At 37.8% G+C, this 125,825-nt stretch overlaps 2 protein-coding genes across 8 annotated transcripts; one reads left to right on the top strand and one right to left on the bottom strand.

Moving 5' to 3' along the window:
* Positions 1 to 18,862: 18,862 nt before the first annotated feature.
* Positions 18,863 to 100,008, bottom strand: GSTCD (glutathione S-transferase C-terminal domain containing). 5 transcript variants are annotated; one of them, XM_056327872.1, is made up of 14 exons: positions 99,942 to 100,004; positions 95,860 to 96,008; positions 90,763 to 91,191; positions 88,643 to 89,104; positions 82,869 to 82,943; positions 82,205 to 82,459; positions 81,481 to 81,574; positions 34,680 to 34,795; positions 34,419 to 34,463; positions 33,877 to 34,005; positions 29,569 to 29,702; positions 27,752 to 27,782; positions 23,511 to 23,580; positions 18,863 to 19,540 (listed from the first exon to the last, which is right to left on the bottom strand). In XM_056327872.1, the coding sequence occupies exons 3-14, from the start codon at positions 91,168 to 91,170 to the stop codon at positions 19,404 to 19,406; spliced, it is 1,956 nt and encodes a 651-aa protein (XP_056183847.1). In that variant the 5' UTR covers positions 91,171 to 91,191; positions 95,860 to 96,008; positions 99,942 to 100,004; the 3' UTR covers positions 18,863 to 19,403. The 5 variants fall into 5 exon arrangements, with proteins under 5 accessions (XP_056183847.1, XP_056183872.1, XP_056183837.1 ...); XM_056327897.1 differs by lacking the exon at positions 99,942 to 100,004 and adding an exon at positions 99,723 to 99,895 and having other exon boundaries at positions 88,643 to 88,996; XM_056327862.1 differs by lacking the exon at positions 99,942 to 100,004 and adding an exon at positions 99,723 to 99,894.
* An 11-nt stretch (positions 100,009 to 100,019) lies between these two features.
* On the top strand, positions 100,020 to 119,005 carry INTS12 (integrator complex subunit 12). 3 transcript variants are annotated; one of them, XM_056327936.1, is made up of 7 exons: positions 100,020 to 100,163; positions 106,678 to 106,841; positions 108,843 to 108,995; positions 109,546 to 109,733; positions 113,547 to 113,706; positions 115,594 to 115,746; positions 118,046 to 119,005. In XM_056327936.1, the coding sequence occupies exons 2-7, from the start codon at positions 106,686 to 106,688 to the stop codon at positions 118,625 to 118,627; spliced, it is 1,392 nt and encodes a 463-aa protein (XP_056183911.1). In that variant the 5' UTR covers positions 100,020 to 100,163; positions 106,678 to 106,685; the 3' UTR covers positions 118,628 to 119,005. The 3 variants fall into 3 exon arrangements, with proteins under 3 accessions (XP_056183911.1, XP_056183920.1, XP_056183927.1); XM_056327945.1 differs by lacking the exon at positions 100,020 to 100,163 and adding an exon at positions 100,192 to 100,259; XM_056327952.1 differs by lacking the exon at positions 100,020 to 100,163 and adding an exon at positions 104,965 to 105,105.
* Positions 119,006 to 125,825: the final 6,820 nt, after the last annotated feature.

The following is a 125,825-nucleotide window of genomic DNA, read 5'->3' as shown; positions in this document are numbered from 1 at the left end:
CAAGGTGTATGTGTTTTTTGTGGCTCCAACACTCCTATTAATAGCGCTCAGATACTGGCACGTGTGACAACTGGTGTCCCAGCCCTTGTCCAGAAGAAAAAAGTGCCAAGTTTAAACATCAGCCACACAGAATGTTAACGATGTCCCAGCACCACTACCAACAGCGCCCACTGCATCCGTACACTACACCAGGCAGTTATTTTTGTGTTGTTTCTATGAACTGCAGCTCCCGGGACTTATTGAGGGACCGTTTTAATAAGAGTGTGTCACCAATCTGGGGTCAGAGCTGCTCTGAGATCCCTCTGATTACAGACAGATGGGACCAACAACTTGGCCGAGGTTGCAGCACTGGTTTTGATTTGTGCCTAAATCAAGGCTAAAACCCTTCTTACAAGGGTCTGGCCGCAGCTTAGAAGCACAAAACAAAGATCTTCTGAGTTGTGCTGTAACATAAAGCCAAACCCTTCAGGGAGCATCTGTATGCCAAACACTATTTCAGGCTTTAGATTTATGTTGGTGGTTCTGTCCAGAGCACTTTCCACCTTCAAAATGCCTCACAGATAATTTAAGCAACAGGTAAACTACTTTTTGCACACGATACAAATTGCCCCAGTGAGCTTTCAAAAATTATACCTTTCCCCAGAGTGGTTTTACCACTTTCTTCTCCAGTTTGCAGCAGAAAGCCCCCTTCATTGCTCCTTCCTCTCTTTCTGTCATCTTTTCAGGACCATACGCTCCCCATGCTAAGCTTTCTGTCCACAACCTCAACCCTGCACTTTTCAGACAGAGAGAAAAAACAATTGTAAAAGCAACAAGGTGATGATTCCACAAGGTGCTTGTTACCTAGCAAGCCCCCTTAGAGGGCTCAGATACAAAAACCTCACCAAGGACCAAACCTGGTTCGCTTTACTCACCTAAGAATCTGATAGCCCAACAGTGAAGACAACACAGTGGCATTTGGTAAAGACAGGGGAGCATCTGGCTCAGATTAGATTCTTGCTGAAATATAGAGCTGGAATTCCCAGCTCTTGCTTGATAGATCACTTCCCCCCCCCCCCCCCCCCCCCCCCCCCACTTGGATGTGTGATAACTGTGCAGAATTAATTCACTATCAAGATTTTATGGGAAAAGGGGGAGAAAACCTGTTTGTGATAACAGGATTTTGCATTAGGGATTTCTTTCTGATAACAGCATCTGCCTGCATCTCTCCAACTTGCAGGAAAAAAAATGTCCCCAAATTACACTGCAGCCAAGTTCAGGACAGGTGCCAAAAGCAACATTTGAAATTCACTGTGAATTAAGGTCTAGGGCAACCTGACACTCTCCCTCTGATATCCAGAGGAACATGTTCTAAAAATCAGTTCCTTTCATGCAATGCTGCATGGTGATACCTATGTACACAGCAACTTTAAAGCACACGCTACTCCTTTAAAGCACGTATACTCGCAAATGACAGTAAGATCATGTAATCTCTCCAGGCTGCACTCGGTATTTAAAATTTCCTCAGCAGCCTGTTTGGCACTCTTGTGTGTTAATACTAGTGTGCTGTTCAGACGTAGTGTCTACTCCAGTTAAGATTGTCTGCTCTTGGTTAACTTCTGCCGCCTTTACAATTTCTTCTGGAACATCAGCCTGAACAAACAGCTAACCAGCCACTAAAGATCATGTATTGCACTTCTATACCTATCACTGGAATTGAACATCCAGTCATTTATGAATTCATTTATTCTGGCAATGCTTTATCAATGCCAGTGGAGTTTTCTTAACAAGGCGGTTTCTCATATCCAGGACACTAAAAGGATTACCGAGGGAGCTGGCAAAGAACCAATTCTCTTGACAAGTTAAAGGTGTATAAAGCAGTCTTCCATATACACCCACAAAGCAGTGTAATATTAAGGTTATTTTTATATTTTATACATATGTTTGTGTATATATATATATATATATGCGATGGAGATGGAGAAGTTTTTGGAAGTATTAGAAGCACTTCCATGCCTTATGTTTAGTGAAGCAGTATTAAAGCCTGGTGAATGTTGAAGCCATAGGGTAGGCTGACTTGATGTCCAGCAGCTGTGCCTCAAGCACTCAGATGGCCAGCTCGCACATACCCAGCTACCAAGCAGAGGATGAAGTGGAGCATGGACAAAGGAACAAGAGTCCAAGAAAGCTTTTTCAAAGATACTGATAAGACACTTGGTTGAGTGCAACATGTGAGTCAGGTTTTTAGCTGCAAAGTAGCAACAGCGAAGCAGAAACACAGAGGAAGACACAGTATTTTGAATAGAAAAGCTGTGTATGAAAAAGTAAAAATATATGCAGCAGTTGCTAAGAGGAAGGCAAATTTTGCCTGAAGAGATGTTTATTTTATGCAAGCATAGTGACCCTTCCCACCATGCTTATTTTACTCTTCTCCATTCCTCCATAAAAAACTTTATCTACCCACACTATCAGCCATGATCCTCATCTCAGACTTTCAGTCTCATGGATGTATCAAGCTCACATCGAGACTCTTCTGTGAAAATCAAGACCCTAAACTTGTTAAGATACTCTGTGTTGAGAGCAGAGTTTAAAATACTTGCAGGTTGCCCATGCCACTAGAAAGCCCATTGGGTTCTGAATTATCTAGAATTTCCCAGGGGATGAAGCCCTAGGTATATATTCTATTGCTGTATTCTACACCATAAGTGATAAAGACACATCTTCTACACACAAAACCAAATTTTGGTGATAAGGTGGCAGAGTGAAGAAATGCTCTGAGGAATGGGGCTTGCTAATTCCGCTGCAGGGAGGGTAAAGGTGGTGATGACAACAGGTGCTTCTGGGATGGTGAGTGTAACAGTGATGTCTGGCACCATACAGTTAAGCAAAACATGCAGGAATGTGTTCAGTATACCGCTCAGTACAGTACTCCTATTTTTCCAAAAACAATACAGTGCAGTGTTACACTCCATGAAAGAACCAACGTCCTAAGCAATATATGTAACTGGTAACACAAGTTAACATCAACTAAAAAAGCATGTAAACAACAGGAAGCTCAGATTTAAAGAAATTAAGCTTACTTATAGTTTTCTTTAGTGAAATGAACCTTTCTTGTATGCAGGGGACCTGTTCCTCTTTCCTCTTGAAAAATACTTTTACTTCACTTGAGGTAGACTGTGCCCATCGGTCTCTGTGTTTAAAACTTCAGCTGAAGGGGTAAATACAGGTTTCTAATACACTCCTTGTGGCTGTAACTATTCCTGAGAGGAAAAAAACGAACAACAACAGTTTCTGGAATATGCCCTGTCATCGACCAGACAGGCAGTATGAAGAAAAAAAAAAAAAAGATCTGAAAAGATACACATGGTAGATATGTTAGGCTGACAGATATTGACAGATATGGTAGACAGAATCATAGAATCATTTAGGTTGGAAAAGATCTTTAAGATTATTGAGCCCAACCATTAACCTACTGCCAAGTCCACCACTAAACCATGTCCCTAAGTGACACGACCACATGTCTTTTAAATACCTTCAGGGATGGTGATTCCACCACCTCCCTGGGCAGCCTGTTCCAACGCTTGATCATCCTTTCAGTGAAGAAAGTTCTTCCTAACACCCAATCTGAACCTTCCCTGGCACAACTTGAGGCCATCTCCTCTTGTTCCGTCACTTGTTACTTGGGAGGAGAGACCACCCTGACAGAATATGGCAGACATGACAGAAATCACACAGAAACAACTTTAACATTTATCTTAATCATTACAGGGAACTATGAATTGTTCATAATCGTAATCACACCAGTAAAAGATACTGCTTTCAGGGCAATCTACTGCCAGGCAAATTTTCCTTGAGGGATGCATTAAACGAGTAACTTCTTTCAAGTCCACTTTTTTAATATTAACTTCCTCCTTGTTGTCTTAAAACACGTTACAAATACTAATTCATTATGTCATCTATTCAGTGGAATCAGGCAATAATTCCTGCAAATATCTTCCATTTACATAAGCAGAAATTAAGGAACAGAAAATTATTTTCCCACAACATAATCTGTCATCAAAACAGAAAGGGATCTCCTGCTTATCAGTTTCATACTTAAAACCACAAACCCATCCTTCCTCCTTTCTAAATACTTCACCCTCACTGAGGCTAAGGAAGTTAACCATAAATATCACACTACCCTCCAAGTCAATAAATCACACTATGACTGTGTAAAAAACACTTGATTTGTAGTTAATGGCATGCATGATCATTCTGCATTTGTGATGCTAATGTAACATGTATACTTCTTGGAAAATGGAACAGAAGAAAAGAATCCAAGTCCAAATTATCTATTAAACTTTTGATGTCACTACTTCTCCTCTGGGGCTATGCAATTCTGCTTTTCAAGCAGCTTTATATACGGTATATTTAAAAGTAGCATTTATTGAGTAAATATTATCTTCATCATATGCTAGGTAACATTCTCTGTCAGTTCAAGAAAGAAAGAGGCATAAGAAAACTGTGAGGCATCAAGAAAATCCAGCAACTCAATCAGCTAAATCAATCTTGGTACTCAGCATCCCTCTTAGTAAACCTACATGAAAGTGTAAGAAAGTCATCAAAACTATCAGACATTGTAGTATCAAATTATCTTCAGCACAGATAAACACTGTGCTTTGGAAAAACTAATTCAAAAGCTTCCTAACACTTTTTCTGCATCAGGTATTCCAAACCGATTTGCTTTTTCCAGTAAGTTTTTTCCACACGTACTTGATCCTTCTTCAAAAACTACAAGCAGCATTTGTGTTGAAGTTTCTTGCATTTCATTACAGCGTAAAGATTTTCCCTCATAAATAAACAATAATTTACCTTTCAAAGCCAGTAAGATTTCGTATTCTTTTCTGCTATGCCTTTTAAACAGATTTCTAACTGTCCACGTAACCAATTTTTGTACCAAAGGTATTTTGCATAGGGGATCACAATGATAAGCCCCCAAACTGAACATTACTCTGTCCATTAGGAAGACAGTCTACTTGGCCTCACTTGCAACACAATCATAGAATGCAGAAAAATCTGCAGTTGATGCAAAAGACAACTTGGGCAGGATGGTGAGGGACAGCAAAGCCAACTTAAAAAAAATGGTGCTAAACTGTCTGCCCTAATCCCAGCCTTGTACACCCAGCACCTCTCAGCAATGCCAGCAGTGAAAGAGATGCAGCTGTTGGAATACATGGTGTTAAGATTTTTTTTGCGGACAGAATCGGAAACTACACTACATTGATCCCCACTTGCAGGCAGGCAACAGGGTGGAACTGGGATGAGCTCTGCAGGTGAGTGAAACAATTGTGAATGCCTCCACAGGTAGAGCAGAAAAACATACATATGGCCTCTGGCACTACCTGAAAAAGGCAGAAAGAGAAGGAACCTGTTGAATAAACGTTTGACAAACTGTTTTATGCACTTAGATTGTCAGCACTTTACAGAATGCCTCCAACAATGCACCAGAATCACTGTTACCTACTCCAGGCTGTTTCAGCCAAGCAGCTCTCATTATTCACTGCTCTAGTTCAGCCATCCTTTGGGAAAACCTCGCAAACAAAACAAACCAGCAAAGTTTCCTAAGGAGCTTGGCTTAGTCATGCTCCTGCAACAGTGTTTTCCACATAATCTTTGCAAGGTCCTACTGTTCCAATAATACACTGAGTCCAAAACAACTCCTACAGCTTTTTGCAGATTGTACTACAGCTCTTCACATCCAGTTTTACATCGTGCAGCCAATGTCCGATGCTGTCTCCTTTCCTCAGGAAACCAAACACTTGAAGACAAGAAAACTGTTCTATACATCACCAATATAATGTCACCTAAGTCATTATCACCTCCATGGGCTACAGGCGCGCACACGTAGCAGTCACAGTGAAGAGACTAAAACCGAGGCACCAGCAAGACATTTAGCCTGAGTGGAAATTATCAAAAACATATTACTCCTGTGACAAGAAAATACACATACTCAGCAACATTCAGAATCGAGTGTACGGTCTTTTTCAAGGGCTAGAAGTGCATAAACCCCTCCTATTCAACAGTATTAAAGACTGATGACAGATTTTTTTTAAAAAAAAAAAAGCAGCAAAAATCAAATCACCAGACACTAGCTATAACTAAAAGACAATATAAAGAAAACAAACCAGAAAAAGCGTCACACATATCACACAGAGGATAACCATAAGAAAAGCTGTTAAGAATGAAATAAACATGATTACGTAAGCCAAAACCAAACTTAACCTCACAGTTTCTGCTGTAACTTTAAAAAAAGAACAAGGCAGAAGATACCTCCATGAAGACACGTTTATGACCAAAGTTCTAATATAAACTGATTTGAATCAAGCAGATCAACCGTTTTGTATATTACCTGAAATAATTGTGGACTTTATGTGAGTTTTCTCTTTCATAAGCCCAGACTGCAAGCTAGGACGACTTGGGCTATGAATTTTAACATATAAGGAACAGCCATAAATCAGCCTAGAAAGTTACCAGAATTGTCTTTAGGTCAAAAGAAGCAAACAATCTGGTGCAACATGGATTCAATTGTTTCTGCTCATGAAATACAGTCCTTACAGCAAGAAATACACCAGGAGATGCAGAACCAGAAGGAAATGATTTACAGTAGTCTAAGACATCAGCCTTGACTATCACACAGGTTTTGTAACTTTGTTTTTCCTCATGCCTCGGGCTCATTGCCAGTATCAGACACACATAAAAGTATATAGGTAGTCTGGGCAGCATACCCATAAATTATAAATTATGTCAATGACTTTCCAGAGAGAAACGATCAAGCATGACTTTAACCTGATCCTTTAGATTGTTTTTCTTTTTTCATACTGAACCTACATAAATTCTGGCAAAGAGGGAATAAATTAGCTCAAAATACATAAATCACTCTGGGTCCTGATTTTCACTTCATTTCATTTGGTATCAGGTGCTGTAACTTACTCGCCTGAGCTGAGCTATAGCTGTGTAATGAGATGGATCCTCTGGTACTGCTTGCTAATAAATTACTTGGAACTAGATATATACATGAGTTTACATTGCTATTCTCAAGGGGAAAATGGACTTGTCTAATTGATTGCGTTCCTAATTTCCATCTTGTTTTGACATACAGAAAATTCCTAGTACATTCTGAGATACCAAGGAAGACTAGTAGGCAGGAAAACTTACTGTGGATGCTCTGAGGGACAGTTTTCATATAGCTATGGTATTGTTGACCCAGCTCCTCTGTTCTACTTCTATGTAACTGCAACGTCTGAAAGAACTTTCAGAAATTCAAACAGTGTGGACAGCCGATTATTTCTATGGCTGTTTCACTGAATCATAGAATGTTTGAGATTGGAAGGGATGTCTGTGGGTCATCTGGCTCAACCCCCTCCTCAAGCACGGTCACCTACAGCTGGTAACTCAGACCACGTCCAGGCAGCTTTTGAATCGCTCTGAGAATGGAGACCGCACAACGTCTTGGAGCAACCTATGCCAGTGCTTAGTCACCCTCACAAAGTGGTTCCTGATGTTCAGATGGGGTTCTCCCATTTGTCTCCATTGCCTCGTCACTGGACATCACCTGGCTCCATCTTCTCTACACCTTCATTTCAGATATTTGTTCACGTTGATGAAATTCCCCACTGAGCCTTCTCTTCTCCATGCTAAACAGTCCCAGCTCTCTCAGCTTCTCCTCATAGGAGAGACGCTCTCATACCTTAATCACCTTAGCCAGTGACATGCTTTGCTGGACTGTCTGCAATAGCTTTGTATCTCTTTTGTACTGGGGAGCCCAGAACTGGACACAGCACCCAAGTGTTGGGTAGAGAGGAAGGATCACCTCCCTTGGCCAGCTGGCAACAATCCTCCTAATGCAGCCCAGGATGTCATTAGCTGCTTTTGCAGCCAGGCCACATTGCTGGTTCATGCTCATCTTGGTGTCCACCAGGACCCCCCGTCTCTCTTCTGCAAAGATGCTTTCCAGCCAGGCAACTGTCAGCATATAGCGCATGGGGTTGTTCCTCCCCAGGTGCAGGACTTGGCATTTCCTTGAAAGGCATGAGGTCCTTGTCAGCCCACTGCTCCAGCCTGTCGAGGTCCCTCTGGATGGCAGCATGACCCTCTGGCATATCATCCCCTCCTCCCAGTTTTGTATCATCAGCAGACTTGGCTGAGGGGACACAGTGCCCCTTTATCCAGATCATTAATGGAAGATGTGAAACAGAACTGAACCCAGGACTGACCTCTGTCAAACTAACAATTTTTGCATGTTTTAAGTCAAAACCAGGAAAGATCTCATAGAAGTATAGTGTAGTAATAGTTACATAAAGCACAAGACTGGTATGGCAATTACTGCACAGGCAGCTGCCTGGGAGCCTTTTCATGCCCTTCAGCATTACAGATTTTGTTTGTGGTTTTCATTAGGTAGGATTTGAGAGACTAAAACGTGCATGAAATTCACATCAGAATACATTGTGGAGAGACAAGAGGATGAAAAGATTTAAGATGGGTTTAAGTGCTCAGTATGAAAGGAAATTAAGCAGTTTCAGGGTTATCTACAGGTTTTGGTAGACAGTTACTGATTCTTCTATATTCTGCTAAAGCAAAGCAGCAACATTCAATTTTATTTTGTACTATGTTCTTCTTGAAGTTGTACATTCTGAACCAGTAAGCCCAAATAACAATCCTAAAGACTTCCATGGGTTTTCATTGATATCTTTTGAGAGAACACAACAGATTTAGGATTCCATTTTAAAATGCAATGTGGCACATGCCTGAACTGTTGAAATAAACCAGAATTCTCCTGAATTGTGATTTTCACAATGTAGAGACATACAATGGTTCCTGGCTGAGATGGCCCAGGAGCACCAGACTAGAAGCTTTTTCCATCAGTAATTAAGATACTCTGCTGGAGAAAAAATGAGAAAAGTTCAGGGACAGGCAACAAATTGTAACAGCTAGCATGAAAAGAGAGGAGAAACCTAAGAAAAAGACTGCAGTAAAGCTGCTGACAATTTTTCAAAACTGGTTTGCAGACAGTATTGCAATGTTCTATGATAAATGAAAAACAGTCCAAATTTTAAATGGGACCTGCAAAGCTTTAAATAACAGAATCCACAGGTAACAGAATTAATGAACAGTTCTATAGATAGATAGAAGACTGAACTAGGACAAAGGGGATAAGTTGGTTCCTGTCATATTTCAGGAAGCACATTTTATTCCTGTCTTTTCAGTTCCAATACATAAATAACCATAACTGATGACTATGCTTGGTCAAGTATGGGAAGTATTAGAGTTGAAAAGACAGACAGGAAAGTGTCTATAAAAAGTTCTCCCTTCTTTCAAGAACTATAGCCTGAACTGCTCTAAAATATTTTGAAATAATCTGAATAGTATAAAAGCTGCACCTTTAAACTGACAAACTGTCAGCTCTCAAAGAGCGAGGGAAACTCTTCAGGTAAGTGAGGTGTCATTTTTCCTTTCAGCACAGTTCAAGAATGTCAGCTGCCCATCAGAAAATGAGATTGTCAAGATTGCATTGTACTCAGTTTCTACTTTTACTGAAACTGAAGGCAATAATCATACAGGGAAAAAGGAATAAATTGTAAACATGTTAAATCAGGAAGCAATCAAAGGAAGCCCACTTAAAGGATCAGATTTGTTTGACACTGAAGATGCTAATCTCTGGTTCTTGGTTTTCAGAAGCTTATGATTTTGGGATTCAAACAAACATTTGAACCCAAACCCTGTTGTACTGAACTTTTAGTTCATTTAGTTAATTAATCATTTCCCCAACATCAATAGCATTACCAACATGAAGAAAAAGTCAGGTGTGCACGCTTGCAGGGCAACTCTCTATATGCCGTCCCAAAGAACATCACATCAATGTGCACTAGGGACATGTTTCATTAAACAGACACATCATAGAAATTTCTATAGATTCCTTCTGCATGTCAAAGCCTGACTGATTTTTCTCACTCTTCACACAGTGACAGCACAACAAGGTCTGGAGTGTAGCTTAGAATTAAACTAGCACCTCCCGGCATTTGCTGCTTTTGGTCATTTCTTCCCATTTGGCTTCATGGTTGTCACCTTCAGCTTTGATTTCCTTGTTCAAACCAGAAAATGACTGAGTAAAGAAAGGTATTTTCTACTCTTTCTCAGCATGTGGAAGGTGCATACAATTCAGAGAGACAGGCAGCACTTCCACTTAGAGAAAACCTGCTGTGCTTTAAGTAAGGTATGAGTCTAGTGGACTTGATCACCCAGGCATGAAGTGTTACTGTTCAAAACAAGCCCGAGAGCAATAGCAACAAACTGTGCCTAACTGCCTTCTGCACTGTGTCAACTCTTCTCCGAAGATGAAGGTAGGCAACAAGTCACAGCACTTGTGTGCTTGCGTGTGCCTACATTTTCCATGGTTAACAAATGACCTTGAGAAACACACTAACATTCTTCAAGATTAGATGTGTAAGACTGATTATCTTGGAAAACTTAATTCCAAACTATACCTTCTAACGATCTCTAGAAACACCAGCAAATTCTCAATAAAGTTGCTAGACACAGAATGGTGCTGTGTTATCCTCAGAACTTGAATGCTCCCACTTCTTTCAAGCAAGGTAAGTGCTAACATCAAATTAGATGATTTATGTCTGTCAGGTTGACAGTATACATATCAATGGTATTTATCCTTGTACAGGTAGCTATTGTGTATACCAACGGTATAGAGATATCCTGCTAACGTAAGATTATCAAGAGCTAAAACCAACAGCAGTTTCAAATTCTCTCAGGATTATTCAGTTAGAACATGTTTTATTTAGAGGGCTTTTTGGTATTCATTACAGAGCATACAAGAGTAATCCAATTGTAATAAAAATTCATAAAATAACTAAAGGATTCAAATTGCATAATTGCTTTAAATCACTTCTTAAAAGATTTTCTTTTCCAGAATCCTACTTTGAACATGAAATGTTACTCCAACATGAATGAGGTATCTATTTATAACCAAATGTTTGTGTGTAATGGTCAAATGCAAAAAAGAGGAATTGAATGTTTATTTTAGTCTTGATTTTCATCCAATACTTTGTGTAATTTATCCTGAAATTCTAATTATATCTCCCTATCTAAGCACTGCAAATATGAAAACTGAGGGAAACATCTATTTGCCAGAGCTTTTTTCCTCTTCTTTTTCTAAAGCAAAGAGATGTTTGCGGTCAAATTACTTAACGAAAAGAACTCAATGTGTCCGTAATCATCCCAACAAAGAAAACATGTCCATTTACAGTATTGTTTAACTATTTCTATAGTTGGTGACCGCATTAAACAGGTATTTGAATGTGAATATGCCAGATGATTAAAAACAACCTTCATGGGTGCCAAACATTAGCTATTTCTGCAAAACTAACTCAAAGCATGCAAAAGCAATGTGCAAAATTACACACACCTACTATAACCACTGGCCTCTTCGGCAATATGCATAGTCCACAGCTGATGTGATTTTGTCTACAAAAGTAATGTCAATAAAACACACCAGGAGTTATTACAAGCTCATTATGTCATCATCCAAGGAGCAATATATATTATAGCTCAGGAACTGTAACACAGCAGGGGTATGAAAATGGGTATCTATTCATGAAACAAATCTACCGTTTATGCTGAAGTACATGAAAAATCATGTTAGTTGGACAAAAACCATAGTAACCAGAAGCTATGCAGTTCAACAGCCTTTTAGCAGTTGAGGAATAAAACCGAACAAAAGTTAATTTTATGAAGTCAGCCACTGCAGACCTCAATTAAGGGAAGGCGCCTGCGATTTGCAAGTGAATCAGAACTCTGATTTTTTTGGTTGCCAGCAGTGGTCCAGACTGGAGGCTTCTGAAAAAGGAGCAACAATCTTTTTAATGAACAGCAGTTGGCTCAGAGTTCTTGGCCTAAGATCTAAAACATGAGGCTTCCATCCCCCATGATCCTTCCCTATCATCTATTTTAACAATGGGTAACTTCATTATCCTTATTTTAAAAGTCACTGTTCAAAACCCTGATTTAAAACCTGGCTCAAAGATAGTAATGTCATGGGGAATTCCACTGGCTAAATACCGATGCCACAAAGAAACATGCACATTGTAAACATGATCACTTACCTTTAAGTCTGCAAACTTACTGGCATCCCCCAGAGTTCTATACTAAGTTGGTTATTTTATCCCAGATCACCACTTCCATATTTTTTTGTATCTTTGCAAAATAATAGGATTCTTTGTATACAAGCTATTAAAATCACCTGCATGGTTTTCCTCACCATATGCTTATTTTAATATATATTTCTATAGAGACTGAATGCAACCAAATAGTAGGTGAGCTTGTCACAAAACACACATAAGCAGCTCTTACATCTATCAATTCAAACAGCCATAGATAACCCAGAATGGTCCACAGTCCAGGAAATACCAGATGAAAAACGTCTCCACAAACATATGGGAGTGGGTAGGGAAAGAAAATTGCTAGAGGGAGTGAGTTCCACAGCTGCAGTATGTCAAATAACCATCCTCCATTCAACTCACCCTTCCCTTTCCACATTTACACCCCACTGTTCCTCTCCACATGCCTGCACCAAAAGTACCCTGGCTGTCTTGAAAATATTAGGCTAAAACATCTGATAAAACTCAGATGTTCCTTAGCGAAGTAGTTACTGTGTGACTTTTTTTTTTTTTTTAAACCAGTAAATGAAAAGGTAATTTTAGACTTGTTCATGTTTATTTCATAAGCAAGGAAACTTGCCCATTTCCTCCATGTTTAACATTTCCCATCATGCCAAAGCCACAACCAGTTTCCCCCACCTTGGATGCAGTTCCCTAACTCATACATAGGAGCGGATCAGACACATCTGAGAGTACTGAGAGAGCTGGCTGGCGTCATCAACCAAGAAAACCCGAAGCTGTAACAGCACACTAACAGAAAGATAAAATGACAATTACTTAGGAATGACAAAAGCATACAAATTTTAAAGCCAATTAATGTCTTTGATGGATTAAAGTGCACAAAATATTAACACCAGTTTCTGAAATTAGACTTTGGCTGTGGCATATGAAGCCAACATAGCTAAGAAGCACAAATGCCTTTTTTCTGCGTACCACATCTATTTCCAATCTATTTGCAACTAGCCAAGTGCTAGTTTATCCAAATTTCATGATCACATAACAACAACATAATTATTGACATTATTTTAGTTCTCATATATGTAAGATGCTCCTGACTCCACCACTTACTGAATTGCACTCTGATTCCAAAGGCAGACAGAACAGAGTTTTGTGATTTTTTTTTCTAAGCTTCAAGAAATGCAACTCAATCCTCACCAATACACAAATACCATATTGGGTACTAGTGTTGATGAAAGGATTCCAAAGATAAAAAGACATCCATGGAAAATAAGGGATAATAAAACACAAAGCAGTATCAGCAGTAATATGATCAGCAATACATTATTTCTACACTTCAATGTACTTGCTCAAACTAACAAAACCACAGGTGGTAGAGAAGCGTGTAGGAACAGCAGATCTAAAAAAGGAGAACAAATGGTACCACATCTTTCAACCTTCAGATTTGTTAAGTGAGAAACAGTAATGGTCCTTCTCTGCAGGTCGTTTATCTATGCATTTTGATCAACAGGTAGTGTAAACATTTTACATGATTTTCCCAGTGAATCCAGTAAAATTGGGTTGCAATACATCTTACATATGGTTGTGCCATATACAGGTGCAGGATTTTACAACTTGCTTATGAAATGCTTCCTTAGTGCTTAAAGGATCAAGTCTCCATTGTGTGTTTCCTACGGCACTGGGCACACACGGGACACCTCTCAGGGATATCACTGCATTGTTATGCTTTGGTACTTGCATACCCCATGACTCGTCTCACTTGCATGTTTGCTCCACTCGGCAAATTCCAGCTGTATCTCTCTGGGAAAGTATAAAGATCTCACCCCAGATATTTTTTTGTTCTAGCTCTGTATTCCACACCCATTTTCCATTTGGCTGTGTGCATGCCTACTGTGGCAACCTAGAGAACCGCAGAAGACTAAAACAGTTCCAAGAGCTTTTCATGGAGGTCAGAACACCAATATGGTATTACAGACTCTATTAGCCAAGTCTCACTCAACCTCTCAAAAGATAAATTTAACACCCCCAGAAAGATTAATATTTACATTCAAAGCCAACTCAAGATGTTTTTAAAATAGAAGCCCCTTAAAACTTTTCAAATACCCACAACAATGGAGTCTAAACAAAGAAGGTGTTCAATACACAAAAATAATTAGTGATGTTTCATGTATTTGAAAGTCAGGGACTAAAACTTGTTGTCCTCAGTATCACAAAGAGACTGTCATCTTCAGTGCAGCTGTGATTTCAACCCTCATGTATCCTGAGTAACCGCTCTTCTAATTCTTACAGCTCAAGGGCAATCTTTCAATCAAGTAAGAATGACAACTTTATCACAAGGAATGTGACACTAAAATTGCTGAAGCAGTACAGGTACATTTCAATTCACAGAACAGGTTCGTATTTGTTGAAGATACTGGAAATTTATTTTTTTTTTAATAAATTAGCACTAAAATTAGTAGATATATTCAATATTAGTAAAGCTGTATCATTTAACAAACCTGTTTCAAGGGCTCCATCACAGCTGATGCTGTGCAAACCTATGAAAGGTCAGCCAACATTCAGGTAAAATAGAGTCTAAAGGCGAAAAAGCATAGTTAGTCAATAATTTAATGTCTAGAATCAGTGATTACTTAATTAAGAATAATCAAATAATATCATTCACTTCACATAAAATGAACATTTCCACTAGCACCTTTAAAAAAAAAAAATCATACAAAAAATTAAAACATTTAAGTAAAATAGTTTTGAGTTACAACTTAGGAAATATACCAACCTGAGACATAAAAAGTTTTAAAACTCTTCTGTTTTCACTCAGAAATGACCTGAGTGATTGTTGTTATAAAATTCTCCTAAACATTCTTCCTTACATATGAGGCTCATCAGGGGAATTTTGAAAATACAGGTATTTCCTAAATTCACTTTGAGGAGAAGAGTGCAAAGCACGACACATCATTATTCATTTAATCCCTGAGTAAACAAAAGCCACAAGTAAAGAGAAAATTAATTTGGTTTCAGTTTTACTGTTTGCATACAATCTTAATATATTATTAACTTAGGAAATTTAATTCCGTTTAATAATAGTTGTAATGAGCTGAAACTTGCTAAGGACAAGCTACTGAACCAAAAGCACGACAGCCAGGTAATTTAAGTGCAAGTCTTGAGTGTGGAAAGTTCTGAGGTTTTCTTCATTTTATTCAAGAGCCCTGTAAGTAACACTTTTGACACTAGACATATAGACAGGTCTAGATTTTCCCTTTAAAAAAAAAAGAAAGGAGTGATAAAATCACAAGAACTTAAGACTGAGATTGTACATCAGGAGTTTGCTATGGCAAATGCTCCCAGGCAAAACCACTATGAGTAGTACTTGCATAGGCTTAAAGGTAAATGTTGCGCCTGCCTTTCTGCTGACAACTAAGCAACCAAACAGTAAGACTGAAACCAACACTTTGCTGTTCAGTTACCTTTTCTTAAGCAATGCTCTTCTAGCTCAATACTCTTTAAATATACATATATATTCATGGAAAGGGTAAATTACTAACCCTAAAGCGAAATCTTGACAGAAAATAGCTGCAGCTGACAGTGTCTAGCCAAACTAGTATCCATATAATCTCATTATAAAATCAGCTGTGTGCCATTTCACTGCAGGTTACTTAAAGCTCAAACTTATTTGTGTACATACTTGACCATGAAAGTTTTTTAAAATTTTCGTTCAATGAGAATACCTGGCATAGCATTTCACTTAGGAAGACAGATATTTAAAAATACATTTCGGATTATTATCACTGTCTTTTCCAATGACAGATCCACTAGGTAGGTTAAAAAAAAAAAAAAGTCAAGCAATAATCAGAAACAGAAAACATCAGCCTCAAATTTATGGCAGCCCCACAAATCAATAATTTTATATGTATCTTTGTAAGAATGTTCAATGTAATTTTCATTTTTTTAAAAAAGGCAATAGATCGGTTTAGCAGAGTAATACTATCATCTCAAATTTTATTAAGATCAAACCACAGAAAACAGAAGGGGGCCCAATGCACCTACCAGAAATCTCCCTTGACTACCCCTGCCCTAAATAAGGCAATACTAACACCTCTTGAAACAGGACTGAGGAAGCAGATAATTAACACGATAAAGACAAAAATGAAAGAACAAAAATAAAGCTGCATGTACACAGAGGTGACTAACACACACAGGAGCTCAGTTCAGTTTGGTTACGTTTCCTGTTACAAATATACCTTCTTCCATCATTACTGGCTACAAGGGTAACATAAAAGAAGACTAACAAGACAATAGAAAATTATGACTATGTTAGGAAACATTTTGTTCGCTTTACAGCTGGTCCCAGTGGGGCAAGACATATAAGAAACACAAATAGTATTTAGGTCTGCATCTTGGAGATCTAGCTAGCTCCTTGCATAACAAGCTGCTAGAAGAACAAGAGTTGTTTAGTCACCTTGTTTATGGAATTCTAGGCTCTATTAATTCCATAACTATTTATGTATATAGAAACATCTAAAAAAATTAACATAACAAAAAAATAATGTAATTGAGATCACATTTCTAGAGGTAAGTACACGGCACAGAGTGACACTTTAATCTGTGGTAGATTAGCTCATCATCAGCTGTTAAAAGTATCTTCTCCTTTTTATGCTTTTTTTATCTGTTTCTCTTCACCTTTCAATAAACAAAACATCAGCTCACCTCAACTATAGTTCACGTTTTACTATTCATAGTAAGGTAACTCCATCCTGAGACACGAGGAAGATTCTGTTCTCCTGAGAAGAAAAGAAACCAGAGCCCACTGATTCCAACAGTGCCAAGGTCATGAAGCAGTATTATAAATGAGATGCAGTCTCACTATCCTGTAAGCCATCAAGATGATGCATACTATGAGATATCATCAAAATACCCTTGACCTCTGGGTGGGGGGGGAAAAGAGTCACAAACTCACTTTCTGTAATTTGGCTTATCCAAGAAAAATAGGATGTCATGATGTGTATAAACACAGAACTAGTTTTGCAGGTTTTCTCCTCTGCTTCTATAAAACTATTCTTATGAAGCCCAGTTCTGTGAGGTGGCAGATAGAAAATAATTTACTTGACTCACAAATAAGCAACAGCTGTGGGAAACTAAATTATTAACATGAAAACAGGTACTTTAAAAAATGGGAAAAAAAAAAAAACCAAAACAAGTGAAACAGAGATTGGTATTTGGAATCTTGTGTGACTTCAGATATTTTTCCTGACTGTGCTAAGTACCCAATAACGTCTTGGACATCTGTCCAAATAAGACTCCTTCTCCACTTCTGTTTCCAAGAAATACTGGGTTTGCCTGTTTAAAAAGCCATTTTTATCTTTTATTCAGTGGCACACATGCTCCCTGTGGCACACGTCAGATGTATTCCTTCTCCTTTTCTGGCAGATCCAAAAACTATTACTGACTATTGTGACAGATATTGCAGAAATTTTGAAGCATGCAACAGTACGGATTTTTGCTCTACTGAAAGTTATTTATTATCATATAATATCAGACCAATGCCAAATATTCACCATCACCATAATTAAAATACTCATATTAGTAGCCATTGCCTGGAGCACAGCATTGTGAAAATCCTTACTGTAAACTGTAAACACCATCAAAGCTTCCATCAGTGTCTCACCTTGACGAATTCTTCCTTCAGCACAAAAAGGCAATGAAGAGACATTTTCTCACTCCAGACATAGTATCTGAAGTTCTAAACGAAGTGATTTAACATGAATAATGTTCAAACGACACACTGCTATCTTAAGAATGGATTTATCTTTGGGCAAGTATGAGAGAAAATTCTGGAGCAACTGGTACTGCCATCTATTTTATATTTGCTATATATTCTTCCAAACTCCAGTTATTCCTGTAACTATAACGAGTTGCAGAAAAAGTACTCCATCACTATCTACTGAAGAAATCGGGCTCAAGTTATGAATTCATACCTACAAGCTCACAGGTGCTTCCAAATAAGTGTGCAGCTTCCTTCAGTCTTCACATCAAAGAAAACTCAAGTACTCAGACCTTTCAGAGATATGTTTTGCAAAGAACAAAGTATTTCAGGATCCTTTTTTCCCCTCCAGTATATATTGTTTGTCATTGTCTGCCACATGAACTGAAGGCATGTTCACACTGCCCAAACTTCAGATATATTTAAATTAATCCATGGCAGAACTGATAAATGTATCAAACCCATAAATATGCAGTAAAAATCTCATTAGAAACTATTTTTCACTGTGTTCGTGTCAACAGATGATTTAAAATTAGGGTAGAAAACCACCCACTAATCAGAGCACAGACCATTTTCAATTTACAATAACATGACTGCAGTTGATCTTTTTAAATGGTTCTACAACTGCAATTTTATGCAAATCTTAAACTGAATTTGAAAATCAATGATGATTATGTATACAGACACATGAACTGTCCTTAAAAATTTCTTCTGACAGCAAGCTTCTTAAGAATGGGAAGCAATACACTTCAATTAGCAGAGGTGGCAGTGAAGTATCCATTTGCTGACATCATCCTTAGCTCCCACTATCTGGTCAATGGATAATTAGGGGTTTGCTTTCTTTCACTAAACACTTTCAAATGCCTAGTTACAGACTCCTTGTGTAATATTAAAGATAATTTTTAAGTCTTTTAAAAAAGACTGGTAAATTAGAACACATTTTTGATAATCAGAATGATGCACAAAGTATTCTGATGAACTTTTATTAAAATAATCTTCCTACAGTAGTACAGAATTCTTTAGCAAAGTCAAGCCCCTATCTGTTGCACAGCCTTCTTCACCGACACCATAAATTTTACCTTTTCTGTTTCTCTAATGATCCATATTATTGGCTGTAACTGCTCTGCTTATGAACACAAACACAGTTTTGACCATGAATGTGATTTTGAAGCAGACAAGACAGCTTTAGTAAAAAGGAAATCACCTTCCTTTCAATGAGAGCAACGTTTTTCTAAACCTTTACAGATGGCTGTGATTCCATGCACAGTCGTTAGAACCAGAAACTTCTCAGTAAGAGAACCAAAAGTTGCTTAATGGCACATTAAAAGTACAGTTTGTGATGCTTTGCATGCAGTTCACCTTCTAAGCCTTTTTATGCTGCTTCCTTTTCCAAATGCAATGGGTTCAAGATGTGTGACGTCTGGTTCCCAGCTATGCTTGTATCTGCTGGATGTCGTTATGCACTGAAGATTTATGTTCAAATTCAAATCAAATGCAAGTTTCACACTCTAAGTAGGGATACCCACAAACATATTGTTCTTTGGAGAACAACTCTCTGGCTCCATAGATATAACTTGGACAGAGTAGTTATGTTCTTCTGCAGCCCACGCCCGATCCAGATCCACGAGCCCCATACACTGCTTTCCTAAAACAAGAGCAAAGGAGAGCATGGAAACTCTAAAAATGTAGACACATTACCAGAAACGTGCACTTCAACGTTAAGAAAACACATCAGTAAGTCATCTAAAAAATGAGCTCCAAATTACTTAAAAAATCCTATCTTAATCTTTTACTTGCAGTCATCAATAGTTCTAAACCACATCTGTAACTTGTAACCCTCATTTAGCAAAGATCTTGAGAAGGACTATTAACTCTTTATACATGGAGAAACACAACAGGCACAACTATTTTTTAAGTATTCTCAAAACTTACAGAAAAATCCATGCATTGATGTAAAAGCCACAGAAAGAAAAAGAAATGCCTAGTTTACCCCTTAGTGCTCTGAACTGCCAAACTTCTACTCGCTTTATAACCATAACGGTTTTCCTCCTGTACTTTCATCTAAAATCTGAAAATCTCTGATTACTGAATATCAATAAAAGACTAACATACAATACGAAACAGTGATCCAGTGTAATCAATCTGAGACATATGAATGTAACTGCTTATAATCAAAAATACTAATTACTAATGAAAACTAACCTTACGTCAGATTTACCTGCAGAAAAAATGGGAAGGATAAATTCAAGTGTTTTTTCTGCTTATATGTTTGTATTATGATACAGCCATACCAAGATGAGGAAGCCATTTGTCTTTACATAATGACTCCTAATTATTATGTTCTGAAATACAGAATTTGTCAGATCATGTTTTCAGCAGTTTGAAACTCTCTTGCAAGAAAGATATAGCAAGTACTTCCCTGAAATGGTTTATTACTAACAGTCCTGTACTCTCAAGTCATGAGCAAGGCACAATCATGTTTCAGTCTCAAAGCCAATGGTCCTACCTCTTTTCTTGTCCCTGACAGAACCGTACAGTTAAATATATTTGGGGTCTGAGATGAAGGGAAGAAACAGGAGCACTCATTCTGTTTATCATCAGCATACAATCTGGCGTTTCAGACTACCCTCTAGAAATGCCTGCCTCTCTTCCCCGAATATATACAGAACTTGAGTGCCTGTACCATCACAAGCCCTGGTATGCATTTGTTAGGTGCCTGTAGCAGTTTTGGGTAGGTGGCACAAACATGCCCCTCAGTATCCTTGCATTTCAGAACAGCTGGTGCACATCACAATTTAATATGGTACTCTGCGCAAACTACTCTGTCTTTCCACAGTGAGCCAGCAGCCAGAAGTATTTTCTGCTACTCAGCTAAACCCCTTAGGCACAAAAGATATTCACTACTTTGACTTCACCAACATTATGACATTCGGACTCTGTTCTGTTGGTGGCTTGGGATTTGATAGGGGTAGTAATTAGGTAGGAAATAATTTAGAGATACAATAACAAGGTTAGGCCTGAAAGAACTTTCCATCTTAGTCCTGTATGAATTTATATGTTGCAGGGAGAAATTACCAGTTTATATAACAAACCAAGATAGATCTTTAAATTACTTTTTCTGGCACTATTCTCCTACATTTGAGCTTTCACAGAAAATCACCTTCTGCAGTTGGCTGAACAAAACGTATATGCTTCTGACAGCAATATTATTATTATTCAAAGTACACACACTAAGGAGCAGTTGGGATTGTCACAACTGGGGCCTGCTTCCCTGGGTACTCTCAGTAGGACTGTGTGAAATATATGGAGCAGTTCTGTGACCAGAGAGAATAAATCAGGTGGGCTGTAGTGATGTTAACAAAACCATTCCGTATGTTTGCACTCACTGCTGCATATAGTGGATAAAACACACATGTCCAGTGAAAATAGGAAACAGAACTTTGTTCATTTAAGAGGCAATAGCTGTGTGTAGTAGTGGAACTGGGTGCAATTGTGTATTTTTACGTTCACAGATAGTGCAGCAATTGCTGATAACTCCTTTGACAAATGTGTTGTTTCAACCATGACAGTCACAGACAGAACGCTGTACTTCAGCACTTTAGGGACTTACAGATAATGAAACAAAATGATTTGTCATATCACTGAAGTTGCATAAATTCCATGGTAATTGTTAAAATGGTGTTTAAAATACAATCCTAAAATGACTTGCTCTGCTACTTTTTGAATATTCTGCTACAGTTTACAATAGAAAAGTAAAAAGTCTCCATCTGTTCAGGAATATTTTCATTAAATGAAATCCACAGTTTTCTCAATACCTGATCACGCACTGCATAAAATAAGCTAAATAAATTAAAAAATTAACCATGGCTGTAACACTGATATGACTCAATCTTCAATTATTTGCAAGCAGAACTTAAAAGCACCCCAACAAGAGTCCCATAAAAGCAGTTTCAGAGCTGAAACAGAACACTGAATTAGGAATGATCTTCACTGAAACAAACCTATTCCATGGAACTTAAAGAAAAAAATCACATTCTTTAAAACAGAAAAAGCAATGATGTAGGGGAAGGGAGAGGAATAAGATTTATGTTCGAGTTTTTGTCAGGGCAAAACACAGAAGTTAAAATTGTGGGAAAAAAATGGCAGTTTCAGAGAAAGAGAATAGATAAAAGTTACAATCTTTCTTTTTTGGGTCCTTTTCCAATTTTCTGTCCACCTGGCAAGCAGCAGGAGCAAAGTGGGGTGCTACAGTGGTAACTGAACACTACCTGTTTTAAGGTTGTTTTTTTTTTCAAATACTGTGATGATAGCAAAAGAGCAGACAAATTTATTATTAAATAGACAGCTATCTCAGAATATGTATTAATTTTCTTTCTGTACAGTGAGTATAGGAAATACTTTGAATTTTTCAAATTAAGCTTTAAAAAATTACGATTGTTTGCTACTACTGTTTCAATATACTTTTTAAGTGTTTCTTTTAAACCAAGAATGCATAGTTATATCCTGAGAGTTCCCAGCCTCTTCTGTCTTTTCTGACCTGGAAGCTAGTTTACAGCTTCCATCAGAACATTAATACCATACAGGAGCACATTACAACCTTTTGTAAGTCAAAGAATACTAGAATATTGCACATATTGAAAAAATGGATTTCCTTACTCTAAATATTTGAAGTGCTATGTATTTTGTTGTCCTTCTGAGTATTGAAATCCCAGCTATTTTAATGATAAGCTTCTTGCATTTCTTTTCATCAGGAACCATTGACACCAGATCAAGAAACTAAAATCTCAGCAATCGATTTACTTTGGCTGTTTATTGCATATAAATGACCCAACAGAAGGCAGCTGCTCTTACTCAAAATGGCAATAAAGTACAAATCTGAAACACAACTGATTATCAAAAGGTAAAAATTGGTCGCACACTGCTGTAGCTATAATGTAAGTTTCCATGCACTGGGAAGGCTGGTACCCCAGGTAAGGGGTAAGCCAAACTGTGTTCTTGGCAAAGTTTTCAGATTATAATTATTGTTTACTATTTTAAAATATATATATATAAAATCCCAGAAAACCTTCTGGTTTTTTTCTGAAATTATGATGATGATCCTAATGAGGTGAACCAAATAGGTTTGTATGCTCTATACAGCCGCCAGTACCAAAGCTAGCCCAGCCTCTGCAATTTACCCTTTTTGTTTCCAGCTGGCATTACATGTTTGCCCTTTTAAGAGAGTTATCATCGGCGATTACAAGCAGGAGAATGTTGCACACTGAAAAATAAGCTTGTGCTTTTAATGTAAGATAAAATGGCAATAGCGGGACTTTAATGAACTTTACAAAGACCTCATTCTTTTCAGAGAACAGTGGGAGGAAAGAAAAAAAGGTGAAGCAACAAAAATCTGTAACATGCAAACTCTATCTCATATTCATAATTCTGAAAGAAAAGTTTCTATACCATAGTACAGAACAGCAAGTGGCAAAATGTTAAGAAATCCAAAATTTTCAAGTGTTTACTGGAGACAGCAAGTTAATGCCCTGTTCATTAATGTACTACTACTTCTTTTATATATATCAAGGAAAATTCATTACTGATATAGTTTACACAACAGCTGCAGAAATTCATACCAATTAGCCTGCGTTCAGGTGGAAGCTGAACAGCTGTCTGATCTGCAAATCTGCAAAGGATCATGTGCTCCTAGGGGAAAAAAAAAAAAGTAAAGAAATTTGGTCCAATAGCATTTCCATCTTCCAAATAAAGTATAAGAAATCTAGTTAAATGTTGTTAAGTATCAAAAATGCTATCACATTGAAGACACTATTTCTAGAAAAATTATCTGTGTGCAAATCCTAATTTTGATACTACTCTGGTTTGTAAATATGTTTGTAAATCAAGAGTTTGTAATCATGACCACATTTTTACTCATGAGTATTTTTTCCTTGCTGAAATTTCTCTAATTCTCTGCAGCAGTTGAATTGGATGCAACATATACAAAACAGCATTCTTCGAAGACATACTGCAGACTAATTTTGCCTTTGATTACTGATGAGCAGCACAGCCTTCTTTTAGCACTGTCATCATGGGGCAGAATCTCTGTATCAATAAGCAGCGTAGACAAAATTCTTAAAATAGGTGATTTTGATCTACCTTCCAAGCAGTGATTTTGAATCCCGTAAGAATCACTTCATGGGATAGACTTCCTCTGCTCTATCAAATAGGTTCAGGATCAACCCAAAAGATTTTGAAGGCAAAATAAAATCCTGAAGGCAAGAAACACCTGGCCATGAATAGGAAAGTTTCCTACATCAAAATTTGCACACAATTTGCTTTTGAACCATCCCCGTTCCACTTAAAAATTTCCGCAGAGGCTTCTACAACAGCTGCTGTTGATTTCTTCCTGTCTTGTCACCCAGGGCTATGGTGCAGTGGAGGATTAGCCCCACCGCCTTTCTCCCTGCTTAGTTCACTGCACAAGCAGGCAGAATCCCATTGTCATTTGCTGTGAAAAACACCTCCTATGCTAGCATAATCATTGCTCCAAACCAGCCAAGCCAAGGAAGGTGAGTTAGCCAGATGGTGAGAGAAGAAACCCTGAAGGTGTAGCAATGAAATTAATTCTCTGATGACAGCTGTGCTCTTTGGGACAGCTGCAATATTAAGTACAGGGCTGAGTAAATCATAACCATTTTAGCACTGTACGACATTCCCAAGTGTCCTATAACATCATGGGGAGAAAACAGAAACAGACGACAGCAAAAAGTGCTCTGCTAAGCAAAGCTTCCAGAGCTATAGTCTTGAAAAAAGGATATGTCTTGCATCAAAAAGGGTTTTTTTTATGTTTTTTAAATTCTTGCCTGATATAAGCTGATGATATTAGAGGTTTGATTCCTGTAACAGATGAAGAGAGCCACTTTACCTAAGGATACTTTAGCTTCCTTTACTATGCTGAAGAGGATACTTACTCTAGCTTTTTATTAGGGGGAACATAAACATCCAAAAGTCTTCATTTGACAAAAAAAATGAATGAAACCCCATCTTCATATTAAATCAAGATGGTAACTCCATCCAATTCATAAATTTAATAGACATCTGATCACAAAAAAAACCTTTGCCCACATACTATAAAATAAAATATTATAGCTACATGATACTCAAATATTACTTATTTAAATAAATTTACAGTATCTTGAGGCAGGATTATTTGTTCCCTGGTACAGCTCATTCACATGAAGGTTTTCAGCTTACAGCTCCAGAAGAAATATGCAAGCAAGATGACCACATGTTGTAACACATTTAGGACTCAAACATGTTATGCTCAGTCAGTTCAATTCAAATATGGCTATTTTAGTAGTACAAAAGAGCTGAAAATGTTAAACCCAGATGCAGCTACTGGAGAATGAGCAGAAGGAAAGCCACAGGCAATGTGGCTACTGTTAGGAGAGAAGCAGCAGTGACAGCCAGCTTGGGGAGAAAAAGAAGGATTCAGAGGAGAGGGAGAAGATCCACATTAACACAGAACCCCTCATCAGCCTTCAGGCATCCAACACAACCCAGCTCTTTGCCACATCAGGTTCTCAGCTCATCCAAGTAGACCAGAACAAGGTAAACCTCACCACCTAACCTGAAAATCTGTACTGAGTCTAATGCCTTGGCTTCCTACAGCAATAATCCAAGAAGTTAAACTACAGCCGAAGTTATGACCACAACATTTCCCCATGACACAGTCATTAAATTGTCATACTCCCAGTTGGCAGAAATTAGAAGAAAAGCACTTCTGAAATAATGAAGTTAATAATTATGAACTGCCTACATTTTGTATGTGCATGAACAGTTAACTTGCTTACTGGAACACCCACGCCTTCAATTCCTATTAGGTTTTCAAAGTTGTATGTGCAAAATTACTCAGTTTTACTTTCCAGTTCTCCTGCAGGGAGAGTGTCTTGACAAATAGAGTCTCAAAATGTATCATGGTAGAAAACTACAGCTATCACAACCTTATTCTCCGCAGCTATAACCTAATGAATTACAGCATAATGTTCTCATCAAAAAATGTTTTGGAATTGCCAGACTTCTGGATGTCTTTTTAGATCTCACTAAAATGAAAGATAAGAGAAATGAATTTAAAATGGGAACTGGAGCGGGGTGGGTGACACAGACAGCGTCTGGCTAACACATGGCACCGTTGGCTACTAACCAATAATCTGTAACAATTTATTAATATGAAATATAAAAACACATATAGCTAGCACTATAACAAAAGTTATTTATAACTAGGATTATCTGAGGCACCGACCAGCCTAGACCATTTGTATAGATTCTTACATTATCAAGAGCAGCAGGCCTTTTTAGCATTGTCCTTGGCCCCCGTGCCGTACAATAAAATGCTGTAACTTCTATAGCATTGACAAACCCTGTGTTTAAACCTCCATGGATTAACAGATTAAGGAAAAAAAAAATCACTGAGTTTTAATGAGATTATGTACACTATCCTAATCTAGGTATCCTTGATTTTATAATTGTCACGATCTTCTTTTGTACTGTCAACAGGTCTGCTTTTAATATGTTAATAAATAAGCTTTTTCTGAACTGAAACCTGAATTCTTCGTGATTATATGCTAGAAACATATAAATGTGTTGAAAAGAATGTTAATCAAGGGAAAACACAATGGCAGGTCCAAATCCATGGTGCCATCTTTATCATCTCAATCTATGGACATTTATTTCCATGTAAAGTGTACCTAGACCACACTGTCATGAAGATAACATCAGTGTATTATCAGATAGCAACTTCCCTATATAAAATGGCTCTACATTTTCTGCTTTATTTTAATGTCATCTTACTTGGGGATTGAAAAGGATAATCTCCATTTTCCTGCTAAATATAGCATCTTTGCTATGCTCGCTGTCCCAAAAAACATTTGGATATTAGAAACACTGTCTCTTCCTTGTATTTCTTTATAAAGGATTATTCTGCATCTCCAAAATTCATTTCTATACTATAAACACCAAGATACTTGTGTCTTGATTTGACATGTAAATTTATTAAAGTTTCTATATATCCTTGTTTCTCTCAAATGGAAACATTTTCTTTCCATGCCACATTAAGTGCATCTAACCTTCAATTTTCTGGTTGCTCATCACCAACTACTTTAAATGCACTAGACAAAGATTAACAAATCAGTACCAGTTCTCTGCCGTCCAGCTCTATGCTCTTGTCCTTTTCACTCACCTATTACCTGTTACATTCATTCTGTTGAATCTACATGCCTCATTCTTTTTCCTACTTTTCTCTCAGACTACCTCCACACGTTACCTGGCTCCCCTGGGTCAAAAAATTTGAATACTTTTGAAATAGTTTTGAATAATGTTTTTAAAGCAATACTGCATAAAGTTCCTGCTGATGAGTATAAGCTCTTCCTACTCACTATGTCTAATCTTCCAGACATAAATTAAAGGGAGAAATCTAATGTTTATCAGAAAATAGTATCTACAAAAGCCATAATTTTACCTAAAAAATGATTGACCATTTCCACAGTTGTATTCAAGGCCTAAATCAATTGCTATCTTGTAATTGTTAACTGGTACATGTTGACATATCTTAGGAATGGCTTGCTTACACATTATGATTTTTTTAAGAAAAAGTTCTTTTGTAGAGAAACTATTTCATTTTACTGAAGAAAAAAAAAGCCTTAAAAATGGATGGTACAGAGAAAGCAACACAATGACACCTGCAGTAAGCACATTTCATATAAACCATGCTTTTCCTTGCAATTAAAAGATAAGCATTTACATTTAATTTGATAAGACGACCAAGTGAAACACAGGAAACTGCACATAACCCTCTCCCCCCTCCATCCCTTTTACATACCTTGTAGGACAAAATTTCTTTGAACTGATGACTGGAAAAAAAAAAAAAAAGAACCAGACCAATTCAATTAGCATCTAAAAAAGCAGAGGCAGAAAATAGAAGCAATCAATACATACTTGAACACACTTTAAACAAAATACCAGTATCTGTATCCTAAGGAAAGGCATTAAAAAACACCCAGAAACCATTATGCTTCCAGTTCACTAGAAAAGTAAAAGCATCTTTGGTGTTGTCCTTTTTTTTTTTTTCTATTACATTATTTATTAAAATTCTCTCTTTAAATCATTATAAATTCTAACACAGATTTACTGGCATTTCTATGTTGTCACATAAATTATATTACATGTACAGAACCTCTAGTCATGCATATATTTTGTTTGTATCACAAAAGTAAGGTCTATCTACAATGGAACCGAGTAGACAACACAGGCAATACGGGGATATGGGCAGGCTATCATGTTTTACGTTCACATCAAATAAGGAAAAAAAGAAAACACAAACCCTAAAATGTAGCTTGAGCTAGGGTTGATAATTTTCCACATAGGCTTACAATCTTAAATTCAAAATTTTGGCAAACACAAAACTATAATTTACGTTCTTGCAGCATTTACAGCAACAAAAATTTTCAAATGTAATGAGCGTTTCCAGTCTTCATGGTCTAGAAATGTTAACTGGTCAAAAGTTAAACAGTATTCAGTCAATTTTAAAACAAGTCAGCAGAGAAAAGCTATGTGCCTGCTAACTTCAGAAGGTTTAAAATTTTACTGCCTCTTCCTTAAGAATACTTCTTCATTTTACTCTATCACAAGAGAAAACAAAAAGGGACACACGTAAAAAGCTGGAAGAATCAAATTCACTAACAGTGTTAAATGTAAAGTTTACCAAACTGACAAATTCCAAATATTTACTCTCCATGCACTTCTGTGACAGCACATTTTGACAGTATAGAAAAGAATGAAAAATATTTAACACAGATGCATAAGATTTTTTTGTATTTGTTGATTCCTTTTAAGACAGCATGTTTCCATTTCTTATTTTAGCAAATATATACCTAAGACAATGTTGTAACTCCTAGTAGAATTAGATCTGATCCATCTTGGACATCCAAATTCAAAGCTCAGCTTTAGGAAAAAGACACCAAAATTCTCTTCCACCATCTAGTTCTGCCTCAGAAAGCTGTCAGTCTCTTATCTTCTGCCATTTTATGCTTACCTTTTACATTTTATTTATATCAAAGGCATTAAAATTCTTCAGCCTGAAATACATGATTATCTCCAACATGGCAGATTTGAAGATGACAAAGTATTTACACAGTCCATTGAAAAAGTATTAAAAATATGAACTGAAATACAGGAGAGCTTGTCTACTTGGAAATAAATCAGAAGAGTTTCACAAGCAGTAAACTGTGGTATAAAGCAGACCCATTTCTTTAAGCTTATTGCTTACATCTTTCACCAACATCAAAATGTCAATTCCCTTTCTCACAGCAATTTTCATGAGTCTTCTATTAACTTTGTGATTTCAAGGTAAAAGGTCTGCATATTACATAGATCCCCACATATTGTACCTACTATGTTGATGGTATAAAGTTTTCTGAGCTATGAATAGACAAATCCAGGAAAAAAAAAACAGGAATTACCAATCTGTCTCCCTTTCAGGATGGGTTGCAAAGGATGAAACAGTTGCATTATACCTGTGAACCAGTTTAGCCTTGACACTTACAATGATCTTCCATCGATTAATGCTATATTGTCTAAGTATTTTCTTCCTTCATTTAAGTCGATATTTTAAAGCTGATCTTGTCAGCTTTATTTTACCTTCGTGGGTATTTAAACTTCACTGTGTTTTGAATGAAGCCATAACAACAAGGGGAGACGACAAATGCTGCCCGTGCCCTGACGCAGTGTTCGATCACCATGTCTGTTGCCACACCACATGCATGCAGAGCCACCTAGAGTGTTAAAAGTAAAAAACCAAGAAACAAGCAAATTATTTACAGCAATATTCTAAACACAATCCTGTTGCAGTATTTTTTTTTGGTTGACTTAGTTACTTAAATATATGAGGAAGTTTTTGCAATGAAAGCTGTTATGCCTAAGACCTGGTCATTAATTCCTCAGTTTGTCATTCCTCCCTTCATACCCATGCTGAGGAAAATTTATGGCCTATTCCATTAACAAGGGAACCATCCACACTGAACACAGGTCACTTACCAAAAGCCCTCAAAAGGTGGGTGCACTACCATTGTGATATCACGTAAATCAAAAACAATGCCCCAGAAAAACATTAAAATAAAAACTGCTGTGGTCATTAGTCAAAAATTTTTGTCAAGCAAAAAGGACTTCGGAATACAAAGAACTATTTCACAACTGGATTTGAACTTAGCAGTAAAAGAAGTAACAGATATACCTGAAGGTCATATTTAAAGGACAATATTTACACATAAATGTTAATCATTTGATTGTAAGTTATTGAGTAAAAACTTTAGAAAACAGACATGGTGGGTGGGTGGGGAGAAAGCATCAAATACAACTTGTCCTCTTTTTTTTTTTTTTCTCTCTTTATTCTTTTCTTTCTTTTTTTTTAGTAATGGGCTCTTAAACTAAAAGTAGAATGTCATGCAATCACAACTGCTACCTGTAAGCATTGATGGATGTTTGGGCAACGCACAGACTGCTTCATGCTCTCCTACAGAAAGGCAACATATTTCAAGGAACAGCAAGCAGCTCTCTCCTCCCCATACCTGTGATACCAAATGGGCCAGGCAAAATGGAGGCGTTACTTTCTCTGTCTTCTTCCATGTACTCAGTAGCTCAAATAGTAGACCTGGTGCTCTAGATTTTCATTAAACCAAGGACATTTTTGAGGCACATTTTTAATTTTATGCAGTGGTACAGATTTGTAGAACTGCACTGTTTTCTTTGCTTTTTATTCACTGTAGACGTAGGAAAAAGGTTTAAAACCACAAAGCTCTGATTTGAGGGTTCAAGGTTGTTTTTCAAGGTACAGCAATTGGAAGATAAAACCTTTACTTTCAGATATAGATTAAACAAAGATTTCTGTTTGCAGACTGCTTGACATAAGCTCAGCTGAGCAGACCATTAATCATCGACTGAACTATAACTGCATACAGATGGTAACAAATATTCTTGTCTCAAGCAGAATATTAAAAAATTAATAAGAAAATAATTTCACAATGCAAGTTTTCTGCTTGCATGAATTTAACAACAAAAATAAAACCCATTTAATATAAAAAATAGATTCTTAATATCACAGCTATTAGATTAATATGGAATATAATTATAGTTACTTCATCTATCCAAGCAGAAAACAAAGACCTCTGCTTAGCTTGCACATTTGGAAAAGAAACCTTGAAACAACAGCAGATAAAACCAGTAGCTTTGCTGAGCCTGTATGAACTTTTACACCAACTGATTTCTTCTTTGGGTTTCTCAGAGCCAATTTAGTTAAGCCAAAAATCACCAATAAAATCCAAGACAAAGCTTTCTCAGACAGTGAGTTTAATATATAGGATAGCTTGAAACAAAATAAAAAGTGAGCACTAATGCAGATAACGAATCTGGTTCACAAATCCATACATCTGTAAATACAGGGAAACAAAGTGGCCCCTGAAGAGAGCAAGAGCTAGCAATACAAGATCATTGCCCTGTAATTAGTCCTCTGGTGCTGCAACTCCCCAGAACAGCCCAACGCACACAGAAAAACAAAGGGAAAAAAGTTTCACAAAACCTCAGGTTCACTTTAGTGATCTTAAAAAGAAAAGAACTCAGCACACTCAAAAATATATACCCTCCCCCCAAACAAACCTTAAACTTTTCAACTGGTTCTCACAAATTAGTTGAGATACTTTGAGTACTACAGAAGCATTAAAAACAATTAGGATCTCAAAGACTCCTCTGGGTGTTGGCATGTAAACGCAAGTATTTGAAAGCTTTCACTTTTAGACTGAAATCCTTTACAGTGGTTGGTGGTTGTACTACAACATGTAATAACAATACAATGTACCAGTACATTTGGCACTCAAAACCAAGTTGTTTCAGAACCTTGATCTTCCACTACCCCAACAATTCATAAGAGCAGAAATTTCATGTGGAGCAAAAGTCAAGGGGTCAACATGGTTTTTTTTTAACTTGCTTTTGAACTCCTAGCAGATAACAGATAACGATATAGCTTAGTAATGCAGATTTGATCTCAAGGTAAACATGTTTTAAACTAATACCAAATGCAGAGATGACAACTTCTGACACGTCACTTTTTCTATACCTCTTAAAATTTCAAGTACTATAACCAGCAAATTTCTTGTCATTGTGTCCACCCTCATATTTACACTGTATTGTTCTACTGAAAATGGTGAAGTCATGCAACGAGTGAATATCTTTACAAGCCTGAGAAGGTAAGTTTAGATAGAAATGATGCACTGCCAAACTTTGTATGCATTTATATATTATGGTATTATATGGTCATTTTTGTATCAGAACAGTGTTTATGACATAATGATACAAAGGCAGCTAAACTATATATTATTTACTTTCAAACACACCAAATACTTGTGGTCAGTAAACCAGCCAGCTCCTGTCTTAAACATGGCTGCATATGAAAGCTAATCCTGAGTTAATGAGCTAATTCTGAAGAGTGAATCATGGTATGATACAAACTAATTCTGAAGCTGAAATTGGTATAGGTGTCCCAAAAAGGGAAAGCCCCAGGTTTTTCTGTTGAGCAGACTATATAATCAAGTCAAAGAAACTGAAGTCACAGGACTGGAAAAAGAATTTCCAAGTGAATTTTTCTGACATATACTTCAATATTTTCCTTGTCACAAAACTTAAAAGAGATAATATAACACTTCTTTTATGAAAGAAAAGCTCCACAGATTATTTAACTTAGTATTAACCTTAAAAACAGATCAACAAAATTAAAGACAGGAGCTCCAATGATGACAAAATAGGAGACTCATTTCACTGAAAAACTACAAGACAACTGACACACAGAATTCAGTGAAGTATTCATGAGATCCTGATTTTTTGAAATACATCTCTAGCTCATCCACTGAGATTCGTATGACAATGCAGCACAGAAAATAATGCTAAAGAATTGGAAATTTACATTTGGAAGGACTGGGCTGAAATGATTTATTCTCTCCTCTTTTGCCTGCACTGGATTTCTTTTCCTTTATTAAATAAACTGACCAAATTGTTAAACTGCACTGCTGATGTACCATAAACGTTCAGCATTAAATATCCTCAGCTACAGCCAAAGCAGGTCCTTGGATGGCTGATTTAAGGAACAGTCAGACTCACACTGAAAGCTTGGAGCTTGCTGAAAAAGTTCACATTCTTTTAAGAGAATATAAAATGGAAAGACAGGAATCTTTGCAGAGTTACAAAAGATTATTTATGCCTTTCTCTTCACTAGGGTTGCAGAATTCTGGAGAGGACATTAATCTCATTTACTTTCAGGGTCTAACACAGATGCTTTGAATCAGTATTCAATCACCTACTTTGCTCCAGCAGAACTCAGATTCCTACTTTGGTCTGCTCATTCACAGTGAACTGGGAGTCAGAGTATCGCTTGCTGATTGCAACAGGAGTGTTCAGCATTCACTCTGTCATGACAGTTCGTTCTCAGTTTTGCGTCATGAAGTCTTGAGTTGTTTATCTTAAAATGCTTCTACTGTCACCTAACTACACTTCTGATCTCACTTTACTGCACTCAGGCTTAATTTGAGCAACAGTAGTCTTCCGATCCTCAAAACCTTCTCCACAGTATATCCATTAACGAATCACTGATTTTAAAATAACATGATTAAACCAAGGATCTACTGTACTTTTTCTTCAGCATGGCTGGGCAGCATACGTTTTCGTATTTGATTGGAGCAGAAAATTCTTTTTTCACTCATGCAACATAAAAGCGATGCCAATGTGTAACAGAGAATAAATACAAAACTAACAATACAGATTAACGTAATAAGGGTGCTTCTCATAGCATCAGAAATGTGTGTCTGTAAGGACATACAGAATTTTATTTTCTCAGATATTTTAGTTGTTTTGAGAATAACTAACCAGATAGTGAAGTTTTAAAGTGGGAAAGTTATAATCACTTACCCCAATGTTAAAAGTCCCATTAAAATAGTCCAAATTTGCTTGAATGAACCAAATGTTGTTTAAACCTAGTTCATCACTTCTGTCTTTAGCACGGATCAGAGATAACTCCTTATTTTCTATGAGCACCACCTAGATTTCATCCATAGGAGAAAGTAAGGCAAAATAATACTGAGAAATCAAAGTATAACATTACCAACAACCAATCACAAACCACTGTAGTTTAATTGAGAAAAACTAAATTTTTATAGCAGAGCTGGACATCTCCAGAATGCTTAGCAGGAAACCCAACAATAATGGAATGCATTTAATAACTTGCTAATATCCATCAGCTTGCAAATATTTTATGTTTTCCTATAACTTTTGTTTCTCAGGAAAGCACTGCACACATTTGGGATTATGCTAAAAATGTGCATGTTTCAAATCTAAGTCCTCTACTGAGACACATCTGTCTTCATATTTATTCTTCCTACACGCACATCTTTTTAAGATGATTATCAGAGACCAAAAGCTCATACCATCTGTACTTTTTTTTTAGAATTTACCTGACATGATGGCATCATGTGAGCAAGAACAATACCAACATGGCCCTGTGAAAACAAAAACAAACAACAAAATCTGAGTCACTTTTCAGTGTCCCCTGTTGTTGACCTATTACATGACAAGCATCCCCTAACCAGTGACAGAACCCTTAAAAGCAACTAAAATTTCAGCATTTGTACTTTAGCTTTGTGGCAGCAACCACCCACAACTGCAAAGATGAAAGCTGAAAGAAACCAAATCATATAAACAAGAATATACATTACCCCTCCACTGCAAAAATCCACAATCACATCTCCAGGCTTAGCAAGCTTTGTCACTGCTGCTACCAAATTATTCAATTGCTGCTGCTTCCTCAGAGCCCGGTCTCTAGACATCTTCCCTGGGAATGAGAGAAAATGCCCAAGGCGTGATCAGCAGTTCTCAACATTGATACTTTAAATGAGTAACAGCAAATCACTGCAAATGAAATTTATGGCTGAGACTAAAAACTGGCTGGAACATTTGAGCACCTGAATCCACTTGGAGCTAAATTCACAAATACTTGACAAAGCTTTCTCTGTACCTCTATCATATTTAAAAAATTATTTTCTGGTTGTTGATGTTAATGTATCCTTAGGAATGGACTCATATAAACTTCATGTTAACTAACCAAATTGGTGTAAGCTCTAGCCTGATTATATTCCAAAACTGTGAATCATCCCCAGAAACAGAGCTCAAACCCATGCACATTAAGGCTGCCAAAATAAATCCCTGTTTACTATATCTATACACTATCCTTAAGCATCTTGTTTTTAAAAGTTGTACTCTTTGTCCTGTCAATTTTCAATTTTCACAACAAGCAGTCTTGTTTATTTAAATGACTGTGTGCAAGGAGGCACTTCTCAAAGTGACTACTCCTGCGCAGCAAAGTCTGGCTTTCCATCACATCTGTAACAACCAGAAACAGAAAAACTATTAATTTCTTACAAATGTGCTTGATAAAGTCCAACATACCGTTGGTTCAGATACAATGAACTTGTTTAGGCAGCTCTTACGTATTTGTAAAGATGCATTTTGTCTCAGTGGGGCTAACAAAGTGCTGACAGATATTTAATACTCTTTTCTGTTTGTTCAGAAAGCAAAGTTTGACATAAATGTTGACAGTAAAAATATTCATGAGCTCATATTTACAGTAAGAGAAAAGGTACTGAAACAACTTTCTTGAATCAGTTTTCATGAAGGAAGTTTAGGTGTACCAAGCAATCCTAATGCTCTCAGAAATATAAACATATTTCCTACTTGGAGCATCATGTCACATTTGAGTATGGGCACTCTCCAGTTTTGTATAAAATCATTAGCTTTCTCTAATAAAATATATATTTTTCCCAGTACTGAGGAATAGTTGAGAAGAAAACCCACAAATCAGTGATGTTTCCTGGTTACTACAAAAGTAGTTCAATTATCATCTCATCATAAATTCCATTTACTATACAGTTTATTTTTTAAATTTCTATCCTGATAATGTATTCTTTTGTATTATATCTTATTGTAAATAACATTTCACTTTAGAAATAATTCATCAAACTCAACAAGCTCATCTGATAAAACTATCACTGCTTTGTTTAGGGTAGAATGAGAAGAAAAAACAACCACTTTTGAAGACACTGCATTCTACACTGTCAGGGCAAAGAAAAGAGAAAAACTGACAACAGAAGGCAGAGGAAGTAGGGCAGAGTTCATTCTCCACAGTTACTGCACAGACAGTCATTTAAAAAAAACAACAAACCAGCATAATGACATTTTTAAAAATACTCCTAGGTGACTGCACTGCATGGTGACATTAAAATGTGTACTACCTTTTAATGGAACTTTTAAAGAGATTGAACACAACCTCTTCACTTCTTATTAACTTTGTAAGTATACTTTATAGTACATTTTATAAAAATAAAACCACTGTTACATTTCAAACATTTTTTACACTTTGTGAAAGTTACCAAAAAGAAAAGTCCCACAAAATTAAGCTTTCTAATGACAAAAACATATACAAGGACTGCAGATATGAAACCTTTACCATATTATGTAAAATGATAAATACATTTTAAGGAATCATAACGAATCATCTATTTCACATGAATAGATCCTTGGAAAACACTTTTACCGAAGGTTATACTAGAAACCCTAATTCCTTGTGTGCCAAATATCTATGTAAACTGCTCCACTGTTTGCCTCTAATTTTCATGCTACCACTTGATCAACAAATGTTCAAAATGTTCTCAACATCTACAGTTCTAACTGTAGCCAATGGAAGATGCCAGCATTCCATCACGTGCAAAATCAAGAGCTATCACTGTGTCAGTTAGAACCTGTGAGGTCAAACTTGTAATATGTTAGATAGACAGGTACTGTAATGTTTCAAAGAAAGTCTTCAGAATTTCTTAGTGATTAAGTATTCTTTATTGTCGGCGCCGGGTGTACGGGGGATCCTTCCACCAATCGTACCCACCCAGAGGGGCAGATTATCTTATATTTATATAATGAAACAATGAATATTCCATTAACGCCTATACATATTCATCACCTGAACCCGCCTACCCTCGCTTCGTATGTTAATTAGCTTATCAGTCCTTCACGCTTGCGCAGATTCTTCCAAAAATTGTGGGCCGGGGTCTTTAGAATGTGGGCAGTGGTCTATGGGAGGAAGGCCGTAGGTCTTCCTCACGGTGTACTTTTCACCTTAGGTCTCAAAAGTGATGAGTTGGCAGACTTGTAGAAATCTTTCCCGGGGTTTTTACAATACTCCTTGTTAATTTGACTCAAGGCCATCCTGCTGTCCCGTTATCTCCTTGGTAGGGCAGCTTGCTTTGCAGATAGGGAGGACAGCTCCCCTTTCAGAGATTTGCAACTTTCTTGCCAGAACAGTCTATATGATCTTTCAGACATTTTAACCCCTTTGTTGCTATACAATTACAAGCTTATTTATGCATTAAAATGAATATTGATTTATGAGTACAAACTTGACCATATTATTTACAACTTATTCACATCATTCCCCCCTTTTTCTCGATACAAGCAAATTCTTTTGCATTATATATATTTTCTCATGTTTATGCACCAGAACATGCACCTAAACACTACGCATGCATATACACCAAACACTGTAAAAACTACTAACATAGTAAAAATCTGTTTTATCCATCGTAGGTCAGGCAGCCAGGAGGTTAACTTGTTCCATATTCCCTCAAAGCTCCAAGAGAGATCATCCTTTGTAATCTCATGTAATATTCTGGTTTGTTCCCAAATCTTTTCTAAATCCAAAGTTACTCTCTTGTCATTGTTTATGTATGTGCAACAACTTGTATTTATTAGTGTGCACACTCCTCCTTCTTTGCTAAGTAGCATATCAAGTGCCAGTCTATTTTGTAAGGTCATTCTTGAAATGCTTTTAATTTCCTCTTGTTGTGCCTGTATGGCATCAGTAGTAAAGTTCATGGCAATTTCCATAGTAGCAGAGAGGTTTACTAAAGCTTTTTCTAATTCACTTACTCCCAACCATGGAAAAAACCAACGAGCAAAACTATGAAAGGCAGTAGGTCTCTGTATAAGAGGATTTGTACTTTCTCGTCTAATCCTTTTAATATATGATCTAATTAGTCCTTGTGTCAGATTATGAACTATGAAGATGTGCGGAACAACAGGCCCTACAGCACATTCACCCTGCCAGCCCAAGGGTAAAACCTTTCGGGCTTTGTCTCCGCATATCCAATACCATCCAGTCCCTGAGGGAGTGGGCCATCCCTTAGGAGTAGTATTGTTTTTCCTCCTGGTCTGGTTTTTATTCCAAAGATTTGCCCCTCCATATTTCCAATAGGATGTACAATTGGGGTACCTGCCTATGAAGACTGTTTTCCCGCATCTTTTATCGGTCGAATTCCCTCCTGTTTCAGGTTCGGTCTTATTCAAGGAGCACCTTTGGACACACGGGACACCTCTACTAGAGTTCAAAGGAGCATTGATATCCAGTGACCAAGACAATTCCTTAACTTCTAATTGGGTGTACTCTGAAATAGTCATTTTTGAAAAAGCCGCATGTATTTCGGAATCATTCGGAAATGCACTACCTATCAGGGGAAATCCCCGACCTGCATTTTCAGGCATTTGAGTACAAATCCAGCAAGAGGTTAGGTTGAAATTCTGAACAATATTCCTTAGTAATTGTAAATACATATTCTGGTCCCATGCATTGACATTCCCTATCCACAACCCGGATATCAAGGTAATTATTGTCCATCCTTTCGACACAACCGTAACTTTAGAGGTTCCATTTGCGTAGCTTCCCATCGTGAACCTGGAGCTTTTTTTACTCTCGAGTAGTGGATCCAAGCGACTTGTTCCTTAATCTTGATAGCAGTATGAGTTGTCAACAGTACTTGATGCGGTCCACTCCATTTTTCCTCCAAAGGTTGCCCTGAAAAAGTCTTTATATATACATAGTCACCTGGTTTGAAAGAATGAACTGGTTGATCTAATCCTCTGGCCCTGGTTCCTAGAACGTGCTTTTGTACCTTACTCAGTTGTTTCTGTAGTTCAGATACATAATTATATAAGTATTCTGATCCTAGCTGTGTTAAGTTTTCTCCGCTAAACAAAAATTGATAAGGCCTTCCATACAAAATCTCAAAGGGGCTTAAATTTTCTCTCACTCTTGGTTTAACTCTGATTCTTAATAATGCTAACGGGAGAGATTGTGGCCATGTCAGATTAGCTTCTTGTCCTATTTTAGCTATTTGTTGTTTAATTAAATGATTCATTTTTTCTACCTGTCCACTTGCCTGTGGCCTATAAGGAGTATGTAATTGCCAGTCTATCCTGAGAATTCTGCTTATTTGCCGTACTATTTGTGCACAGAAATGAGAACCCCTGTCAGAAGACATTGCGGCTGGGATCCCAAAACGTGGGATTATCTCGTTTGTCAGAACCTTAACCACCTCTCTTGCTTTATTCGTTCGACAGGGAAAGGCCTCGGGCCATCCTGAGAAGGTATCAGTTAATACTAATAAATACCGATACCCCCCTTTTCTAGGAAGTTCTGAGAAATCAATTTGCCATTGTTCTCCGGGATAGTTTCCTTTACCAATTATCCCAAACCTCACTTTATTTTGAGTATTGGGGTTATTGTGTAGACAAACGCTGCATTGTTGAGTTACCTGTTTTACGGTAGTATACAAATTTCGCCCTACCATTATCCGACTCAAACTCTGATATAGAGTATCAGCACCCCAGTGCGTCCTATTGTGTTCTGTAAAAACTATAGACCAAATTAAGTTGGAGGGTATTATTACACGGTTGTCTTTCAGATATACCCATCCATTTACCCCTTTTTTACCTTTCAGATCCTCAATTAATTTTAAATCTTCCTTCGTATAACTCGGCTTTTGACTTACATCTATAGTTTGGATTTTACTGTCTGGTATTAAGGACAACGCTTTTGTGTCAGCTGAGTCAGCCACTCGTTTGGCCTCTTGGTCTGCTAATCGGTTTCCTATTTCAAATTCAGCATTCCCTCTCTGGTGTCCCCGACAATGCATAATAGCCACTTTTTCTGGTTGCTTTACAGCTTCTAATAATTGTAAAATTTCTTCTGCATGCTTTATCTGTCTTCCTTGAGCAGTTAACAGTCCTCGTTCCTTCCAGATTGCTCCATGAGCATGCACCACACCGAATGCATATTTGGAATCTGTCCAAATATTTATCTTCTTTCCCGCCGCTAGCTCTAATGCTCGTGTCAGAGCAATTATCTCTGCTTTCTGGGCAGACGTCCCAGGGGGCAATGGTTTAGACTCAATTACCTGTTTGGTGGTGGTAACGGCATACCCTGCTTTACGTTGTCCTTGCTTCACGAAGCTGCTTCCATCAGTGTACCAAGATTCGTCGGCATCCTCTAAAGGTTCTTCTTTAAGATCTGGTCGGCTCGAATACACAGTTTCCATTGTCTCTATACAGTCATGGACCACCGGTTCATCCAGAGTTCCGCTGAGAAAAGAAGCTGGATTCACAACATTAGTGACAACAATCTCCACGTCATCTTGTTCCACTAATATTGCCTGGTACTTTAAGAATCTCTGCGGTGAAAGCCAGTGGTTTCCTTTCTGTTCCAAAACTGCTGAGACTGTATGGGAGACTAGCACTGTCATCTTCTGTCCCATCGTAAACTTTCGGGCCTCCTGTATGTTAATAACTACTGCAGCAACAGCCCGTAGACATCCAGGCCATCCTTTGCTTACTTCATCTAATTGTTTGGAGAAGTAAGCTACTGCCCGCTTATAGGGACCCAATTTCTGTGCTAGTACTCCTAAGGCTATCCCTTGTCTTTCATAGGAAAACAGGAAAAAAGGTTTCGAAAGATCCGGTAACCCCAAGGCTGGAGCTTTCATTAATTCCTGCTTTAACTGCCTAAAAGCCTTCTGTGCTTCTCCAGTCCAAACCAATTTGGATTGATCCTTCTTAACCATCTCATACAAAGGCTTCACTATCAGTCCATAATTATAGATCCAAAGACGACACCAACCTGTCATTCCCAGAAAAGTCCGCAGTTCCTTTACCGTTCGCGGTTCCGGTGTCCGACAAATGGTTTCTTTACGTTCTGTTCCCAGCTCTCGTTGTCCTCCCGAGACCTCGAATCCCAGATAAATCACTCGTTGCTGGACCAGTTGGGCTTTCTGTTGAGAAACTCGATATCCATTTAGTCCCAGAAAATTAAGCAGGCTTATCGTCCATTGGACACAGCCCTCTCTTGTCTCAGTAGCTATTAAGAGATCGTCTACGTATTGTAATAAGGTTCCTTCAGAGTCTGGGGTCGACCAGGACTCAAGCTCCTTAGCTAATTGATTCCCAAAGATAGTCGGGCTATTTTTAAATCCCTGGGGTAAAACTGTCCAGGTAAGCTGCGTTTTTCTCCCCGAATCAGGGTTTTCCCATTCAAAGGCAAATAACTTCTGACTTTCCTTGGCTAGGGCCAGACAGAAAAAGGCGTCCTTCAAATCCAGTACAGTAAACCAAACTTGACTGCTTTTTAGTTTAGTCAATAGAGTGTATGGATTGGCCACTACTGGATGTATATCCTCAGTGATTTTATTTATGGCCCTTAAATCCTGAACTAGCCTATAACTCTTTCCATCTGCCTTTTTGATTGGTAATATGGGCGTGTTATATTCTGATTCACACTCAATTAGTAGCCCATATTGTAAAAATCTGTCAATTATTTCTTTAATTCCCCTCCTATCCTCTATCCTTAGAGGATATTGTTTAACCTTCACAGGCTCTTTCCCCAATTTCAACCTTACAGTTATTGGAGTCACATTCTTGGCTTTTCCAGGAATTTCGGTAGCCCAAACTCCTGGGTACACTTGATCTGCAATTTCCGGAGGCACTTCACTTCTAAGATTAGTTTGTATCAATGCTAAGCTTAGTACATTTATTAACTGTTCTTCCCTTATTCTTAGCCTCATTTTTCCTTTCTCAAAAACTATTTCTGCTTCTAATTGTTCTAATAAATCCCGACCCAATAGTGATTTTGGTGACCCCGGTAAGTACAAGAACTTATGTATTCCCACCTGTTTCCCTAATTTATACTTTAGCGGTTTTAGGAAAAAGGCTTTTTGTTGTTGGCCCGTAGCCCCCACTACAGTCACAAAGTCTTTATCTTCTGGCATTAGCTTTTGATTTAACACCGAATAGGAAGCACCTGTGTCTATTAAAAATTCCATTTCTTGTCCCGAGTTCCCTAGCTCTATTTTAACCAGAGGATCTGCTAGGGTAGATTCTCCTGGTCGACTTCATTGATCCGATGAAACATTTGCTATCATGTTTCGAGCTCCCCCTCGCTTTGGACACTCCCCTTTCCAATGGCCTACCTCTTTACAATAGGCACACTGATCTGATCTTAGAGGTGGTTGCTGGGTCCTTATTCGTTTCCCATCTCCCCTATTTTTAACTCGAAAAGTTGGTCCCTGATTATTTAATGCAGCTACTGTTGCTGCTGCAATAGTCTGTCCCAGTTTCTGTCTTTCCTCCCCTTCCCGGTTTCTAAACACTCTCCATGCTTCCTCTACCAGTTTTTCTAAGTCTCTCATGTCTGCCCCTTGTAATTTTGGAGTTTTTTCCTTATGTCTTCTGTTGATTGTCCCAGAAACAATGAAATCAATTGTAATTTACCCCCTTCTGAGGACGGATCTATCGTTGTAAATTTTTGCATAGCTGTTCTTAAACGTTCCAAAAATTCTGTGGGGGTTTCAGACGGTCCTTGTTTTATAGTGTACAACCTGGACCAATTTACAGATTTGGGAATAGCATTTTCCAGGGCAATTCTTATCCATTCCTGATACCTTTTTAGTAATCTATAATCGTTACCATCATTATAGTCCCAATCGGGGTCTGCTCTCGGGACATGTACTTCCACAGTTCCGGGCAGAACCCCTGAAGCTATTTGCACTTGCACATGCGTCCGGGCTGTTTTTATTACCAATTGCTTCTCTGTTTCCGGCAGAGCTGCTAACATTATTTCTATGTCTTTCCAATCCGGATCTAAATTTTTCATAATTAATTCGAACCTGTTAGCCACCTCCTCCGGGTCATCCCTATAACCTTTTACAGCTTCCTTCCACGAATCTAATTCACTAGTGGTAAAAGGAATTTTAATTCTAACCGGTCCATTAGTCCCCACAGCTTGTCGCAGAGGGGCTTGCATCACCGGTCCCGACTGGTTACTTATTCCTGCCTTACTCCTTGTACGTGCAGTAATCGGGGTAAACCCTTTTGAATTCTTACAGTCCTCGCCCCCCTCATCCACAGACTTCTCCGTCCGGATACTTTCCATATTCGATAGGGGTGGAACATAATCCTCCATCCTACTTTCTCCCTCCTCTGGCTCCCCTAACTTTAGACATCTCTGACCGATACTACATGCAGAGCAACACCTCTTCAACTTTCCTTTCCCATCTTTTCTCATGTCCCTTTCCATTGCTAATATTAAGGGATCCTGTGGAGCTAGATTAATTCCACACCCTTTTTGCCACTCTGGATGATTTCTCAGGGTAAAAAACATATCTGCATACATTACTTCATCCCATTTTCCTTCTCTTCGCAAAAATAGCATTAACTGCAACAAGGTATTATAATTTATAGTTCCGTTAAGTGGCCATTTCTCACCATCTTCCAGCTTATACAACGGCCACCACTGATTGCAGTACTTTATCAATGTTTTCTTATTCACACTTCCACCAGCAGACCCTCCAATAACCCTCCAGTGACTCAGAACACATCCTAACGGGCTTTTCTTTAAAATCCCACCACTCTGCTTTCCTCCCATTTTTCCAGCTTACACTCACAGAACACACTTATCACTTACAGAATTACTACTTACAAAATGCAACACGCAGGTATCTTTCTACAGCAACACCAAGAGCTCACTATTATTATCAAAATATAGCCGAAATCACAGTAACAATTATCAAAGTCAAATTCCACATTCCATAAATCCGGTAACCAAAATAAGCAACACTGCAGCAAATAAGCTTTATAAGCAAACTTGCCAGATTCCAGATGGCAATTAAATGTTGATAAAACCCAAACAAAACCAGAAGTATACTTAGGGTGCCAGCCACAGAAGTATACCTGAGTTTTCCAGACCAGATGTATACCCGAGAAACTAGTTCCCAAGCATACCCAGATGTATACCCGAGAAACTAGTTCCCAAGCATACCCAGATGTATACCTGAGAAACTAGTTCCCAAGCATACCCAGATGTATACCTGAGAAACTAGTTCCCAAGCATACCCAGATGTATACCTGAGAAACTAGTTCCCAAGCATACCCAGCAGTTACCCTGCGGAAATCAATTTTCTCGTCTTACGGGTAACCCCAGATTACCGGTAATACCAGAATACAGCAATAAAGAATATTATCACTTACAGAAGATGGGATTCTTGTCTGCCTCCGCAGTGATCCGATGAGTTGGGGAGTCCCTCCGGGAAAATCCCCGGGGGTACCCAAGGGAGTCCACTTCCCAGCGGGTCCTACGGTCAGGCAGAGAGCCGTCCCATCTGGGTCGCCAGATTGTTTCAAAGAACGTCTTCAGAATTTCTTAGTGATTAAGTATTCTTTATTGTCGGCGCCGGGTGTACGGGGGATCCTTCCACCAATCGTACCCACCCAGAGGGGCAGATTATCTTATATTTATATAATGAAACAATGAATATTCCATTAACGCCTATACATATTCATCACCTGAACCCGCCTACCCTCGCTTCGTATGTTAATTAGCTTATCAGTCCTTCACGCTTGCGCAGATTCTTCCAAAAATTGTGGGCCGGGGTCTTTAGAATGTGGGCAGTGGTCTATGGGAGGAAGGCCGTAGGTCTTCCTCACGGTGTACTTTTCACCTTAGGTCTCAAAAGTGATGAGTTGGCAGACTTGTAGAAATCTTTCCCGGGGTTTTTACAATACTCCTTGTTAATTTGACTCAAGGCCATCCTGCTGTCCCGTTATCTCCTTGGTAGGGCAGCTTGCTTTGCAGATAGGGAGGACAGCTCCCCTTTCAGAGATTTGCAACTTTCTTGCCAGAACAGTCTATATGATCTTTCAGACATTTTAACCCCTTTGTTGCTATACAATTACAAGCTTATTTATGCATTAAAATGAATATTGATTTATGAGTACAAACTTGACCATATTATTTACAACTTATTCACATCAGTAATATTAATACCTAAAAAATCCTATACTTCAGAAACACACAAGTACATTCTCTGTCTATGTGTACGCACAATCACAATGGATTGACTGAGTTTTAAAAAGTAGCTGTTGTCCTGCACGTAGTTTTAATCTAACTGAGGCTAACTGAGCAATAAATGAAAATAATCAAGAGATCTAATTTATATTTGTCTGCTATATCCCCCATACCTGAAATACAGCTGTGGCAAAGTTGGGGACACAATAAGCAGGGACTTTATCTTGATAATACAGGCTACTACTTGGGTTTGTTTTCATCAATTGACAGACCTTATTGGGTTTGTTTCAATTACTTCAATTATACCTGATAAAGTATTTAATAAAATAGTTGTTGCTCTAAAATCAAAATAACCAGATGCCCTCCCCTCTTATGGAGTGTCCTGGTTTCAGCTGGGATAGAGTTAATTTTCTTCTTAGTAGTTAGTACAGTGCTGTGTTTTGGCTATGGTGTGAGAGCAATGCTGATAACACACTGATGGTTTTGGTTGTTGCTGGGTGATGTTGATACTAAGTCAAGGACTGTTCAGTTCCTCAGGCCTTGCCAGCCAGAGGGCTGGGGGTGCACGGGGAATTGGGAGGGGACACGACCAGGACAGCTGACCCAAGCTAGCCAAAGGGATATTCCATACCATAGAACGCCATGCTGAGTATGTAAACCGGGGGGAAGGAGGAGGAAGGTGGGGACATTTGGCATTATGGCACTTGTCTTCCCAAGTAACCGTTAGGCATGATGGAGCCCTGCTGTCCTGGGGATGGCTGAACACCTGCCTGCCCATGGGGAGTGGGGAATGAATTCCTTGTTTTGCTTTGCTTGTGTGTGCACCTTTTGCTTTACTAATTAATTATTCTTATCTCAACCCCTGAGTTTTACATTCCTTTCGGATCCTCCTCCCCATCCCCCTGGGTGAGGAGGAGTGAGCGAACGAGCAGCATGGTACTTGGTAAACCACGACATGGAGGCAGCAAGAAACTGAGTCACGTTTGAATTCTTTCATCCAATAAGCAAATGAGCAGCCAAGCAAGTCCAGACTTTCCAACAAATACAGCTTCCTTAGAAGCCTACTAGAAGTTGCCCGTGCACAGTATCTAAATCTGATTATGATTACAGAGCCATAAGAGGTGTGACTGCAGCTCAGCTCAGTAAATCTGAGCTTGCTTTAAACAACCCAGTTTACAGCAACACTGCTACAACAGCTCTACATTTAGGGCAAGATAGCCTTCCAAAAACCTGTTCAGCTCCTATACTGCTAAAGCCCAAGCTACCAGCTTAAAATTATATCAGTTTATCTGTATAAACTGCAGGCACACTCCTACCTGCGGTATAAGCCTACCCTCGTGATACTGCAGGTCCAGAACTAGTGGGCAGCAGCAGCAGCACCAGGCACAAATAGCGAGAAGGAAGCAAGGACCTAACTCCTGATCAGTACTGGATAAAATTTCAGATTCAGCACAAACCAGAAGAACAGGCTTTCCAAAAGCATGATAGAAGCATAAACAGAGTTTTTTGTTTGACGCAATTCAGTATGGACTTGTCCTTTTAACCTCAAGAGAGCCAAAGCACACAGAAGCTCTTAGAAATGCACTGGGAACATAAAAGGTCAGCTCTGTTCTTCAAAATGGGTTGAACACAACAAGATTTGCCTCCTAAGCTTAGGTGGCTTCATTTACACTGCAACTCATTTTGAAAAGGGGTTGGCTCTCACAAGTATTAGCTTAAAAAAAAACCACAAAAAAAACCACTAAAAAACCCCCAAACCTGACCTTTGACCTTCACAGATTTTTTTATCTTTCTATTTGGTGAAAACAAGAAAGAAAACCACCTAAAGCTCATTCACAGTGTAAAGTGCAAGCTCCCTTGGTGGAAAGCCTCCAGAATTCAAGGCTTCCTGAGCTCAAGTAACTGCCACAATTTATTTAATGGGATTTGTTGTAAATGCTTTTTTCCCTGGTAGCTTTGCTTTTTACCCTTGTAACTTTTATATCAGTCTCTTCCATCCACTTTCAACTTCAGTCTCTATAATTGCAGGAGGGATCAGGCAGACACTTTTGTTTCCAATTCCTGCCTCTCAACAGGCATTAGCACAAATGTACTGAGCCATTTTCCTGCACTGTAACTGAAGGACAGACCACACCTGTCATGCAACAAACAGCACAAAAATCCATGCATGCAAATGCTTTTACTTCCATATCCAACTTCTCTGTTCTTATTCTCCAACCCAGAGGTTTTCCCAAGAGATCTGGGATTTATTAATATCAAGTACAAACATCATCCTGAAAAACATCATCAAATTTTCATGCTGTGCAAAGTTAACAAACACATCCTAGAGTCACTAAAAATCAAAAAGTAAATTGCTAACAGCTTTCATCAGCAACAACAGATCCACTATGTAGTTAGTCGACCTCCTGAGTATTAAATTAGTGAGAAAACTTTTAAAAAATATTAGCCTATAGCCTTGAAAAAATCTCTAAAAATTAACTCTTCATGGTCACCAACAAACCAGGTTTCATCCTCCCTTAATGGGCAGACAATAAGTACCATACATACATTCCCTTGAAAGATGGAAAAAATCACGCTTGAATCAATAGGTCTTTTGTCTGCTCTACCTCTGTATTTTGAGCTTGGTAGCTAGAATTGCAGAAACAGTGAGCCGTGACATAGCCTGTAGAGAATGTGAGCTAATGTGGCTAAATCTTCTGTGTCTAAAAATGCTACAGCTCACTTTGCATTTCTCAAGCCCTGTGATGGCCAACAATGCTAATTGTTGTCTTCAAGAACAATAAGAAAGCAAGCTGGAAATTGAGCCCTACAAGGCAAAACCTTGAAGAATATGGTCTTTTCCTACAATATGCTGAAAGGCCCCCGTAAAATGGTTTGTTCCCTTCTTAAGAACCTAACTGACAGCTTACCACACAATCCCAGAAAGATCCATTTTTCTTTCCAATTAACGGTCATAACAAAATTACTTTATTTGGCTTCATGAATCCAACATTACTGTTAATTCAGCTTTTGTCAAGCAGAATTTTAAAGTCTCTGTGGCACTTGGAGGTCTTGCATTTTGGCACCAAGGCAGAAGGCAAAAAGCCCTTTATTTTTATATTACCTTTCTTTAGTGTTCAAGTTCATATAATCCTTCTGTCCTCAAATAATACTTCCATATTTCTCAAGTTAAACTTGAGAAGTCATTGAAGTTTCCTTAAATAAGCAAAGCCCAAATATCACCTCTAAGACTTTAACCCTATTCAACTGCGAGGTCATAACACAGCACAACTGAACACACAGCTACTAAAACATACATATAACACACAATGCATGCATTCTCCTACTCCATAGAGCAGAATTGCACACTTAATGTTCTAGCACAAATATCTTTTTATTGGGTTTTCCATAAGCGTCACATAACTAATTCAAATGATAACATTAGTCTGCTTTTCACAGAAATTCAGGTAGAGTATATTTATTGCTATATTGATTAAGAAGATTTAATCTTAGGACAGCAAAAAGGGTCAGTAACTATAAAGCAAAAGCAATAGTTATTTTATACTAAGCTGAACAAGTTTTTCTGAAACCAATGCTGGTTTGGTGGTTTTTTTTCTAGTAGTTCCTTATGATAATTCTGCATATTCTAATTATTTAATACTCAGCTTATATTTCCTTCACCTTGATGATGTTATCTCCTGCTTTACTATTTCTGATACCTGTTTGCAGGTGGGGGGGATTGTTTACTGCTTTGTTTTGGGGGTGGTTGTTCTGGTTTTGCATTATGGCTGGGTTTTTTCCTCTTCATATATAGCATTCATCATACTAATGCAGCTGTACAGTGGTTCCTATGCAACTGCTACTAAAAGTTGAATTCAAACAGATGAAGGATGACAGCTAAGCTGACATTTATTTACAAATATTCTCACTAGTCAGAAATAATAATACCTTGCTATAAAGAACTCTGCCAAATCTTGTAATAAATACAATTAGCAAGGACAATAACTTTGCTGTGGTCCAGTGGTCACCTTCATTACTCGAATGATATTCTACTTCAACTTCAGCCACTTAATTCAATCTGCGTGGGCCAGTGCTGAAAGTTGAAGATCTGCCCTCCCCTTCCCCAGCCTGGGGCCATCTTCCATCTGCCCCCTTTCACTGCACTAACCTCTCTCCCTTCCCCTCCCTCCCAAGAAGGGAACTGTTAGCCTTCAGCTACATCTGTTTCCTACTCTTACTGCATGACCATACCAGAGGAGAGAGGAGAAGTTGCAGGAGATGGGCCAGCCAGTCCCAGCTTCATCTACAAGTATGCCATAGTACAGACCCAGTTGAATCACAGTCTGAAATAAACACTACATCAAAAGGCAGAGCCATGTGAGAGGCGAGTGTGTCGCAATCCTCCTCTGCCTCTCACCCCCCTTCTATGATGATGGAGGGAGGCAACTCTGAGCAAATAGGATGACTACCTTTTTTGAGCAGTATTTTAATTCAATACAGCAAATAGTGTTTGTGGTTTTTACTCATGGGTGTAACTCCAAGTGGGGGGACACAGAAAAGAAAGTGTGGCTGTCGAGAGAGAAGTCTGACCACATCCTGTATCAGGACTTACATCTAATTGATATAAATCTGTCCATTTAAAAGCAAAAAGTTACATTCTTTAGAGTATGGTTTCAGCTTCAGGAATAAAGCAGGCTCTGATTCCAGAGTAGCTGTAAAACAATTAACACCACCAAATGTCCCTAACTGATTCCTCATGGCAGTCTAGATTGTAGAATGACACTGACCTTGCCCCTCCACTTGTCAGGCTCAGTATAAACTGTTTTCCTTCCATCCAGCTCCCTTATTGTGGCATAGCTTTCTGAAATAATTTAGTCCAGCTGTTCCCAGTGATGTTGGGCTAAAAAAGTGTCTGTCACTGGAATCTGCCTCTTATTTACTCCTGTACCAAGTGCATTAGGTCTAAGGGTCAGACTTCGAGCTCTGACATGAATGCAGCATTCAAAGGCTGGCTTCTAACAGAGTATTTTTGAAAAAGGATTTTGTTTATTTGTTTTTACTACTTTACACTGACATACAGGACAAAGTAATTTGTTTGCAACAATCTTGCTGCTGCTTCTTGAGAATTCTCTTCCTTTCCTTTGCTAAGAAAAATATTAAAGGGACACCTAAATGTGAAAAATAAATTCAAGTCTACCCAAAAAACTAAGTCTGATCCTGACCAATGCTAAAACAAATAATTTGACATGTTAAAATGAAATTTTACAAGCTTATGAAGATATGAAATGGAGTTAGAAGCAAGATTGAAAATAGTCAAGAAACACAAAACCTGCTGGAATTTGGTTACTTCTTACAATGCAAGATACTGAATCTGCTGGAATTGACAGTGACAAAGAAAATATCAGTCAAATCATAAAAAGAAAAAGTTTCACTGTTTTTACACTTTTCACTACAACACTTCCCTTGAAAATCTAATATAATTTATTTGCACAATAGGTGAATTTCCGAAATCACTGTCATCAAAAAGTAAATGAAAACCTTCAACTCTGAACAGCTTCACAGAATTTTAAAGTAGGTATTTAATTAGCATTTTCATTATATTGTGGAGGTATTTCTGGTTTGTCCTACCTGCACCAATGTATGAAGACTAAGAATCTAATTCACATTTTGGAAGGCCAGGGAACATCATCAGAATCATCAGAAACAAAAAAGACCTACTCTGAAGCACCATAAACTATTAAATATTTTTACAGCCAAAGCTCTATGCTGGAAATTGTTTTATTGTAGAAAAAACTACAGCAAACCTTGATTTTTTTCTTTTTCATTCTTCTGATCTTGCTGCCTTTCCAAGACCACCTTCCTAAGGTATACCCAAAAGCAGCTTGTAGGTGGGGAAAGTATGTGCTTTCTGGCTTTGCAGACAACCTCACAGAGTCGTAATGTGACATAAAGACAAAGGGGCCAGAGATCTCCAAAGACCACTGCGAGAACTAAATGCTCAAGCTTTTTCAAGAGGCTTTATCTACAAAGTGCAGCAGAAAGATGCAGTTACACAGGATGATGGCAACTGCACTGGCTCTTTCAGCAGTAACAGCCCTGTTAGTGCAGTGTTAAATTCCTTGGTATTTACTACTACTTTGTCTACTATTTCTTTGTGCTAATCCCAAATTCCTTTGTGTCTACTACTACTTTGACTACTATTCCTTTGTTTCTACTGTGACTTTTAGGGACCCTCATCTTGTTTCTCTGCAAGGTGCTACACTGTACCATATGAAGTAGGTCTCACTTACTGCTTATTTGAGCATGTCCTAATGCTGTACTCCGTATTTACATGGTATACACATACTTCAGCTTCCTCCTTGGCTTTCTCTAGGCACTGTGACACTGTCCCAGAAAGCAAAACAGCATTTTAGGACAGAACAGAATTGTTTTGTGCTAACAAAGACTGCTTGTAACAATTCTTCTAGTTTTTCTTATGCATATGGCCGTAACTGAAGCGCCCAAAGTGAAAATCACTCCCCCTTTTTAACCAGGTATAAATTCCTATGCAAAAATCAGACTAGAAGATAAACTTTACTACTTCGATCACCAAGGGACAACATTAAACCATCCTTTTCCTCTTCCCTAGTTCTGGATTATAATAATTAAAAAATCCTAAAATACAAACAGGAGTTCGCAGGTAAGTTGAAAAACTGCTTGCTGAATAATTCTGAATAGAAAATATAAGTAAAGCTTTCCCACATAGATGACTCAAGACAAACTATCATTATTTTTTAGTTCTCCGAGAAATACGAGCCCATTCTACCACATTTAAATTGTTGTGTTTGTTTATAGAGAATAAAACATTCGTTCAATCAGATACAAGATCAGATGGCTTTGGGCTATTATTGACTCATTTGCTCTTCCTTTACTTTTAAAAATTACTATTCTGATCTTTCTTATCACACATTCAATATGAAAAAAATATATATACATATACACATACATATATGTGTATATATATACACACATGAAAGTATTATTTTAACCAAAACCGATGTAGATATTCAACAGTAATTAATATAGGTACATTCAAAACAAGCCAGTGTCTCCTTTTCAACTCAGACTTCCCGCATCGGCTTAACTTTATTTCCTCTTAAAACAGTTTTCCCACTGATTGAATTGTAAAAGTAACTGACATGGGTCAAATTTAAAACAAAAATTTAAAAATCTGGCTCTGATTGTATAAATATTGCTTTACTTCTGCATCAGAATTTTAATGCATTAATCCTATTACAAAATACCCTACTTTATCACAGACATAAGCAGAACAGAGCAAGTGAGTAATAAAAACCAGCATCATTTACTGAAGGATTTTGTTTTTATTACTGTTCTCTGCATCTCACCTCCTCCCATTTTTAAGCTCTCTCTCCACTCACTTTTGGAGGACAAAAGAACGAACTAAAGATTCAGGGAAAACACTGTTTTATGGATCTGGTTGCAATGGAGGAAACCTCATCTATTTTTGCTATTAACATTTTATAAAATAGCTTCGTTTATAATATGGCTGTTTGAAGCAGACAGAAAGTTATCCTGCTGCCCAGAGTGCATTTTTATGACTACAAGTAATCAGGAGCCAAACAGTTTATCCAAACAGTTCAGAGGAAAGTGGTTTTTTTTGGTTTTGTTGGAGTTTTGTTTGGTTGGTTTGTGGATTTTTCACCCAGTGGATGTTTATCAAAACTTGTTCTGGAACTACAAGGTTTGGGAACACACCACATGCCTTTAGTTATTAGTAAAAGGGCATGTAAATGCTTACTTTTTAAAAGGCGTAACAGGTACATGTGCCAATGCTACAGCTTCATCTATTTCTAATTGTAGCAATTACTATTAAATGAAGAAAACTTCTATGAAGTTGTCTTGGCACAGAGTCTGTTTACCTTTTCCTGTCAGATCGTTGGATATTTTCATTGATACTTTGTGTCTTAACTTTTCCAGTTCATTACAACAATAATTAGATGTTCAGGAAAGTTGTGTTAGTTTATGTTATCTTGTTAACTAACATCTGAGGAGCATGGGACTAACAAAAGGCTTGACAAAGCCAAGTTTTTGTTGCCTGGAGCCTTGTTACAGCTAAGAACACATAGCTGCTCTGCACTTCAGAACTGCTCTGCAGTTCAGCACACATCAGTCTTCATTCTGCAAGGACCAGACTTTGTAGACTTCAATGCTCCTGGCAAGTCTAAGAGAACTAACAAACAGCATTGATGAAGTTATTAACATGCACACATGTAAAATAACGGAATTAACATTCGTTGGGGGGAGGGGGGGGACGGGGGGACGGACAGGCGACAACAAAAAGGAAAAAACACCGAAAACAACAAAACAAACCACCCAAACCCCCAAACATCACAAATAGAGCCTATAAACTATCCTTCTGGAGAATGTATAGCATGCACTTTCAGTCAACAGATACAAGGCCAGAAAAGAAAACCTCAGCGTACGCATTGTTTTTTACTATATAAAGGCTTTTATGATCAAATGTGGTGGTATTTTAGATACAGTCAAGGGAGTAGGAGAAGAGAATGCTACAATGTGTTGTTTAAAATATATGGATACAGGGCAGGACAGGAAATACAAGTGACTTCCAAGACAGTATTTTCTTGGGTTTTTTTAGACAGAAGTCCCTAACCAATCTGCTCTTTATTAAAGCAAGCTTTGCAAAATACCTTTATCACTTCAGGCATAAAAAAACCCCTTCATCTCACACACACTATCTTGGGGTAGTCTAAAAAGGTAAGCTATGAAAACTGACCTTTAACAACCTAAGCAGGAATTTGGCCTGCTTCCTTTTTTTCTATTAGAGGATTTTAGGCAACAAAGAAGTCACCTTTAAAGAAAAAAAAAAAAAAAAATCAAAGATCAACAGATGCCAGTAAAAAGAAATTAAAGTTAATACTAGGCTGTCCCTGTAACTATGTTCTACGTACAAAAGTTCTTGGGGTTTTCTCCAATTGCTTAGCTTCAAAACCCATCTTCTGAATATTCAACAAAAAGCAATCCAGGCACAAACAGCTAACATCATTTTTACACATCCAATCTAGTAGCCACATCCTCCTCAGATGTTAGTTAAAAAACAAAATTGCACTATTTTAAAACTTTATTGTACTAGTTTATGAAGCCTCTATAGGTACTCAAATTAATCAGTGTTATCCACACTAGTATGTACTTGGTAGAGTCACGCTCTTCTAAATTTTTCATGTTATAATATTGCCAACAGCAATCTTTAGAAAAATCATGTATCAGCAACTTTCCCAAAACACCAGGTTAGTTCAAAAAATGAGTTACTGTTCTTTTAAGCTAACTGACAAGGCCTGTTCATCCTTCTTCTCATTCTGAAGCCTTTGAGATTCATATTTTAAGCTATTTTTACAGAATCCCAAAGATCAGGGAATTACTTTGTTTTTAAATGAAAGAAGGCAATATAATACAATCATGGCATTTCAAGGAAGATATCAAACACTGTGTCATGACAGACCTGTGAGAAAAAAATTACATTGTGTTTACCCTTCTTTCATTTCTTTTTCTCACACTTATTCACATATTGCCTCTCATGTACTCCTCTCTCTTTTCTATCATTTTTCTCCCTTACTTTCAGTTCTTTAAGGTCAAGATGACATAAAGGAAAATAAAGGTGTTTAGAATTCACAAGCCATTGCAGGACCTCATAACTGACTCTACTGGACTACATGACTGCCTGAGGTCCCTTCCAACCTGAATTATATTATGATTCTACAAATGGATATGTTACAGGTAGTACAAGTGCTAAACATCCTGCTCAAAGGGCAGGTGTCAGAGGAAACAGTACAGCAGAAAGATTCGTATATAACATCTTTACTGCAGCAGCGGTCCTTGAAATTTACATCCCCTGTCCTCACCTTACCTTTTCTGATGCTGCTACCTGAGCAGTCAGCCCTTTACCTAACACTCCATATGTGCTCAAACCCATTTATCACTTATAGCAAAGTTTTTGAGTAAGATGTGAGGAGGAAAGTACATCAATACAAACCCTAAAAAGCAAAAGACGATAAAACTTTGAGGGAAGAATGAAAGAAAGGGAAAAGCAACCTCTGCTGTGCTAAACGTGGAAAAATGTGTCTAACCCCAACAGGAATGCTGGTTTACCTATGTACAATATTATAACAGATCTCAGCAACATCCAGACTTGAAGTAGGAGCTGCTCATTTTCTGCAAGATTTCTTCAGATGAAGACGTCACTGCCTGACAATGAAGCAAGAATCAAATGGTTTCTTTACCTGTCATAAGCCTAATATAGCGACTGACAGCAAGTATCTTAACTGGAAAAGGGGATCTGCTAATTCCTGCTGAATTCAGTGCTCAGCAGGGGCTAAGAGCAGTTGTCTCTTGCAGAAACAGGAGAGATCCTTCTCCAGCAGGAACCAGGGAGGGGCCCCTGCTGAGGTCAGAACAAGGGCCAGAAGCCCCTACCGCTCATGCCAACAGCTGTTCAACAGGATCTTGCCTCCAGGGGACCAACCCTAGAGACAGTTAAGAGGCAGCCTATTGACAGTACATGCAGGAACATAGCAGATTTCCCTTTCTGAGCTCCTTATGCTGAATATCTATAATTGATTGGCTAAGGAAAAGGTAAGAGCTAAATGCCTTTGTACGATAAGAAATAATGAATCATAAGTAGTTGAAGGAAAGACCAAAAGACACTTTCTGATATATATCATCTCATTAATTCCCACCACAGCCTCTAAATATGCAAAAAAAAAAAAATTACATACATCAGTAATTTCGATGATTCCTGTCTCTGATCTGCTTATCAGTAACAGTGAGAGAGCCTGAACTACTAATTTAGAAACAGCAAAAGCTGGCTTCAGAGGCAGACATGCTTCATTTTGCCCTCATAGGCCAAGCAATTGAACAACTTGTTGCTGGACAAACAGCAATGCTTTCAGCTTAACTTCACACATTATGCCTGTTTACCGTACAAAGATTCATGGCTGGAGGAATCCCTCCAAAACACTTACCCTGATGAAAAGGAATTTCATACGTAAAATTTCATCCTGCATTTCAGTCGCTAAAAAAATGAAATCCCACACTGCAAAGGGTTTGATGACCAATTCATAATTCATTGACATTTTACTACACAAATAACCACACCATTTCACAATAGCTGGATATGACTTCCAAACAAAGGCCTTCTAGTTGCACATGCGAAGGCCAAGGTTATAGATTTCTACCTTGTCTGCTCTACGCTGCACTCATCACAGCACTTGTAGCTTGATCCTGTATAAATCTGGAGTTTATGAAAACTTTAGTCAATCAATCTTACTGTATTGAGTGTCTCTGGTATTCAAGTGGTTTATGTTAGTTAAGGGCTGAAAAAAATATTCAAGAGTTCATAGGAAAAACAGGAGTTCCACAACTCCATCATAAGGTTTTAATCCAGCAATAGTAGCTGCTTGACGACTTAACTGTTTTCATTTCTTTTTTTTCTAATTAATTTTTTTTTAGCAAAGTCGGGGAGGGGGGGGGAAGAGGGGGGAAGGAATCAAAACGAACTGCAGTTTAGACAGTAAACACAATTAATTCCTTTGAATACCTAGTAACTGGAATGTTTTCTATACAGTTTTGAAGTGAATCTGCAGCTTTGGACCACTGTTTTTTTAACCTCTGATGTTGTAGGTCAGCATCTGCTTCTTCCAGGTTACCAGTGTACCGTTGTAAATGTTGATGATCAGCATTAAAGCTTGTATAACCTCCAGAATTTCATTCTATAATAAACTTTTACTATAAGTACATATGACGGATTAAAAAGAAAAAAAAAGAAAAAAGTTGTTTTCACTTAGCATTTCTCTTTCCATAGTCTCTTCCCTCCAGTGCTTTCTCTACTATGAACATAAAATGAGCAAGCCACAAGTGGCTGAGATGGCAGTCCTTTAGCCATAATTAAGTTCCTGTTACTGAATGCTAGCTGTGCAATTTTGCAGGTAGCATACCACAACCAAGTAAAGTTACCAAGTAGTCCTTTGATATGTTTATGATGCTCTAGGTAACCAATCTAGGTCAAAACCAACATGTATCCCGGCATTTTCAGCTTTGAGGAGCTCTGCAACTATGCAGAACCAGGCCACTTGCTAAGGAACTTTGGCATTTACTATCATGAAAAAAAAGCTTCTTAAATATATTCATAGAGATAGTCCACTGGTACCCCAGACACCTTTAGAGCTGTAACAGACATGTTATTTATCCACACTAATAGAATTAGGGCCTTTTGCAAATGCTCCTGGTCAAACTGCTCCTTTTTATTGTTGTCAGTAATCCAACCCACCCATTCAAATCCTTCAGAACTTTCGTAAAGCACAAATTGACTATAATCAACACAAGCCAATTATAATGCAGTGGAAGACAAACCAATGAAATTAATCGAATAAATATCTACCTTTTTTCCTTTTAATGAATAAAAATAATGGTGTGATCATCTGGATCATACCTTCATAGCAATAGTTGTACATTACGAACTGATGCTTCTTCACTGCACACTTTATGACAGAAAGACTGTGAAGTTAAAACATTCCTGTCTTAAAACAGAAATTTTTCACGACAGGTCAAAAACATGCAACATGATGTAAAATGGTATTGTCTGCAAATTTACAAAAAGAAAATGTAATAAAATTTTGACATGTTTTAATACATTTCTGAAGGATTACACATAAGGGAAATGCCTCTCAAATAACACAGAAGCATTGGCTTATGCTATACAGCACTTAAAAATAAATACATTCCTAGATTTTCAAAGCACATATGAAATCCCAGTTAAGAGACAATTTGGATATATCAATTCAGAAAGCTGCCTAAAGATAGAAAATATTTTAATTCTGGATTATTCAATGTAAGATCACTTCAGAAACACTGCTGAAAAGCTAATTGTGCTTACAGTTCTCCACTACAAATATACATGCCTTTAACGAAAGAGCAAAAGAGAGTCTTTCCTTACTGATATTATAAGGAATAAAAGTACTCAAGGTTGCAAAGACTGTCACAGGTTAACTCATTTTTCTGAGGACCGAAGCAGAAGCAAAAATTGAGTTTCCAAGACAATGAATATATACAATTGGTACTTGTCGCCTAATCAGTGGTTCTGTTAACAGCTCCTTTTACTTGTGTCTTAACCAGCTTTTTGCTGGGTGCCCTTTTGTGTTATTCTTACATAGTTTATGCAAGCAAATAGCCAGGAAAATAATCCATTAATCCTTTCAACCACCTTTGAAACAGAGACCAGTATTCAAAAGGAAAGAAAAAAAGCTAAGGAAACTGTGGGCATCAGCCCAGTACTGTACTCCAGTCCCCCAGGCTTTACGTGTAAAGAACATTAAGAAACAAGAGACATGATTTCATTTGGTCCTTCCAAAGACCAAGCAACTCTGGACAGCTGGCCGCCGGACAAGCAGCAGTATTTTCAACTTAACTTTACACGCCACTTCTCTTTAATGTACAAACTAGCAGCATACTTGAGGCCATCTAACTAAACAGTAAGGTCATCCATAAAAACGTATCCCCAGCATGCAAACTGCATTAATTAATTCAGAGGAGGAAATGTACGACAGTATCTTCCTGCTCTCTATGTTCTCCCTCTGCAGAAGGGAAAACATCAGAGCATTTCTGTCCTTCACCTTCCCCATATATTTTACTTACTTTATTATACTTAAAAGTAGACAACCGATTTTCAGGGGATGGAGAGACACAGGAAAATCGGGCAGCATGGACTGAAGTCATTCAGCTTGCTGAATTTCCATAAATACTTCAGAAATTGATCTGAAGCTAACAGAAATGAAAAATTGTGAACTCTTTTCCAACAGAAATTAATCAGCTCAGTCAACTAAACAAAGACTCAAGGCTATAGAAACATCTGCCTTCAGAAACTTGAAAATTAATACACTCAAAAATAACTACATAAAAGTGGAAACCAAAAAAATATTCTTTTTGAAGCTATTCAACTTTTTAAAATGTGAGGATAACATACAAAAGTTAAGCCACTTTAGCATCACTTCCTCCTTAAAATGTCTTCCTTTATATACAATATAAAATTATTAAGGTTTTTTTCACAGGCAAGCAATCCCAATCACTGGTCATTACTATTCTAACCAAGGAAATCAAGCCCCACTTCTGCTAGAAAGATGAGAATATAAACTACTCCATATACTCAAGCTCAACAACAGTCACACTATCACAGCTAAGACTAGTAAAAGAATCCAGAGCAGCAGCAACGTAAGATAGATAAAAACTGTACTGCACGGATTGTTTGGTAGATTTGAACAAAGTTTGCCTGTAACATGCACGCACAGACAAATTGGGCTTAAGCAAATGCATGTAAAGCTAAGGCAGCAATACAGTCACCCACTTCTGAGTAGGGTCAATAATTTGCCTTTTTTTGTTATTTTCTTAAGTATTCCTGTTCATAAATTCCACACAGAAAAAACCTGCATCCCATTCTACCTACAATGTAGGCATTGACAGGCAGAATTATTTTTCTGGACCTATAATGGTGTGAGGAATTGAGAAGGGAAGATCCCAGTAATGCAGGTCACAATAAAACTGAAGCTGCTCAAAGTAGCTGAAAGGAACTGACAAACATGGGGACCCTTCACCTTTGCATGGACACCACCTATGAGAGCAAGGCACATACATAATCCTGTGACATATCTGAGACAAGTTCTGCAGATGCGTGAGCCCTTATATACCTAGAGCGCAAAGCAAGCATTCAAAGAGCAAGCGAAAGGGCTATTGGCATTGTGAACAAATCCTCCTTGAGGCCAAAGTCATAAAGCTGCTTTGACAGTAACTAATACAGACACAGCATAGCACACAGCCTAATCTACAGAGAAAAGTGTCATCAGTCAGATCAATACTGTTATATAATCCTTAAAATTGACATTTCTGGTAGAGGAGTAGGATTATTTTGAGGCTACTTGATGAGATTCTATGGTTTGGATTAAAGCACTTCTTTAGTAAACCAAACTGAAAAGACTCAAAGCCAGAACAAGCATCTCTAGACTAAAAGAATTACATTGTGATTACATGGGAAAGCGTTTTTTACAATAGGACAAAAAAGACTACACATGAGTATCCATAACTGAGTATTCAGAAATTTTAAGGGGTATTTTAATTACAAAATCCAAGAAAACCTGAGCTGTGACACTAACCACAACCTCCATCGTGTACCTGTGTAATGGTAAATATTGGCAGAAAAGTGTAATATAGTCTGCAGTCATTAAAACCTGAGGATGGAAGATAAAGTAATCAGTGGCTTTCAATTAATTTCCCCCTTATGTACAAAAGAGCTCAACATCCCTTGATTATCAACAGCTGTTATAAAGCCCATTCCTCCTCTTGTACTGCAGCTTTATATAAAAATATAATCAAGATGTATGCTAATTTTACTCATGCAGCAGCAGATAGATGTCTTACAAATGGACTATGGACCACATTCCATCGGATTTGATTTCTCCATAAAGCTGTTTTGACTTCATGACTGAAATATTATAGGTTTAGGGTGGGGTTTTTTAAATTAACTATTATGAGTTGAAAATACTTCAGAAAAGTAATTTAAAAAAAATATCAGTTGAGCACTACTCTGTCCCTCTCTGACATACAATGAAATTAAATCAAATAGGAAATGAAGGCAGTATAGTGCACTTGAATTTGCAGCATATTTATGGTACAAAACTGAAAGAATACACTAAATAAAGAGTTTTAAAATTTTTTTGTTGGCTTTGTGTATATTGCATAGTAACAAATCTAACTGAATCACCTTAACGGAAAACATAAAATTGAAGCTGTGATTCTACTGAAGCTCTTGTTGCTCAGTTTTTACACGTGACCTCAATAGGACTACTCTTACATTTAAACAAAGTACACACATGGTTGCAGGTAAGGAAGAATAAGCTCTACAAGTCACTGTAAAAATTATATTTACTAAAAAAAAAAAAAAAGAAAAAGAAATTTCCTTGTATCACTTAATTAACTTAAGAAGCTACTTGTTTTTTAAGCAAGTATTTGCTTATGGAATTCATTGAAATGATGAGCAACTTACACCAAAAAAAAGCTCCATGTTCATAAAATGCCTTGAACTAGATATGAGATATTACCTAATTATCAGAGATTAACTTATCCTTTTAGGATCTTCAGGAAAAAATACAGCACAAAATCTGCTCATCTCTCTAATAACAAAATCACAGATACGTTCATATAGACCTACATGTTTTGAACTTGACATAAAAGTAGGTAAAGCTGAACCTACAAACCACCACTTGTTCTGCAGAACGTTACTGCCGTGATTTTCAGCCCTACTGTTTGCCATTGCAACAGCTACAAACCAATCTTTAAACAAAATTTCTGACATTATGGCTCAAATATGGTTCAACATTCATAACCTCTACCATATGTTCTACTTGCTCCCTAATGAGCGAGAATCAACTGTGGCTGTAATCTTTATGCCTCAGTTAAAAGCATACAGAGATGTAAAATGCATGTATTAACCATGAAATAGGAAAAAAGACAGGGGACACAAAGAAAGAAAGAACAATCTAACCTTTGTTTACAAAGCCATTAAGATCCAAGATATCAAGAAAGCTTGACTGAAGGTATAATTTATTTTCTGCATCACATCTTTAACATCATCCAAAATAGTTTCAGAGAACTTATAATTCCCATATACATCAAGTGGGATCGCAACTGGGCCAAAGCATCCAGTGACACGCATAAGCAGAGGAATGTCAAATACGTGATGCAGATAAGATGGAATGTAATTCATTTGGCAGATGTTTTTTTAATAACAAAACCCACAGTATTAAGAACTGTCTCCGCTTAAATTGTTTTTTTCTAGGTTTTTTTTTAGTTTCGTTTTGTTTTCAGAATTAAGATATCATTTCCAGTCTTTGAAAAAAAGATGAGGGTATAGTGAAGAAATTATGGCAATGCTTCACAAAAATGGTACAGCAATAGATAGACTGTGCTCAAAAAAATACATTACAGAACACAGTGACACTAACAACTTTGTAAGACAGCTACATACCCATTTATGTTGGCTTTCATATTTTAGATAGGTAAATTGAGAGGAACCACATGAACAGAACTTATTTCTATTGTCAAAATTCCTCAAAACTGATACCTGCCTAGCAGGCTATAGTTACATCACACAAATCCGAAATACATTTGGGGGATGAAATACTTGAATTACACAGAATGAGAGTCTCGTAACAGACAAGCAATTGAGTGCTCGAACAAATAGTTTTACTGTTTACATTTATGTACTTTTTAAAAATTAATCAGAATCAACAATGGATAATTTAAGAAAGCATGAAACATTAACTTGATTTATTCATTAATTCAAAATGCATCTGCCTCCCCAAAAAATTAGCACCATCAATGAATGTTTTACAAAGAGATCCAAAACTATCTGACCCACAGTCTACTACAAGAATGAGAGGTTCTGCAAACCTCCAGAAGAAATACAAAACAAAAAAATTACAACAATTTTAAGTGCCAGACTGATTTTCACAGATTTCTGGTGAGTGGTGTAACAGAGAAAATACAACCCTTAAGTTTAAAGTGACTAACAAATAAAATGTCTTATTTGGAAACTACCAGTCTGAAGTTACAGGATCTGGATGTAAATTTTGGGATTTGCTTCCACATTTCTTGCACTTAAAGCATACTGACATTTACTTTTGCTTGCTTCCAGAAACCTTCGCTTGCTACAGAAACCACCAAAGAGTGCAAATGATTTCAGGATTAGCATACATAGAAAAGCTGTACAGCTACTTTATGGTTAAAGAAAGGGTCAAATCAGCTACAAGAATAAATAGAGAAATATTATTAGTAATATTTATTATTATTATTCAGAAGCTGTTCAAGAGTAAAGTCTTTCTTAATCTTTGATTCTAAAGATTACATATGAAAAAATAATTCTAAAAACCCTGGCTACAAGCCTTTTTCACAGTACTTGCTTACAGGTTTAGATTTCCATTATAAATAAGAATGAAACACATCCATATACACTGATGCAGAAACATAATCATTTTAAAGGATGTCATAAATACTTCACAATACACTTGTATACAAAAAATAAGTTCTTGCTACTTACTTAATGTAATACCACACTGCTCAGTAAAATGTTTCTGGATTAGAGGCAAATTTGGCCTGGAAATCCCAACTCATTATTTTGGAAACCATTTAAATTATTAACAGGATTCCACAGACTCTTCAACAAGAAAGACCTAAATTCTGAAACTATGTGTTATTGTAGAAATAGATCTATAAATTCCAGTATTAAGTAGTTGTGCATTTCAGATTAAGCCATTTACTGAAATTGCTAGGACTGACCACATTTTCCTGGGTATTCCTCTTTTCCTTCAACTTTAGAAGTGAAAAGCTGGGAGAGGAAAAACTACTCCAAAATTAATTAAATCCCTCTCTCTAGCCCAGCCACAATATTCAGAGTCCAGCATGATTAAAATACGTTCACACTTCCATTACTACAAATTGTATCTAGAGTTTCAATTTTATTTGAGTAGAAAAAGATGGGTCATGGGCTAGTACACCAACATGGAAGCAGCGTTCAGGTTCCAGCTATTTCGTATTTCTCTTGTAGACCTCCTCGGGCACATCAGCTAAGCCCAGTGCCTCAGCTGTTATGTGGGTATTACTGTTGTGCCATGTCACAAGCCTGCTCTCAATTTTAACATCCGAGAAGCTATAAACTAGATCCCCACAGCAGTAGTAGCAACATAAACATCTACAATAAAAGGATACAATTAAAAGTGTTCCTACTTCTGGAAGAAACTTGTGGAAGAGAGCTATGCTGGAAAAGAACAACCAAGGAACAACTACACTGCAACAACCCACTCAGATTTTTAAGGTACAGATATTTTAAAGTATCTGTACCTTAAAAATACTGCTGAATTATTGTCAAAAGAAAAAACACAGTACATTGTTTTTATGTTAGTCCAGAGTTGAGCTCAAAATGTTCTCACAGAGTTTGTAGGAAAGAAATTTGGTAGTAATGAGAGGGTGAAATGAAAAGTCTGGTCATACATCCTTTCAGATGTTCAATACTGGAAGAGAAGGAGGACTTGATATTGAAACTGAGATACTCATAACTCTCTGCTGAGTTCTACATCCTTATCTTTTCTTCCTTAGAAAATTACTCTGGAAATGAACCAAGTAAAATCAAGTACTATACAATACATGGAGGAAGCAGCAGAATCAGACTCTTCTAGGAAGAACAAGTGACAGATTCTCCAGTCAACAAGCTCTTCCAGGGCACGGACTCTAATTAGGGGTACATGCAGTATTAAGCACAATAAAGGATTCTATGTCAGATAGAAGCAAGTTTTTAAATCATGCTTGAGTCCTATTGCTATCAGACCAATAATGCAGCTTCCTCATATTGCAAAGCATTGATTCAACATCACCCTGGGGGCTCAAATAACACTCAATTACACACACACACACACACTTTTTTAGACATTGAACTCATTCTGAAAAGCTTTAATTTAGATAACATTCTATCTGTAGCACTGGTTTCAAGCCAAGTCAGACTTCAGGTGTCCTTTCACAGTTAGCACAGCAGTCAGTATCTAGGCACAAGTTCCAAACTGTGTGCTAATTTGTCGCAGATACAGTAGCATGCCAATGCCTAATTCAGTTCAGACTTGTACTGCAAAGAGATCTGGCAGTGAAACTGGTGCTTCTGTTGAGAAACTTAAGTACTACAGGAATGCAAACAACAGAAAAGTCCCTGGCCTTAGGACTCTACAGACCAGCAGATGCCTACTATGATTAGAAAGCTCAAAATAAGCAAATATTCACAAACTGGAAATGAAGGAAGTCACACCAAAGCCACCCATGACTAAGGTCACGGTGACAGGACTGAGGCAGTCTCTCTTATTTACCTGGATTGTTCTGCAGTATTATACCGCAAAAGTACATTGCAGTGCTCCTGTTGAACAGCAGACACTTTATTCCAGAAGACACAAGATCAAACAGAATATAGAACTAAATGAATATAACTAAACAAACATTCTTCAGTGTTAGCATTGTTGCTCCATCCCTTTCTGCACTTTAATAAATATAAAAGTAACCTTTTTCAAGGTGTGGAGAACACTCTTCACAGCAGACTCCTAACAAAAAAAGAATAGTTTAAGTTCTCACTGCAGAACAAGCAATGCTTTCCCTCTCACATTAAGAAAAAGTTTACTGATTTCAGAATCAAAAGAATTCACATCTTTTCAAGCAACATTAACCTGAGGAGAGGCATCTTTAGTGGACAACAGCCTTCAAGCAAACTGTTAACTTCTGCTTCTGAAAATGAAAATTCTCCGTTCTTTACACTAGGCAGGTGTACCTATTTAAAAAAAAAAAAAACCACTGAAGTATCTAGGCTAGATGATTTGAAAATGTACTCATCAAAAAGAAACATAACTGTTGAGTATGTTTCATACTCATATGTGGAGGAATACAGATACTGCAACCTCTACAAAGCAGTGGGAGAAAAAATAAATCACACATATCACTTTGTAGCAGTAATATGAAGCTTATTAAAAATAAAAACAATAATTCTGTATTACAGTTGACAAGATCTAAAGAATATATATATAAAAAAGCCCAAACCATCCATTTAAAATAGGAAGACTAGAAATGAATCGATATTAATGTCAAATTTGTCAGTAAAGTCCACAAAATTTATCTTATGCAGCAAGTCTGATTTCTCAAGCTTACCCATGTATATTTGATACACTAGTTCATTTTTACTTCTGAACAAAGATTTAATTACTTTCTTTTCCCTGTATGAGGGAAAATGAACTATAAAGACCAAATCCCTATTCACATTCTTGAAACTTGCATTTTGAGAACAGGAAACACACATGCAAGTAGCTTCTGATGATACATAAACATAAGAATGATATAGATAGATAAAATTTCAAACAAAATATAGCCAACATTACTATAAAATACAATGGAAATATGAGGCACAATTCAAGGTAGTGTATCTACAAATTGCCTTATTTCTTGCACAAAATAAACCTGTCACATTGCAAGTAACAGCCTTGTGTTCTTTCCTAAAGATCCCAGCTAGTTAAGTCCCACCAAACTTGAACTGAAACATGTGAACCCATCCAGGATGCAGCATGAAATGCTAGCTCACAGAACTCCATGACATATACCAGTATTTCCCTTCAACTGATGAAGGATAGGGAAAGGAAGCCAGTTTCCATACAGTCTTGAACACCATATACACAGCCTAGAAGCATTTACAACCTGAGCTAATTTTCAGCACAGCCTTCAAAATACCAGGTACAAGGTCTAGGACAGCAAGGAGTGTTTGTATAAAACAGAAGTTTAAGAGTGCATTTTTATTTTTTCCAGCATACTCTTCCTAACAGGAAAGCCTGCAGAAAACACGTAATGCAACTGACAGCCAAGATAAGAACTTTGTCCAGTTTAGCATTTCTTCATGGAAGCACTCAGAACAGTTTACACTGCTAAGAGGTATCTTAGTCTTTGGGGGTGGGGGGGATACTGTTTGGTTTCTTATTTCTTGCCACTAAAAATGCAAGAACACAGGAAAGATCTGCAAATGGGATATTCAAAAGCATTTAAGCAGATTTAAGAGCACTTCACCAACCAGATACGTTAGAAAATTACAGGTAGAATGTGCTGATCGAATGACTAAATTTCTGTAATCATAACTCACAATACTTACACAAGCGATTTAAACATCAAGACTCCATTTAAGACCGGCAACTCCATGACAGATCTGCAAAAGTTTTAAAGTAACCTCCTGGCACAAACTGAAATAAAAGTATCCTACCTCTCTCTTATCTCTGGATTTTTAGATTCATGTTCCACAATAACAGGGGACAAATTTTATTGGTTCAGATTAGATTTGACTGATTTTAATGTTGAGACTATTCTCCAGCTCTTGTACACTTATAATTCTACGAACAGTTGAATTTCCTACTTGCTTTTGCTCTTCAATACTTTAGAAGTTTTTAAAGGATGTGAATTCCTTTTGATATCGCTATGGTAAGATGCCAGAAATTTGACAAGAGACATGCGCCAAAAATTAACTTTTCAGAAGCTGTTCCAGACCATCTGGAGAAGATGCATTTCAAGTACAAAATAATTGATACCACCTTCACTAAAACACTAAATACACAGTAGTCTGGCCTTTCCTTTGTGCAATTAAAAGCTTTGAAAATATCAGACTACTCAGGTTATGAATTACTCATAACAAAAAATATTTGTTTTTCTTCTTTTATACCATTGGGTTTGGTTTTTTTTCTTAAACACAGTGATGCTGTCTTCCTTGAAATTGATGATTAGAACTTTAAAAGCACAACTGTGGCCTAAGAACTCACTTTCAGGAAGAGCTGAAATGTAACTCTTGATCTTATCCAACATGAAATTGTGTCCAAATCAAGTAATGCATTCATGGTTCTTAACATGGAAATCTAAACCCACTGAAACTGTAGGTACTTCCAACAGACAGAAAAATGCCCCCTTATCTAATATTTTGTCACAAATGGTTTATGGATTGGAAACAAATTCTGTACCTCAAATCTGCAACAGATAAAGATTGAGGGATAAAAAAAGGTCTGTGTAGCCACTTGTACAATGTTTACCTTTGAGAGTACATACAACACCTGTGCTTCTAGCAGAAACGTTAGTTTCAAAGTATGTTTTATATACACCAGCCTATGTTGTGATTCATAAACTCCTTATCAAATGTCAGTTAAGAGCTTACTAATGCTGCACAAACTTGACAGTACCTCAATAGCGATATGCTTCTTACATTACAATGAGGTAGTCCCATTCCCCCAACGTACAGAACTCTGACACTGCAAAATAAGGTTGTTCAAAGCATGTTAGCCTATGTTTCTGAAGGAAACAGTCTAGTTTAATAACCACAAAATAAACTTCCATTTTATTTATTATGATCATTTATGAATTGACATAAAATCTGGGCAATCACAAACTCTGGGAAAAAAAACAGTAGCCTAAGAAATAACTCCTTGAGGATATTAAATACTAAGTAGGAGAGATTTAATAGAGTTTCAATAATCCAGTAAAATAAGGAACTGTGAACTAAGAACCCAGGCTGAATTACTTTTCACAAATCATCTACAAATAATCTAATAAATTCTCCAAAGTCCATTACAAAAAAAGACAATGTAAATCATCTATGAGGTATTTCAACTTCCAGCAAATCCTCTCCTCCTTCCCTCTGAAATCAATAACAAATAATGTTTTTAAAGAACCTATCCCCAGAACAATGTATGAGTGAATGCCAATAAATCAATAACAAATCAATAACAAACAATGTTTTTAAAGAACCTATCCCCTGAACAAAGTATGAGTGAATGCCAATAAACTCGAGTGAGAACACCACAAATTCTTTGATATGTTTGCAGTTAAGGAAGAGGAGACACACACACACACAGGCTCAGTTTCAGTCGTTCTCTGGGCTGCAGCCTTTTCTGTGCCCAAGCACAGAAATAATGCCTTCCTTCTTGTGTTTAATTAATCTTCTGATCTAAACTTCTGTGTAACTTCCCAGTGCCTACATTTCTTTTTTTGAAAGCAAGATTATACCACAAAGAGAAGCTGTGAGAGCTTCAATTGAGAGAACCTTTTTTGACTTGTTTTCTGGGGAACACGGTCAAATGTTTGTGTATGCTACAGAGCTCTCCCACATTCAGACTACTACCCTCCTCTCCTAATGAAGAGTTAGATATTCTCATGTGCTCAGTGTTACAACAAAGCAAAAATTACTGGTTAGTTGGTTATAATTCACCTCCTTACATCCTTTCATTTGACTACCATATCAAACAAGTTATTTCCCTTTCCTCTGAATTCCAGCCATAACCTACCCATCAACTCTACCATCTTTTTCAATTACCAAAATGTTGGCCTTTGAACTATGGCAGCATTTATCGTTCAATTAAAAAAAAATAAATAAATCACTTGCAAAATTCTTCTCATGTTGTTACACGTGCCAGGAAAAAAATCCCAGAAATTTCCATTGAGCTCCTCATTCTCTTATAAGTATCTTCCAGCATTCTCCTTTATTCCAAAGAATATAAAACTCCAGAAGTTGAGCTGATCAACTTTCCTCCTCCATCACTCCCTGCTCAGCTGTTACCTTTTTTTTTTAGACTTGAAAAATATTCAAGGCAGAAGGCATAACTCTGATACCTGTTTATACAGCATCTAGCACCACAGACTGCAATTACTAATTTTATGTCCTACTCCAACACAATTAATACATCAACACTTAAATCCTCAGCTTCCATTTGAAGAAAGAGAGATGTTTTAAATCACCGTTTCCAACAGGTGGTCCGAAATTTTGGGATTAGAGGTTATTGAGCTGAGAACTGCCACCTGAAAAGCATCTTTCTCTTGGGTGATGATTCCTTAGTCACAGGGCACAGCTCCATCCATCCAGGCACACTTTCTTATCACAACAGAATTTGCTGCCCTCCTGTGGCCTGTGAAGATTTTAAGCTCCAGAAGTCACACACCAGTGCACTGGCTTCCACTCAACCAGTCCATGCTTCTGTCTTGAAAGACAGATTGCACAGCTCAACATTACACTTTGAAGAAAGTAAAAAAGTCAAAACGCTGTTGCAGAGATAATGAAGGTCTCCTGATGCCTCTGCCTGAAAGGACTGCTTAGGCTTTGTAGCAGAAATACAGAGATCTGTCACGCTTACTTAATTGTTATGAAAAATTTAAAACTCAGCTGTCCCTCAGTTACAGTGGGTAGAAAACAGTAATGTGAGTCACCTACAAAAATACTGTAAAGAAAGGGAAAACACTAACTTCAGATCCTTGTGTTGATTATGCTACATATCTATGTGAATTATGAATCCCTGTACTCTCGGATATGGCAAACGGATGACACACAAAACAGCTACAGGACACAAGCTGTACTGTGGCTACACCCTATCATCGATGTAGTTGGGATTTAAGTCTAATGAGAAAAACTTACAGAACAATCTTCAAACAAGCAGTGAAGACATTTTGCAGCAAGAAATACCAGAATACTGAAGCAGATTCAATCTCTCTTTCAAAGAGAATGCTGGTGCTACAAAAGATCAATTTAAATTGTACAGCAACTGGAACACTAAGATATTAGTATATCCTGGAAAAAAATTATGAAGACTAATGTCATCGACGATTTCATACTCAGAATATTCAGAGACAAAGAAAGGCATTAACTCCCCCTCCTTTTAAATCTTTGTAAGTAATATAAATATACTAATGCATATGGAATTCAATACTACAACATTTGACTAAAATATTTGGAAAGTTAGAACAGATCTTTCAAGAATGGAAGTATCGGCCTCAAAGTAAATCAATCTTTTCACTGGATTATGTAGAAACAGGACAGGATTTCTTTACAAGTTTTTAGATCATATCCAAAGGGTTTTTAAGGAATTCATATTCCAAAAATGGGCACATCATTACAAAAGCATGCTGAAAATCAGGTACATACAGATTTAAAACTGGACAAGGTATAAACACGAATTTGCTGCAAGTTTGAACACTACATGCATGCTGTAGGAAAGTTCCAAGCAAAGAACAAAACTCCTGAAACAGGCACTCAGTTCTTCCTCATAGTTGCAGACATAATGTTTATTTTGACCTATTCAGAGACACTCAAGAGAAAATGGAATGTGAACAAAAAAAGCCAGCATTCCTCCATCTAATGATCTGTTTATATTTTTGCAGAAGTTCTGAAACAGGCAGATTTTTTTGACAGCTCAGCTGCCACGAGGACCTTCTGAGGGCCAGCAGTGCATGAATGGTCAACATCTGTGTAATTCAGACTGGATAGCATATGTGGAATCAGTTATTAGAAAACAGTAACACTATAAACAGGACTCAAAAAAAAAAAAAAAGTCATTAAATGCCTTCTCACGTGTATTTTCCAGGCAAAAAGGAGCAAGCAACGTGTCACCATTGTCTTCCTCTACAAAGTGTCACTTTGTACCACTGCATCATCTCTAAGCACACCTTACTGTCATTAAAGGAGATAAATTTCTATGGCTTCTTCCAAAATACCCCTGATGATGACTTTGAGCCATGTTTAGAAGAAAATATCTTTTTGGGTCACATTAATAATCTGTCACGGATTTTTGCTGGTCATTGCCCCAAACCAGAATTGCTAGAATGGATCATCAATCCTTTGCTCAATAGTAATCTTCCATAAAGATTCAATAAATAATGCTACAGAGTACTTCACAGAAACTTGTTCTCTAAAACTCTGACTTAAGAGATAAATAATATAACCTCAGGGCTCTGCTATCCCATGAACAAGGAACACAGAAATATAAAAGGTGCAAAGAAACAAATAAACTCTACTACAGTGATATCAGGAGGAAAAGAAAGATCAAATAGTTTAAATGAAATAAAGGCCAGAGTTACTTAGTACTTAACATTCATTGAAGATGGAAAAGTAATTTAACAATCCTGTTTAAAAAAAATCTGCTAGTCATCTACAAGTTAATGTTTGTAGTTCAGATGTCTTTCCGTATGCATGAGAATTTTCGAGACAAAAGGGAAAAAACCACAGTCTAATAAATAAAACTACTTTTTTTTCTCTAGGGCAGATCACACTCAAATTCTAGCCACACATAGCGAGCTTAGGCCAGTGACTGTCACGTGTAGACACTTTGTAAAAGTTCACTCTGGTTAACAACATGCTTTAAATTTAGTCAGAACTAAGACTACTTTGAATTACAAAAACAAATCATTAAGAATTGCCTTCAGTTCCCAAATCATAAATCCCTAAACCATTTCAATTGGAAAATTGCAGCATTTAATTTTAATTCTTTAGTAAACAAATACAAACCACAACGGGACTAAAAAAAGCTTCCACTGAAGTTTATACACTGTATTCCATAAAACAAGTCTCTTAGAAGCCTAATAAAGTCACAATTAACAAGGATTTGTGAACCATAAAACCATACCTCTAGGGATTAAACTTCATCAACAACTGAACTCCTGTTACAGGGGATATCCAGTACGAAGGGATAAGACTTCAGTGATTCTCTGAGGATTTACACTTACGCCACAAAACAAAGGTGACATTATTCAGTATGATTATCAGCCGTACGGGAAGTCCCTCAATCACCCCTCACCATAATAATTTCTTACACAACAGGCCAAACACCAATGAGAATGTGTCATAACTGAATCAAAATGCAGCTGTTAGAACTTGATAATATTCTTTCTAGTAGTATGATTTTCAATAAGATACACTAGCAACTGCTGGTTTTTTCTTTGCAGATTTTGAGTATTTCAGAGGCTGTTAAACATGTCATTTAGATCAAAACCACTTAAAAATGCAGATTTCAAGCAAACTTAAATGTACTGAACTTGTATGTTTCATAATGCAGAAGCATTGTTTTCACAAGACATACAAACCTTCAATGTTTTCATTATTTGCTTCAGTAAAACACTGTACCTAAAAATCATTATTACATACTAATTTAAATTAGTCATGTAATAGCTTTGCTTCCTGCCTCCAAACAGACACCTTAAAAATATAAAATAATGTCTTCCCTTGTTTAGTTTGGTAACCAAGAAAATCACTAAAGGAAAAATAGAGGAAGAGCACAGTAATAGTAGGAACAGCATATATTGCCATGGATGAGTTACCTGGTTTGGTGGCATACCTAATTTATTATTTCCAGCTACACAAAGAATTTTTTGTTTAAAAATAAGTAATTTTATTCGAACTCCCATCGAAATTGTCCTCAGGCCAACTATGCAACGCTATATCCCTGAACAGTCAAAAGATCCAAAGAAGTCACATATGAAATCTAAAGTTTTGCAAGAATACTCTTTTTAAAGACAAGCCACATAAGAGTGAAATTGCAGTAATAAGTTTCCATTTTCTTACGCTTATTACCTCAAATACTAATGTTGCCTACATTCAAGCCATGAGCATTTCTCTTTCTTACTGAAAATTTTTTATTCCTCAAGTATTTATTAAGACTATGAGGCAATTTGGCTCCATTATCATCACAGGTTTTCCAGATCTTGAATTGCAAAACACAATACAATCATAAATGTGGTTGAAACTTATTTAAATGAGTGCAGCAAAACTATAAATTTAAGGAGAGATTAATGAGAAGCAGCTTTAGTTGAATTTCCCTTGGACTGTTACCCATGTGGCTTGCAGGCAAAGAGCTGTCTGATACAGCTGAAGAAGGATGAGTTCCTGGTCCAGGATGCTTGAGATACTGAAATAGGCTACAATACTATTAAAAAAAGACAACCTTCAAAGCCTTTCAAAAAGTTCTGACAGGCTTGGAAGGGAAATAGAGAACTTTAAAGCGTTTAAGACTTTTGTTTTATAGAATAAATGACTGCCTGGATCTCATTTTAGAAACACTGTTGCTTTGAACATTTAAAGTAAAGCATATAATTTGCATCTCTTGATTAGCAAAAAATTTAATAAAATATCAGATTCCCTAAAACAGCTTTGATTTTTAAGCATCATGTATTCTCATCTCAGAAAGCACCTCAAGTCTAAAATATTCCAAAAGGAATACTAATGTAAAAAGCAGAACAAAAGAAAATAACCGTGATCTATCTCCACAAAATAACCCTAGAAGCAACTTGCATATATTGAGTCAATCCTGAGAACAGTTTCAAATCAAATAACTCTGCATCTAATAAAGCATTTATTCTACAGTTATGTTAGTCAGTTCTGCCAGCAATTACAAACAATTTTAATATGGACTCAAAGTCACAAACTTTTAAGCTGGTTAAAAGATAATTACATCATTTAATGTTGTTTTCCTTCAATGTTGCTACCAAAAAAAAAATTAAAAAATGCAGCAACTGTTAAAGCATCAGTAATCTCTAATAATGTGAAGAGAATGGCTGACAGTCATTTGGTATAAAGACAAAACCCAAGAAATCGACATTATTTCCAAAATACAAGGAACTCTGTTGGAAGCCAGGTTTTTCAATGGTTGATGGACCAAATCAAGAATCTCATCATAGCTCATTGATGTCTCCTCCATTTCATTAAAGCTAATTTTGTAGATGATAAACAAGGGCTTAAAAATTTTCAAAATTTTTCTCTGCCAAGTTAAGTCTCTGTATCTTCCCTGTTGAGAGGCCCTGCTACATTAAAGTATCTTTTACTTAATATCAGTTCTGCAAGTTGAAGCAAACACTGATCCTCCAGGATTGTGGTCTGGCATACCACTAATTGTGCTTAATCAAAGCATCTGTTAATTCCATAGAACTGCAACACTATGTTCTGTGTTATTGTTACTGTTCCAGCATGTTATTTAAAGGTACTTAAATTTTGAAGATGTTTCTAAACTAAAATTATAAACATTATTTCTATTCCTGTTGGTCCACCCCATATGCTTAACAGAAGCTCTTTTTAAAAACTGATGTCCTTCATAACTTATTCTTTCACTTTAGAATATCTAACTTACAATTTAATCTCTATTCTGGAGAAACAAAATAAAATCATACTGTGAAGCCACAGATCTTCTTTTAACCGGGTATCTTTTTAACATTATTATTATTCCATGAATCATTCTGCTGGACGCAAGCAATTACAAATTTAGCTTATAGCCAGAATCAGGCAGGAGACAGGTATAGATGATCATGTTGTCTATCTAGCTTTAAAATCTATGAACTGATGAGTTTAAAGAGTGTCATTGATCTAAAGAAATATCATACAGAGGCATTTGTTACTTAGTATTTCAGATCCTGTCTAGAAAAAAAGATAATCGTTATCAGGCCGAGGTAGGGGGGTAGGAGGAGCTCAGGAGAGTCTGGAGACCCGAGAAGTAATTTTACAAAACAACATCCTAGTAAACAGATGAATTATTTTTTAAAATAGCCCCACAATTACTTGTATATCTAGTCTTCAAAGAAAGATCAGATTTTTTATCTCAACTGTAGACAAATCAGCTGATGTCTTAATTCATTAATTACGCACACTAGAAATCAAGACTAAAGATCACTCTGAACGGTGACATTGGTGAAACCTGATGAGCAGTCATCATAGGGAAACTTGTTTTGATCACGCTAATTTATCATTCAATGAAGGAACTGCATATCCTAAACCAGACTATATTTGTACTGTTAATTTGTAAATGAAAAAAAAAACCCTTAAGCTGATGAGGAAGTAAACCATTGAAATATTCCTCTGCATACTTTATTTACAAATACTTTATCAAAGCCTAATGCAAGTTTATTATAAAATGTCCTACAAAATCAGTGTTTATGGACAGAGAAGGAAAGGAGAGTAGGTATGGAGAGAGAGTATGCAGAACAGCAAATTACTGACACAGTACTCAGTATTTCCAAAGTACTTAGGGTGGATGAAATCAGTCCTTCAGAGCTGATCCCAGAGGACAAACCAAATTGCTACGAAAAATAAACATAAATGGGATCTTGAAGATCAATGGTTGCCCAAGTATAAAAACATTTCTCATGTCCACATCCCAGCGAATTTTTATTTAGCTGATTCGTTTTTGCCAATAAAGGAAAACATTCTTGCCTTCCTACTGTATTTTAACAATTCCAGTGCAACATAGTGTCAGCCAAATATTTGTAATTCATTATTCTTTCTGCCAAAAAAAAGATTTCTATTACAGTAACCTAAACTTGTAACATTGTAATGTTGGACAGTAGATCAAATACAAGACCTGGTTTGTAAATAATTAATGCCACAAAGAAAATGTGAGCATTAGTTCTATGCAACAATTTTCAAAGGGAAGCAAGTTTCACTGCCTTGAGGTTTCAATGATGTGTTTTTTATTAAAGAGTAAGACATTGTGACAAACTCCTCTGCAGGTATATACTATGAAGAAGGTGGGTTTTTTCCCAGTGAAACACAAAGATAGTGGAAATTTCTATCTTTCCTTATTCTTAATAAGTAGTTTATTTAAATTAATTTTTAGAAAAATTTCTATTCTTCATCTGGCCGTACATATTGCAATGTCAATCTCAAAGCCAAATACTAGATTTACTCATAATTTCTTATCATGCTCAAATTATTTGAGATAACCAGTCATCAGAAATTATGTTCAAGCAGTTTCGCTTATGTTTCTGCCAAATAAAACAATATCCCAATCCCAAAAATGTAGCATTTCCTTTTGGAAAAAAAATTATCCCTACTACCAAACATAAAGAAAGGTGGCACAGTAATAAGAGTTTCATCCTCATGTTGCTATCCTTTCTGTAAATCACACAAGCTATTTCTAATGTGAACATTCTGTATTCTGCAAGTACATAAATAACTGAATATGGCACCTTTAGTAAGATATATATTCATGCATATATTAAAATTCTATTAATAAAAGCAGGCCTCAAAAAAAGAAAAAAGCACTGAACATCAGATTTGGAGCTGCCATAAATCATTTAGAAAAAGACGACAACATAAAGGCAACCTTTTAAATTTTATATATATGTATTTCCTGAATTTGGCTTTTTTTTTTTAAACTTCAAAAAACACATTTACAATATATTATGAATTATTCTGTGGCTTATAAATCAAGGTAACAAATCTCTTCTCAACAACTGTTTAAGGGACGGCCTTATCCCTGAACAGTTGATACTGGGCTTTCCAAATTTTGTCGTTTTAAAAGCTAAGCATTCTAAAAATCCAGCAACTTCCTCAAAAGTCTGAAGACTTGACTACAAACAAGGGGCAAGTATCAATCAGGGTATCATTTTATCCAGGCTAACCTTTCTGTGACAGTTTTATGTAGTCATTTCATTTGGCCATCAACTTGCTACTGATCACAAAGCAAGCATAAATCAAACAAACTTGATCAGAGTCACTCCGTCTTCAGCGAGGCAGGTATGCACTGCCTTGCAATGGATTAACACCTTTTCTTACACCTGTGCACCAGACAGAAAACAGGAAAGGCCCTATCTTTTTCCATATTGGCTTTTTTAAACTCATACATGGAAAATTTCACCTTCTCAAGTCAAACACTTGTCCCAGTCAATTAAATACTAGGCATCAACTTCTTACTAGGAATAACAAAGCATATAAAATACTTGACGTGCTTCATTGGGAGTAGTGTTTATACACAATCCATTAAAATGCACTTGTTTAGGAAAAACTTGCCCTACGAATAGGACCAACTACAAAGTTAAAGGGCTACATGTCTTACCATTTGGTAAGAGCAAGCCGCACTTGTAAAATGTATTTTGTATACTTGTAAAATTGTATTTTCAACTGACCTCCACCTCAAACTCCTCAAATTCTGTAACTGAACCCTCAATCTCCTACTGTGCATGCACTCCCAGTTTCTGTTTAGTAGTCTTTCCACATTCACCTGACAGTCATATTTCAGCTAAGGATCTCTTTTCTGATCTACTACAATTTCTTTCTTTAAGAAAAAATATTTTTATGAGGAGGAGGGCATTACTCACTGTCATGGTTTAACCCCAGCTGGTAACTAAGTGCCACACAGCCACTTGCTCACACCTGCCCTCACGCAGAGGGATGGGGAGGAGAATCAGAAAGGAATGTAAAACTCCAGGGTTGAGATAAGAACAAGTAAATAATTGAAATAAAATCAAAACAAAAGAACAATAATAATAATAATAATAATAACAATTATAATGAAAAGGAGGGAGAAGGGGAGGAATTAAATCCAAATGGAAAGGAGGAAAGAAAACAAGCAATGTGCAACACAACTGCTCGCCACCTGCTGACCAATTCCCAGCCGGTCCCTGAGCAACGATCAGCAGGCCTATAGAATGTAGTTTACAAGCCTACAGAATGTTGTTTATTACTTGCTACATTCATTCTGTGAGCAGTTTCACACTTTGGAAAGAATACTGTAAATCTGTTCGCAGCTAACCCACTACCTTTGTAAGTAAACACCATCACATGCACACTCTGTCAGTCTAGCTGGTAATTTCAGAATGAGATACCACAAATAAAGCACTTTTCTTCTTTCAAGTACTTCCTGCTTCACAAGTATTTCATCTCATGGGAAAGAGGTAAGGGTTTGTGAGACTGTGGGTCAGTTATTTCTCGTTCTTGAATTTCACAGTTGGGTAAAAATCTTAAATAAAAACCTATTTTAAAGAAAAAAAAATAGATTCCTGTTAAAAATTTAACCTTTCTCCATTCTTTTATTTCACAGTGAACACAAAGCTTGATGAAAAAATTGCAGTACCAAAGACTTACATCCCTATATAACATCAGAATAATAAAGCAGCAACAGGGTTATCAGTCTCTGCCCCCACATACACACACACACATTCCCCCTCCCCTTAATGTGCTTTGGGTGAGCCTAAAGGAAGCACCTCTAACCATAACCAGTCAAGCTGATCTTGATACCCACAAAGCTTTTGCAGATAATAGGAAATTAACCTGAAGACAAAAAACGGTTTCATACACACAGGACCAGGAACACAAGCAGACTCCAGGGTTGACTGAAGCTCCAGAAAGGATAAAAAAATAATCCTTTCTACTGCTGCCTAATATGAGCTGTGAAATCACAGAAAAGATGCCCCGTTTCTTTATAATCCTTTCTACTGCTGCCTAATATGAGCTGTGAAATCACAGAAAAGATGCCCCGTTTCTTTGTTGGTCACAAATCTAATTAAATATAACCTCCTCTTTCCCAGACCTCACATTTAATCAGCAGTAACACACTATTTCCATTCAGTGCAACCCCCTCTTCACAAAATTTCAGTCACCACCTTGTTAGGCAAAAAATGGTCTCATTATCTCATTCTGCTTCAGAAACATGACTAAACAAATGAAATGTAAATCACGATGTCATAATCTTTCGTTGTACAACAGTAAATCTGTATCAAAAATACTGAACGAAATACGTATAACCTAAATAATACATTAGAACTTCAATCATCAGTAATCCTTTTCTATAGTAAATAGCTGTGCAGCAAGGTGGTCTAATTAGACTTATAGACTGAACAATTCATTCCCAGAACCCCCACATACATGTAACACAAATTCTGAGTATCTAAGCTGACACAGAGCAAAGGAAGTATATCATGTATGCAATTAAATTAAGATTTGCCAGCAAATTAAATTTACTGTGGATAAAAAACAAAATTAGTTTTAACTGAAATATTCTTAACTTTGTCTCAACTGCTATGAACATTAGTAAGGAGAAATTTATTTACCAGTTATAGTAGTAATCTGTTTGAAAGCTTGAATTGCATTACTCAAATCCAGTTTAAAACCCTGTCAGATTCAGTGACTACTTTGTTAGCATGCCAGGCAAGATTTAGTAGCAAAATACTGATAATTCAATTCACGTAACAATGATTAGACTGTTCTAGCAGAAGAATCAGAAAACAGAGAACAGTACCACTTAGAGCAGCAGAGGTAAGCATGCAGATGTAGCCAACTGAAAAGTAAAATCAATTCTCCTATCAGGAAATTTCTTTTTGTCCTCTGCAACTCTGTTGCTCCCAGACTAAAAGCACAACCATTTAGAGTTTCCCTAAATCAGAAAATGGTATCAGCATCACTGCAGTCCTGCGTGGAGGGAGGTGAAATATCTCTCTCAGCACCTTGTTGAGCTAGCAAATCTTCCCCAAAATTGAACTGAAAACTGATTTCAGGTATCAACATCGTCAGTAACTACTTTAACAAACATGAAAACAGAGATTGAGCATGTACGCATGCAGGAAGCAGCAGGAGCTGATTTCTTCCCCAAACAGAGTATAAGAGACTCCTTCCAGCACATTTCCAAATATACATTCATTATGTGGTTTTGTATGGTATACATCTTTTTCAAAATTTCCTTTCAAATAGATTATCTTGACAAAAGTATGAACTAAAACTTACAGCCAAAACCCTGAGCATTGGAAATAAGCAAAAATACTTTTTCACTTCCAACAAAATATTAGAACTTGTCACAGAAATTCAACGCACATAATCCTCCCCAAGCATTTCAGCAGTCAGACTACAAATCTATTTTAATATAAGTCTATCCAAAACATCCGCATAAAGTCTGAAGAAACATGATGTAATGTTGACACAGATGCAAACCCAAGCTTTGGGTTTTGGGCTTTTTTTTTCTTCCACGCTAAAGGAAAGACAGGATCAATAATTAACGCAGGATGTGCAACTTCCCAGTGGAGTTCTCTCAGGACAAAACCAGAGGAAAACAGTTCATATTAGAAGGATGGACACTTCATATAAAATTATAAATCTAGTCATGGTGCACATGAGGGTTTTGTTAATGGCTTTCTGAACCACACACAAATTCAAAGCAGAGTAAACCAACATCAAATTTGATCTTATTTTTATAGCCTGTATATTGGAATGAGAATACATGCCTGTATTCACACAGTTCGATTTTGTAAAAAAGAGAGTGTTTTTTGTATGTGTCTATACAAACTATATTGTATGATTCCAATTCCTAACATATTCTGCGAGATATTAGGTATTTCACATAATGGTCACTAAAGAGCATCTATATATGTTGCATGTATATTTCTGTATTCCTCAAATCAGAAGTTCTATGCCACTGAGGTTAGACTAAGGTACCTTATTTATACAAAAGAACGCAAACCTTTTTCTTCCCTGTAGAAAGGGGTTATCATCCACTAACTTGTTACTGGTTGGCAGTATGTGTAAGACCTTTTAGAGGAAACGTAACTGTGTGGTGGAAGAGGTATTAAATATTCACAACACTAATGAAAACAAACATTGTGATAACCAGTTTTTTCTTTGTAGAACAACAGCCATTAGGCAACAGACTGCCCTGCAACCCAGCAAAGCAAACAACCCTACAGGGCAGGGAATAAAGCCACAAAAGGGAAGACTCATTCATATGTAGCCACCAAACTTTGCTAACGAATATTATTTGCATCAGAATAAAATCAGCTGCTGCTGCTTTGGGAGACACGGTCTATGTACAACACCCATGCCAATTATATTAACATCATGTAGTCAGAAATCACTGTTCTAGAAATGGAAGAAAAGTTCAGGATAGTAGGAAACAGTGGGGGAAAATATGGTTCAGGAATCAAGGTCAAGCATTTACTCCCAGTTCAGTCATAAACTGTTGATGACCTGAGGGAAGTCATCCCACCATGTATCCCATACAGACTGAATTTTAAAACAGATTTATAACTGCTTCCCTGCTTTACAGAGCTCTGAAATATGCTGAAGTGACATATTCTCCCTATGAAACAGTTAAGTAGCTTCACCAGAAGACACTATTAAAATACATGCGCACATACATAAAAACCCTTACCTTCTCCAGGGTTGACTGCAGATGGTAGATTGGTCCAGTCTAGGGTCCAGGTGGGGCATGGATGAGGAGAAAACTTTGCTTCAATGCCATTTTCCTATGTGAAAGGGGGGGGGGGGGGGAATAATTAAGACACTGATCCCTTACCCTCTGAAGTTGGTAGCAAAATTCCCCCTGAATTTAATGGCATCAGATCAAACTGTGCATCCTTTAACATTTTCACAAGAAAGCCTTGTTAATTTTCTTTAGAAAATACTGTCAGCCTCTATGCAAAAAAATACCGAGAGTTATGGAACATGATGTTAACAAAACTTATTAGGGTTCCCAGATGTTCAAAGCTGTAATCAAATAGAAAAAAACAACAGAAATCATAGAACAATGAAGCCAAACATAAAAGCAATGTTTTCTGTCATCCTTTATATAAATATCTTTAAAAGAGGAATTCAATATTGCAATTCAAACAAAAAGTTCCTTTGATCATTCCGAATTATTGGCAGGGCTTCCAGCAGTCCTTCTTTGCTCAGTTCCTGAATTGATCAAGTATCCTAACAGAATAAAGCATAAAATCACTTCTAAGTCAATCCACATCAGACAGAAGATGGGCAAAAGGTATTAAATTGTTCAAAAAGCCGTCAGACTTAGCTTCTGTGATTCTAATAAATTTTACCTATTCCAAATCAAGTAGAATATTACTATTTAAAATAATTCATTACAAAGCTTAAATTACCAATAACTTAGTCATAGTTGGCCTTGGACCACCCATAAAATGACTGTGTTCATTCTCCTCTTCTAATTCATCAGGAACTGAAGAGAAGTCTTGTAGCTGTTCCTCTGGACCAGACATCAACTCTGGAAGCTGGAGAAGCTTCATATTGCATTTGGCAGCAGCTTTCTTTATTCCAGGTACTTCTTGAACTCTTCGATACCAACGGGATATCAGAGGCAAATTTACCAGATTTTTGCCTTGTTTTTTGCTGGAAACCTAGAAAAATATAAAACAGAAAGGAAACCTGATACAAGTTTCTTCCTACATGCCACAAGATGGTATGAACTGCAGAAGTGTGCTTGGCTCTGTGCCAGGCATGCTCACTCACAGCATGACAATAATGCAAAAAGCTAGCTAGTTAAGAGCTCAGGCCTGCGGATGGAATTGCCAGTTGGCCATTTAGACTTTGACCTGCAATTCCCATTTGCCTAATAGGATGAAAAGGTTTACATGACCAACTTTAGTCATAATTTCAGTCAATAACAGGAAAACACAATTTCAGTAATACTCTTCATTATCTGGTACTTCCTAATAAGGGAATGATTCATTTCGATTGGTAATCACAAAAAAAATCACCCCAGTAATTTGCAAAGAAAACTGAACTCTAAGCAAGACATTATGGTACCTGAAATGCTCTTCTTTCCCACAGGCACCCTGCAGCCCTTAAAAGCTCATCCACTGACAGCTGTTTTGCTGGCACCTGCAAGTAGAATTGACTACGTCGTAACACCAAAACGGGCGCAGGTATATACTGCCCTGGTCTTCTCTGAAGCCTTTGTACTACATCTGTGACTTTTCTTTTGCAAATCACATTATGATTTACACTGATTATAGTCACATAATGATTTAAATACTGAATCAAAATCTCATTTTTTTAATCATATATTTATTCAAACATTTTTACCATCTTAACTTCACATCTTTATACAGAAATGGTAACTACTGTATTTCTTTTCTGAATTAAGTATATATGATAGTGAGACAAAGTGGCCTTGAGCAGTAATTAGAATTCTAAGTGTAAAAAAAAAAATTGTTAAGAATATGATGCACATATTACAAAAAAAGATACCCAAATCACACTTTCACATGAAGACCAGCTACTTTTAAAAAGGATGTATTTGGTGAACTTAAGTAATTTTTGTTAAGTTTCCCAAGTGTTTTAGAAAAGTGAAGAACATCCTCTTACAGAAGAGGTTGTGAAGTCTCCATCCTTAGAGACTCAAAACCTGGCTGACCGGACAAGAACCTGGGCAACTGGCTCTAGCCAACCCTGCTCTGACAGAACGGGGTTTGACAAGACAATTTCCAGAAATGCCCTCCAAGCTCAACCATTCTGTGATGCTGTGCCTGCTTTAAGCAGAGAATTAAAAATCACAATTACAAGAAAAGGCAGAAAAGGTCATGCAAAAACAGTGCTCCTCCACATATCTGTCCTCAGTGTGGAAATAGAAATTGATAAAGAACATTTGAAATGATAGAAAAATTCAAGCAGCTTTCTTGCATGCTGTGCTTATAATGTTCTTAGGGTAATCACAAGTAATTAGTAATAGCTAAAGGAGCAAAAGGAGGATGAACCGTGTAATTTTAGTATCTAATTCAATATCCTAATAGTAACACAGGCAGAAATACATTAATTCAGTAAGAAAGAAGTCTTTTGGAAAGCAATTCTAAGAGGTACTGTTACACTTAGCAGCAAGTGTTCTAAACTGTATTTTAAAAAGTGAATAGTAGTTCCTCCCAGATAGAGAACGGAGCTTTTGTTATTCTTCCATTAATTTTCAAGTGTTACAACTAATAGAAAGCATAACAAAGCTAACCTCAAAAAGATAACAGAAATGGAATGAGGTAATGAAAAACAACTCCTCAGTTTCATTATCTTACTTTCGGTAATTATTACCATCAGCTAGTCAGGACCAGACCATAACCATTGAAGACTTCATTATTATTCACACCCTTAAAGCAAAGTGGAAGTTCAACTATAATGATTTTTTTAAACACAAACCAGGAATTCCAGTTATAAAAGTAACACTTTAATAGAGAATTAAACTCTGGCACTTCCATCAGCAAAAGCAGTTCCAACCCATTGCCTGCAAGAAGCTTTCAGATGCAAGTTATTCAATTTTGATGATAATTGTAGGAATCAAGGTATAATTGCTTAGAAAACAATAATTCACCAAAGAACAGAAATAAAGCAACATTACCCCAGAGCTCCTGTAATTTAGATGAAAATAATACTGAAAGCCAGTTTTTTAGGACAATCCTTGGTGTCAGCTAACACAAATTAATTAAAGAATATATAGTGTGTAAACTGCAGACCACTAGGGCTCAAGGGTCACACATGAAAAGCAAAAAAATACAGCATGCTCTGCTGTTCACAGTACATCTACAGAACTATTTCAACTGGATTGTTGAAATCAATTAAGCATCTGATCCAATAACCTTCTCATGCATAGCACCAGTAACTCAAACATTACTGTAAAAAGTTATGCCCTTCCTATTTAAAAAAGGCCTTGGAAAAATAAAGAAAACTGAAATGCATTAACATTTTTAAAACCGTAGGAAAGCATTTTTATTACTTTTGTTTAGTATCATCCATACAGCAGTTGCTGTAAATCCTCTATTATGTCATATGCAAAACAAACAAAGCAGAGGCAAATTAATACCCATTTCTCTAAAATATCTCATTTTCTTCATACAAAGGTAGCCATATTAACCTAATTCTGGACTCCCATATTGCTATCATCACAAAAAAATTCACTGAGGGTGACGACCTCGGTTAAAGAAGTTACAAACTGGACATTAGCCACATAGTCATATTCACTAGTAATTATCTTGATTTTTAGAGATTGTATCTCTGAATCTGAGTGCCAGTATCTTCTCCAGGAACTCCATTTGTTTTCAAACACCATAAGGCAAACTTGGCAAAATAACCTGCAGAATGAAAATGCAAATACCAACTTCACTCAGAGCTCTTCCTGGCAACAGACACATTCAACTATCAATCCCATACAGTAACTGCAGGAATACTCTTCGTAGGCAAAATTTTATTGCCACGCTAAATAAAGACATAGTTGTCATTTCCTCAGTTCTTTTCTGTGTATACTTCCTCATAAAAATAAGTACACAGATTGGGCTGAGCAAGACCCTCACACAGTCTTGCCACAAAAGTTTTTCCTTCCTTTAAAACTGGTCTTGAAGCTGAGCTCAAGTCACTTGTACTACTAAGCTCTACCTCCTCCTAGAAGTGAGAAAAGGGGAGCTGAGAGCGTGGGTGGCAGGGGTGTGTTTTAAAAAAGAAAAGTAAATAAAAATCAAACTGAATGGCTATATTAGGCTCAAAGCATATCTTCACGTATTTTCCTAACCCTGATGTTATTTGTACAACTGAACCTTCAAGACACTAGCACTTATTAAATAAGTACTATTAAAAAAACCCAACAACCAACACACACACAGAATCTCCTTCTCAAGTCCAGGTAAATTTTGTACAAAGTGAGAGATCCACCACAAAAAAATTCAATAACCAAGTGAGTAAGGCTCACCCCTACAAGAGGGGTGAAGCAAGCTTTTAACAGATCATTGATCTAAAGGTACAGAGACAGGAATATTTTACTGATTCAAATTATAATCAAGTTGACACAAACAATAGCATGTCAAACTGCATCCTGGAGTACAGGAACTTCTAAAATCAGCTTTGCCACTTGTGACAGTGTTTCTATAATGACATCCTATGTCAGGGAGCAAAGATTTATTCCCCATTTATTTCCACATTCCATGTGGCACCCTTACTGCCAGCTGTGTCAGTGCTTTTCCTGTCTTAACTTGGTGAAACTCTTTAAAAGTGTCTAATTCCTCCACAGACAGACTAGGAGACCTTTTGAGATCTCTAAACACATCAGAAGACATAAAATAGTCCTACACTCAGAATGAAAGTTTGCATATACCCATTACATGCAGTGTCCATAATACTTTGCTAGCATACTCTGGTTTTCCTCCTTGTGCTGTGAAAGCCTCTCGATGTGAAGGAAAAAGACAAGGATGAAAACAGTTGAAAACAGCCCATTGGTGTTTGGCCAGTATTTACAACACGCTAGGTTGACTGCAGAAGGGACAAAGGCATCATTGAATAGACCATACTCTTGGCATTTCCAAAATACTTACACAATCTGACATGAAAACATTCAACTCCCCTAACGGAAAGCGTTAAAGAAAATGTATTTTGAATTAAGAAATTTGAAGTGCTGAAGCTGCTAAATGGCAGAACCAGGCCTTGCCCCTTGTATAGCCCTAATCCAAGGTTGGTTTAAAACTCAGTCAAGTTAATCAGTAGAATAGAGAAACAACAGATGATCAATTTGTGTACACAGGTGCTCTCAGAAACACAGGTGTTATTAGAAAAATTAGTATATGTGAATAAACTAATATAGTTCAAAGACTAAGTGTGCTTGAAGGATTGTGTGAGTTAAAGCAGGCAGAAAGAAGATTATGATCAGAGGAGGACATTGGAACCAAGGCAGAGACTGGAACCAAAGAGATGATGGGACAGAGTCAGGTGATGGATTTGCAGAACCGATAAGACCAAAGGAAACTTCTAAAAAACTTTGGACATTGACTAATGATTTGGCAAGTGTATGTAAGATGTGCTGCACCCCTTTGTTCTCTGCCTCTCACTGAGGTAGCGGTCCAGCTCTGAATTGCGATTAAAGCAAGCCTAGTGGTAACCATGTCTGTATGAATTTTTTCTTTAACAGAAAGTGTGGATTTTCTCTCAGTATGTTGTTGGACCATACAGGTAACTAAGGTTCTATTTAAAAAAAAAAAAAAAAAAGCAGCCAATCTCATAGGACTGCAAGGAGAATCATAACTTTTCAGTTACAAATTTCATTCCAAGAGCTTCTAGCAACATAACTTTTTTCAAGGAACTTCTTTCGCTAAAGTATCTTCCATAAACTGTGGAAAACAATTTAGTATCAACAGTACCATGAATGAGAAAACTACAGATTATTGAAGTTTCAAGGGCTGAAGCTCATCCCAAAGAAGCTGCTCCCTAGGCACACCACCTCATTTGTGAGTGGGGTCACAGTGACCAATCTTTGCCTGAAGAAGAACACAAACTAAGTTTTCTAAAAACAAAATTGCAAAGAAGAATAAAATGTTTGGTGATACGTAGGTATTATGCTGTCCTAAGTACCCATCTTTATCTACAGATGTGAGTTGGATGTGCATTTGTGGGAGGGCTTGATAAAAAGCTGGGTTGGCTACACAGGAATATTTCCTCCTAAACAAAGAAGTCATTCCTAGGAACTAGAAGAAAAAGAACAGCAGAGATTAAGAATAATTAACCCATTATGAGGAGCAATAAACAAATCTGAAGTCATAGCACATCACATTTTCAAAACAAGTATTTGTAGATTAAAAAAAAATTCTCAAAGGGAATCTCAAGAAATTAACTACCAGTAGCATAAACAAATGAGCTTTTGGAAGTCTTTCCCTGGTCAATAACCAAGTACCTCTTCAGATGGGTAAGGAACATGAAGGATTTACACCTCTGAAAAGTCACCGTTATCCCTGAATCTCTCTCTGCTCACTGCCTCCTTAAAAGGCATTCCCACTTTCTTATAAGGTACTTGTTCTCTTTTAGGCATCTCTGTCCATGTCAACATAAAGTCACATAAAGTTTCAAGCCTTTGCTGAAAAGAATTCCAATTCAGATAATATTCATGTAGAAAAAGTAGAACAAACTGGGTAGGAATTCATTTTGCCTGACCCCCCAGTACACTGAAACCAAAATTAAACCAGGTTCATGCTTACCTACTTTTTTTCCTATGTATATTACAATGTACTTTATGTGTCCATTTTAAATCTCTCATGGGGGACATCTCTTCTATCATTTTAAAATCATTACACCATTCTCAACCCTCCCTCCCTTTAAAATTTGCAATTTATGATTGAATCAAAATTCCAAATCTCAAAAAATTCCTCACTGATAATGTGGTCTCATTTCAGCAAATATCCATTGACTCATGGTCATAAATCTAGTACACTAAATTCAGGCAAGAAAATAGTTTCATGCTTGCTTAGTTACTTTTGCTTTATGCAAATTAGAAGGTACTTGAAATGTCCTTCTATTTTTTCATGGAGGAATGTTCTGGGCAACTTGGTGCCAAAATTTCAGCATAACATTTTAACACTTGACAGTGTTTACTAAATATTTATATCCTATGTATTTAAAAGTAATTGTGGTGATCTCACCAATCCTTGTTTTTTGTTTGTACAAAAACAAAGTGAAGTTTACATTGCAAATGACAATATATTTTAAATTAACACATTTTACAACTTCCCAGTTGTTAAAAAAATTACATATACACTACTTAATATTTGCAGGACTTGTCATCTTACCAAGAATTGATGGATGCATGGCAAAAGCACTATATCTGCCATGGTAAAATAAAGCCCTTCTGCAAAAACGTGGTCCAAAAGCGGAAGGTCAGAGGTTTTTGTTCTCCTGATGCAAGGGGCCTCCCTGTTGACTGCATCTGATACGTCCTGGACAAGCAGCTTGGAGAAAGCTATGCTCAGTTCCAAACTTGGAAGTGGATGTTCATGCATTTCCACTTTTTTTTCTTCCTCTGTTGCTTCTTTACCAAGTACAGGCACTGCAGCCTTGGTACCTGCCTTCTGTTGTTGAAGCTTTTGCCTTCGAATTTTATCATCATTATGTACTCGGACAGGTTCTCCCAGCTTCCTTTCAAGCTGTAAAATGTCCGGAGGAATAGTCTGACAGCGTTCAGGAGATGCAGTCAAAAACCCTTCAACAGCCAGAGGTATGCTGATCTCACAAAGTCTGGTCCACTGACTAACCTGCCAGATAAATTTATGTAATTAATGTCTCTAGAAAAAGAGAAACAAAATCCAGGGTACCTTCTTGTCCACTTTAAGCAAAGAAATTCCAGCTTTAAGTACATTATTTGATAATCTTTGAAGCTCAGATATTTTGTATTACTTTTGCAATAGCAGAATTAGAAAGCTAAATCTTATATATAAATATATATATATATACCAGAACAGTTATCCAGAATAGCATATTTTTATTCCTTATTCTTGGCATAAGATTAGGGTGGCTGCATAACTCAGGAGAAGCTAAGCTGCAATCAGTTTATATATGTCACCTCTACTACGTACTGATAACAAAACCAGATGACACTGAAGAGATTTGATCACATTTATTTTACAGAAATGCATTAAGTTATCAGTGGTTTTTAGCATACAGTATCAAAAAAAATTAGTCTAAAAGAACAGCACCTTAAAAAAAATTCTTATTTTTCTCATATTCTTGTCCTCTTTTTCTTATTCTCTGCACTTAAAGGTTTTAAAACTTTTAAATTCTTGTCTTTCCTTATTCAGTTTACTCACATTGAAGCCATGTGAAATATGGAACCAAGTTTTCCAGCAGTTCCAAGAAGAGATTAGAATTACAGATTCTAATGGGAGATGTCGGGGACAATTTCTCTATGCCAGTGCTAGAGGGACTAACACAGGAATACACTTCCCCAGATCTGCTGCTCACCAACAGGGATGAACTGGATTGAAGGCACAGTAATCAATGGCAACCATGGATGTACAGACCATGAAACAGTGGACTTCAACCTCCTGAGAGGAGTAAGGCAAGCCTAGATGGATGAGCTGCTAAATGAGTAAACTGCTATGTGATAAATGGGCTGAAATATCAACTCTAAGGGTAGTAGTGGTTTATGGTTCACCCTCTATCCAAAGGTCAGTTAGAAGTGGAGCTTTTTAGGGGTCTATGCTGAGGCCTATCCTATTTAATTATCTTTACCCATGACCTGGAGGGCGAGGTGGAATACACTCACATCAAGGATGACAGCAAGTTGAGCAAAGCAGTCAACAAACTCCAGGAAAGAGCCGCCATTCACTGGGGCCTGCACAGGCTAGAGAACAGGTTGACTGGAACTGACATAAAACAATAAAGCATCCTGCACCTAGGATGGACTACACCCCTCTAGCGGTACAGGCTCAGAACTCCTAGGGACTGACTACCTGACCAGGTAGGAGGTCTACTGAAAACACCCTGTACATCCTGGTGAGCATAAGCTAAACATAAGCCAGCAGCATGTCTTGGCAGTGATGAGGGCTAACAGCCTACAGTGCTCTTGAAATCAAAATTAACAATAAATTAGGTATTTCTTAGTTTACTTCAAACTGCAAAAGCTGTATTTTTAATTCATTAAAACTACACTGCTAGACATGAAACAAAGATCTAACCTACTTTTTGAATTTTAGGGTTCTTTTTGTGCTGCTAACAAGTCCTATCTTTAAAAAGAATTATTTTTCATCTTTATGCCAAAATACAGATACCTCTCCACTGAGGAAATTTCATTTCTAAGCAAATGAAGTTTCTTAAAGAACTTATTTTACATGAATATTAAGGGTCTACTTCAGAGTATCTAATGCTTATAAAAAAACCCAATAATCTGTCTAACAGAAAGGGATGCACTCACTTCAGCACAGGCTTTTAAGCAGGTCTTCTTAAAGCCTAAGAGTTCCAAAACATCCTTTTTAGACTGATCTGCCTCATATGTTTTCTGTATTATATGCCTTAAGACAACAGAAAGCCCAGCTCGGCAGAACTTGCCATCTTTCACAACAACAGCAGGTAAACAGCAGCTCTGCACAACCACTGGAAGCTGACATCTGGAGATTAAATGGAACTCAAGATCACCAAGGTTTTTTGTCACAAACTGGTCATCCACATCTTCACCAGTTGGCACCAAGAAAATTTTGAATAATTTGCAGTCACAGTAGGATAGCAAAAACAGTGAAATAGATGTATGAAGAGGAAAGATACTATCTCCGTACTGATGAGAAAAATCCAAATATAAATGTTCTTCAGCAACACTATCTTTCATCTTCCTCCTGTGCTGAAGTCCCTGAAATAGAAATCAGATCACAACATTCAGAAAATAATACAGAACTCAGAACAAAATAGAGGGTTTGAAACAGTGGTCCTTCTACTATGTGCCAAAACTGATTTTAGCATAAGACACTATTAAAGACATCCTGCCTAAGTGGACTGCGAGCCCTTCTTAAGAGAAAAGAATGGTTTCACATATACACTTTCTTTTCACATAGAAATGTCTGTGTGGAAATGATCTGTGTAATTTTTTTTAACATTTTAGCGTATTTCTGACATCAAACAAAACATACAAAACCAAAAGAAAATATTATTTCCTTTTAGATTTTTTAGCGTATAAACATTTTATAGCAAGGTAGGTTTTTTTCTTTAAGCAATAATCTCCCATAACATTAACCATACAGTACTGAAAAACAAGTTCCTGAGCACATATCTACAACAGTCATTTTGCTAATATACACACATTTATCTTTCTGTAACTGTTAGAAGGCATATATATAGAGGATATTTAGGCTATGGGAAATAATATTGGTTCCTGTACTGAATATTAATCTACAGCCTGGTGAAAATACTAACTGAAGATCAAGAGAATGCATAAGAAGAAAAAAAAACACATTAATTTCAAGAATGCTACATGAATACCTCAAACACACAACTACTTTAAAGCAGTTAAATACAACTGTAACATAGCTGAAATCAATGTCTTCTCATTATATTAAAAACTTTAATCAATTTTCTTTAGAATTGGTTGAAAATTGTATTTTTGCTATTAAACTATTCCATACCAGTTTAATATAAAACAATGATGGAACAATTTTTCTGCTCCATCACTCAGTAAAATTGCCCATTAACTTTTAAATCACACCACCTATTGAAAAGCTTTAGACACTAGATGGCACTGTTAAAACAATCATTATAGAAGAAAGCTTTATTATAATTAGAGAAAGAAATGTCAATGTTGCTAAGAAAGGTCAGTATGTTTTTTTTATATACATATATATAAAGCACAAGTGAGACTGGAACGGCAACAGCCTTTCAAATCACTGTCTAGATAAGGTGTCTGTACAGTTACATGAATATGACAATTATTTAAAACAAAACAGGTTTTCATTTGACATCTAGATTATCAGGTATTTTTTTTCATGTAGACATGTACATCAAATTTACTATTTTGTATCATCTGTCACTGGGCCAAATCAATAAAAAGAGGTAGTGGAAGAATAAAATCAAGTCCACCTGACATTCAGTAGAGATCATAATAGTGATTGTTACAGTGAAGCATTTTTAAAACATTACATGACATGATTTTGTCTCAGAACACCAATGGCTCAACAAGTACTGTTGCTTTTTTTCAAGTAACACACCTGCCACACATAGTACAGTACAAAATGAAATACCCACTTTCCTAAAAGCTATTTTATTTGGATAAATCTTGACAGCCTGTAAGTTGAGACAGATTCAATATCTTTAAGTACAGTTCTGTGTAAGAAATTATATAGTGAAGGTACTGTTGAGATTGGTCAAGAAGAGTTAGTCTTACCTGCTAAATCCATAGTTACTAGCACAAATGCATATTCTCAACTACAGTATTTCTTTCAATATTAAACAGTACCCTCATATGCGTTTGGGAGGGTTTTTCCTGGTCACTCCAGCCACTCAGACTGGATACACATTCACCTTAGAAATCACTTCACCACTGAATTCTTTCTTCTGGTTGACCTCACTGGACATAATCAACTTTTTTGGTCGTTACCATGCTGTATAGAACTGCTAAATATTTTGGTGAAGTCTGGAGAGGTTTCTATTTCCAAAGTATGTTTTCCCATAGTTTCCATCTATTCTTACAAATTATTCCAAATCTATCACTCGGGACTGCACAAGTAAAAAAATCTTTTCACCACACAGGTACTCTTCAATAGGTACAGCAGCCCTTGCCCTTTTTCATCCAGAGTAGCAGCTCTGAAGCACTGTTTCCCCACAGAAGATAATACATCATTAGGCTAAAAATAAAAAATAAATATCTGAAAGATGCCCAAACAGAGGTACTACTTAATCAGGCCACCGATTAAAATTACAAAAATGTCCTGCTGTGAAACTGGTAGATGAAAGGGTGAACACCATGAATGTGAATTCTCCTCCAATCTGTTGAACAAAATTATTTCTGCTCAGTAGCAATAAGTAATAGATAGCAGCCGCCAGTCACTCCCAGAGAAAGAAACTGATTGGAAATAATTACTTGTTGGTTATTGGTCTGCTCTGCATTCAGTCCAGTAAACACTCGAGTTGATGCTATCCTATTAATCTACCCATCTCCTTGAAGTTTGAAATTTGACTAGAAATGTCATCTGGTCAAATTCAAATATTATTACCTTCAGGTATATAACTATCCCATACAGAAGTCACACAAACCAGATAAACCAGTACTTGGATCTTGCTGACTCACGATAAGCAGATGTTGTCCAGCTACCCACTCCATGCTTTTCACGGGGTCCGCAAACAGGAATACATGTACAGCCCGCCTCATCTGGTCAACAGTATCTTCACTTAAAAGTCACTTCTCAACCATTTGAGGTAAGGCTCTGGATTTTGCGCTGAGGCAAAGGTATGCTCCGGAGAGGTCTGTTCTTTTAAATGCCTTGAAGGAAGAACCTCTGGGAGACAGCTGAGCCAGACAGCTTGAGAGTGGTTACTAACTTCTTCAAAACTCCAAGTAATTTTTTGTAGTAATTTACCACTAATCAGCTGCAGCATGGTGAACTATGCCAGAGAGACTGAATTATTTTTTTCCAAACCCAAATGAACTTCTACAAAGACAGAAATAACACACAAGCAGTGACATTATTCACTATCTACTTACACAGCTGTGCTCACACTGTAAAATCAGAACAGTTTGCAGAATTGATTAAGATCAAATTATTTTGGGAAGGGGATGAAGGAAGAACCAAGACTCTTCTTCCTCCTCAGCTAGAGCAGTAAATTAATGCCATTCAGCACATAGCCACAAAATTGCTCATGTAAAGGATATAGTAGAAATCTGCAACTGCAGGCGACAGGAAGCCCAGAAATTGCTCATTTTGACAGTGGCTCAGAACTAGGCAGCATCAGCTGGTCTTGGTATTACACACTAAATCAGCATAGTACCCTCTAGTCCCGTGACTTGTTATACCTTCTTCACAGAGTCAGTTCAGACATGGATTTAGCTCTTTTTTGTGTTCTCCCTCCTCAGGTAAAGCCACCTCACACAGGCTTGGTAGCATGTACATTAAGTTTAGCTAGCCTTTGGAAGCAGTTCTCACTTAAGACTGTCCAGTACAACACAAGTTACCATACTCAGTGGCTAGCAGTCTTCCAGTACCTGCCTGTAATTACCTACTCATGATACCAAAAGGACAAAAGGACAAAAACGTTCTCCAGTAAGTCTCCACTGAATTGTATGATTCAACTCCATGACGCACAAAGAACCAGTGAACAGGTCTACAGAGGTAAGCGTAACACCCAGCAACATTTGAAGTTTAGCTGCTCACATACAAGTACCTATATTAACCCTGAAATTAAAACAGAGCTTTCATTGATAAGAATCTCAGGGCTCTTAATGAAGATGCAATATCTGCTGTAGAATATTCTGATATGTAAAAAAAAAAACAACATTTCTACACTTTATTTTAGTTGGATAGGCAGATATTATATTTTTAATAAGTTTTCCAATAGCTAGGTTCTCCTTTAGCTAGGTTTTGTGCACATGCTGAAGTTGCATTTATCCCAAAAAGCAAAAAATTGTAAATATCACTCATTCATAAAGACATCCACTAGCTGCTCAGATTATTTTTAAGTACTCATAAAAACCTTTAGAAAGGGATGCTCATATCAAGGTAAGGGCAGAGGAGAAGGATTAAGCTAAGGCAGTGGTTTTGATTAATGAGACTCTCCCCACACGGGAGAAGTACGGGAAAACTCCAAAGATGAAAAATATGGTCAATATGAGAACTTCCGTTTTAAGGAATCACATAAACAATGATAGGATCGATACAGCAACAATTAACCATTCCAGTTAGTAATTCTGAACCAAATAAAAATACACTGTAAATTGCTGATTTCTGAAAAAAGTACAAGCAACTAACATCTTACACTTAAAAGCACAACTCCAGAGGAGGAGGTAACTCCAGCTCTCATCACACAAATATATGTCTTATTTCTCTAGTTTTCAGAGAGAGTTAAGAACATTGCACATTTCACAAGATTGCGTCTTAAGTCTGAGAATAGGTACTTACATACACACGCGATTTCCAGGTCCTGACAAACCAATCTATCATTTCATCATTTATATGACTGCGATTAATTTCTGTTCACACAGGCAATCAGATCTCTCTAAAGGCCCTGATTCTGCAAGTACTCGTGGTACCTGACCTAAAGTTGTCTCTGCAATATTCAGTCCCATTATTTTCAACTATAGCCTTAAATTCTTCTCATATACTATACTACTATTCTTCCTACCAAAGTCCCTTTCTCATCTCAAATTTGCAGTGCTACAATACTGAAATTAGTTTCCCAGAACCACATTCCCTGTTCTGCTACTGATATGGTCGATTTAGATCTGAGTTATTAAGCTTACTGTGTGGAGCAGAACAAATTATATTCTTAATTAGGGTCCATTTAGGACAATTATACTTCCGTTTCTGCAGCTAACCTTCAAGGAATGAAAAGATGAGCTTCACTCAGCAGGAAATGTTGCACTTGAAGCTCCTGTTTGCATCCTCCAGCTGTTTCTCTCCTCCTTTGCTATGCCAATCATGGTCATCCAGGGACACATCTTTACAGCTGCCAAAGAACTAGCACCTAAATTCCAAGGAAACCCAAACAAACATGTTAAGTTAGGTACCTTTAAATTCATGATAATTCAAGGTCAAATATGCTCAGGTTTGCTCCTCCCTCTCCTTCCGATACTCACGCTTAATTCTTCATTTCACCCAATTAAAAATACAAATTATTAAGATGAAGGTACCATCCTCAAACAAGAACAGAGAAGCTTATTAGCTGATATTTCCATTTGTGATCAACAGTTAGGCAATTAACAGTGCTCATGTTAAAATCAGCTACCAAGTGAACACCCGTAAGAGCTGAGCAGTAGAAGACAATGTCATAGAAGACTACTTGCTGTAAGTTGTCTCTAAGTTAAATCTTAACATACAAGATTCTCACAGAGCAAAGGCCTTTTCTTTCTGTCCTCCTTTACAACAGTTCAAAAGTTTAAGGGGTTTTTGCTTTATTAATCTATTTGTATTCTACCTAAGAATATTTTCAGAATGCCAAAACATGGCAATTAAGTTAATTTTGTTCATAGATATGCAAGTTGAACACTCAAATGCCATTCTGAATAAAGTAAGTCTCTACTAGAGATTCAGCTTCATTGCAACTATAGAACTCACAATGCATGGGGTAAACACAGAAATTTTAACCTATTTAGAACCTACTAGCCAAAATGAGAGGAAAAAAAAACGGCCTGAGCTCAATTGCTGAGAAAATCTTTTGTAAATCACCCTCTCCCATTTTCTGACTTCTAAAGGCAGGTGTCTCCCTACCAACTTCAGAAAGCACTGCTAAAAGTTCTCTACCTTCATTTTTCATAAAGCACTTACAAGGACAGTGTAGTTTTTGAGCTCATACCGAACTTTCATCCAGACTGCAATTGCCAAATAACATGCCTTCCTCAGTAACTTAAGTTTTTTAAATTAATATTTGAAGTTAGAAGATTTAAACTAATCCAGCAGGTTTCTCTTGCTCTTACTCCTCTAGACATCAAAAATCAATTAATCACAAAAAAGATCATTCAGAGACTACCTCAAAAGTTTACCTAGGAAATTTTCTTTTTCAGCCTCAGACAGATAGTGACCAATGTAAAGCCACTTGCTACAGTCAAAGGCCCCTATCTTGAATTACAGGGTAACCATTCAAATCAAAGATTTTCTCTTTCTCCATTACACATTTGTTTCTAGAATGACTAAGATGAGAGCAGCTTTATTAAAACATTTTAACAAAGATTTTAGAGATTGACAAAAGGCACATTAGCTAATGCGAAAAACAAAACTTATGTCCTGGATACAAGCTTTGCCATACACACAACTAAATTGCAAGAACTGCATGCACTACCACTATCAGAAAGCCCAAGTGTTGAAGTTTGTCCTAGTTCATACTGGCAATTCAAGTCTTTGCGCATGCCAAGGATCTCCACTGTCTCATGTTTGACTAGATCACTGTACTATTTCTGCACAACTGGAAGCACTGAATCCTCCTCCTTTAATGCAGCTGTATCCCAAAAATGATTAATCTGACACCTTGTTAACCAGTATTTTTCCCTTACTTTTTTGCCTGAATTCTGCTATTCCACGTGCTTATAATAGAGAGAAGTTAGCAATTTTTAAGCAAACCGGAAAAACCAGGAAATATTAGCTATGAACATGTTTAAAGTTATGCACTTTCCAGACCAAGAGGACAGGCTTTTCCAGACTAGATGGTAAAGAGAGGTAGCAATAGTAAACCCCACTCTGCTTTTTGCATTGAGCTTCTCAGCAGCAACTACTCTAATACTTTAATTCCAGAAAAAACTTGAAAAAGTATTTTTAATAAAACAGACTTCTGTAATGGCTGTAACTCATTACGTATTGATTTCATTAGAATACCAAAGCATTCAGTCTGGTTTTATTTATATTGCTTGCTACTGTAAGAAACTTCTATGCCCTTTCATCACAACAGTAAACTGAGTGTCTCACAGGTTTTCCTCCCGAAAGCCTTGCAAGGTGCAAGTTTCCTGTGTTCCCATTATAGAGGTGAAAAAGCTGAAGCACAAAGAGAATTTTTAGTTTGGTGTCACACAAGAAGCCTGTCCTAAAGCAACCCTAAAAATCAGACATTTTCCTTAAGTGGTTGTTGTTTGCTTGGTTGTAGGTGTGGGTTTTTAAGTCCAGTCTATGAATACAATGTAAAACTATGATCACACTAATTTTCTTTCCAAATCTCTCATAGAAGAGAAACCAAAAAGAGTCTGTCCAGGACTTCTGTCTAGAAGTGACTTTATCTGCATTTCCTCATTGTTTCCTCTGAAGAAATAAGGTCTTCTTGCACAGTGACTTCAACTGAACTGCACACACATTGCCATATCCCATCCCTCTCCCGTCTTTTACTTCAGAGAATTCTCCCTAACATCCTGTTTCTAAGCACAGATGTTTATGAAGTGCTGTTTCCTGTATTTTTTGTTTCTAAGAGAGTTGTTCTGCTGCACTATTTTGGCTCTGCAGAGTACGTCTTCCTTGTGGATTTATACACAGCCTTTCCTTTGAAAGACTTAATAGCCTACCCGGTTGCCCATTCTCACTTAAGTGTTTTTGCAAAACTACTACCCTTCCATTAAATGGGATAAATTTATGAATCCCTTGGCAGCTTACTAAGACAAAAGCAGCCACAGGCATACGCAATAAAACAAAACATGGAACACAGAACTAAAAAAAAAACCTACAAGACATTACACTATTCACCCACAGTATTTTTCCCAGCACTTCTTTTTCTCTAATTAGACTGTAAATTCTGTGGGAAAAGGGGTTTTTTTTATTTTATACTGGCCTTATTTACAGTAGCCACTGTTGGAAAAGGGAAAGGGAGAAGTAATGGATTCCACAGGATTTGCAATGTAATTTAAAAGACAAGATAAATAGTGTTGCCTACCTCTGGTATAAAAATCACTTTGGCTATTTAAAAATTATCAATATTAAGCAATGTAACTTTCACTAACCATACTGTTTGTTGCTACTTTCCCTTCCAATATGCACTAAACAACGGTTAAATCAATTTCACTGTGGTACAGTGTAGTCAAGAAAATTATTGGCTTAAAAACAAATGTTTCCCAGGAAAATAAAGAATTAAAACATCAAAAATAAGTAAGTGCATAAATATCTGCCTACTTTTATTTCCTGGAAAAGATTTAATTTGTTGATTGCTACATGGTAAAAGAGAACTGTTGTTAGAGACATTAATACTTGAGAAACATTCAACATAAGTAATTTAAAAATGCAGTTCTCCTCAAAATTAACACTTGTGCTTCACGACAGGCAACTCTGAAGTTGGGAGTTACATCTCTGCCCAGACAATCAGTTTGCTGTACGCGTTTAGGGCCACCACTGCATCCTCGAGGGAATCCTAAGCGAAGCATGCAAACTTTTCCTGAAGAGCTTCAAACCAGAACTTCGGACAGGTGTATCAGCAAAGCAAAAGCCGTCAATGCTTCAAGAAAGCAAGACGCAGGCTACAAAGAACAGAAGCCAGACTGCAGAAGGCCGGTACACAAGAACTGGGTTACTGCAGAAAATGACAGCAGCGGGTTGCAATTCCCCCACAGGCCTGCTCCGTTCCCTCCGCAGCGGGCTGCCCCCACAGTAGTCGCACCTGGTGGCCGACACCGACCCTTCCTCACACACACGCACACAAAAAGCTCGGCCGTAAGTCACCGAGCGTCAGGTGAGCGCCTCGAAGGCTGCAAGCGCCCTTCCCGCCGACACCTACCGCCGCTCCTCACCGACGGGCACCTAAGCAGGGAGCTTCCCGCCAGCCCTCCCTCACAGCACCGACAGTTAACGGCCCAGGGCGGGCGCGGCCATTCCCGGGCGAGGAGCCCGGGTGAGGAGAGGGCAGCGAGCCAGGGCTTCCCGGAGGGCACCGAACCACCCACCCGCCGGCACCTCCCCCAGCGGCGACGTCCCTCCCCGCGCGAGCGCCGCTTACCCCGCGCCGCTCTCCCGGCCCTGCGCGCAGCCCGGCCCTCCCCCGCCGCTTGCCGCCCCGACTCCGCCCCTTCCTGCGCGCGCACGCCAGCGAGCCCTGGCCCGGCCCGCACACTTCCCCCGCCTATAGCACCGGCCGCGCTCCCGGAACGTCCGCCTTCGGGCCCTGGTTGCGCGGGGGGACCGGCGCAGCGGCGGACCTGGCTCCGGGCAGTCCTCCCCGGTAAGAGCGGGGTGGGTGGCTCTGGGGGGGGGGGGCTGGGTGGAGGAAGAGGCGAGCCCTCACGCCCGATTGGCGTTCGTTACCGCTGGTCCCGGGGTGAGGTGAACGTGGCGTTTCGCTGTGGCGTCGGGCGGGCCCAGGCGGTGCTGGGCAGGTGGGGAGGCGGCCGCGTTGGCCCCGCGGGTGCTGGCGCCGCTCCTGCCGGCGTCTGAAGGGACGGTCCGTCCTGGGCACACGGGCGCGCCCGGTGCCGCGGCCTTGAGGGGATGGGGCCAGGGCGGTAACGGGTGCGGGGGTTCCCCGCAGCCGCGTTGCGGACGCTGCTGGGGCGGGAGGCTGTGGTGTCCGGCTTGGCGGCTGGTTCCCGCCTCGGGGCGCTGGGCCGTGCGGGGGTGCCCGGCCGGCTCTCGGGCGTCGGGGGGTGAGGCGGCGGCTGTGGCGTTTGGCTTCGCTGGGAGCGGACGCGGTTGTTACCGCCGTAACGGAGCGGGGAGGTTCAGCCCCTCCGTGGGGACAGAGACCGGCCCCGGGCGCGGCTCTAACGCAGCAGCCCAGGCCCGCGGCTGGGGCAGCGGTTTGAAGGAGCAGACCAGGCAAACAGAGGCGATGCCTCGTTAACACAGGGCACGTAGCTGTCGACCGTGGTATAGGATATCTTTTCATTAAAAGATGGTGGCGTTTTATTCTTCTAAACATTTATTTTTAAAGAGTTACTTTCAGATGAGAGGCCTTTCCTTCATTCTTAAAGGGAACGTCAGGGAAAAATTAGCAGCAAGTGTGTTGCGAAGGATTGGGTCGTGGCTTTGGCATAACTGGTTCAGAAACGCGATTTTAACTGGAGTTCAGCTACCCTTTCACCAAGAAATCAGCAGGAGGATGATATCTAGGGAATTGTAAACCTGATAAATTTTGGTAGGCGTTGAATTAGGGAAAGGTGAAAACGTTAATGGAGGTACAATCAGTTTATCAGTCACAAACCTGTGGGCAGTGACATATGTTTAAATAGCATCTTCAGGTTCATTTTTGCAGAATATTGAAGCCTGATGGTAGCAGTGATTAGTATATCTCAATTGCATAGGTACGATAATCTCATCTACTTGGATAAATGTTTTTTATAAAACTGATTTTTGTGGCAATACAGCTATTCATGAGAACAAAAACATTTTGTGGAAAGGTAAGGCAAATGTAACAGGAAAGGGGTTTGGCTAAACAGGGAGCTCATGACAGAGCTCCAGTGCATATGCCGGAGGTAGAAGCGGAAACACAAACTGCAAAGGAGGAATATAGAAATATTGCCCAGGCATGTGGGGATGGTGTTAGGAAAGCCAAAGCTAAGCTAGATCTCAAACTAGCAAGAGATGCTAATCGTAATGAGATGCCGTTTATCAGGAAAAGGATTCACAAGGAAAGTATGGTGCTGCTGCTGAGCAGGACAGGTGTGTAAGTGACAGCAGACACAGATAAGGGTGAGATAGTCAACGTCATCTTTGCCTCAGACTTCACCAATAACGTCTTCCACACCTTTTGCCACAAGGCAGAGTTCAAGGAGAGGAAGAACTATAAGGTGTGGAAGAGGATTGAAGCAGGGATTGTTTACCTGACAAGTTCATGGACCCAGGTGGACTGCATTCAAGGGCGCTGAGAGCTGGTAATGTCTTCACGAAGCTACTCTGTAATCTTTGAATGGCCATGAGATCTGGGGAGATCCCTGAAGACCGGAGAAAGGAAAATCTCAGTTAATCTTCAAAAAGGGCAAGAAGGACAATTCAGAGACCTGCAGACTGATCAGCCTCAGTCCTTCCACCTGTGGAAAGAGCATGGAGGATGTAATTTGCAGGCATAAGGAGCAGGTTATGCCTGGGGATAGCCACTTTGGGATCTACCAAGGATAAATCATGCCTGACCAGCGGGCTTGTCCTCTAGTGGCAAAATAACTAGGTCTGAAGTTGAAGGGAGAGTGTCGTATGTCATCTGCCATGGGTTTAGGGGGACCTAATGGAAGTCTTTCTGTGCCTAAGAGGAGATTATTGAGAAGATAAAGCCAGTCTCTTTACTCAGGTGCACTGCAGGGGAACAAGTTGCAGCACAAGTTGTAACTTACAATTTGAAGTAAGGAAATCAGGACAGTTAGGCATTGGAACAGGTTGCCCCGAAGTTCTGTCACATTCCTGTCTTTGGAGGTTTTCAAGATCCATCTGGAAAAGTCCTGGCCAAGCTGGTCTGAATTCATTGTTGACTTTGCTTTGCGCGGGAGGTTGCACAGGGTGACCACCTGGGATCTCTTCCAAATGGAGTGATTCTTAAATAGTGTACTGTTTGTGAGGAGTAGAAAACAGCAAATACAGGTCAATAATATGATCTTTGATATTTTGGATCAACAGGTTACTGTGATATTGATTGAAATATTAATGTAAAAGTACAGCATAAAATATGTTGTAGAATAGAATGTAAAATGAAGGATACCAGTACTAGTAATTCCATAGCAGAAGATTTTTTTACTCCAGTCTTCTAAAATTCTTTGGAGAAGATGACAATTAATTAAGATCTGATTAATACAATTGTTCTGATTAATACAGTTGTCCAGACTACTAAAGTGTGTGAGTTTTGAAATATCCCTCATGGGAGATAACTGAGGAATTGTGTTGTCACGAATCAGGTCCTGATTAAGATACTGAAACAAAAATTAAACATAGGAGTTTAGTTTTCCTGCTTTTAACATTTTCCTTTATCCTTTTTAAGACTTACATTAAAACTGAAAATGATCTGGAAAAGTCATTATTGGTAAATAAGCAAAATTTGCCACGGTCACAGTTATTAGATTAGTCAGGAAGAGAGGAAATCCTGAGGAACAGAAGAATCCAAGGCAGGGGTGGGGGGGGGTGGTGAGCAGCGAGATGAATTGCTATTACAGTGACGAGTGAAATTAGTTATTGATGAATACTATGCAGTGCATTGGAAGGAATTCTGTGCTATTGATTCATGTTACTGGGTTTTAAGTTAACTGCTGCAGATGTTGAAGGTAGCTGAAAAAGATATGTGAGTGAAAGTCCTTTTAATCATCTCTGTCAGTGAAAAATAAAAGTATTGCTGAGTTTTTGTAAAGAATGGGTTTGATAATAGCATTGCAGTATAAATTGAAGATGTGCACTTTTCTGGAAAAATATCTTCTATTTGTACACCTGTCTCAGAAAATAATAGAAATAGGAGTTCAGAAACAGATGAAAATATGACCATATCTGAAAATGCTATGTAAGTAGATCCATTTAACTGAAAATTATGATGAGTAAGGTAATAAATGTAGAGGCATGCAGAATAATAACTGGCAAATAAATTAAAGGGGCTCTTACATCCTGGAAATCTAATAAGTCTGTTAAATTGAAAGACTACATATTCTGTACACTACTCAATTAAGATTGTATATATTTGGCAGAAGACAACGGTATGCTCAAGAAATAAGACTCGAAATTCTTTGTAAAGTTTTTTTCCCACAAGGATTTAAACGACTTAGTCTGCATTGGGAGGTTACTCCATGACTTCCCATTGTAGGATTTTTAATATTATCTCAGATAATTTTTGTTACCTTATATTTGATCTTGTCTGTCTATCACCGCACAGTTCTTACACAGTAGTGAAGAAGTGTCAGAGACCTAAGCTGAGAAAGGTGCTTTAAGGGCTAACGGGTTAATGCTTAGTTGCAAGACAGTGTGCTTGAGTTCCTGTCCCTGCTGCACAAGTTGCCTGCGTGTTCCCTTCAGTTAACTGTTTTGTGCAAAACCAGCTGTGCTCTGGGTTCAAGGATTATAACACAGCCCTCTAATCTCACAGCTGTGTTATCAAATGGCTACACAAAGGACAGTGTCATACTCACTTTTTTCCTGTTACTTTTTCCTAAACAACATTTGAATTATTTTCTGTACAAAGATTCAACTTCAACAAGGAAGTCAAGGAATATGCAGAATAACTTCTGCAATCACTGTTAAAACACTTGCTCCAAGGCTATCAAATTGCTGTATGCTGACTTCACCACCAGAGGAGCAGTGTGAATGAAAACATGAGCGAATGTAATTGGATCTTAAGTTTATAAGTATCAAACCACTGTTCTGGTCTGTAAACATCTGGAAAAGGCCACTACCAAAACCAATAATTTGCCTTTTGGCCCAGGTCAGTTATTGGTGTTAGTCTGTGTGATGGCTGTGTGAGCATATTCTATCAATTTACTTTCTTCAGATGATGCTATTTAAGACAGCTATTGATGTATTCATCTTTCCATTAAATATACTTACCTTCTTTAAATTGCAAATAGGTATTTTTTTAATTTGAAAATACATTTCTAAACTGAGCATACTTGAACCGTTTAATAAGCCTAGTTCTCTCCCTTCTCATGAGAAATTTCTTGTCATATGTTAGTTATAATCACAGTAGCCTATGACGTTATAATTTATGCTTGAGAACAGAGAAAGTATTGCTGCAATTTCATATGTATCTGAAAGAATAAATACTGAGAAACCTTTTGAAATTTGGGTTTTAACTGTTCCTTTTCAATAGATGCCTTTAAAAAGCCAAGGCTGGAAATAAATCTGGGAAGTGATACCTTCAGAAAGATGAAAACAGAATTGGTATGCTTGCACTTGTTCTGTAAATACTACAGGCATCCTGCATTGGCTGCTAATGACTGTTGAGGCTACCTGTTCCTTACGTACACAAGTATATGTTCCTAGAAGAAGCCTCAGAAAAGAGCTTGAAAGGATTTTTTAACAAGGAATTACTGCAAATTTCTGAAATTAGTGTTTTAATTCTACAGTTTCCATTCAACAGAGGCCTTAGCAGAGTCCTAATTTAAGATTACATGGTACTGAAACTTGGAAAGCATATTCACAGAACAAAGAAATGGAAGAGAGAATCTACTCACACAACTCGGGAGCAGCCTGAAAATTTATTAGAGGTAGATGCATAAAAAAAGAGGGTATGTGCTTTCCATGCACATTGAATTCACTTTTTGTAAACTTCAGAGAGAGACTGAATTGCCTGGATGGGGCTTGCACTGCAGTCTGCTTGATCAGTGAAAAAGCAGAGTAACTGGTGTGTAGTACTTACTAGCAGAAGTTCTGTGGCCACCAGAAAATGATTTGACAAGTGGCAAAGATTAAGGAAGAGAGAAGAGGCTGTTGAAGAGGATTCTTAACTCTCTGCTGGGTCCATTGATAAAATCCCTATGAAGTCTACTGTATGTCAAACTCCTTGATGATCTCAGTCAAGCAATTCTCTAGTGTCTCGTGAAAGCTCAGCATGAGATAAAGGTTCCTGGAGACTTCTAGGCAAGTGTTGAGGGAGCAGGCTGCCACTGCTGGTGTTTTGGCCAGAGAGGTAAAAGTTCACTGCCTTGAATATCAAAAGGAATTCATCAGACAAAACCTTGGAAGCTCCAGCTAGAAAAGCTGTCCAGGCAGTGCTTTTGAGCAGAACTGATGAAAGCTTTTTCAAGAATGTCTTTTGGATTACTGTATAAAAAAAAAAAAAAACATCCTATTTGAAGGGACTATTAACAATACCACTTCTCATACATTTTGGAGAAGAGCAGGACACTTGCCTTCCCATGTTATTTCTTAAATTAGTAATTGTTAATTACTGATTAAGTTGGAGAGCTATCTAACTTTGTAGAGATGATTTCCAAGATAAATGCAGTTCCTTAGAGCTTTTGTTAATGAAATTAACAGAAAAGGCTCCAGAGTGCAGGAATGTATTGCTGTGAAACAAACTTTTTTTTTTTTTATTAAATTGTGTTCTAACCTTTTCCTCACTTTATTCCATTTGCATTGACACTGTGGTATTTTAGAGTTCTGGAGAGTCATTACTTGACGTGAAAACCTAGAGTATCACAAGGCGGCTTGGATAACTCACAATTTGGGTTATAATTTTTTTCACTGTTTCAGCTAAATTTAAAAATGGACAATGTATTTTTTCAGAATTTTAACATATAAAAAATCATATACTAGCTGTTTTATCTTTTACATGGTGTGTTACAAATGAGCTGTTCTTTTCAGAAGTTTCAGAAGTTAATTTTTCTACAAATAAGATTTTTCTTAAATGAGCAGTGAGATAGAAATCACTATGCAGAAAATGAGAAGGGTAGTAATTAGTTTTCATGAAATTTACACTTATTTTCAATACTTTTCAATACTATGTATATATGGAATATCAAGAATATGGAATATTTGTTCCATTTATGTAAGTATGATGAGTTTAGTTTCTGAACGTCAGATATGCTGAAGAATGAATCTGATATAATTTCAGATGTAAAGCCAAATTCAAGTTCTGCAGTTCTGAAGTTCACAGTCAGTCATCTTCTAATGATGATGATTAATTCACGTATCTTCCTTGATTTTATTTAATATCATTCCATTTAAAAAAAAATCTTACAAGATATCCAGATGCTGTTTGAGTTATGCTCCATATGAAGAAAGTTGTCATTGGTTTTCTTTTTTTTTTTTCTTTTTTTAATTGCCTCCCTCCAAAGATACCACAATGGCTGCTACAGTGAACTTGGAGCTTGATCCCATTTTTCTGAAAGCCCTGGGCTTCTTGCATTCAAAGAGTAAGGACTCTGCTGAAAAGCTGAAAGCACTTCTTGATGAGTCTTTGGCCAGAGGAACTGACTCAAGCTATCGTCCATCTCAGAAGGTATTGGTTTTGGAGAGTATGGGTCATTTTTGTATGCCTTTTTAAAGCTCCTGCTACTCCTAGTTTGTCTTTTATAGCTGAAAAATTAAAAGAGAATCTGAAGATGAGGAGAAAAAAAAAGTAATCATGGAATGTTCATATTTATCATTGCCCTTTTATGTAACATAATCTGTTTAATTAATTGAAATTAATGGAAAAAATATTTTTACCTTGTTGATGTAGCAAGACCTCTGAAAGAAATATTCAACACTATATTGCAAGTGTCATGACTTTGTAATAGTACCTTTTGTATTCACTTTCATATTGTTTTTGGTATTTTATTTGTAAGCTGTCATACATGCTCTCTAAGGTGAAATCAAAATTATGTATTTTTCCAGTTAAAGGGTCTTTAGAAGAGCTAAAAGGTCCTTAAAATGCAGGTTATTTTTGCTACACATAAAACAAGCAGTTTACTGATAATTCTGGATCTCTGTTCTCAAAATTCTATTGATGACGATATATGAAAATGAAAAACACCAAATGCTTCAAAGCAGAAATGATTTGCAGGCTGAAACCGTTACCATCCAATGGACAAACATTCTCTTTCATCTACTGAAAATCACTAAACACCTGCTAGAGAGAATATTTGAATCTCAGATCAGTGTATGGAAATAACCAAGTGGGGACATCCTCATATTTCTACATACTGCCATATGGATAATGAGGTAGTGTTCTCCCCTAGGATGCCTGGATGTCAGCCTGGTATGTTTTAATGATGGTCTGTATGCTGATACATTAGTAATATTTCATTTCTACATGTACATGGTTCCGAATAACTAAAAGGCACTATTACTGCTACAGCATACATCATGTTCGCACTGTGTGGTCTTACTCCTTTCTATTCAAATTGTTAAATCCCTGAAACTTAAGCTGCAGTTCCCTCTAACACTGGTCTCAAAACTCTTAGGTTCCCTCTATGTCAGAGCTCAAAGAAGCATTGGTTCGTGGTTTAAAGAGGAAGCAGAGTGCCGAATAATAGTTGCAAAGAGGCTTGTGAAGCCAAATCTGAGCTGGTAGTCACCTGCCCTCAGGTGAGACTGAGGCTTGGGCCAGAGGAAGAAATCTGTTCTCCTCTTTTCACTGTGTCTCCAGTGTCAGCTGGACTGCAAAGTTCAGAATTCCTTTCCTTGATTCTCAGGTTGCAGGAGTAATTTTTGGTTGACCATGAAATCCAAGAACAGAGTATAGAGCACAGGATTGCCACAGTCAGGGAAATGAGGAAATCCATTTTTTACTTTGGATGCAACAGGAAGTCAGCAAACTTGGGGGGGGGGGGGGCGGGCCAAGCTCAGGGCTCAGGACCTGTCCCTGTATACAGCAAAGAATTACTGCCTTCTTACCAAGCTTGGAGGAGGTGGGGGGTGCCTTGCTCGTGCACGTTGGTGTGATTAGTCACTCATTTACAGACTCACTTGCTTGTTACCTGTTGCTGACACTAATGTGTCATTAACAAGAATTATTGATTTCTGTTGAGATCTAAATTTATTAATCTGATAGTTGAATGTGGACTGAGATTAAGCAGAAGTCAATATTTTTCTCCATGAAGGAATGAAGTTTTGACATCTGGTGATATCAGATGTCAACTTATGTTTTCAGCTTACATTGAATTTTGTCCTCAGAACTATCTGAAAATTTGTGTTCATTATCTCTTTGAATTTTAAAAACAAAAGTTTTCCTTTTTAATTAATGTTCCAAAAAGGATCTGTCTTTGGAAAAGAAGCACCTTTTTCTCTGGAAGGAGAGTGATAAGGGAAGGTTTTAATAATTGACTGCAGCTTAAGCACAGTAATTCGTCGGTGTTATACAAAAATATTTAAGAAAAGTTTTTAAAAAAAAAAAGCGTGTATGTAGACAATAGATGTTGTATGACATTCTGTTTGCCTATCCTTTTGTCTGACTAACTGTAAACTAAAAAGTAACTCACGTGTAGGTTTTGCCCTCAACATTTGTTTCTGTTTTTAGGAAGCAGAGCAACCAAAAGTATCTGTTACCAAACCTATTTCCAGTAAGCAAGAACCTAAAGCTTCTTCTACTTTGCCTTCTGGCAACAACAATGGCAAGCCCACTGCATCAGAAAAGGTGAAAAAAGAAACAGAAAAGAGATCTGCTGATAAAGTAAGTCATTCTTGTTTTCTGATGGAATAACTTGCTTAATAGACTTGAAGGCATTTTAGACAAAAGCTGTCCTTTTTAACCTGTGTAAGTTCACTCATCTAATGGTGCATAGCCTGTGAGCTGCATTATCCATCATGTTGCCATTTATGCAATCCAACAAAAGTCTTGTTACAATTATTCTATGATTGTTTTCCCTGCTAGTTGCAAGGGGTGTGGACTAGATGACCATTAAAGGTCCCTTCCAACTCAAACCATTCTGTGATTCTGTTTTAAATATCCTGATAATAAGAGGTTACTACAATGTAGCAAGCTGCAATGTGGGATTCCCAAACCTTTTTCAAGGATTTTGTGAAGTGCAAAAGTAGACTTGAGCTTCTAGTTCATAAATATTTTGAAGAAAATATGTATCTAAGGAAAATATATCATGTGTATATTGTGTAAAGTACACCACCTTATACTGCTAACCCAGTTGTTCTGGTCACTTTCTCATTTTAATAATATCCATTAGATTTTTGCATTTTCACATATTCTGAATGTGTGTGTATAATAGATAAAAGGGGATACCGCTGAAGGAGTCGATGCACCAAAGAAGCCCAGACTAGAGAAGCAAGAGGCTCGTTCCTCTCCTATTACAGTTCAGACAAGCAAGGATTTATCCATGCCTGATTTATCTAGCTTTGAGGAAACCAGTGCTGATGACTTTGCTATGGAAATGGGATTAGCCTGTGTTGTTTGCAGGTAAGTCAGCATTGCTTCATTGCCATTGTGTAGTTACCTTTCTTTTTTTGTGTACTATAGAGTTAATGCTTCCTGTAGTTTTTGTTCTGGAAATCACTTAAGCACATATCCAAAATTAATAATATATTTAAGCATCCTTCTTGAATCAGAATGGTTTCTTAAAAATGGACCTTTAATGAGAAAACTTAACTTTTCTACTTGAAAAAAGGGCAAGTGAAAAATAATAAAAGTAGACATGATGCAAAACCTATTGTGGCAAATACTGATTTTTAATTATTGGAAAACAAGTTAAAATATTAAAGGCTAATGATAAGCATTTTTAAAAAAATAATTTCTCTTCTGAAAATGTTTTTAAATGGCATTATTAGGAGATCTGTATATGTTTCTCCTCTTTTCATAATCTTTTGACATTAGTTTTTACATATAGCCATGCTTTCTCCATTAACAGTACAAATACATCTTGCAGTCAAAACAGGTTATTTTTACTTTTCAGTAAGGGCTCTAAAATTGGATCCTAGTAACATTCTGCTAGCAATACATTTAAAGTTAACAGAAGTATAAAATACGCTTTTGAATATACACCCTGGGATCAAATCAGTTGAATCAGGATTTTGTTTCACAGATGATTGATATCCTTCTAAGTCCCCAGTGCTGCCACAAGGAACAGTTTGGCTCTCCCAGTTGTACCTCCTTCCCTGTCCTGTTTAGGGGGTGTATGGCCCACCCAGGTTTGTGATCAGCTGAATCAGCTTCTGGATTAGGTCCCTGCTTGGAATTTTCAGTAGGTTTAGCTTACCCATTTATACTAAGCTGACTGTATGGTGGCACCTGTGTGGATGCAGGAATGTAGAGCCAGGACAGAGAGGAAGATGGAACTGGCCTTTTGGTAGCAGTTTGTGTTTTAGCTCATCTCAAGTCAGTTGGGAAACTGTGCTTTATAACTTTGTTCTTCAGTTGTTTCTGTGGTTGTTCCTGTTGTGCAGGTGAGGTGTCTCCAGTCTATGAAGGATAAATTTCCATGGTTACATCTAATTATACTGTTAACCAGTTGTGGACTGATGAGATTTCATGTTGCATTCCTATGTGTTAGCTCAAATGTTTAATTTCTCATTGTAGACATTGAAAAAGGAAGAACAGTTAAAAACATTTGCAGTAGGAAATAAATATTTCAATTTTACCTTCCTTCCTGCAAATTCCATTTTTTCTGTCTCCTAAACAGGCAAATCCTTGTTCACCAGCATGTTAAAATGCTAGTAAAACCAGTATGGTATTAACTTTATTTGCAGGAGGGGATAAAGAGAAGTTTTGTTTAGACAGTCTTGAGCTGCTGTGGATTATTAATTCTGCATCTTCCCTGGCAAAGGAAGACATAATGGTAAATGCCTGCAAAGTCCAGAAAGAAAGTACAACTGCTGTGCTTAGTGTGGCCCAGACTTTGCTTTGAAAAGCATTAGGCCAGGTATGTGGTTTCATTAGCCGTTCCACAATTGATGTTTAACCTGGCTGCTGAAGGTGTTGCTTCTAGCTAGTCATGGCCACAAACTCATAGTGCTGTTCCAAAAGATGCATCTTTCCCAGCTAACTAAAATAGCTCTCATTAAGCTGATGCCAGGGGGAGGGAGAAGCACAGCAGGGAAAGAAACAAGCCATAGAGAGGGGGTGGCAACAGTCACCCAATACAAAGGATCTGTTTTCATTTTACATGAAACCTGATGGAACTGATGTTGGGTGGTTCTTGGATCTCCAGTGCATGCTGGACAGGGTGTTTCTCAGAGTACTTGTGCTTCAGACTTTCTGAAACCAACACATCGGTTAGATTGCTTACTTGCTGCTCAGCTTTCATCATGTGGACCCTTCTTTGGGTTGGCTATCTTGAGCCGAAATAACAACATCCCAGTACATATGAAATACAAAAGCCCTGGATACTCTGTAAAATAACTCAAGTATGAATCGTATTTAGAAAATTACATTTTTAATAACTCAATTGTGAATAAAAATACAATGTCCAATTGCAGAGTAGATGGGATTCACAGCCAAAGTGTTTACATTTATATTGCTTAAGAAGACAAGTTTCAAAGAACCCGTCTGTGGGTTCACAAATGCAAAAAGGTGCATTTGAATATTAACTATTCCTTCTTTAGAGATGTAAAAACTGAGATAGAGATATGAAATGTTTCTTCAAGATTTGCCAAGTGTCAAAAAATTTTCATAGTGATTAGGAGTATTGAACATTGATGCCTGTGGTGTTTTTCTTCTTGTTCTTTTATACCAAGTTAGGCATAAGGAGAGAGGTAGTATTAAAAGACCTTCACCCCCTTAGATACCTGCAGATCTTAGAAAAACAAAATTCACCAGTTATATGGCTCCTCAGTTATATGAAGAAGAAATACTACATACAGTTTGCAGATGATAGTGAACTCTGTCTCTCAAAAAGCAAACAAAAATGTCTTTTTAAAAGCCTGGTTTTGAAAGAGCAACCTTATTTTTTATGAATACCTTTTTGTTTGTTTTCTGAAGGTAAAAAATCATTCTTGGTTATCATATAATTTGAAAGTAACTCTCATTTAACTTGTTTCAGGGCATGAGGATTCATGGGTTTTTAATCAGCCTGGAGTTGTTCTTTGCAATTTTAAAATAGGGTAATTCTCCCCACCTTGAGACACGGGGTTGAAACATCACTGCTTTGTTCCGACCCAGTTTATTTAGGAATAACAAACTAACAAAATTACTTCTGAAATGTCCTGCATCTAAAATAATGGGCTCTGGAATTTCAGAAAGATTTCTCCCTCTGTTTTTAAATAGCCCTTTTAAAAGAGAAATCTTTCTTAGAAAATGCTCTAGTATCCATATGGGCAATACCATCAGACTTCATTTTCCTGTTATATAAAGAAATAAGGGATTACCTTTCCCCACCCATCTACAAATAGAGTTTCCATGGTTACCTGGCTACCTGCTCCTTGGGGATATGAGCAAAAGCAGCTTAGCAATTAAATAGCTTGATTTGTCATCTAAAGGAAGAAATCATTAGGAAAATGGTATTTGGCTAATTCACAGACATACTCTGTCACGTGTATATCACTAATTTGTCATTTATACAGCGTGATTACTTTCACCAGAGGCCCACGCAAAATTAAGTCCTCATCACCAGCTTACGTGTTTGCTTCAAGGCAGGACTGCACAGTTAATGCTTTCTATTCCATCTTTCCATTATTTTGGTATTATCTCGAATTCCAAGTGTCTGTCTGTGTAGTAGGAGCCAAAATGATGGCTAATAAGACATCTTTAAAGTAATATACAGCTTGGATGATGATGCTTTTAAGTCCTGTGGCAGAAAGCATTCTTACAGGCTTGTCACTGAGAAATTATTTGTTCTTGACCTGTATTGCTGTACAGCTTACAGCAAAGTTATCCATACGTAGACTAGGCCTTCATATGCTAATATAATGAGGAATTCATAATTAGTATACAGTGAAGTATCCATAAAATGCCCAGCTGAAGCAAAGCAGGTGAGACATTTCTAATATAAAAATCCAACTGGGAAATCAAAAGTGTCATATACATATGCTTAACAGTATAGAAGTTTTACATTTTCTTGAAAGAAATTACCTTTAAAAAATACAAAAATTCTAAAATATTTGTTAGGAAGACCTCATATAGAAAGAAAAGGAATATATTTCGTTTGCCACAGGTAGAAAATATATGTGAAAGAAAAATATTTTTCGTTTTTGTCTTAAGCCTTGCAAAATTTGCAACAATTGGATAATCCTTTAAGTGCTTCCTCCCATAATCTGTTCTTAACTATTTGCTCTGCAGGCAAATGACAGTTATTTCTGGGAATCAGCTAGTGGAGTGTCAGGAGTGCCATAATCTCTACCACCAAGATTGCCATAAGCCTCAGGTGACAGACAAGGAAGTGAATGATCCTCGACTTGTATGGTATTGTGCCCGCTGTACCAGGCAGATGAAGAGAATGGTAGGAGTCGGTTCCTTGTCTTGTATGAGCGCTGTTTGAATACAGCAGACTATTTCTAATACATGAGAGTATTTTATGGGTTGCAGAAATCTTTGGAAGCATGTTGGAGAACGATTTTTCTCAACAATGCTCCCTTTGATGCAGTTGTGGTTTTTAATGTAGCATCTCAAAGAGTATTCTTGTCGCAGTTTAACCTAAGCCAGCAACTAAGAACCACACAGCTGCTCGCTCACCTCTGCCCTCCCTGGTGGGATGGGGAGGAGAATTGGAAAAAGGTAAAACCCATGGGTTGAGATAAGAACAGTTTAATAATTGAAATGAAATAAAATATAATAGTATGTTTGTAATGAAAAGGGAGACAACAAAAAGAGAGAGAGAAATAAAACCCAAGAAAGACAAGTGATTCACAGTGCAGTTGCTCACCACCTGCTGACTGATGCCCAGCCAGTCCCTCAGCAGCAATCAGTGCCTCCCAGGCAACTCTCCCAGCTGATCATCACTGAACATGATGTTCTGTGGTACAGAATTGGCTAGTTCTGGTCAGCTGTCCTGGCTCTGCTCCCTCCCAGCTTCTTATGCAGAGCTTCCTCACCGGCAGAGTATGGGAAAAGTTCTTGGCTTGGGTAAGCATCCCTTAGCAACAACTAAAACATCAGTGTGTTATCAACGTTATTCTCGTATTAAATCCAAACCACAGCCCTGTACCACCTACTAGGAAGAAAATTAACTTTATCCCAGCCAAAACCAGGACAATTCTGTAAAGTGCTTCTTAAACAAAACTTAAAAAGCAGAAGTTAAGTGAAGAGGGAAACAGCCTTATTTCCTACTTGGTAAGCAGCAGTTGAACTGCTTTCAGGTGATACTCAATTTTTAGTATGTGTCTACCAAATAGCCTTACAGTTTTGGTTTTCTTCTCAGGCTTGGACATGACTGGTTGTTTTCCTGTAAGACAAGGCTGCAAATTTCAGTCCAGATCTTAAATGCTGAGTGTTCTCAAGCTTGACAGTAAGCTGAGGATAGCACATTCCAGGAAAAAATCCCTTTATTTTGATTGATCTGCATGTTAATTTCTTGACTAAACAGCCTAATTATTCCTGATACCACAGGGATCCCACTCATCTCGTTATGAGAAACAAACGTGAAAGTTAGCATCTTTGGATGCATGAAATATTAACCATTAGTTTTCTGACATCTTAAAATCGAACCCTTTTATACAGCAGAAAATGTGTTCTATTTTGGAACTGTTCTATGATAACTTGGCAAGTTGTTATCCATTGAAATGGCTCTACTAAGAAACAAGGGAAGAAGGCAATGTAAGATCCTGGCCTAGGAGTTACCATCACTGACTGAAATACATGATTATTCTGATGATCCTCAGGCCTTTGACCTTGGAGGAGTGTTTGCCCGAGGTCAGTTACTGAACAGGATAGCCATTGTGGCTGTTCAACGTTTACCTTCAATATGCCCTTCCCTTTTTTTGTTTTGGCATAAATTCTAGCATTTTACCTGCCACTTAGCAGACTCTTGCAGCCTGCATCCCAGTATTGCTGGATAATGTCCCTGTCTTCCTTAAGCTCATCTGTCTTTACCTTATTTCTGTAAAGGCCCAGTGCTTTCCTATTCCCTAAGTGTTAACACTGCTGCTCTTTTCACGCTGAAATAGCAAGTCCCATTCGGTATGTTTTTTGGTTGGACTCTGCCCCAGTACCATACTCAGCACTCATCCACATCCCTGTTTACCTTATTTCTCAGGCACCATTCAGCTTAGAATTTTAAAGGCTAGATTGCAATCTGATAATGCTCATGCTTTTTATTAAGTCAGAACAGTCGATGTTATAGGGCCCATAACTAATTTGGGGGGGGGGGGGTTTCCTACTACCTAAACAGGCTCAGAAGACACAAAAACCACCTCAAAAACCAGCTCCTGCAGTGGTTTCTGTTGCACCAGCTGTGAAAGATCCATTGGTCAAGAAGCCAGAAATTAAGTTAAAACCTGAGACACCACCAACTTTTCTAGCGTTCAAGAGAACAGAAGTCAAGGTAATGTAGTTTAAATTTTCCAGTGGGAGGGTTTACATTTCACTTGCATAGAATTTTTTTTCCAATTAGACCAATCTTTTATCACAAGAACGATGAATGAAAGTAGTACGCTATGTTATGTGTACTGAGTAGTACTGTAGCATTATGATTTTGCCTTAGCACTAAAAGAGGGGGGGGGAGGGGGGAACTCAATTCAACTGTAAGTCCCTAAAGCGTCCAGCTCTTGACTGTGTTGTTATGTTACAAGGGAGAGAACAGAATTTACAGGTATTTTTTAAAAATTATATTTTTACAAGTATAAATCCTCATAAATGTGCACTAACAACCCAGAAAGCCAGTCGCATCCTGGGCTACATCAAAAGAAGCGTGACCAGCAGGTTGAGGGAGGTGATACTCCCCCCTCTACTCTGCTTTCCTGAGACCTAACCTGGAGTACTGTGTGCAGCTCTGGGACCCCTAGCATAGGAAAGACTTGAACCTGCTCAAGCAGGTGCAGATGAGGGCCACAAAGATAGTGAGAGGACTGGAGCACCTCTCCTGTGAGGACAGGCTGAGAGAGTTGGGGTTGCTTAGCCTGGAATAGAGAGGGCTCTGGGGAGAGCTTATGTAGCTTTCTAGTACCTAAAAGGGGCTACAGGAAAGATGGAGAGGGACTTTTTATCGGAGTATGTACTGATAGGGTGAGGGATAACAGTTTTAAACTGAAAGAGGGTAGATTCAAGTTAAATACTAGGAAGAAATTCTTTACTGTGAGGGTGGTGAGGCACTGGAACAGGTGGCCCAGAGCAGCTGTGGATGCCCCATCCCTGGCAGTGCTCAGGGCCAGGCTGGATGGGGCCTTGAGCAACCTGGTCTAGTGGAAGGTGTCCCTGCCCATGGCAGGGGGGTTGGGACTGCATGGTCTTTAAGATCCTTTCTAACCCAAACCATTCTGATTCTACGAATTGTATAAAAGATATGATTTGCTCTCTGTGGTCAAGAAACATACTAGTGATAATGGTGGACTTGGCAGTGCTGGGTTAACAGTTGGACTCTATGATCTTGAGGGTCTTTTGCAGCTTAGATGATTCTATAATTGGAAACTAGCTGACTCTGAGATCTAATTTAGGAAGCTACTGCTGCTTTATGTATGTTGCCTTATGTTTCTGATTCTGTTCTCCAGGTTATTAAATAAATGTTGTCACAAGTTGGGCAAAGGTGGTAAACCAGAAACAGCGTAATAAATAACGTAGTAGTCTAACAAAGCGTGACCCTTACCTGGGAAAACACATCTTTAACTCAGAATCAAAGCAATTATTCATGTGCTCAAAGTTCTGTTTGCCTTTGCTCTGCCTGGATGCAAACAGTTATGAATAATATCACAGCTATTGCTCAAGCACTTAAACTTGTGAATAACTTTTCACCTTAGCAAAGTTATTTATGTGCCTAAACAGGTTTGTGAGGCCAAATTTCATCCATCATCTTTACTGTTTAGAAACTGTCTGGATATATTATAGAAGTCTATTACTTGAATAGAGGGTTTTAATATCCATTTTGACTATGCCATTTCATAGAACTAACTCTGGTTTAGGAATTCAACGTGTGTGTTATCCCCGTCTGAAAACTGCAGATTGTAGGGTTTAAAGTGTGGGAACTGCAGTTAATATGTATAGCAGAGAGAACCGTGTCTGCAGAATGTTTGTCTCTTGCAGTACCTGAATGGGAAGACTACAGGAAAGAAGTCCAGTTATTTTTTTCTTTTTTTTCTAATTGTGCCTGTGGTACGTGCTGGTAAGAATCAAGAGGAGTGTAGGGAAGGAAAGGAAAAAGTTTAGACACTGCTATTTTGACCAGAAGACTGTAAAAAAATGCAGTACTTAATTGCTCGATGTCTGACTTTTGTCTGAGCATCTGTCATCTTGTCAAAAAGTGACACTGGGTAATGATAGTAAACAAGAAAAGGTGGTAGCTTGCCTTCCTTTTTTTATGCTTCACAAATCCAAGCTTTTTGTAGTTACTTCAGGTAAACCATCATTTGGACTTTATGTGGGGATCACAGTGCCATATGGTAGCCTGCTAGCTGTGTAGAGGAAGGGGAAGAAAAGGTAATATTGGATTTTTGTGACTGGGAAATTAAGTCGGATGCATCTGCCATCCTTTCCTTTTCTTGTTAATACTTTTTAACTGTAGTGACCAACAATAAAATAGTGCTCACTCGGTGTTTCTGGGAAAAGAACTGAAACAGAGGCTTGACCTATTCTTGCTGTGATGTATTACACAAATAGATGCTACTATACTAAGAATGGTTTATTTATTTTAGACCTCGGCAGCAATTTCGGGGAACTCGGCCAGTACAAGTGTTTCCTCTTCAGCAACCAGTGGCCTTACAGGATGGGCTGCTTTTGCAGCCAAAACTTCCTCTGCCAATCCATCAACTGCCAAACTGGGATCAACGGCACAGAACGCCAGTGGGAAACCTGCAGCTTCTTCAAGTAACCAGAAACCTGTGGGTTTGTCAGGGCTGGCAACTTCCAAAACAGGACTCGGGTCAAAAATAGCTTCTGCCAACAACAGCACAAACCCTGTTCAGCTGAAACCTCCTCCACCTCTGACACTGGGGAAAACCACCCTTAGTCGTTCGGTAAGCAGTGACAATGTTAGCAAAGTAGGTCTTCCTAGTCCCAGCAGTACTGTGCCGAGCACCAGCAGCCAGGTGAGCAGTGGGAATGGCAACAGTGGAACTGCAGGTAACAGTGGTGGCAGCACAAACAAAACCACAGCAGATACTGGTAATCAGTCAACCTCCTTAAAAGGTCCAACTTCTCAGGAATCTCAGCTCAATGCTATGAAAAGGCTACAAATGGTCAAGAAGAAGGCTGCTCAAAAGAAACTCAAGAAGTAGTATGGCTGCTTGCTAATTTTGTTAGTTGTGTTCTGTGAAACAGCAGCGTTGGTGTTTTTCTTAAAGAAAATCCCCTGGTTACTGGACTGAAACAGTAGTTAAATCAGGGAAGCCCAGAACTGATGTTATACAGGAGCTCAAACTTTGATAATCCTAGTATTCCTTCTGACTTTGCAAATCTATAAATTGAATATGTTGGAGGAATTAGCTATTATATGCTCCCGTTTTTTATCTCAAAGCACTGAAACTTGAAATTGTAAAAGCTGGGTATTTTGGACTAGAAAAAAACCACAGATCTATGTGGATACTTAATAAGTTTAACTTACTGAAACTGTCATTCTTAAACATTATTAATAAAAGTATTAGTAATCTGGGAAATCATTGCCGCTTTTCTTTCACCCCATTTTCCAATACTTAAAATGCTTCAGCTGTTCAGCATTGTCTATATTGTGCAGAGTTAATGAAGTTTATCCTAAATTATACAGTTCCTTAGGGAAAAAATAGATTTTCATTTAAACACTTTCAAAAATTAACTGCATACTCTATTTAAAGTGAGAATTTTAAGCGTCCTGTTTTGATTTTATACAGTGAGAAACTTCATGGGTCGTTTTGTTGTAATTCTTTGAAGGAGGAGAAAAGAATATTGGCAGAAGATAAATGGCCTCTAAACTGTAAGAAGAGTGGAAGAGAGCCAAAACAGTGTTTCCAAGCTTTCTTAATTTGTAGAGAACTTTAATATTGTCCTGTTCTATATGAATAGAAAATAAGTGGTAGGCAGCATATATTTTCTTTAAAAACCAATCCAATTAAACGACATTGTTCTGATGATATGAGAGAGGGAAAAATAGAAGAAAATTAAGGGAATTGTCTTAGGTGTCAATAAGTTAGCTTTCTTTCTGATGCACCTGAAACACAGAAGACTTTTTGTTTACCTAAATATTCCATGCTGTTAAGTATTTCTACAAAATTCACAAGCCTTGCATGTGTCAATGTAGTATTACCTGCCAACTTGTCTTGGAAAATTAAGCCTCTGGTCTCTCTATGTTCTACCATAGCCTGTACAATTACCTAAAATTTCTGTTTTCTCATACAAAGGCAGAAATCTCTTTAGTAGTTAGTGATAGTGTTGGTCACTGTTGAATACTTCAGATAGATAAAAACACTTTTCTAGCCCTGTTGGTTAGTTTCTAAGGAGAGGGAGTTGTTGCTTTTTTAAAAAATATGTAAGTTTTGAAATCAGTTGGAAAACCTGTTCCAGCAATTTCTGTAGGAGATAGAAACAGAAATATGTGCATGTCTTCCTTCACGATACTCAAAGTAGCAAATGGATTCTATATATTCTAGAAGTTTCTTTCCATGTCCCCCCAGTGATTTGTGGTTTAGATGGAACACTCTGCTCATGCATGCTTTCCCAAATCTACTGGAAGACCCTGTATTTGAATTTACTAGCAAGTGTTGCAGAACTTCTAACTGGATATGGGCATTGGATCTTTCAAGGCTGGTATGTAGATGGGTTGAATCCTGGGAAGAAGAGGTGGATTTCCAGAAGCAATCTGGAGAGAAGGGCCAGGACATGTTAGAGATTTAGAAGAGTCTTAAGCTTATAGGAAGCTAATTCCAGTCTCCTGGCTGCAAAAATACATTCACAAAGAAATGCTAGGAGACTCATATTAACCAGCTGCATTATGGTACCTGTTTTATCCCTTGAGTTGTAATTGGAGGAAAAAATTACATATCACCTCACCAATTCTGATGTGGCACAGCGTCAGATTCATATTAATCTAAGACCTGTAGCAAGCTCCCTGCTTGGATTTCAGGTTGGCTAGCCTGCCAACAGTGTCTGAAGGTACAAAGGCCAGGCTCTGGAACTTGGGAGGCCAAGTATTAGGATCTATGTAACCCAGAACTGGGATCCTAATACACCACTGTCCCTCCCAGAGCATCCATGGGATGAAGGGTTTGTTTGATTTGGGCAGGGGGTAGAAGTATTCAGAAACTGTCTTCCTTTCTCCTCAACTCACAGACTTCCTTTTTTCCTCCTCTACTAGTTCCCTTGTGGATTTGCAGGTGTCTGAAATACTGATGTAAGGTATGTTAGCCGTTACAGTATTTGTAATAGCATAGACTTTCAAATAGGAAGGACTGCTCAGAGAGATGAATATATTCCTTTAGCCCTGTGTGAAAATGAGCGTTCATGTTTTGCTTTTATGGGAACTGGTGTATCTGTGCTAGTGTCTCAGTTCCAGGAGCAAATGAAGCAGATGCCATGGGATTATTACAAGAGAGAAGCAGTGCCAGGACACAGGTGCATTGAGGCATCAGTAGTGTCCAAGGTGATTTGTATCCTACTGGCATCTTGGGTCCTCTGCCTAAGTGCTAATGATATAATGAGCTTGAATGGGGGCAGGGAGGAGAAAGAGGAATTTGTATGTGTGGGTATTGTTCAAGCTGAATACATTAAATTTCCACTTTCGGGCCCTTGTGTGGGATCAGCTTTGTCTGTCTTCGCTTTGCAGAACACAAGCCCTCTACAGCCCTAGCAGTCTTGCGTTTAGCCCAGATGCTGTTACAAAGGAAGTTTGTAGGCGCTGTGACTGCCTCTCGGGAGCTTCCTGTGGAGGCATCTGTGACGTTTTCCTGACTAGACCTAGCTCTTACAACCGCAAGTGCCCCTCGAGCTATTTCCATGTATCCTGCTGGGTTCTGTTACACTCCTTCAAATCTGTCCCAGCCACCCATAGGTTATGCTTACCACCATGAGTAAGACAGGTAGTTGAGAAAGTATCAGGTCTTCCAGCTCTCCACTTGCACCCCTGAGCTGTTCTTCACAGCTTGTGATCCCTCTCTTTGTCCCAGCTGCTCCAGGTTGTTTGACTCACAAGAACTGGTTCAGGCTGAGCACTAGAAAATTATCTTGACTCTTGCTGTCTGTGACCAGCACTCTGCAATCCTCTCTCCATTCCTTCTGTGGTGAACGTAGCATTTTTAAACATGAAATCAGCTTAGACTCTATTATGTTTGTGTGGCGAGGTTTTGATAGCAGGGGGGCTACAGGGGTGGCTTCTGTGAGAAGCTGCTAGAAGCTTCCCCTGTGTCAGATGGAGCTAATGCCAGTTGGCTCCAATGTGGACCCACCGCTGGCCAAGGCCAAGCCCAGCAGTAACAGTGGTAGTGCCTCTGTGATAGCATATTTAAGCAGGTTCCTGGCAGGACCTGTGGAGAGAGGACCCTGTGCTGGATCAGGTTTGCTGGCAGGACATGTGCCCCTGGGGGTGACCTACGTTGGAGCAGTCTGTTCCTGGAGGACTGCACAGCTGGAGCGGTTCATGAAGGGGGAAGGACTCGTGTTGGAGAAGTTCATGGAGAGCTGTCTCCCGTGGAAGGGATCCCATGCTGGAGCAGGGGAAGAGTGTGAGGAGGAAGGAGCAGCAGAGACATGTGATGATCTGACCGCAGCCCCCATTCCCTGTTTCCCTGTGCTGCTGGGAGGAGCAGGTAGAGAAAATCAGGAGGAAGGTTAAACCTGGGAAGAAGGGAGGGGTGGAAGGAAGGTGTTTTTAAGATTTGGTTCTTATTTTCTCGTTATCCTGCTCTGGTAATAAATTAACTTTCCTTAAGTTGAGTTTCTTTTGCCCACAGTGGTAAGTGGTGAATGATCTCTCCCTGTCCTTACCTTGACCCATGAGACTTGTATCTTATTTTCTCTCCACCATGCCCAGCTGAGGAGGAGGAGTGATAGTGAGGGGCTTTGGTGGGCACCTGACATCCAGCTAAGCTCAGCCTACCACACAGACTTTCATAGGCAGGTGAAAGCTACAGCTTTTCTTAGCCATCCTGTATTTTAAGCATGTGTAAAGCTTGATACATCAGCTATTTCCCACATCTCTCTGTTCTCCCCAATTAAGATTTAGGCTAAGGTTTTTTTAAGCATCTAAAAGAATAGTTTCATTTACTCAGGATTGCCTCAGCTACCTGGAGAATTTGCATACTTTTTCAACTCTTACTTCCTGCGGAGGGAAAAAAGAAAGCCTTTGTCTTTGTAGTGCCTGCAGCTTCCAGGACGATATAAAAATAACAGCATGAGGAGGAGGAATCCACAACTTTTATTGCTTTATGATCAGCCCATCCTTCTTCCTCTCTAGCACAAAAGGTTTTGAATGGTGGTATAGTAGGAAAACACACTGCAGCAGTTTCCATTAGCAAACAGAAGGCATATTTTCTTCCTGAATGTTAATCAGAATGTTGCTAATGCCATGAAGTAGAATGTGAAGATAGATTCTTTTAATGCTAGAGCATCCTTATGTAAAGTGTTCACTCTAGTAGGTAAAACCTGCTCCCACAGGAAGGTTCAAGGTGCTAGCTGCCTTTATTTTGCCTCTGATGAATATACATAGAGTTTTGCTTGAGAGCGTTCAGGATCTTACATAGGAACTGTGCAGGTTACTTTAGGCACCATGTATGGGGTGAACAAAGCAGAAAAAGTTCACCTTTGTTTTTAAATTGTGGTAGCTAGTGCCATTTAAAATACCTCTGAGACTTGATTCAAGTATATCCTGATGTTTTTACATCTGTAACTGGCAGAGGTTGACTGTAGGTTATCTCCTAATCATTTAGAAGAAAATAACTTATAGTATACCTTTTATATGTGCCTGTTTTTTCCTTCTAATAAAGCCAAGTCTAGCTGGACTTGCTGATATTACTGTGTTAGCAAAATCTGCAAAAGAGCTGCAATTTGTAACGCCAAAAGACTCTTCCACTGTAAATTTCCCCAGCTTCCTAAATGAAACAAAAAGTCTTTCTGTTGGTAAAAAAAACGTCAGTTAGGATTGTGATTCTTTGAAGTATTATATCAGGAAGGATTTACAGCACAGACCTGGTCTTCTAAATCAGTTGTTTAGTTGAATATGTAAGGTAGGCACTGCTGCAAAACAGTAGGTTGAAGGGAACAGTTGCTTTCTGCTTTGAAGTTATAGTTAGGATGGAATTAACAACTGTATTTTCAGGAAAGGAGTCTGTTCTACAGGATTGTTTGACTGAATTTGCACGTCAGGGGAAGGAATCTAGTACAGGGAAGAAAGTAGAAAGGCCCTTCTGATTTATGAGAAGCGTACCTCATCCCCAAACCATACTGCTCTGGGATTTACTATAAAAATACTTACTTGACTTTCCTTATCTATCTTATAAATCAGTATGGTAATGTTTTACTTCCACTTAAATATATTTTTTCATTGATGCCCAAATTCTGATACCCTTGGTAATTTAAAACAATAGGTTACTCTGGTTCCATGAGTCCTCCTTCTGGCTGGGTTAGGGGGGTGCTGGCAATACCTGGATCTAAGAGGAAAGATCTAACACAAAGTTCTGTAATTTATTTTAGTAACACGGGCTTTTATCTACTACAACTCGTGACAGACCTCTGGCTGGATGCAGCAGTAATTAATGGTCACAGCCTCAGGAGCAGCTAGAAAAGAACAGGACTAAGCTGCATGGGGAAACTTGAAGTGTATTTTGAGATCTACTCAGTATTTTCATAGTGTTTGACAAAATATATTGATAGATAAGCTAGGATGCATGCTGGAAATGCAGCGTTTTACCTGAGGCAACTGCCTGTTTCCTCTGCTCTGCTAATTTTACAGTGATGCTTTTTATAGTTCACAATAGAAGGCAGATCTTGGATAGCATATAAAGCTCTGCTTCTGGAAAAAATACTGTTTAAAAAAAAGAAACTGATAATTATGAAAATAGATTTTTATTATTACAATAATTTAGAATAAGATTTTTTCACCATTTCTGAACAAACAGTATTGTAAGAGGAATTGTAAGTAATAGATCCACAGGCACAAGGATTGTCATGGCTATGTTTCCTGTTGCAGGTGTTAGGTCCACTTCACATATCTGCATTTTTACAAGCTGTCTTAAAATGACAGCAAAAATATACTTTCGTGTTTGGAGGATGTAATTACTCAGTGAAGCTTCCTAAGATGAAAAGTCAGGAGTAACTCTTCAATCTGTGTTTGCATTGAAAAGGCGAATCCTTGCTTAAAGTTCACAGGCATCATCCAAGCAGAGGTAAGATGGTGAAGCACACAGGTGCCAGAGGTCAGAGCCAGAGACTGCTGTTCATTGACTTGGATGTTTTCTGGGTTCCAGGTTATCAATGACAACACTTAAAAATACTCCCTGAATGAAGAAACACTTCAGTTTGAGTGGACCCAATCTTGGAAGTACTTGTACATGCTTGTTGTTACAATGGTTCAATTAAGTAAAATGCATATTTGAATAAATGCAAGATGGGTCCATTAAACTGCAGCCTGACCCTGCTTCAATCAAAATAAAAATTAGTTTTGTCATTAATCAGAATAAGAAAACTCTTAAGAGTACTGTAACCTTCTCTACATTAAAGAAACAGTTGAAAAGCATTGCACATTCTTAAGAATTTCTGGAGCCCTAACAACTCAGTTTCTAGTACTTAAAGCTTAACAAAAATTTGTCTGAGCCTGATACAAATTGTTGTAAATCTCCTTAATTTAGGAAGGATTTAGATTCAAAGAGCAATTGTGGTTTGCGTTCATCTCTTAAACAAAAATAAAACTTTGCAGTATATCTGTAATATCACATTATAACAGCTAAAACTTTGACTTTCTGAAATGAAGTAAAGCACTACATTTTTCCTGGATCCCAAGTTACAAGGCTGTAATAAAGATTTACAAATTACCCCACAATATAAAAGTTACTATGGGTCCTAACCATACACTGGGATTTCATATGGCCTACAAGGAGTTTCCAAGTCTCACAGAAGTTCAATGAAATATAGGTTGCCAGCTCCAGTATATTTCATCCTTCATTCCTTGTTACTTCAGGATAGCTAGTGAATATTCTGGAGAGCAGCATTTGAGTACCCTTTGAGACACCTTCACAGAGCCTGATTTTTCACAGGTGTACCCAACACTCAAAATCAGAGCTCTCCCTATGACTCAAGCTGAGTTCTCAGAGCTAAGACTTCAGGAATCTTTTTTTTCCTGACTCTTGCCTTCAATGAATTTCACTGTCTGAAATACAAATCTTCATCATTGTGCTTACATGACTGCATTAAGCCTATTAAGTATAATTCAGTCATTTCTAAAACTGTTTCAACTATTGCAAAGTATAGATCATCTCCAAATAAAATATTCTGCATTGTAAGACATACTGAAAAGCT

The sequence above is a fragment of the Falco biarmicus genome, chromosome 1, assembly GCF_023638135.1.
Source record: "Falco biarmicus isolate bFalBia1 chromosome 1, bFalBia1.pri, whole genome shotgun sequence".
Taxonomy (NCBI): Eukaryota; Metazoa; Chordata; class Aves; order Falconiformes; family Falconidae; genus Falco; species Falco biarmicus.
The sequence above is the reverse complement of the archived record's forward strand: the minus strand, read 5'-3'. Positions and strand labels throughout refer to the sequence as shown.

Coding starts and splice junctions, on each gene's coding strand:
- GSTCD (XM_056327880.1), bottom strand. CDS start 91,170: ATGAAAGATAGTGTTGCTGAAGAACATTTATATTTGGATTTTTCTCAT. Junction 82,460..82,868: donor GGGAAAGAAGAGCATTTCAG/GTACCATAATGT, acceptor ATATTTTTCTAG/GTTTCCAGCAAAAAACAAGG. Junction 81,575..82,204: donor CAACTATGACTAAGTTATTG/GTAATTTAAGCT, acceptor CCTTTCACATAG/GAAAATGGCATTGAAGCAAA.
- INTS12 (XM_056327936.1), top strand. CDS start 106,686: ATGGCTGCTACAGTGAACTTGGAGCTTGATCCCATTTTTCTGAAAGCC. Junction 108,996..109,545: donor AAAAGAGATCTGCTGATAAA/GTAAGTCATTCT, acceptor TGTGTATAATAG/ATAAAAGGGGATACCGCTGA. Junction 115,747..118,045: donor TCAAGAGAACAGAAGTCAAG/GTAATGTAGTTT, acceptor TATTTATTTTAG/ACCTCGGCAGCAATTTCGGG.